At 52.4% G+C, this 140,170-nt stretch overlaps 3 protein-coding genes and 1 long non-coding RNA gene across 12 annotated transcripts; 3 read left to right on the top strand and 1 right to left on the bottom strand.

Annotated features, from left to right (window-relative positions):
- Window positions 1-30,525: 30,525 nt before the first annotated feature.
- Window positions 30,526-32,985, bottom strand: LOC143435280 (uncharacterized). The gene is made up of 3 exons (XR_013105425.1): window positions 32,748-32,985; window positions 31,565-31,635; window positions 30,526-31,187 (listed from the first exon to the last, which is right to left on the bottom strand). It is a non-coding gene; the product is annotated as an uncharacterized LOC143435280 (long non-coding RNA).
- Window positions 32,986-51,529: 18,544 nt separating this feature from the next.
- On the top strand, window positions 51,530-84,124 carry Scube3 (signal peptide, CUB domain and EGF like domain containing 3). Of its 3 annotated transcripts, XM_034524911.2 has the most exons (23): window positions 51,531-52,003; window positions 61,926-62,048; window positions 62,796-62,921; window positions 65,013-65,147; window positions 65,904-66,029; window positions 66,212-66,328; window positions 68,166-68,213; window positions 70,027-70,143; window positions 71,526-71,648; window positions 72,234-72,350; window positions 73,035-73,160; window positions 73,380-73,496; window positions 73,636-73,740; window positions 73,989-74,105; window positions 74,407-74,565; window positions 74,749-74,964; window positions 75,296-75,457; window positions 75,664-75,831; window positions 76,339-76,500; window positions 76,808-77,005; window positions 77,427-77,579; window positions 77,662-77,741; window positions 80,517-84,124. In XM_034524911.2, the coding sequence occupies exons 1-23, from the start codon at window positions 51,919-51,921 to the stop codon at window positions 80,664-80,666; spliced, it is 3,030 nt and encodes a 1,009-aa protein (XP_034380802.1). In that variant the 5' UTR covers window positions 51,531-51,918; the 3' UTR covers window positions 80,667-84,124. The 3 variants fall into 3 exon arrangements, with proteins under 3 accessions (XP_034380803.1, XP_076772577.1, XP_034380802.1); XM_034524912.2 differs by lacking the exon at window positions 68,166-68,213 and having other exon boundaries at window positions 51,530-52,003; XM_076916462.1 differs by lacking the exon at window positions 75,296-75,457 and having other exon boundaries at window positions 51,530-52,003.
- A 3,048-nt stretch (window positions 84,125-87,172) lies between these two features.
- Znf76 (zinc finger protein 76) lies at window positions 87,173-113,605 on the top strand. Of its 6 annotated transcripts, none has more exons than XM_076916467.1 (14): window positions 87,173-87,402; window positions 99,680-99,835; window positions 104,713-104,793; window positions 104,893-105,072; window positions 107,397-107,596; window positions 108,139-108,255; window positions 108,458-108,533; window positions 109,013-109,138; window positions 109,275-109,454; window positions 110,071-110,304; window positions 110,398-110,561; window positions 111,143-111,307; window positions 112,164-112,277; window positions 112,827-113,605. In XM_076916467.1, exons 2-14 carry the CDS (start codon window positions 99,763-99,765, stop codon window positions 112,923-112,925), a joined length of 1,809 nt encoding a protein of 602 aa, XP_076772582.1. In that variant the 5' UTR covers window positions 87,173-87,402; window positions 99,680-99,762; the 3' UTR covers window positions 112,926-113,605. The 6 variants fall into 6 exon arrangements, with proteins under 6 accessions (XP_076772582.1, XP_076772579.1, XP_034379944.1 ...); XM_076916464.1 differs by having other exon boundaries at window positions 87,173-87,516; XM_034524053.2 differs by having other exon boundaries at window positions 87,174-87,516; window positions 104,893-104,970.
- An 852-nt stretch (window positions 113,606-114,457) lies between these two features.
- Window positions 114,458-136,701, top strand: Def6 (DEF6 guanine nucleotide exchange factor). Of its 2 annotated transcripts, none has more exons than XM_076916463.1 (11): window positions 114,458-115,643; window positions 123,930-124,070; window positions 124,593-124,790; window positions 126,449-126,685; window positions 126,777-126,923; window positions 131,377-131,485; window positions 131,601-131,899; window positions 133,702-133,868; window positions 133,960-134,158; window positions 135,871-135,961; window positions 136,149-136,701. In XM_076916463.1, exons 1-11 carry the CDS (start codon window positions 115,548-115,550, stop codon window positions 136,367-136,369), a joined length of 1,905 nt encoding a protein of 634 aa, XP_076772578.1. In that variant the 5' UTR covers window positions 114,458-115,547; the 3' UTR covers window positions 136,370-136,701. The 2 variants fall into 2 exon arrangements, with proteins under 2 accessions (XP_076772578.1, XP_034379943.1); XM_034524052.2 differs by having other exon boundaries at window positions 114,463-115,643; window positions 124,605-124,790.
- The last annotated feature ends 3,469 nt before the right edge of the window (window positions 136,702-140,170 follow it).

Below are 140,170 nucleotides of genomic sequence, written 5' to 3'. Positions count from 1 at the left end.
GCCCTCACTCCTTTTCGATATAAGTGATTAAGGAATCGACACAGCCAATCACTCTGATTGCTATGTTTATATTTGTAGTTCCAGCCCCATTTTTTTTTTGTAGTTTCTGCCTCATATATTTTGAAGTTCTGTTATTAGGTGCAATTACTTTGAGAGTTGTGAGGAAGTGAGGCTGGGGTGTGGCTCGGTAGATAGAGTGCCTGCCTTGAATGCACAAACCCAGGGGCTTGATAGCCAGTGTCACACAGACAGGACAGGATGGTGACTCCCTGTGATCCCAGTGTTTCGGAGGTGAGTACAGGAGAGTCGGAAGTTCAAGGTCACCCTGCCCACATAGTGAGTTTGAAGCCAGCCTGGGCTATGAGACCCTGTCTCAAAAACAAGCAAACAAGCCACAAAAGAATATCAGAGAACTGACCATTCTTCTCGAAATATTTTTTGTTTTCTGTTTTTCTAGACAGGGTTTACACTACATAGCCTTGATCTCAAAGAGATCTGCCTACGTTTGCTTCCTGAGTACTGAGGCTGAGGGTGTCCACCAAGATACTCAACCATCTTTTTGTTAAATAAGGGTTTTTATTTTTTATTTCTGTGTCTATGTATGTCTGTGTGTGTGCATTTGTGTGTGTGCATCTGTGTGTGTGTGCATCTGTGTGTGTGTGCATCTGTGTGTGTGTGCATCTGTGTGTGTGTGCATCTGTGTGTGTGTGCATCTGTGTGTGTGCATCTCTGTGTGTGTGCATCTCTGTGTGTGTGTGCGTCTGTGTGTGTGCACCTAAGTGTACATAAGTGTGAATGCAGGTGCTCAAAGAGGCCACAAGAGGGCATCAGATTCCCCGGGGCTAGAGTTATAGGCAGCTATACACTGTCTAGTTTGGTTTCTGGGAACCAAACTTGGGTCCTTCCTAAGAGCAGCAAGCACTCTTTAATTAACACTGTACCATCTCTCCAGACCACATGCAGACAGACAGACAGACAGACAGACAGACAGACTGTCCCTCCCCATTTTGCATACAGGAACTTTCCTACATATAGTATGAGTTCCTTTCTCCTCCTGACCTTTGACCTTTATTGTTATACTTTTTACATAAACACGCTTCAGACCACACAATGCAACATAAATTTCTGGTTTAAGTAGTCAATTATCTTTGAAAAAGATATAAACTGTTGCTTAAAATCCCGTGGTTTGTCTCTCCCCCCCCCCTTGTTCTTTCGGGCTGAGCCGCAGTTGCATCTGGCAGTATTTCCCTCTGTCTGGGGGACTTGAACAATTTCCTACAGTGCAATTCTGCTGCTGGGAAATTCTTCCGACTTTTGTATGAAAAAGCCTTTATAATGAATGCTTCCATTCTCAAACCTTTCTTTTCATTTTTATTTATTCTGTGTGTGTGTGCAGCAAACACGTGCATGCTCACTGGTGTGCCTGTGTGCATTTGTGTGTGTGTTATGTGTGTGTGTGTATATGTACAGTAAACGTGTGCATGCTCACTGGTGTGCATGTGTGTATGTGGGTATTATGTGTGTGTGTGTGTGTGTGTGTGCAGCAAACACGTGCATGCTCACTGGTGTGCCTGTGTGCATTTGTGTGTGTGTTATGTGTGTGTGTGTATATGTACAGTAAACGTGTGCATGCTCACTGGTGTGCATGTGTGTATGTGGGTATTATGTGTGTGTACATGCAGCAAACACATGCACGCTCACTGGTGTGCCTGTGTGCATGTGTGTGTATTGTGTATGTGTGTGTGCAACAAACATGTGCATGTTTACTGGAATGTGTGTGTGTGTGTGTGTGTGAAGGTCAGAGGGCAGCTTGTAGAAGTCATCTGTCCCTCTACCGTGTGGGTCCTGACATTGAACTCAGGTTGCCAAGCTTGGCAGCAAGCTCCCTTTCCCAATGAAGATATCCCCTAGCCCACTTGAAGATATCTTACCGAATTTAGATTTACAATTCACAACTGAGTACAGTGGCTAAGGCAAGACTTCGAGTTCAAAATAGGCTGAAGCAATTCTAGGGATGTCTTTATTCCCCTGAAGGAAGCTGGTAAATTCTAGAGAACTATTGTTTTCTACTATTCTACCTTTCTTCCTTCCCTTCCGCCAGCATATCCACCTTTCTGTTTGAAAATGCAGTCTTTTGGGGGTTCTGTTTGTCTTTGTTTTGTTGAGACAAGGCTTTTTTTGTATTAACAGCCCTGGCTGTCCTGGAACTCACTCTCTATACAGACCAGGCTGGCCTCAGACTCACAGAGATCCACCTATCTCTGCCTCCCAAGTGCTGGGATTAAGGGTGTGCGTGACCACGCCTGACTTAAAACATAATCTTATTTATGTTGATATGTTAGCTTGTGTATACAAGAACCACCACATGCGTGCAGTACCACAGAGACCAGGAGAGGGCGCCAGATCCCCAGGAACTGGAGTTACAGACAGTTGTGAGCTGCCACATGGGTGCTGGGAACTGAACCCTGGTCCTCTGGAAGAGCAGCCAGTGCTTACCCAGTGAGCCACTCTCCAGACTCCTTGTTCTTTTTCTTCTCTCCTCCATTCCCTGCTTCCCACCCCCAACCCCACCAGACAGGAGAGTAAATACAGTCACCAATGTTCTTCAGTTGGAAGAAAAAAATCGTTGTTTTTTCAAATTCTTTCTTATCTTATGTAGAAACTACAACAAAGCCAGGCCCCTAGCTGGCGTGTTTGCTGAATGTTTCTGGAATTAACTCATCTTTGTAACTGATGTGATATCCAAGCAAAGTTTCTTTAGAAATTCCATTTTTGATGAGTAGGGTACTTTTCCTTTTAAGAGGTGATTCTTGTATTTCTCACTCAAATGAAGACTAAAATTTTCTTGCAAAACTACACGGAGCCAGGCTTAACATTTTTTTTCATAATATGCGGCATAAAAATGTTTTCTGAGCCGGGCAGTGGTGGTACAAGTGTTTAGTCCCAGCATTTGGGAGGCAGAGACAGGGGGAATCTCTGTGAGTCTGAGGCCAGCCTGGTCTACAGAACAAGTTCCAGGACAGCCAGGGCTGCACAGAGAAACACTGTCTCAAAACAAAACAAAACAAAACAAAGTTTTTAGGGCCTAAGATATGGCTCAGCCATTAAAGGGTAGGCTGAGGATGACCTTGAACTCCTGACTTTCCTTAAGCAGGAGTCATGGAGGACCTCCGGTTCCTAGTTTGACTACCGCCTTTTTTTACACAGCTAGGGTAACTCTGGTTTGTGTCAAGTTGATAAAAATGGACCAGCATCCTTGTTGGCAAGCTCTCTGCCTGCGACTGGGCTACAGCCCCAGACCTTCAACTCTTTTCTGACTTACAGAAACTAACAAGCATAAAGTGAGTGCAGGAAGAAGGAAGCGCACGGTTTTCCCTATCACCAGCACAGTCCCTGCTGCAGGAGGATACCCCAAGTTCAGACCCCCACCCCCTGCATGAGAGACAGGTGTGGTGGTGCATACCTGTAAGCCCAGTGGTAGGGCACGGCAGGAAGGAGGTGGGCAGACCCCCCCCCAGAAGTCACTGGGCCACCATTTCCACATTCTATGTACTCCAGAGTACGTGAGCTCTCTGTTCAAAACAGCGGCTTCCTCTCCAAGTAGAGGCCAACGGTGATTTGTAAACCTAAATGAATAGATTGGGCTTCAATGTACTGAATACACGATATTCAATAGATATTTAATATATTCAACAGAGGCCTCAGAGGCCTTCCCTCTTGTGGCAATTGGGGTGGGGGGAGCAGCTTTCCTAAGCTCCTTGATTCTCTATGTTGGCAAATCTTCTGCATCCTTTTTAGGCCTGTGGGGAGACTTGACTCAAGGACGAGGGGTTTAGTCTGGAAGGGCCAGCAGAAGGGGGCCTGGGTAAAAGCATCTGCATCCAGTGTCAGTTAAACAGGGCAGAAAAGGCCGGAGGAGGGGGCGAGGGGAGGGAAATGTTTCCACTCTTGTCGCAGTTGGCTGGGGGGGAAAAAGTTAAAGAATGCCAGGTGGTGATAAACATCTCTCATGGTCAGCCATTACTCGAGGTCAATAGGACAGGGAGGGAAAAATCTAGAAATTAAGGTGCTTTAGTGCCAGGAACCAAACGACTTTAATTCTGAAGCTTGTCACTGTTTAACCAAAATGGAGGCACTTTACAAAATGGTTAACCACCTGCCAGGCCCGGTCTAAGCTGTTCCTCCTTCAGAAAGCCGGTTCACCACGCAAGCACCTTTCCTTTCTGTGTCCCTGTCTGAGTGACCATGCAGCCTCAGCCTTCAAAGCCAGGCCCAAGGACACCTACCACAGCTGACACAGCGACCACAGCCAACCTGTACCTGCCGGCTGCTTCTGAGGTGCCTGGCCCTCTCCTAAGGACTCTGCTAACTGTGCGTGACAGGGAGACAGAGCAAGGGTCTACTCACCAAACACAGACTTTATACAGGCATGGTTCTACTCAGTTCAGATGGGTGAGCCTTCAGGTCATGGTCATCCGGACATCGCGGATGACGTGAACACAAACCAAGCCCGGAGTTCAAATCCCAGCACCGCATATGCCTGGAATCCCATCGCTGAAAGGAGGAAGAGCAGAAGTTCAAGGCCAGCCCAGGCTAAAAGAGACCCTGTCTTTTGGTTCCTGGGCCACAGCCCTCTGGCAAGATCCCCAGTGACCTTCAGGCTAGCAAGTACCCTGCCACCAGTGCCAGCGACACTGGTGTTGGCTGAATAAAAGCACAGAGAGGTGGCCTGCGGGGAGCCTCTGACAGAGCTGTCCTGTGGTGTGTAGTCCAGGAAGAAAACACAGATAGGGAACGGAGGTGTCCACTGGCCTCCCCCACACTCACTCCTTTGTAGGGGAAGCAGACATCGAGCTGGGATGATTCTTTTCCTAATTCCCCCTCCCAGAACCAGCCTAGTAGAAGGGTGGAGGGCGGGGAGCAGGAAGAAACAAAGAGTAAAGCGGGCAGGCCACATCCCCTGGATGTCTGGACCCTAAGCCCACACCTCCCAAGGCCCAGTCAACCGGATGTCCCTACCACTCGCCAGAATCCAGCCCGGTCTGTGGAGATAAAGCCAATCTGACCTTTAATTCTCCAAATTAATTTATGGGCTCGCCTCTTGGGTGCAGAAACACATCTGGCCACCTGAAATCTGGTAATTATTTATGTAGACACAGCGTCCCACCCTGGTGAATAATTGGTTGGGATCGCACCGGAGAGGCTTGGAAAACTCCAAACCTCCAAAATTTCCCTCAGATAGCATTAAACAAGCCAAAGTAGCCGAGACTGCTTCAGCAGGCCGGGACACAGTCAGTCCCAACGTCACTAAGGTATTGGGGAGTTTCTAAAGGATGGGAGAGAAGGAAATACCCCAGCCATCTTGGCTGCACCCACAGAGAGGACATGAAGCTGGGGGGGGGTGGAGACCCCCCCCCATGGGACCCACTGTCTGTGTGCTGGAAGCTGAGCTTTATGCCCCGCTGAGAATAAACAGGATTACAAATTTTATGCTGTTTGGAAAGGAGGAGCCCGAGCCATGGCTGGCAAAAAGGAAAGGTTCTGCTTTTTTTTTTTTTTTTTTTTTTTTTTTAATTTTTTTAATTCTTGCCGATTTCCCCCTAGGAGGTTGAGCTGTACCACACGTCAGGAGGATTAGAGAGCCAGAAAATAAACTGACTGAGCTCCCAGAAGGCCGCTGGGTGGACGAATTGGCACCTTTAAATAACATTAATTTCTGAAAGGCCCAGGTTGTTTCCTAAATTGCTGCCCAGAACCTCTGGATTTCATCCGTTTTTATGGTACCTCTCCAGGTTGTAGGCAGGAGCTGCCCGCCAGGCGACAACCAGCACCAGTGACATTCCTCAGGCCTAGTACAGCCAGAGAGGAATCATTTCCGGCAGGAGGGGGGGAAATTCTAAGAATCAAGGTATTTAAAAAATAAAAATAAAAAAAAAAATAAAAGATCAGTCTGCCACAGAAACAGCCCCCATCTCCCCACACCTGCAGGGGTACCCTCAGGAGAAGGTGCCACAAAGCCCTAACACAGCTGGGACCTCATTTCCTAGGTAGCCCGGGGCAAGCCACTTAACCTCAGTTTCCCCATCCGTAAAATGGGGTTAATCATGCTCCCCCTGCTTCAGGAGCCCTGGTAGGTTTTAATTGGGTAATGGTTGTGGCGCCCTTTGATGTAGTAAGTTTTATTAACTTGCGAGGGATCCCCTGGGGCCAGAAAAAGCAGTTAAACCAGAGAGGAAAAAAAAAAAAAAGAAAGAAAGAAAGGGCTTGAAAAGCAAGCCAGGCTCCTGTGCTGAGCTGTTCCAGCTCCTATTCCAGACGTGCAGGATCCTCCCAGCAAGCAGTGCGCTCAGCTCAGAGCCAGAGGGCTGCCCCAGGAACCACTGGCTGCTCGGTGTGGGGTTGAGGACCTCAAACTCCCATCCTCCCTCTGGCCAGCTGAGGTTCTTTGCTGACAGCAAGGTCTTTGGGATAGAATTTAGGAAGGTTCCAGCCTCTTTCTCTCCTAAAAATTAGACAGATATAGAGGGCTGGCGCCCAGCCAGGGCTCCTGGCAGAGGACTTGGGGAACTGGCAGTCACATAGACTGCCAAACTCAACCTCTTGCCCGGGCTCCATCCTGTTGGCCACACCAAGACAAATATAGAACTCTGTGCCTCAGTTTCCCCTCTCTAAAATTGATTCCAACTTTTTTTCTTTTCTGAGACAGGGTTTCTCCATGTAGCCCTGGCTGGCCTCGAACTCAGAGATCTGCCTGCCTCTGCCCCCCGAGTGCACACCACCCTTCTAAGCCCACCAGAAGGGTCTTGTTGCCCTTCTGGGTCCTCAGAAAGGCTGGAAAATGCCGTTTAAAATTCCTAAATAGTTGTTATCAATCCCAAAAAGCCAGGAGCGGTTTGGTCTCTCTCTTCCTAAGAGGGTTAGTGCAGGCAATCCTCAAACTTACTATACAATTGATTCAGGGTGACCTCGAATTTTGGATCCTCCAGCCTCCACCTCTAGAGAGCTGGGATTTAGAGGAGGCAGGGCCACACTACCTGGGCAAGCAATCCGTGGACTGAGGACATTTGCAATCCTGGTTTTTTTTTCTACCTGGCCTGGGATCAGCTCTGCTGCCCGATTCTTCACCTGTGAGTACTGGGGATGATGCTGGGAGCCTACTGTGTGCACAGCAGACTCTTTCTCCGTGACAAGCTCACACATGGCTGGCACATGTGGGCCTCCCAGCCTCAACTGAATACTGCCCATATATGCTTAGATGGCTCTTCTTCCTACAGTGGGCCTGTAGTGTTGTTCATTCAAGTTTTACTTTTATTTTTAATTTTTAAAGATGTTTTATTTAATGCATACTAGTGTTCTGCCTGCTTGTATCCTGTGTGTGAGGGCATCCGGTCCCCTAGAACTGGAGTTATGGACAGCTGTGAACTGCCATGTGTGTGCTGGGAATTGAACCCAGGTCCTTTGGGGAGAACAGCCAGTGCTCTTAACCACTGAGCCATCTCTCCAGCCCCCAAGTTTTACTTCTATCAGGCTGTACTTGGTTCAAGTATGTCACAATGATCACCAAGTCCAAAAATTAAGTAGTTTAAGGCTGGAGAGATGGCTCAGCGGTTAAGAGCACTGACTGCTCTTCCAGAGGTCCTGAGTTCAAATCCCAGCAACCACATGGTGGCTCACAGCCATCTGTAATGGAATCTGATGCCCTCTTCTGGTGTGTCTGAAGACAGCAACAGTGTACTCACATACATAAATATGAAGAAAAAAAAAGAAAGAAAGAAAGAAAGAAAGAAAGAAAGAAAGAAAGAAAGAAAGAAAAGAAAACGTAAGTTCGGTTCTCAGCACCCACATCAGGAAACTCAGCAACCGACCGTCTCTGAATTCAGGGGATGCGATGCCCTCTTCTGGCTTTCAAGAGAACTGCACACACATGACATACACACACTTGGAAACACACACACATAAATTTGGAAAAAAAAAATTTTTTTAAAGACCAGTGTAGGACTGGGGGTGTGGCTCAGGAGGTAGAGCCCGTGTGTACATATACACAGAGCCCGAGTTTGGTCTGGAACACCGATAAACACAGGTATAGTGATGTTCGTTAGCTATCTCAACACTAGATAGAGTCAGGAGTCTGAATTCACCCTCAGCTGCATAGGGAGTGTGAGGCCAGCCTGGGCTACATAAAACCCGGCCTCTATACCATGCAAGACCAGACTCACTAACTTTCCACAATCCATTAAGCTGCATTATTCTGTGTTTTCTGTCCCTTTATTTACTTTGGTCTTTTGCAACGTAACCCTGACTGTCCTGAAACTCAGGTATGTAGAGCAGGCTGGCCTTGAACTCACAGATCCACTTATATCTGCTGGGACCAAAGGCATGCACCACCACACCAGCTTTATTTTGGTGTTTTTGAGGCAAAGAAAAATTATATGAATGTCTTGCCCACGCTCTCCAGATTCCCAACCGATTCACTGCAGACAGTGGATCGTCATCATGGAGCGAGGTGTGCACATGTGGGGACCACTTTTAGGGGCTGACGGCTCTCAAAGCGCCCTCGACAGACACTCGGGTAATGAGGGCAATCTTCCCAAGACAGATCTAAACCTGACTTTTATAGCACTGAGGGGGGAAACGGCAATTTACATGAGGAGAAATGAGAAACAATGATTAAATCAGAGCCGCCCTGGGCAGCCTCTCCCCCCTCGGCTCATCTGAAAACAGCTCTGCTTCAGTTCCCTGAGCTCTGCTGCCTGCTCCAGTGGGCCAGAGCCCACACTCTATAAATCCTGTGGGCCCTTGCTCGGGAGTTGCTGACTATATGCATTTGGGTCCCTGCATTAAGTCCCTCGTTCTTGGCTGGTGACATGAAGATTTGTAACTGATAAAATATATTTTTAATGTGTTTCCTTCAGGTTGCTATTAAGTGCATGCAGTTTATCTGACCTTGCAAAAGGTTCTGATTCCATTTAGAGAGGAGGAAGGGAGGGGGAGGGAGAAGGAAGGAGACAGGAGGGAGGGAATGTGTTACTGAAACAACTTCCCAGCATCCAATGGGCTGGGAAGCTGAGTGGTCCAGGGTCAATCTTCCACCTCCCACCCAGTCTGGTCTTTCTCTCTCCCCACCTCAGCTTTCCTGGGTATGAAGTGAGGATAAATATTTGTCTACGAGATGAGGCAGTTGTAAGGATTAATTGGTCGGTGCTCCCCAGAAGCCTTTGAAGATGAAAGCTGCTCCTTGCGGATGCAAAGTAAACTCAGAAAGTGTCTGGCTTTAATGAGCCAGGTGAAGCCAGCAAAGACGGCTGGAGATTAACTGTGCCTTGCCCAGCGCCTGCCTACATGGGCCCGACTGCGATCTGGGCAGAATTCCCTTGGCTCCGTCCATCCTGGCTCCTGGTGCATCGGTCCTCCATAGTACTGTGCATGCCCAGGGAGCCGAGGTGGAATTGAACCCAGACTTGAAGGTCAAGAGAGCCCAGGCCTCAAGGTACAATTCTAGCACATGGCCTGGGCAAGTTTCTTAAAAGAGTGTCAGTTCCCTGTTTGCTATCGAGCAGGTGTGTAGGTGTGTGTGTGTGTGTGTGTCCTAGTCATCCAGGATCAGGTTGGGTTGTGCTGAATCTGTGACACAAACACAACTAACAGCGACCGAGCCCTTATCCTCCAACCCTAGGAGCTTTCTTCATGTGTTTTGCATTTTGCATGGGTATGACTCTCTCTCTCTCTCTCTCTCTCTCTCTCTCTCTCTCTCTCTCTCTCTCTGTGTGTGTGTGTGTGTGTGTGTGTGCGCGCGCATATGTGTATGTACAGGTCAGAAGCTGCCGTAAGTGCCTATCTCTCCACCTTGTAAAAAAAAATATTTATGCTGGGTGGTGGTGGTGCACACCTCTGATCCCAGCAGAGGCAGAGGCAGGCGGATCTCAAATCTCTGTGAGTTCGAGGCCAGCCTGGTCTATAAAGCGAGTTCCAGGATAGTCAGGGCTACACAGAGAAACCCTGACTGAAAAACAAAAACAAAAACAAAAAAACAACAACCCAAAAAATCAACTGACTAAATAAATATTTTAATTTTATGTGTATAAAATGTTTGCCTGCCAATATGTGTATCACCTGCATACCTGGTGCCAGCAGAGGCCAGAAGAGGGCATCAGATCCCTTGGGACTAGACTCACAGACAGTTGTGACTATGTCTCTGTCTCTCTCCACGCCCCGTGTGGATGATGGGAACTGAACCAGAGTCCTCTCCATGAGCAGTCAGAACTGTTAGCCACTGGGCTCCATTCAGCCTTCCATGTAGCTTTTGAGACAGTCTCTCCCTGAACTCAGAATTCACGTATTCAGCAAGATTAGGTAGCTACCTGAAGTCCCTAACGACCCCTCAGTTAGAATTACAGGCACCTGGCACCACGCTTGGCTTGTGCCATGCTTGCCTGGCAAGCACCTTACCAAGGTCACACAGCTGAGGAGGCAGCCATTGCTGGCACCTCACCCAAAGCCTCTGCTAGTGAGTGAGGTGCACACGGGTAGCCCCTACCCTTCAGCATGGAAAACAACCGCTGTAGACTTTAATCACCCAGTCATGGAGATGAAACACAGGACAGCCCAATTCAGAAGGCAGAAGGGCAGAAGCCCCAGCAGGCGAGACAAGGGCTCACGGCTGTGGAAGAGTGCCAGGTCTGCGTGCGCCGCGCCACCGACAGGCTGTAAGGCGTGAGTCTGGGCCTGCTCGAGACAACCACATCTGGGATACATGATACTTTGTGAGAAGCGTCTCCTGCCAAATCCCGGGATCGTAAAGACAGCCTGAGCTGAGAGGCTGTAACACAGGAACCTGGGGTTGTGCCATGGCTTAGGGGGTGCATCTTAGAGGCTGTGGCCTGCGCAGTTGGAGTCTCAGGCAGTCACCTGACCAGAGACTGAAAATGAATGAAATACATCAAGACTCTGGCTCCAGAAGTTTTAGCTTTGAGGACTTCTGAGGAGCTAGAGGCAAACCTGAGGCTTATTTCAAGTAGACATGATGGCGTACGCCTGTGATCTCAGCACTTGAGTCTGAGGCAGGAGAATAACAGTACAAGCCTATCCTATAGCAGGTTTGAAGCCTGACTGAACTATCTAAGATCCTGTTCTCAACAAATGGGGAGAGAGGGGGGGGGAAGAGAGAGAGAGAAGAGAGAGGAGAGAGAGGAGAGAGAGAAGAGAGAGAAAGAGGAGAGAGAGGAGGGAGAGAGGAGAGAGGGGGGAAAGAGAAAGAAAAACTCACCAAATTCGGCCCCCCTCCCCTTAGCGCCATGACATCACTCCAGCTGAATGTGGGCTGGGGAAGCCCCTGGTCAGGACAGAAATATCTTTAGCCACTGCTGTCCATGATGGAAAAGGAAATGGAATTTTGTTTGAATACCATGTTGTTTTGAGAAGTCTGACTAACGTGAAAGTCCCTATTTAGAAACAGTTAACTCTGCCTTGGAATTGGTCGGAGTTTCCACACCCACATGTTGACTAAGGCCTTGAAACACAAACTTCCTGGTAGCTACCGACCCAAATCACCTGGGACTGAGGGCTCCTGCCACACAATCCCAGAGCTGTGCTCGGAGGACCTCAGCCGAGAAAAATCCCAGGACTGCGTTTATCAAAGGACAAAGAGACCCCAAGGGGGAAGCGGCGCTAGGCCTCAGCCAGCTGAGCCCTCCAGAGACAAACCTGGGATTTGGAAAGAGTCTTGGGCTGTTTTACCAGGCCCTTCTTAGAAACAGGAAAAGTGTGGGGTGGGGACAGGCTACATGGAGCCTGCTTGCACTCAGCACCTACTAAATGCCACTCACTGAATCGTCAGTTCAGCCAGGAGAAGCACAGTTCATGTTCCCCCACTTCTTCCCAGCTTGCCTCTGGTTTGGGGTTATACTGTTGCCCTGGATTGAGGAAATAAGTTTCAGGAGTGGGGAGATGGCTCAGTGGGCAGAGACATTCCCTAGGACTAAGACTTCATTTGGACCCCCAGTACCCACGGGGGAAAAAAATCAGCTTGGTACATAGTGTACCAAGTAACCGCAGGACTCAGAGGTCCCAGGGCCAGCCAGTTCATCTAGACAATCATCGAGCTCCGGGGTCGGTTAGAAACTCTGCCGCAAAAGTTAAGGTGATTAATGGTTGTTACATAAATCCTTTCCCCTGAGGGAGCCACACAGCACCCGTCTCCCCGGTCTCAAGACGAACCAAAGTGCGAGCCCACCTTGGGAACCAATGGGTTTATCATGCTTACTTACAGAGCATGGGTGACCTTAAAGTAGCCACCATGGAAGGCTGGCACCCAGTGTGGTGGAAGACAACGACTTCTACCATGGCTGAGTAGACGGAGCTGCCTCCTCTCGGTCTTCGTCGTCTATATCCTCCAGCCCCTCCCAGAGCCCCGGAGACCCCGTGCAATTAGGGCAAGTTGGCTTACAGCTGCCTGGATGCGCAGGTGAGTCCATGACCCTCCCGCTCCCTCCTCCCAAGAAGGAACATCATGAATCTAGAAGGCCAGCTGGGATGATCTTTGCCCGGACAGACTCCTGAAGACGTGGACAATGTGGCTCAGAGGATAGAACACGGAGCCTGGAAGCAACCCAGGGTCAAGCTCTGGCCTATACGCGCACACACTCGGCTGGTGCACACACACCCCTCCCCGAGGTAGCTTTCCCCACCGTCCTTCCCAGATCAGCCACGCGAATTATAAATCCTGTGAATATTCAAGGGGAAGTCAATTCCTAGGAAGCGGCACAGTCGAAATTCAAGCTCAGGTTTTGTTCTTTCACTGTTCTATGAACAGATCCCTCGGGTCAGGCCTGTGGCACGGTGGCACCGTGGCACTGTAGCACCGCACTTGTCCTGGGTTTGATCCTCAACGCCTGGGCTGGTGGGACTTGCCGCAGTAACAAAGACTGTAAGAAGAGCCAGTAGTGGTGGCACGCCAGCACGCCAGAGGAGCACAAGTTCTAGGCTAGCCTGGGCTACAAAGAGAGCCCCTGTCCGGAAACAAAACAATATAACCAAACAAGGGAAAGAATTTAAGGGACACAAACTGTAAAGCCCCTCAGCTCTTTGGGAGCAGAGGCCTGCCCCCTCCTTGCTTGCCCCCCTCCTCGCCCTTGCCTCTCCTCACCCCACCCCACCTCCTCACTCTTGGGCCTTGGGAGCCTGTCTGCTTGTCCTCTGAGGAAAGGGGACCACAGCAGTCAGTGAACACACAGAACTCATGTTCCAACATCACTTTGATAGACACAGCAGGGCTTCCCATCCCGCTGAGAGGACCCCCTTTTGGGTCCTCTATGGGTCCTCCATGGGTCCTCCATGGGTCCTCCAAGGCCTGACGTCTGCCATTTTGGCAGCTTTGCCTCTAAGACACCGGGAGGCCTTGATTTCTGTCTCAAGGTGATGTCCAATCCTCGAAGACCTCAGAACCAACCTGAGCCAAACGCATCTTCACAGTTGAAGGAACCGGTTCGAGCAAATGACTTGCTAACAGCCCAAAGCTGAAGGCGGAATAAAGGCAAGAGTCCAGCGTGCCCCACCCTGAGAGCAGGACACCCCACCCTGAGGCCAGGGTGCTTCCCGCTTTGTGAAGTTCTCGATACCCTGAGGCTCCTCAGAGGGGATGGCTTCCACAAGTCCCTGGAGAGGTCTGTCAGCAACTCTCTGATTGTCCTAGACTAGTGGCTGCAGACCTGCCTCTGCCCCTCAGCTTCCTGGGGGTCTGGGGGTGAGCACCAGGGCCTCGGAGAGGACCACCGCTCAGAGTCTGTGTGCCTACCTCCACGTGCTATGTGCAGACACCCCAGAGGGCAAAGGCATGAGGCTCATGATGCGCTCACTGTCACCAGACAACTGACTAGTACAGAACTCCTCTTATTGAGTAGAAATTTCACTTTGCCATCTAGTCTTGGCACTGGCAGCTCTTCTGGAGAACCAGAGTTCAATTCCCAGCACCCACAAGACAGCTCACAACTGTCTGTAACTCCAGTTCCAGGGGATCTGACTCCCTCACACGGACATACATGCAGGCAAAACACCAATGCACATAAAAATAAAAATATATTTTAAAAAATGTTTAAGATTTATTGCTACCATTTCTTCGTTTTTATTGCTACCATTTCTATTTTTACCCTCTTTTCTCTTTCTTCCTTCTTTTTACACTTGCTGATTTCCTGTGTTTGGCGTGAGGGCCATAGCACAGGAGTCGGGAACACATGATGTCTATCGGGAGTAGATTCACCCCTTCCACCATGTGGGTCCTGGGGAATGGAACTCAAGCCCCGGGCTTGGCAGCCAGTGTCTCCACCACTTAGGCAGCATGCCAGCTTTTTTTTTTTTTTTATTTCTTCCGTCCCTCTTTCAGTTTTGAAAGATTTTATTTTTAAATTATGCATATCCGTGAGTGGGGCTATGCATGTGTGCAATGCCCAGGACGGCCAGAAGGGGGCGTCGGGTCATGAGACGCTGGAGCCAAACTGCTCGTCTGCTGGAGCGCGTGGTGTGCGAGCTTAGCTGCAGAGCCTCCGAGACCCGCTTCAACTATTTCTTTGTCTACCCTCTTTCTTCCTCCCCTTCTTTCTCGACAGGGTCTCCCTATGTAGCCCAGGCTAGGCTGGAAGCCATGATCCCGCTCCCTCAGCCCCCCACATACTGGGATGACGGTTGTGTGTTACTGTGCTCAACAGCTGCTGCCTCTGCCCTCTGTCCTCACATAGTAGCCTAGTCAGAGAAACCTAAGGTCAAAGCCCACCCTTGCCTTTTATGTGCTGTGTAGCCTTGGCCAGGCCGCTGGACCTCTCTGAACCTCAGCTTGCACACCGGGAACATGGCTGGCATTCCCTGGTCTGGCCAGGAGTGGGTGAGGTCATCCATTCATTTTCCTAGACCCAGAGTCTGGCACTGTAAGTCCTTATGAGGGGCAGATTAATATTCTTGCCTTTCTTCTGACTCCTAGGGACACAGCCATAACTGTCGCACCAAACGTGGTGTTCGCTGTGGCACCTGTGTCACAATGCAATCTTGTGGCCTGCTGGATGGACCCGGTTTCTTTTCCCTACACGTGGTTGCTCTCTCTCTCTCTCTCTCTCTCTCTCTCTCTCTCCCATCCCCCCCCCGGTAAAAACTTCCCTTATCTTCCCCTCCCCCTCGGCTGCGGGGGAGTCACCTACCTTCCCTGCACAGTGGGGACAGCAGTTGGCAGTCTGAGGTGGAGAGACCAGGGAAGGTGACAGCCACACATGAGGCTTCGGCCCGCCTCGTGCCCATCCCCCACGTCGGGTCTATAAAAGGCTGCCCACTGCCCAAAGCGGTGACCCCGTGGGGCCGCCTGGCCGCGGGCACGTCCCCGGCAATTGTCTGTGGAGGAGCCGTCCCTTCCCTTTTGAAGATCAGCGAAGTGGAGTGTGATGCCGGTGAGCCGGCAACAGGGTCCCACAAAGCAGTTCGCAGGGCCTGTGGCCTCCAACGTGGGGAAGGGCGCAGGGGGAGCTCTCCTTTGGGTCCTCTGGGCCTGCCGCTGGCCTGTGACCACAAGGCGTTAGGGACTAGGTGACAGAGAGGGAGAGATAGCTCAGCCTAACCCTCTTGTGTTGTAGATGAAGAAACAGGCCCAGAGAGGGACAGGAATTAGCTGGAGTCACACAGCCGGTGCAGGCTGAAGCAGAGCTAGGCTACTGTCCTCACCCTGCCCTTCTCTGGGCATCATGGTCTGGGCGTCATGAACAGGGCCTTCCAAACCCAGGGAGCACCTCCGGGAATCTTCCCATGACTTTGCACCTTGCTGGCTGTGTTACCTAGACAAGTTGCATAACCTCTCTGAGCCTTAGCATCTGCTTCTGGAATCATTGGGTGAATGCTTTTCAATTACTCAGAGAATTTATGAAAGTCCCTAACACGGAGCCTCGAACTTAGCAGAGGCCCTGTGGAGATGGGGTGTGTGTGCCCGTGCGCGCGTGTGCGTGTCCATGTGTATGCGCACGTCTGTATGCATGTCTGTGTGTGAATGTGAGGGTAAGTGCATGTATGTGTAAGTATATGTGTGGCATGTGTGCACATGTCTCTGTGTGTGCATGTGTGTGTGCATGTGAGGGTAAGTGCATGTATGTGTAAGTATATGTGTGGTATGTGTGCACGAGTGTGTGTATACATGTGTGTGTGCATGTATGAATGTGTACATGTGTGAGTGTGTCTTTGTGTAAGTGTGTCTTTGTGTAAGTATATGTGTAGTATGTGTATGTGTTGAGTGTGAGTGTATATGTGTGTGCATGTGTGAGTATGTAAGAGTGTGTGTTGAGTGTGAGTTTGTGTAAATGAGTGTGTGCATGTGTGAGTATGTATGTGTTGTGTGTGTGCATGTGTTTTAAGTGTGTATGCAGGTATTGAATGTGAGTTTGTGTGTGAGCATGTGTTTTTGAGTATATGTATGTAAGCATGTGTGTGTGTGTGTGTGTATGACTGTGTATGAGTGTGTGTGTTTGGAGTGTATGTGCATGTGTTGAGTGTGTGTGTATATGTATGTAAGCATGTGTGAGGTTGTGTGAGTGTTTTGAGTGTGAGTGTATATTGTGTGTATATATGTGTGTGTGTTTGTGTGTGTAGGAGAGGCGCATGTACATGTGCACACATGAAGACCAGAGGTTGCTATGGGCTTCTCACTGATTCAACCAGGCTGGAGAGATTGAGTTCCAGGGCCACTCCTGTCTCCGTCTCAGCTGCCCCCGCCACCCCTAGGCTTGTCCATGACTACTGGGGGTGCAAACCCACACCCTTACTCTAGTGCAGCAAACGATTGACCAGGTGGCTTCCTGGTCTAGTGACTCTGCCTCACAAGGACACTGTTTGGCTGGGATGACAGAGATTATTTCTCTCACACGATGCCATGCTGTTTAAGCTTAACCGACAGGGTGGGCGGGACAGCCCCACCACCCTGACCACAGCTCCCACCTCACCCTGAGAGGGCTGCCACAGCCAGTGCAAAGATCAGTCTGGAGGCAGAAGGCCCTCTCTTCCCTTTAAAGACATGACCTGGCATCTGCACATCTGGGTTCAGGCTGTGTACTCAGTAGAGTGTTATCACGTAGTCACAGGCAGCCGCAAGGGAGTCTGGGAAATAGCTTCTCACTCAGTGACTCAAACCACCCCACACCAAGGAGGAAAATGCTGGCAAGAGACAGAGGGGACACCACTGAAGGTTCTAACTATATACAGGGAAAGCCGTGCTTGCTGCCAAACCCGAGGACCAGCGTTCAATCCCCAGGACCTGCATGGTAGAGAACCCTGACTCTCATAAATTGTCCTCCGACCTTTAAGACGTTTTTTATGTGTGTTATCTTACATGTATGTACTGTGTTCCACCTATGTACCTGGTGCCCAAGGAGGCCAGACTGTTGGGTCCTCTGGAACTGGAGTTACTGGATAGTTGTGAGCCACCATGTGGGTTTAGGGAAATAAACCTTGATCCTGAGCCCTCCTCTCTCCAGTCCCCCCAATTTTTTAAAAGTAATAACCCAACCACAAATATTAGTACTGTCCTGCTGTAACAGAGACAGTAAGAACAGGAAGGAACTCTAGGCTAGGAGACGGTTTAGTTTTTACAAGTATGAAGACCTATGTTTAATACCCATAACCCATGTAAAAAGTAGAGTGTGGAGACAGGAAGAAGGGGCTCCCTGTCTGTCCAGTCCAGTCTACTTAGAGAGCCTCAGGCCACTGAGAGGCCTTGTTTCATAAAACCAGTAGATGGCCCCTGAGAAGTGACACCTAAGACCAGCCATGTGCACACATGTATACATACAAAGGAACCAGCAGACTATGACAAAATGAAGGAGAGCGGCAGGTACCTGGGACACAGCATCACCCATGCCCAGCCTCGTGGCTGCAGGGGATTATAGCACATCTTTTCCCAAGGTCTCTGTCTCCCCAACAGGGATCAAGGTTTTGAATCAACAGACCTCCAAGGCACTCTTAAGAATTAGTTCTCAAGGCCGGGAGGATTGTGGCCAGGCAGTCTGAAATCCCAGCCTCTGGGTGGCCTACGGGAGCCACCAGGGAAGCCGGAACCCACATGCCTCCCAGGGCGATGGACCCACAGGTAAGGTGGGCCTCTTCACCCTCTTGGTTTATATCTTGAGATAGCTTGATCTCTTCAGAAATCCACTTCTAATTCCATTGTCTGGAGTCTTGAAATGAGGGCTTCACATGAGGAGAATGAGAGTCGAGGGCTGTCAATTTCCAGGGGGAATAACCCAGGATGACTTCCTGTTACTCATCCAGCAATGCTAACCTGCTCTTCTCAGCTCTGCCTGAGCCCCTGGCCCTCAGAGTTAGGATGGAGGCTGGTCCTATTTGGCGGAGCCTTCTGACATCTAAGTACCAGGCAGGTAGGGACCTGTTTGGCTTCTGAGATCAGCTGACCGGGAGAATTCAGAGTGGCTCAACATCTGCATTCCCAACATCTGTATTTCCAACTCTGCATTCCCAACATCTGTATTCTCAACATCTGCATTCCCAACATCTGTATTCCCAACATCTGCATTCCCAACATCTGTATCCTCAACATCTGCATTCCCAACATCTGTATTCTCAACATCTGCATTCCCAACATCTGTATTCCTAACATCTGCATTCCCAACATTTGTATTCCTAACATCTGCATTCCCAACATCTGTATTCTCAACATCTGCATTCCCAACATCTGCCGTTTACTGGGCATCTATAGCATTCCACAAGCTGTCTCCTGCACTTCACCGAGGAGTTTTACTCTCTATCAACCCATGAAAAAGCTATCGTTACATTATAGCCTTATACAAAAGGTCAGAGAGGGGCCCGGGGGTGTGGCTCAATGGGTAGAGCACTTGCCTAGTTCGGGGTTCAATCCTCAGCACTGAATAAACCGGTTGCTATAGCTCACCGCTGTAATCCCGGCACTCGAAAGGTGATGGGGGTGGGGGCAGGATTGAGAATTCAGGATTAAGTCACAGAGGTTTGGGTTCAGGGATGTCCAGCCCTGAAGTTCGGTTCTTCCAGAGCTGTGTGTCTGGTGGAGGCTGGCTGAAGGTGACCTAACCCATTATGGCAGGCCACACAAGAAACCAGGCCTCCAGGGCAGGCAGCCAGTCCTCTAACTGGCTCTCACCTCACCCCAGATCAATACTCAAAGGACACCACCATTCACTCTGTGTCCAGCTGAGGAAACCTGAGGCCAGGGTATGTGTGTGTGTGTGGGGGGGGGGGGGGGGGCTTCTTCAAAGCCACACAGAATCAGAGATGGAAAATAATGTCCCCAGACTACCTCATGGTCCCACCCCCACCCTGCAGGATTTGAGTCAGTAGGAGGGCCGCGGATCCCAGGGTCTGCTCAGCCCGTGTGACACCTCAGAGCTGCGCTGAGGGAGACTGAGAAGAAAGGTTGTTTTTGCTTGGAAGGAGCCAGCCACGACAAACACAAAAAGTGTCCTGGAGTCTCTGAGCCACTTTTAGAGAGATGCTAGTTTAATCTGTCCCTTACACCTAAGGCCACAAGCTGTCTGTCAACAGGAAGCCCCTCCCCGTGATGCATCTTTTCCCCCAGAGGGAACCAGAAACAAGGGGCTGGGCCACCTGACTGAAGTCACCAAGCCCAGGGATGACCTGGCTTTTAAGGAAGGCAGCGGTGTCCAGGACGTCACATTTTCCCAGGCCTGGTTGACCACAGAGGGACCTGAAATAGCTTCGAGGTTCTGTGCTCACGAAATAGGGAGGGCAGTGGGCAGCGGCCAACGGGCAGCGACAGGGTCATAGTGCCACTTTATTGGGAGGTTAAACTCTGTCCCCAGTTCCACCGGCCAATACAGGAGCTCTGAGACAGTGAGATATATAGATTCATGGTTATAGAACACAGTGGCCCAGAAGCTGGACAAACCACAGGGAGGAACACAGGGGCGCTCTGCAGGATAGCCTGTGCCCAAGAGGTATGAGTCACCACAGCAACCTTTGTCACCTCACCTGAGGAGTTCAAATAGGCATCAGCAGTGGTAAATCCAATTGAAATATGGTCCCAGCATCAAAAAGGGAAGCTCTGGCCCATGCTATAACATAGATGGATCTCAAAAACATATTACACGAAAGAAGTCACATGCTAAACACGGGCTCCCGTTGTAGTCCAGGCTGGTCTGCAACTTACTATGGAACTGAGGGGACATCTAGATTTGCGGACTTCCTGCCTCTGCCTTCAGAGTGCTGGGATTACGGGGGTATGCCACCAATTTCAGGCATACATTTTTTGCAACCTACTTTTAATAAGGGTTCAACCTCTCCTGTAGCCCAGCACCCAGCAGAGGTGATGGAAGAGAAAAGTGATTAGGACCTGTTCAGCCATAGCTGTGAGGCTCTAGACAAGTGACTAGTTCTTTGGGGGCAAGTTCCATCGTCTTGGGGAACAGTTCAGTCCCATAGCAAACACCAAATACAACTCAGCAGCTGCAGACCAGTCCTCTAGGCAGGCAGCTACCACACACGAACCAGCAGCTACAGTCCAGTCCTGTCGGCAAGCAGACAGCAGGCACGAACCAGCAGCTGTATAGTTCACTCCTGAAGAAACCACCAGGCTCACCGACTGGCCTGAGGCGAGGCTGCAAAAGCTGCCGCAGGAACCTCACAAGCAGTTCTTAGGTGAGTTTCTTTCAATGGCGGGCGTTACCACAAGTTGAGCTCAACAATGCCATGTGAGGTGAACCAATACATGTGTGTCTTTAGCAAAGAATAGTGAGGCGGAGCAAACCAAACCAAAGCTCAGTGCTCGTCCCCCACTGTCTGTGGGTCATATTTATACTCCTTCATCAAGTGTCCTTTCACGTGTCTGCCATATCCAAACATCCTTTCACCTGTGTCTGCTTCAGCAAAACATCCTTCCACGAGTCTGCTTTAGCAAGACGGCCTTTCACCTGGGTGCCCCAGCGAACCATCATTTGGCATAACTGACTTTCCAAAGAAGCTAGAGGTTCTTTGAGGTAGAGGTTTCCACTTCACTACCCAGGCAGCTTCTTTTTGTGACATTTTGAGACAGTCTTACTCTGAAGCCCAGGCTGGCCTGAGGATCAGGCAATCCTTGAACACATGGTGATCTTCTGGCCTCTACCTGTGGTATTTGTGTGTTTACAATGTATGTGGTTACACTGTGAGAGGAGACACTGGCTCTGGTGCAGAGACTTAGAGCCTGCTAGGCAAGGGGACCACCCCACCCTGCACCGTCCGTGTGAGTGCGGCAAAGTCACACAAGCACTCTAGGTCTCATCCTGTTTCCATGTGACTTAGGGTGTGTGTGGAAAACGGAATGTTCTCTGGAATACTGGGACAGAAAACCCTTTTCCAAGGACCCAAAGTGGGAACAGTGGGTGATGGGGGAGGGGCACAGCAGAGAATATGTCAAGAGTCATGGAAGAGACTGCCAATCACCATAGAGTCATCTGGGCAATAACAAACCAGGTATCAACGGCTCAATCAGGACAGTAATTTCTCTTATGAAAGTCTAGCCGGGTGATGGTGGTGCACGCCTTTAATCCCAGCACTTGGGGTGGGGGCAGATGCAGGTGGATCTCTGAGTTCAGGGCCAGCCTGGTCTACAGAACAAGTTCCAGGACAGCCAAGGCTACACAGAGAAACCCTGTTTCAAACAAAACAAAAAACAAAGAAGTTTGGAGGTAGGAGTCTTGGGTACCTCTGGCCCCGCCTAAGTTCCATCTCTCTGACCCTGGCAACTTTCAGTCCGAAAGTTACCTCATTACCAAGGTAGCTGCTGAACCACTGCTATTACATCTGAACTTCACTGAATAAAAAAGAGACCACCACCCCCTTACACACACACACACACACACACACACACACACACACACTGTTAAGGAATTCCAGGATCAGAAGTTTCCTCATGCCAGAGGACCAACTTGGGTTGACAATAACTGTCTCTCCCAACTACCAGGCCATCTAGGGTGAGAGGAGACGTGACAAAAGACATGACTCTCCTGAGACTTCACCCTAAGGGCAGTGGAATGGCATCAGTGTGACAGTCAGCCCTCTTCCTATAGAAGAAGCTGGCTACACTGTAGCCATGGATAGGGCTAGGAGTGGCTGCAGGCCTGGGGGGGGGGGTCAGAGGCACAGAGGCCAATAGAGAAGAGGGGAGTCAGAGCGGAGCGGTCTGCTGTTCAAGGGTACCCTGCCACTGTAATCTGCTTCCCCAGAACCACACACCCAGATCCTAGACTCAAGAGTCCAGCCAAGGCCTCCTGCCTGCTCAGTCCTCAGGGCCAACAGGCTTGGCACTGCAGGAGAGGCAGAACCAGCAGCAGAAATGGAAACAGCCAGAGGAGTAGAGACAGGGCCTCGGCCCCCTACAGGGCCCGAATAACCCTCGGCTGAGTCAGTCAGCCCACATAAGGAAGGGTCAGTCAGCAAGGAGACGCCAAAACCCCAGCCAAATCTATTATTTACAGTTTTTCACCCAACAAACAACAACAACAAAAAACCAATCCCACCCCCAGAGTCCCACCTCAGCCACAGAGGTGTTCCCTGTCAACAGGAGTCACCTTGGGACAGCCCAGGCCAGGCCTTGAGTCCTCTCTATACAGTCCTCAATGGAGCTTCCAGGAGCACAGATGGGCTTGTCTTACCAGGCCTCGTGGCCTCCAGGCCTCTCCTCATCAAAGCGGTCCCCACATCTTTGACTGGGGATGGTGAGGAGGGTGTGGTGAGAATCAAGGAGTGCCCTACAGGAGCCTCACCTATACTCAAAAGCCTAAGGTGACAGTGGCCTTCTTTTCTAGGGCTGGACACTTAGGGGTAGGGGCTTCCACTTCCCTGAGGTCCCCCTCTCCACCCCCCCCCCCCCCCAGAACAAGACGTGGGAAAGCCTGCCTTGGTGAAGTCAAAATCTAATTGGTTCCAGCTTCCAGAGGCTGGGGGAGGGGCCTGCAAATCTTAAGTGATGTAGAGAATTACAAGGCATGGCCTGTGTAAACCAGGCTTTGGTGGCTTCCCTGGATGCTTTACTTCCTGCTCTCCTTGCCCTGGATGTTCAGAGAACAACAACAACAACAACAACAATAAAATGCCTGAATTAACCGGGAAAAGCAGCTTCAAGGGTTTCCTTTTTGTGTGTTTACATTCGATTTCTTTTTATTTTCTGTTATATGCATGTCAGTTTGTGGTGTGTGTGTGTGTGTGCATCTCTGGGTGTGCACATGCTGGTGGGTGTGCGGATGAAGTCAGTATATGGTGTCTGCTATTACATCTCTGTTGTGATTAAACCCTCGGACCAAAAGCATCTTAGGGAAAGAAAGGGTTTATTCCACCTTACACTTCCAGATCACAGTCCACTAATGAGGAAAATCAGGTCAGGAACCTGAAGCACAAACCACAGAGGGCTGCAGCTCTCTGGTTTGTTCACAGGCTCATGCATGGCTTTATACAGCCCAGGACCACCTGCCTGAGGAATGGTGCCGCCCACAGTGGGCTAAGCTCACTTTTAACAATTAAGACAATCCCTACATACCAGCCTGGTCTAGGCAATTTCTCAGAAGCTTCTCCTCTCGGCTCATGTAGGGTGAATTGGGTTAAAAACAAAGGTTAGCCAGGACACTTGTTCATGGAGTCTACGACTCACTGCCTGGTTAAGAGATGAGCCCCAGGGACCCATCTGGCTCTGCCCCCACCTTCCAATCAGTACTGGGTGCATTTACGCGGGTACTTATAAAATATATGCAGTCGGGAGGGGCTACCTGGTGGGCCCATGCCAAGGTGTCCCCCTGAGAAGTCAGGCAAGTAAGACATACCTGGTATACGGAGGCTTATTGGGGGGAAGGGAGGGAAATGTAGACCTGGAGAAGCGGTAGAGGCAGATGGAGCCACAAGGGCAGGGAAAGTCGGGACAGCGAAGGACAGAAAGAGAGAAAGGGCAGTTGGCCGGGAACACATGGGAACGGGTGGGGAGGGGGGCTGGGGTCCTGAGCAGTCCTTTTTATAGGCTATTCCTGAAGCTGCTGCTGCTGCTGCTCGCACCTGGCAACAGAGGCAGGTGATGACCTAAGCTGTTGCTAGGTGACTGTTACTAGCTCCCTGGGAGGAAAATGGCTTGTAAGCCAACACTGGGGATCTGAGCTCAGGTCTTCCTGCTTTTGCACACTGAATACGGTACCATCTCAGATCACTTACCAGTGAATGCACAGGAATGACGGCCAGCCTGCCAGCCCCAGAGCCTGAGCTCTCTCTCCAATATGGCCGCTCTACCTGAGCTCCTTCGGCAAGGGGCTTTGGGATTGGCATGAAAGGCCCCACAGGGTGTCTTTCTTCCTCTCTAGCTTCTTTCAGCATCTCATCTATGACACTGCTGTGTGTGGAGGCTGCCATATATTCTCATGACTGAATAGCAGTGGACCAGGGACTACGCCATTCTTCCTCCAGCTGGGAGCTATCAAAGCGCCGTTATCTGAAGACTTCTCTCCTCACTCCGCACCTTTCTTGGGATATAAATCTTTATCTGTATCTATATATCTATCATAAGACACACATATATATGGATATATTTTTTAAAATTTATACTGGGCATGATGGTGCCTTTAATCCCAACACTTGGGAGACAGAGCCAGGCACATCTCTGTTGATTTTGTGGCTAGCCTGGTCTACATAGTGAGTTCTGGGATAGCCAGGGCTACATGGCTACATAAAGAAACCCTGTCTCAAAACAAGAAGAATATTTTATTATGTATGAAGGGGATGCTAGTGGTGTGTGTGTGTGTGTGTGTGTGTGTGTGTATGTGTGTGTGTGTAAGTGTGAGCTTGAGTTATAGGCCATAGTGAGCTGCTCACTTTTACTACTCGGTGAGTTAGAGGCCAGCCTGGGCTACATGAGATAAAACCCAAAACAAAAAACCACAAAAACACACGAGGGTGGGGCTCATTAAATGGACACGTCGTGTCCGTTGGTATAAGGCTCCCCGTTCTCATCTCATCCCTGTCTCCCTTCACGACAGAGACAACACAAATCTCTCAGTTGCCTGTTGACGGGCAGGCACCGCTCCCTCCCTCCCTCCGTAAGAACAAAACACACCTGTGGTCAACCCAAATCCCGAAGCCAGAAATAAACCAGCCTCTCATAAAGACGGCTTGGGAGAGCCCTGCTGTGAGGGGGCTGGCCGGTGGCAGGAAAATGTCCAAGCTCTTCCCGACCTATGCAAACAGTGATGATGGCCCCCAGGAACCAGGCATTATTAGCTCCGCTGAGGCTCCGAAGTCCCAGAGAACAGCTATTTAAAGCCATGTAATGTCATTTCCACCCACAGAGGCTGTCCCGGCTGTGGATCTGGATTCGCTTCAGCCACCGTGTTCTGGCAGACTCCGGGGTCTGGCTGCCCAGGGTCAAGACCACAGGACTCCCAGACAACCTGTCGTCATGGCTCCACTGGAGGAGGGCTGACCTTGGCTTTTCCAGGTCTCTCCTCTTCCTTCTTTCTGCTCAGGACCCAGGAAAAGCTGAACCGCCTCTAAGGCCCCAGTTCATTCACTCCCTGCAGAAGGCTGCTGTCCACGCAGAGAGCTCAGGCTGTCCATGCTGGAGCTCAGGATTGGGAGGGAGGGGGGCAGATAAGATGTGGACACCAGTCCTCTTCCAGCCAGAATCATACCCTCATCCCGCTGTGTGACTTTAGGCACTTGGTTTTCCCCCTCTGGGCTCACTATTTTCTTACCCGGGCAATAAAATGGTCCTCACCTGGCCTTGTTTCTGGGGTGGCCACAAAAAGATCAGAAGCAGTCTTTCGAGCTGGTATTAGGGAAAGCCTCATGAGAAAGCCAGACCCAGGGGCTGGGGAGCCACTCGGTGGGTAAAAATCCTGGCATGGATGCTCAAGACCTCAGAGGTTGTGAAGGATGATCCAGGTGGGCTGCCTGGAGCTGGTGGGGTAGCCAATCCAGCTAGAAAGTGAACTTCCGGTTCCTCGAGGGACACCCCCCCCCTCGCCGCCTGGAGGCATCAAGGCATCAAGGCAGGAAGCCAGTGGCAGACACCCAGCACCCTCACAGACACTCAAGCTTGCCACATTTAAATTGCGCGCAATTTAAACAGAAATCCAGAGATTGCCTCTGATAGCCCATCTTAGTTTTCAAGGTAGCACACCTGAGAAGAGGGAGCCACCTATGGGCGGGGTTTTCTTCTTGATTGTTAATCAAGTTGGGGGGGCCCCAGCCACATTCCCAGACCACTGGGTCTGGGGTTCTAAGGAAGGGACCTGCCAGTGTGCCCAAGAGCAAGCCTTTCTCCATGGCCTCTGCTTCGGTTCCCGCCCCTACTTCCCTCAGAGATGGACCTGTGACCCGAAAGTAGAAGCCACATAAACCCTTTACTCTCCGAATTGCTCAGGGTCATGGTGGCCGACACAGCAACAGAAATCAAACTAGGACATGATCTCTGAGGCCTCCTCCTCCCTCCTCTAGGTGACATCACTGCATAGTAACCGGGCTCTGGACTATAGGACTCAGTGGGCTGACCCCAAGCTTTGAGCACTGTCGCCAGGGACCCAAGGCTAGACCGTCCTCATGTCCAGTTGGCTTTGATCTGACACCTCTGTTGGACTGGTTGTTTCTGAAGCTTAGGGGTCAGGGAAAGTTGAAAGCTCAGGAATGTGGCCGACCAAGGTGTCTGGAACTCTGGCCTGGACAGCTCTGAGGGTACCAGTCTGGGCTAAGGGTACCAGCCTGGGCTAAGGATACCAGCCTGGGCTAAGGGAAGAAGGAAGGATTTGAAGATTACATTTTTGGAGGATCTGTGTTTCCCTAAGCTGCATTCCCTTATGTCACAGAGAGCACAGAGAGTTGTCAGGGTTTGGGTTTGTAAATTGATCATCTGGGGCCAGCGAGAAGACTCAGTGTACAGACACTTGCATGGAAGTCCTGAGTTTGAACCCCGGAGGAACTAAGAGACTCTCTGACCTCCACACGTTCATTGTGACACCTGTGTACCCGTGCACACGATACATGAAGCGATATCAAAGTAAAAGGGCTGGCCACACACACAAAAAAGGCGTGTATCAGTCAAAAGAATCCGAATCACGTCCTAGTAACAAACACTTCCCAAGTCTCAGGGGCTCAACACACGCCTTTCTCCTGAACTTGCTGCTTCTTCAAGCCATCTGGGGATGAGCAGGGGCTCTGCACACTGAAGTTGTCCACTGAGATGCAACTCAGTTGTTGGAGAGCTTTTCCAATCCAACAAAGCTGTAGGTTCTGTCCACAGCGCTGCATGCACGACATAACAAGATGTGGTGTCAAACTAGAATACTGGATTTTCTGTTAGATAGATAGGTAGATAGGTAGGTAGGTAGGTAGGTAGATAGATAGGTAGGTAGGTAGAGAGAGAGAGAGAGAGAGAGAGAGAGAGAGAGAGAGAGAGAGAGAAATAGATTTGGACATTAACTGGTGGATGTGCTTCAGGATAGATTACTTGCCTAACAGACATAAGACTCAGGTTCAAGTCCCACTACTAAAAAAGAAGCATCCAGAAGGAGGCGTGGAGGTAACATATCCCATCAGCTGTGTATAAATCACTGAACTCCATCTGGGGAAACCTGGGACATCTCTCCCAAGGATAAAATAAAATGGAGCCAATCACTTCATCCCTCAAACACATATACAGAACTCTGTCCACACAAAGCACACACAACTAGGCCTTGAGGGTAGTCAGGAGGGACAGGCCTCGTCCCCGTCCTCCCTCACCCAGGGGACCTCAGTATAGCACAAGGGACATAAAAAAGCAAATGACGATCTCTCCGTTCTGCTGGTATGGGGGTATGCACCTACAGCCTTGGTACTCAGGAGGCTGAGGCAGGAGGATGGCTAGCCTGGGCTGCAAAAGAAAAGAAGACATCAGGCCTTTCTGCCTCCCATAGACAGCCTTTCTCTCTCCCTCTTTGCTTTCTTTTTCAGGAGTGGCTCAAGAATACTTTAAAGACTCTGCCATGCTCTTACCAGAACTCCTCATTCATCACAGATATAGACGGTGGTGACAGAGATACCGGGGTGGTTGAGCAGCTAAGAGCGTGTGAAGGATTAAGTTCAGTTCCTAGCGCCAACACTGGGTGGCTCCTAAATCCCATAACTACCAGCTCCAGGGGATCTGATGCCTCCATGGGCACCTGTACACACGTGCACACACCTAACACACACATACACACACACACACACACACAGAGGATGGATGGATGGATGGATAGATAGATAGTTAGATAGATAGATAGATAGATAGATAGATAGATAGATAGATGATGGATAGATAGGTAGATAGATAGATAGGTGGGTGAATAGGTAGGTAGGTGGATGGATGGATGGGTAGGTAGGTGGGTGGATGGGTAGACAGACAGACAGACAGACAGACAGACAGACGGGTAAGTAGATGGATGGATGGATGGGTAGGTAGAAGGGCTAGAGAGATGGTTCAGTGGTTAAGAGCACTGACTGCTTTTGTAAAGAACCCAGATATAGTTGCCAGTACCCATATGGCAGCTCATAACCATTTATAATTCCAATTCCAAGGATATGAAGAATGCCCCCTTCTGGCCTCCATAGGCACTGTACACACACACACACACACACACACACACACACACACACACACAGTACAGGCAAACACTCATACACATAAAAAAGTAATCTTTTTAAAATAAATTTTTTTTTTCGAGACAAGGTTTCTCTGTGTAGCCCTGGCTGTCCTGGAACTCACTCTGTAGACCAGGCTGGCCTCTAAATCTGCCTGCCTCTGCCTCCCAAGTGCTGGGATTAAAGGTGTGTGCCACCACTGCCTGGCTAAAATATAATTTTAAAAGAAAGACAGATTGTGACCCACAAGGGGCAGGGAAGCCCCCCCGTTCTGTTTCTAACCTGATGATTTGATTGGAGTCTGGAAGGGATGGCCCCTTGAGAATTACCTGGCCTTAGGCAAACATGCTTGGGTCTGGATGCTGTCCATCATCCACAGAGGCCCAGGAGCCAGCTGGGCGCTGCAAGGCTTCTTGTCCCAAAATATCTCACTGGTCTGAGAAGCAGAGTGAGTCACCCTCTCTGGTCTAAAACATCCATCAGGTAGTCCTCTGAATAGTCATGTTAAAATGTACAGTAATGGCTGGAAGACGACCTTTGAGATGTGTGGGGGACAGGACAGGCCTCCACAGGGGATGCCCGTGGCTTCGTTGTAGGGCAGAGGGCTGCTTGGTTCAGTTAGAAACAGTCGAAGCCACAGTCCTGTGCCCGCTTCTCCCTCCTGTCCCCTGGCCTGTCACGTAATTCTGCTCATGAGTCTGAGCTGCCTGCCACACAACAGGGAGCCTCTTGGGAGGCTGTGGTCTCTTGTGGATACTGAGATGGAGTTTGGAGAGGGGCCCAATATGGGAAGGGGAACCCTAAATCTGTGATCACCAAGGACACAGGGCACTAATGACTAGCACAATAGGAACCCCAAAGAATATAAAGGACCACTGGGGCTGGAGAGATGGCTCCATGGTTAGTAGCACTGGCTGCCCTTTCATAGGTCCCGGGTTCAACTCCCAGCACCCACGTGGTGGCCCACACCTTCTGTAACTAAGTCTCAGGGCATCCAATGTCCTCTTCTGCCATGCTCGGTGCCGCCAAGATGCAGATGCACATAAAACAAAGAAAAAACACTTAAGAAAGAAAAGTCTGCAGTTATGTGTGGCTGTGCATATCTGTGATCCCAGCATTTGGGAGGCTGATGCAGGAGAATTGTGAGTTAGAGAACAGCTTTGGCTACTACTGAGTTAAAAGGGTTAACTCCCTGTTTAAATGGGGGGAGGGGGAGGAGGGGGGAGGGAAGAGGAGGGAAGGCAGGGAGGATAGGAAACAAGGAAGAAAAAAATGGCCTCGGTGTCTGAGCTGGGTAGATGTGGGGGGGGGGAAGCTAGACTATCCTTTTAAAAATAGTTTTTATTATTATTTATTTACCTGCACACGCACGTATGTCTGTACACGTGCATGTGCCCAAGGCTAGGTGTTAACTCCTATACCTGGAGTTGAAAAGCAGTTGTAAGCTGCCTGATGTGGGTGCTGGGAATTGAACTCCGGTCCTCTGCAAGAATAATACATGCCCTTAACCACAGAGCCATCTCTCCAGCCCCTAGAGTATTCTGATGTAGCCTGGCAGAGAGTAATATGGGTAAGCCAGAAAGCAGCCGGTTTAGCCTCAACCCGAGGAAGAATGTCCCCGCGTTCAGAGCTATGTGTAGCCGGGCTGGGGACATGGCTCAGTGGTTAAGAGAGTTTACTGCTCTTACAGAGGTCCTGGGCTCAGTTCCCAACACCTGCATCAGGTGGTCTACATCCACATGTAATCCTACAGCCAGGTCATCTGGCGCCCCCTCCTGGCCTTGCTGGGCATCAGCATTTATGTGGTGCATATAAATTCTGTCAGGCGCCCGGCCACACAGACATAAAGGAAGTAACTCTTAGGAGAAAATACTCAGGAGGCGTTACTTCCTGGCTCCCGGCACTTAGGAGGTAGAGATGGAAGGATTAAGAGTTCAAAGCCAGCTTCAGCTATATAGAGATAGCCTGTGCTGTAGGGGACCCGATCTTTGAAAAGGAGGAAGGGAGAATTTAGGCAGGAATGGAGGAAGAAATCAGGGGAAGCAGAGAAAGTGGGGCATCAGAAGTTCAAGGGCATCTACCACTACACATGGAGCTCAGGGCCAGCCTGGAGTACTTGAGACCCGGCACAAAACAAAAGAGACCATCAGAGCAAGTACTGAGGAGAGACCCAGAAGAGACAGGCCTGGGATGTAGCCAGGTCTCCAGTATCTTTGTGGGGCACCGAGGGTGCAGGGGTAGGGGGGGAAGATTTCTCCCCCACCCTAAATGTGCTGTAACCACCAGGCATAGAGCCCTAAGAACGCCTCTTACCCTTCCCTTTGCCCCTCTGCGGCTTGTGTCTCCCTCAGGGCAGTATGCACTGGAGAAAGACGGGAAAACCCACAAAAATCTTCCAAATAAGATAAATATGCAGTGCAGACAAAAGCCGCGCTGGGTGGGACGAGAGGTTTTCGTTTGCTCCCCGATGGGGCGGACCCGTCAAAAGTGGCTTGCAGCCGCAGAAAAATGCGTCATCTCCCGATCGATGGAGACAAGGACTCGCCGTCTCAACTACCCCCCTAGAAAAAAACAAACAGAAAAAAAATGGGACTAAGTCTGTGGGGTTCACATGGTAGGGAAGTAGGGGTCTGTCACTGGCCTCCAGGTCACCCTTGAGGTCTTACTCGCAGTCAGGGTGTCTTGGAACAGGGCTACCCTGCTGGGGGTGTTGTGAGAGCCAGTTTAAATTGTTGGCTTATTGAAGTCACTAACTTCCTGGTGGGTGGCGAGTGTCCAGGGTGAGGCTGGTGTGTAGGGTGCCAGTTCTCTGCAGGCTTGAGACCTCAGAGAGGGTGAAGGGTAGTCCAGCGGTTTTCCTGGGAATATGCCTCTGGGGAAAGGGTGGTGGCCAAAGGTGAAGACAAAAGCTCTCCCCAGCATCCCTTTCCCCCCTCACCGCTCCAGGCTCTGGGCCTCTGGAGTTCGCTTCTCTCTGCTCCAGTTCCACGCTTGTTAATGGCCATTGTTCTGGGGAGAAAGACAGAGATGTTTTCGGTTTGAATGCATTGTCGTGGACTTTCCCTGGGCCAAGGGATGGGAGGCCTCTTTCAGCAGCATGGCCACAGGCAAGCAGAGGTGGCATTTGGCCTGGACAGGAGGACAGGGAACTCTGTGTTTGTGTTGGTCAAGCCTGGGACAGCACCCTCCCCACCCCACGCATCTCAGAGAAGCCAGTAGTACATGCCCACAGCACAGAGAAGGCTGCCACCTCCTGACCCTCCCTGGCCCTGCCCCTAACACACACACACACACACACCACACACACACACCACACACACACACACACACACCACACACCACACACACACACCACACACCACATACACCACACACACACCACACACACACACCACACACACACACCACACACACACCACACACACCACATACACACACAAACACACCACACACACACACACCACACACACCACACACACACACACACCACACACACACCACATACACACAAACACACCACACACACCACGCACACACACCACACACACACACAAACACACCAGACGCACACACCCTGCCCAACCCTGCCCCAGCTGCTTCAGCTGAAGCTATTCTTCAGTGTTGAATCTCTGTGTGGCAGATGGAGCAACTTCCTCTCTGGGCCTCAGTTTCCTCATTTGTAAAGTCAAAAGGGTCACCAGCCTGGTGGTGCTTGCCTTTAATCCCAGCACTCAGGCGGCTGGGTCTAGCCTGGTCTACACGATGACTTCAAGGGCAGTCTAGATCCCATGGAACTCTGAAGCAGACACAGCACTTCAGTTGGAGAGGGTGCCTCCTCTTCCTACATGTGGAAATCCCTCCCCCCTTTTACACAAATTCTAATGTAGCCCAGGCTAGCCTCAAACTCACTATGTAGCTGAGGATGGCCTTGAACTTCTGACCTTCCACCTTACTGCATGGCCCACCACGCTCACTTTTACACCACAGCGGGAACCCAGGATCTGGTGGATGTTGGACCACGGCAGAGCACTCTTGAGGCAAGAGAACATTCCTGTGGTTTCCCAAACGGGCAATTCTTTACTGTTTATTTTTCAGCCATCACGGTAATGGGTGGCAGGTACCTTCCTGTTGAGGCTCTTGAGGAATGACAGAGAATGAAAGTCTCCCTGGGGCTGGAGAGATGGCTCAGTCATAGAGAGCACTGACTGCTCTTCCAGAGGTCCTGGATTTGGTTCCCAACATCCACGTGGTGGTGGCTCACAACCGTCGGTAACTCCAGTTCCAGGGGATCTGACCCCCTCTTCTGACCTCTGCAGGCACCAGGTACACACGGTACACATGCATTCGTGCAGGCAAACCATGTCTGCATGTAAAAAAAAAATACACATAAAATAAACCTGAAAGAAACCACAAAGTATCTCTACTTCCTACCCACGAGGAAACATTTTTCTGTCAAGCACCATGCAGTAGATGTCTTGGCCTGTACAGGTGGAATTACTCTCTTACAAAGATGGCAGATAGAAAAATGCAAATAGGCGGACATGCTTCGCCCTGGAAAATTTTATTCACAGGGACAGGAGTGGGGCTAGGTTTTCTGGAAGGCACGATCAGTCCCTGAGTTAAGTTAGAAGGGATGGCTCTGTGTGATTAGTTAATTACTTAACCCCAAGGGTCTGGGGAGATCACTGTGGGCAAGGTAAGCAGCTTGGGGTGCAGCCTGCTCACCGGGGCTCAACCCTTGAAATTCACATAAAAAAAAAAAAAAAAAAAAGCCGGGCAGTGGTGGTGCACGCCTTTAATCTCAGCACTTGGGAGGCAGAGGCAAGCAGATTTCTGAGTTCGAGGCCAGCCTGGTCTACAGAGTGAGTTCCAGGACAGCCAGGGCTACACAGAGAAACCCTGTCTCGAAAAAACAAACAAACAAACAACAAAAAAAAAAAAACAAAAAACAAAACAAAACAAAACAAAAAACCTTAAATTCTGTAGGTGTGATGGCAATCGTCTTTAATCTCAGCATGTGAGAGGCAGGGGGATCCCTTTGAGTTGGAGACCAGCCTGCTCTCCATAATGAGTTCTAGACCCTCCGGGGCTACATGGAGAGACCCTGTCTCAAAAATAACCAAGCCAAACCAAACAGCCCCCAAACAGTAACAACAACAGCCCAACAACTAAAAAAGAGGATGGACCCTGGAACAAGCCTTGAGTCCCAGACAGGTTCTGTGCTCGGCAGCAGAGGACTGAGTAAGGCAAGGCAGGCGGGCTGAGGTGAGGCTGCGGGTGGGGGTTTGAACACTTGGCAGCAAGTTTACTGAGATTCAAACCTAGAACAGAAGTCTAAGGTGATGGTGACCCCCCCCCCAAATACCTTGCAGGTGACAGTTTAAGTAAACCTTCCCCATGTAAGCATGTCCCCCAGACAGGCCGTCTCACAGATAAGCAAGCCTGTGGAGTCCCATGAGTGAGTTTATATTTCCAGGTAGCTATGGATGGATGCTCAACCCATCTCATGATTTTAATGTTAACTTTTTTTTATTAATAAAAAGTGTGTGTGTGTGTGTGTGTGTGTGTGAGAGAGAGAGAGATCTAAGTGTAAGTGTGGGTATACACATGCCATAGTGTTATGTGGAGGTCAGAGGTCAACTTTTAGGAGTTGGTTCTCACCTGCCACCCTGCTGAAATGGGATATCTCATGCCACAGACCCAGGCTGGCCAACCTGTGCACTTATCAGTTCTGCCCCTGAATCATCTTGCTGTAGGGGTGTTGGGGTTGCAGATGGGAACCACAGTCTGTTTCTGAGACAGAATTTCTCTGCGTAGCCCAGGCTGTCCTGGAACTCACTTTGTAAAGCAGGTTGTCCTGGGACTCACTGTGTAGACCAGGCTGGCCTCCAACTCAGAGATCCACCTGCCTCTGCCTCCCAAGTGCTAGGATTAAAGGCGTGTGCCACCAAACCCAAGGCATCCATCTTTTTCTGTGCAGTCCAGGAATTGAGCCCAGGCTAGCAGGTGTTTCAGTTCCTCCCAGCTACCTCTGAGTCCCTTGAGATTAATAAGTTTTTAATTAAAAATTTTATAACATTTATTTATTTTTGTGTGTTCATGAGAGAGAGAGAGACAGACACAGAGAGAATATTTTTAGACCCCTCCTGTCATCTTATTTTATGATTTCCCCTTTCCTGTGCTTTTTCTGGTTTTCGTGAGACTGGTTCATTTTTCTCTGATATTTTCTTTCCCATTTGTTTTGTTGTGAGACAGGGTATCGTGTAACCCAGCCGTAAACTAGATATGTAGCCTGTAGAAGTTAGGTCTGGTTCTCCTCCCAGCCCCATGCTCCCAGAAATAAGACTCAGACTGAAAACATAATTATAAACACCTCGGTCGTAGGGCTGGGCTCATCTCTGCTAGATCATAACTAAACCCATTTATTTTAACCTACATTCTGCCATGTGGCTGGTTACCTGTGCTCAGGTCCCATGTGTCCTGTCTTGTCACATCTCCCTGAGTGAATCTCCCGAGCCCGGTTCTACCCCAGAATTCTTTCTGCTTCTCGTATGTTCCACCTCCTATTTCCTGCTTAATCCATAGGTCATCAGATTTATTATTGACAGGTGCCGTATCCATACAGACATAAGATATTCTTTCTACAGCAGCCAAGGATAACTCTGACTTCCTACCTCCATTCCCCAAGTCCCACCTGGTGACAGGAGTATATCACCAAGCTTGGTTTGTGCTGCAGATGGAGAGAGGGCTTTGTGCATGCTGGGTCGGCTTTACCAACCGACCTTCATCCCCAGCTCAAGTTTGTTTTAGAGTCCATATTGTCTTTCAGTAGCTCTTAAATTAAATATATATAGTATTTATTGCATGTATATGTTTTGCCTGCATATATGTATGTGCGTCACGTGTGTATCACTTGGTGTCTGAGGAGGCCAGAAGAGGGCATTGCATCCCCTGGAACCAGAGTTACAGAAAGTTATAAGACACCATATAGGTGCCAGGACTTGAACACAGGTCCCCTTGGAAGAGAGCAATCAGTGTTCATAACCACTGAGCCATCTCTCAGGGCCTGGTTGCCTTTAAATTTGAATCCTATATATACAATGCACAGAGATACATTAGTTTTAGTTTTCATTTTTTGTGACAGCATCTCAACACGTCACCCAGGCTGGCTTCAAACATTTGCCTTTCCTGCCTCAGCCTCCTGAGTGCTGGAGACCATAGTCTGTTTGGATTCCCGATTCCCTATCATGGGAAGCCAATCTGATCGTCCTTAGCGTACACCCACTTGCTGCCCCAGAAGCTGAGGTCATCCTGAGAACCTGACTCTGAAGGACTAGCCTTTAAATCAGCAGTTCTCAACTTGTGGGTCGAGACATCTTTGGGGAGCCAAACATCCTTTCCATGGGGGTCGAATATCAGATATCCTGCATATCAGATATTTACAGTAAGACTCACAGGCCGGGCGGTGGTGGCGCACGCCTTTAATCCCAACACTTGGGAGGCAGAGGCAGGCGGATTTCTGAGCTCGAGGCCAGCCTGGTCTACAGAGTGAGTTCCAGGACAACCAGAAACCCTGTCTCAAAAAACAAAAACAAACAAAAACAAAAGAAACTCACAACAGTTACAAAATCACAGCTACAGAGCAATGAAATAATCTTATGGTTGGGGGCTGAGGCTGTCACCACCGCATGAGGAACTGTACTCAAGGGTCCCAGCGTTAGGAAGATTGATACAATTGATTTAAATGTTTACATTGTGTCTTGTAAGGCTTAGACAGCAGGTTGTGCTGGTCCTTGGCAGTGTCGGCAGCTCCGAGCTTCCTCTTCCTCACGGTTACACTGTTAAGGACCTTTAAGGACCTTCTCTGGGATTAAAGAACAGGAGGGCGGGAAGCATTTCCTCAGGAAACCCTGACTGTCTTTGTCTCCCATCCAAAGACTTCAGAGAGAACTTGTCCCTCACATCACGGACGACGCTGCTTTGCTTCACTTTATCAGTCTCCCTTTCCTGCTTGTTATGGGAGCACCTCGATCCTTCTTGTTCTAAATTCTTACTATAATGGTTCTCGATTTCTGGGCATGGCCAACCCAAGGATTCATTTCTGTCTTTCTTTACAAAGATGGCCAACTGGGGACCGAGTACTCATCCGCCCAAGACTTGTGGGCGCCATCTCATTCAAACCAGCACAAATGTCTCGTCTTTTGTGAGTTTCAATTTGACCCTGACTCTGTACTAAAGGAGAACCCGACCTTCCTAGGAAACCAGAGTGTTGAATTTACCTCCAGTCATAGACTGGGAAGGACCTGAACTCCTGGCCACCCTGCTTCAAACCGCCCAGTGCTGGGATTTCAGGGCTATCACCCACATTCACAAGGCACTGGGGATGCCACTGGGTCAACATTGCAGCCGGACAAGCCAAGCCACATCCCTCCACCCATTTGAGCTCTGCTGTCAGTTTGAAGAGTCGAGGGGGAGAGTGAGTCCGCTAGCTCCTTTAGTCAAACAAACTTCCACACTGTTAGTTAAGCTGACAACAGTCATGTACGGCCCATGGTTGAAGGCTGGAGACCTAAGGAGCCCACACTCAAGCAGGACTGGCTTGGTTGTACTGGAATCACCCCGGGTGTGTGTGTGGGGGCGGTTCGCACACACAATCAGCCTGTCAATCATCCCACTGAGAGGGATAGGTGGAAGGGACTCAGTGGCCACGATTTCAGGCCAGTTTGTGGCCAAGGCCCAAATGTCCAGAATCTCCAGGCTTGCAGAGGAGACAGAGGTCTGAGAAATCCTGACTCCTCACCTCCAATGAGGAAGTGGTCTGTAATCCAGGCACCTGGGAGCTGGAGGCAGGAGGGTCAGGAAGTCAGGGGGCAACCTTGGCTGCGTAGAGAGTTTTAGGTTATCCTGGGCTACCGGACACCCGGTCTTGGAAAAAGAAAAAACAAAAAGAACAAAAGAAGGAAGACAGAGAGAACCTGAGGGCCACTGAGAGGATATTCATCAAATGGGCCTGAAGAGAGATGAAAGATGCTGCAGGCTTCCATGCCTCCCACGTACCAACTGCACAAACCCCAGAGATCAATGCGGGGCCAAAAAACTCCCCCACCTAGAGATTTAAAAGAACAACCCCAAACCTTCCATTGTCATCCTACCAAGGGGCCCCACTGCAGCTCCGGTGGTTACAGTTGCTAATTATTATTATTGTTACCGCTGCAAGAATACATTCATTGTCTCCAGAGCTCAGAAGGTGGCCCAGGCATGACCTCATTTCTCCCCCAGCAGGGCAGGTATGCTAACTGTTCTCCAAAGGAGGCCGCAGAGGTCTGCCCGCCTTGGGCAAGGCCACACATCGAGAGGAAGAGAGGACGGAGGTGGGTCCTGCTCCTCTGGGCTCCTTGTCTGTCCCCTTAGTCTGCCGATTTCCTCTGTGTTCACAGAGCTGGTTTGATGGGTCCTGGATAATCAGACTGATTAAGGTGATCAGTAGGAAGAGACAGTGGTCGTGATGAACAGGTACAGTGCTGCTGGCGTTCCTGAACCCCACTCCAAGTACCTTCAACCTTCCATTCCCTGCTCTGAGTTGTCTACTTTCCCATGGGTGACTGGCACAGTCCCAACTCCCTTCCCAAGAAGAGAAGTTTCTTTCTCTGAGTGTACTACATATGTTTGTATACATGCATGTGGAGGCCAGAGGTACAATGTCAGGGTTTCTCTGTGTAGCCCTGGCTATCATGGAACTGGATCTGTAGACCAGGCTGGCTTTGAACTCACAGAGATCTGCCTGCCTCTGCCTTTGCCTTACAAGTGCTGGGATTAAAGGCGTGCGCCGCCATCACCTGGCTGTTGTTATTTTTAACATGGGTTCTGGGGGATTAAACTTTGGTCCTTATGCTCTTAGGGAAAGCACAGAGCCATCTACCTAGCCTGCTCCCTTCCCCTCTCTCCCCTGCTTCCTCCCATCCCCTCATTGTTTTTGAAACAGTCTGATGTAGCCAAGGTTGACCCAGAATTCATGAAGTAGCCAAAGCTAACCTAGCCTCCCCATTGTTAGGACAATGACAGGTGCCACCTTCAGCTTTCCTTCCAAGTCCCCAAAAGGGCCTTGTAGAGACACTCTCACAACTCAGAGAAGGTGAGGCTGTCCGAGCTGAGGAGGCTTCTCTCCCACCAGCCCAGCACCAGCCCTGTCTGACCTCCCGGCAGGCCGTGCAGACGCTGAGAATACAGGTACCAAGGGAGCGTTGTGTTCTCTGCTCCCAGCAAGCTTATGACTGTCCCATGAGCACCGAGAGCTATCACTCACTGCCAGACAGATAGACCAGGCTAGAGCTAAGGGCTTCGATCTTCCCCCCTTCCATCCCCCTCCCGTTTCAGGACACCCTTGAGCCACGCTGACAATGGGAAGTCAGAGAATGGAGAAATGTCTCCAAGGAGGAGAGCACGGTAGCGTCTTAGGAGTCCGGTTGGCCGAACAGTGGGGGGAACGTGGGAGGGGGGTGGCCTTTTGTACGCTAATTATGCATTTTTAATCTTAACTAGGGGTGAGTAGGAAATGGAATTTTGCAGAACACTACAGAAAACACGTCACTTGGGAAAATGGGCACTAGGGACAAAGGTTTGTGTATGGGGGGGGGCTCCCAATCGCCTCAATACTCACGTGACAGCATGTGCCAACTTGTATGCACATGTAAATGACTTACAAGGTTCCGTATAATTCTGTTTTCACAAGGAAGTGAAGCCCTTAAGTGGAAGCAACCGGGGGTCTTCTATGGGGAAGCCGAGAGCTGAAACAAGGTGGGCACGTTGGCTCACAACTGTGATCTCCACGTGAGGGTGGAGGCAGGGTCAGGAAGGAGTCCAAGGCCTCAGTGGCAAATTCAGGACACAGGAGACCCCCTGCCAAAATAAAAGTCTGAGGGTTGGGCTGAACACCTAAGCAGGTGAAAGCTTCTCTCTCGACTTCAAGACCTCTTCTTAGTTTGTTTGAGACAGGGTCTCATTGTGTAGCCCTGGCTGTCCTGGAGCTCGCTCTGTAGACCAGGCTGGCCTTAGACTCAGAGATCCACTGCCTCCAGGGTTCTGGCTCATTGGGTAAAGGGCTTGCCACTAAGCTTGATTCCTGAAAGCTCTTCTCTGACCTCATACACCCCACGCACCGATCGTGCACATACCCATCATGTACACACAATGTACACACCCACTGTGTACACACCCATCATTTACACACCCACTGTGCACACACCTACTGTGTACACACCCACTGTCCACACACCCACTGTGTACACACCAACTGTCCACACACCCACTGTATACATACCCACTGTCCACACACCCACTGTATACACACCTACTATCCACACACCTGCTGTGAACACACCCACTGTCTATGTACTCACTGTACACACACACACTGTGAACACACCCACTGTCTACACATTCACTGTGCACACACCCATCATTTATACATCCACTGTGCACACACCCACTGTCCACACACCCACTATTTATATATCCACTATGCACACACCCACTGTGCACACACCCACTGTGCACACAACCATTGGCCACACACCCACCATTTATACACTCACTGTGCCCACACAGTACACACACTCACTGTGCACACACTCACTGTACACACACTTGCTGTATACACACTGTGTACATACCCACTGTCCACACACCTACTGTCTACACACTCACTGTGCACACACCCATCATCCACACACCCACTATACACATACTCTCTGTCCACACACTCACTGTGCATACACCCACTGTCCACACACACACACACTGTGCACACACCCACCAATGGGAGCTCTTGAGGCCAGTGTCCCAGATATTCCCTGTTAGCCAACAGCATCTGATGTTGACAATGGGCCCATCAAAGTCAGGAGGGAAGAGCCCACACCCCAGCAGTGCCAAGGGGTCTGTTCTTCTGTACACAGGAGCCGTAGCCGTCCAAGCATGGCAAGGACCCCTGCTCTCATTAACAGTAATGGTGTGTGTTAGGTTAACTTCCAAGGGCTGAGGAAGCAGAGGCTGGGCCCACCCTTGGGGCAAGAAAGCCATGGTGCAGTCTCTCTCTCTCTCTCTCTCTCTCTCTCTCTCTCTCTCTCTCTCTCTCTGTGTGTGTGTGTGTGTGTGTGTCTCTCTCTAGCTCAGCAGGGTCTCCTGGTTTCATGGAGGAGCCTCGGGGCTAATTCTTCCCCACCAGAAAGTGTAAGACAGGGTCACAGCTGACTTAGCTCACACACAGAGGCCTCTCACAGGGAGGCCAGCTCTGGTGCCCACAAATCCTCATGACAGAATCCTACCATCCAGAGGCCAGCTAGGAGGCCACTGTCACCACTGGCACTGTCTATGTGTCAGCCTCTCCCACGGACATGCTCCTTGCCAGACAGGCAGAGAACAAACGGGTCCAGCAGAAGACACCGGCAAGCCCACCACACACTGCCCTAAGTGGGCTGCTATGCCTGAAACCGGAGGCCTGGAGAAGCCAGCACGGTGCCTCTTCCCAAGATGTCCTGTGTCCCATCTCTCTGTCCCCAATGGTAACTTTGTTTTACTCAGTCCATCAGGGGCTCAGCCAGTAAAGGCAGCTGCCATGGAAACCTGAGGGCCTGAATTCAATGCAGCAGGAGAGAGAGGACTTCACTGGTTCCCTCCAGCAGGAGCACGCTGACCTCTGTGCACACGGACACACACCCTCCTGGACTCACACAATGATAATGAAGTTGTTTGTTTTGCGATAGGTTCTAACTGTGTGGCCCTGGCTAGCCTTGGACTCATGGAGATCCACCTGCCTCTGCCACCCAAGTGCAGGGAAATATGGCTTTTAAATTTTCCAAAGGGGGGTGGGGTGGTGAGATGGCTCAGCGGTTAAGAGCACCGACTGCTCTTCAGGAGGTTGTGAGTTCAAATCCCAGCAACCACATGGTGGCTCACAACCATCCGTAATGAGATCTGATGCCCTCATATGGGTGTCTGAAGACAGCGACAGTGTACTTTGGGCCAGAGTGAGCTGGGCCACAGCAAGAGGGAGAAGGGAAGGGGGGCGGAATTAAAAAAAATTTCCAAAGTGGATCCACCTCCCACTCCCACTGTTATTCAGGTCCATCCTCTCTCTCAGAGTGCCTTTAACCACCTTAAGTTTCTCTCCCCTGCATGCAACTGCCATTCATAGGGCCACACAGGGTCTAACACACCCCAGGCTGGCCTCGAACTCACTAAGTACCGTAAGATGACTACGAACTGATCCTCCTTCTGAGTGTGCATCACCAGGCGGGCTTTCTGTGGTGCTAAGGGTCTCAATGCATGCTAGGCAAGCGCTCTAACCACTGAGCTTCCCCAGCCCCACATGTGTCTTTTTGAATCCCATTATTCATTTCTGGGAGACATTCTCCTCCCACAAGCCCTGCTCACCTGGTTCCTGCCACCTGCCCTCCTCCTCTCCTCCCTGAGCTGCACAGGCAGGGACCTGAGCGCTTCTGAGGGCAGATGTTATTAAACTGTCTCTCCTTAAGCCCCATGCCTCCAGATGCAGTCCATCTGTCTTCTTCATTATCTCATTAGGGTTTTATGTTGATGCTTCCGTATATACGGACGCCATCACATCTTTTCCCCATATGCTAATTAGTCCTTGTGTGTTTTTTTTTCTCTCCTACCCACGGAGTCATTCTGAATCCTTTAAGTCCCTGGCCCGCAACAGTAGGTTAAAGAGGAAGCGATGGTTATAAACACCTACAATCAACGCATCCTCGATTCCCCGGTGTGAGAATACCTCACTGGCCTCTAAAATGCACTTGCAAGTGTGTTTGAGGCCTGTGGTCCTTGGGGAAGGCTTCCGGGGGTCTCATTTACAACTTCACCCGGGGGCTGGAGGATGGAATGTTGGACAGCGGCACCTACTGGTGATGGTCGGCATCGCAGCCTGGAAGACGCTCACACATCAGCTCAGCGGTGCCAGACCAGGGGTTGAAAGCTGAGCACTCTGGACCTGAGCTCTTGCTCCTGATCCAGAGTCCACGCAGTCCTCTGGGGTCAGGGACACCGGGACGAGATTGCTCCCCAGCCTGCTGTGACTTACTGCAGACTGGATTTTCCTGGACCAGAGTAGGACCCCAGGATATCTCCGCTTTAGTTCTGCCAAGTCAGCTTGGAGGACAGGGAGGGTCAGGATGTGGGGCACACACCTGCCATCCCAGAGCCAGATGGGGATGGGGATGAGGCTGAGGCTGAGGCCAGCCTGGGTTACATAGCAAGACCCCGTCTCAAAGAAAAATAAAGTAATTAAGTATTAAGTCAATAAGGAGACCGCTTGCCTAAATAAATAAATAAATGGCTACGGTTTGTAATAGCACCAACATCCAGAGCAGATAGGCCAACAACACCTCTCTTCGTTTTCTCAGATGCTTCTAGAAGATATTGGTCCACGGCTGTCCTGTGAGAAGGCAGTAGGAGCTACTGGGAGCTCTCGGCTGCCCGCTGTGCACTACTGAAGCTTGTCCCTGAACACCCCACTAATCCTCCATCTTTCCTTTCGAGCCAACCCCCACAAGACTGACTGGTAGGGGGCAGAGGTCCCTTACTGCTTCTCCATCTTTCCCTTGGAAGGGAAAGGGGCGTGGGGATGACATAAGGAACCCTGGCTGAGGCAAAGAAGCCAAGCCGTTCGGCACCTCTTCCACTCACGGTGGAACCGTCAAGAGAACACTGGCCACCAACCAGAGGCCTTGCCCCATAACCTGTATGGGGCTGTTTATATGTGAGATCAAAGGGCAAACCCAGGAGGCAGCTCATCTCAAAGCGACTGGAACCTGGTTCGGTTGCTAGAAGGTTCTTAGCACACACAAAGCCCCAGGGCATACCAGAGCCCCCAGCTCTGTATAAACCAGTATGGTGGCATCCTCGGTAAATCCCAGAATTTGGGAGACAGAGGAGAGAGGATCAAGAGTTTAAGGTTGTCCTTACTTATATAGCTGTATAAGATGCTTTCTCAAACACACAAGAGGATGCAACCGTGTTTTAAGGATCCATACGCAGATGTTTGGCAGAGCAGAGGGGAATCTCAGAGGCCTCCACTCAGGATTCTGCCTGCCCATAACTCCGTGGGAACTGTCTACAGGGCTCTCGCTCTGTCTTCTCTGATTCCAGGTCATTCCTCTGGCATGAGGCTTTTTCCTGTTCAGTCCCCTGCCTCTGACTATTGAATCCAGGCTGCCATCATTCAGTTCTCCAAACTTTGGGGACATTCTGATGTCTGTCTTGGAAGGTTCTAGCTTCCTATCTTTGTCTTGCAGAATACAACACACACACACACACACACACACACACACACACACACACACACACCCTCTGCATTCCCTGGTTTCATTTGGCTCCAGGCTCCTCACTGCCCCTCCACTCGGTGGATGCTCGGCTGCCCTGTTCCTGTTAGGTGGGTGATCTGTGTCATCTCCAAGCCAGTGAGAGGCAGGGAGACCACAGTGAGGCCTGCTCTATACTGCTTTTCCTATACTGAGGGTTTCCATGAACACCCTGTGTTCCTTCGGCTGCCCCCGATATCTAAAGGGGTCCTTGAACTCACTGCCTAGATGACAGACACTTGAGGCTGAGGCTACAGTGGAGACCAAAAACTGCTCTGCCCTCAGTGGTTTGTGGGGGGGGGGGAGGGGCACTGAGTTCCAATCTGCTGGGGTAGCAAGATGGCTTCAAAGATTAGATGTCTCTGAAGCTGAATTTTTTTTTTACCCTGTCTCTCCGACTCAAATGGTTTTTTATCATCATCATCATCATCATCATCATCATCATCATCATCATCATCATCTTTATATGTAAGTACACTGTAGCTGTCTTCAGACACCTCGGCATCAGATCTCATTCTGGATGGTTGTGAGCCACCATGTGGTTGCTGGGATCTGAACTCATGACCTCCGGAAGAGCAGTCAGCGTCCTTAACCACTGAGCCATCTCACCAGCCCCTGAAGCTGGATCTTTAAGGACAGCAGTGGTCAGCTGTCTGGTGGGAAATGCTGTGGCTTGCGGGGGAGGGAAGTGAGCTCAGAAGAGTGACAGCCAAAGAGTCACAGACTAAGGCTCAGAGCTGGCACAGACGGCCACCTCACCAAGCTGAGGCATCAGAAAGCCACCTTGTCTGGGCAATGGTTCCTGGGAGACACTGCAGGTTTGGGACAGAAACTTCAGGGCTGTCAGAGCCACCGAGTGGGGTCATGGGGTCACTCGGCTCAGCTCTTAGGAAGTAGGCAGGGCAGGGACTGGAGATGACAGGAGTAAGGGCCAGGTTGAGTTGTCCATCCTGACATTTTGAAAAATACCACTGAAGCCCAGGCATGCGGCTCAGTTGGCAGAATGCTCCCGTGGCATGCATAAATCCTGGGATTCCATCCCTAGCACCTCAGAAATCAGGTGTGGTGATGGGGGACCCCTGAAGCCCCAGCACTGGGGAGTTGGAGGCAGGAGGATAGGAAATCCAAGCTCGTCCGTCCTCGGCTCTATAATGGAGGCCAGCCTGGTCAACAGACGATCCAGTCTCAAACGCTGGCTGAGACAGCACACCTCTAATCCCAGCACACAGGAGACAGAGGCTAGATCCTGTGATTTCAGGGCCAGCCTGCTCCACATAGTGAATCCCAAGCTAGCCAGGGGTATGTAAAGAGACCCCATCTCAAAAACAAAAATGAAAACAACAACCAAACAACCAAATAAACAAAACAACAACAGAAAAACAAGATCCTGTCTCAAAAGAACTAAATAAAAATTTTTAAAAATTTAAAATAGAAAAATACTCTAAGCAGGCAGAAATATAGAGGCTGGCAAAAAAAAATAGTGGGGAGACCTAGAAAGGGGGCCTACAGACTGGACAGGAAGAACGAGAGCCAGCGGGTCAGGGGACTTAGTGATACGGGCTTAGGAGGGGACTAAAGGGTTTCCATATGTTGCACCTCTGTTCCCCTCACCCCACCAGCCTAGATCTAGTTCCTAGGTAAGGAGGCACAGATTAGAGAGGAGGGGTCTCCCCCAGTTCCCCCATTGGCTCAGGACTAACGGATGGCCCAGCCTGTATTCCTTTCACTACCATGGCTTTCCATCATGAAAGGTCAGGGAGGGAGAGACAGTGAGAGGGGGCGGGAGATATCCAAGTTCCCCACGCCAACTGCTCTAACATGAAACTTGCCAGGAGAAGATTCAGAGAAAGGAGGGGCTTCCAAGATGGGAGAAAAAAACTGTACCAGAGGCCCTGGGATGACGCAGTCAGGTCAAGCTTTGATAAGGCCTGGCAGGCAGCCCAGGATGTGAAAATGCATATGGAAGCCACTGGAGACCTTGGCTCCCTGGGAAGCGTCAGGACCATGCTGTGCTAGAGTGAGGGGTGACCCGGTCAGGACTGAGCGCAGGCAGGCAGGATCCTGCTAGAAGCCTGAGAGGTTGGCGTGGGTTCTCGCTGAGGCTTTATGCTGTGATAGGAGGGGGAGGGGCTGTGGTGGAAGCTATTCTATGGGGTGAGCAGGTCTATGCATACCATACTGGCTGAGAGGAAAGATCTCTCTCCCAACCCAGAGGCAGAGGGAGAGGGCAGGCTGTTCTGTTCGTGCTAGTGAAGGAGGCTGACTGACACAGGGGACACAGCAGCGGTGGTGGGCAGAGACTGGGGAACAAGTCTACCTTGGGGTGGCAGGCATTGTCTCTAGGGTGGTTGGAGATACGCCTGGCCATTGGAGGTTGGAAATTTCTTCATGCGAGTATCTGAAGAGAGGAAGCTGGCGGGTGTCACCTTGATTCAGGTACAGGGAGATGGACAGGGAGGGGGTCAGACACTGGGATGAGGAGATCTGAGTACTGAATGTCCAGAAGAAAGGTTAGGATAGGTGTAGGCACGGGGACCAGGTTGATTCCTCTCCGTAATCTGGTAGAGCCGTTTGCTAAGGACTAAGAGCTAGGACAAGTGGCTCATGGAACCTAGGGCTGAGACACACCGGTTCTGCCTCTCCTGAGCCATCACTGATCAGGGCTACTGGTCTGCCACCTAATGAAGACCCCTTCCTTCTTCTTCTTTACTTTTTGGCCACCAGCTTCTATTTGCCCTCCATTGATTGTGTCAGTATTTCTATTTATGTATTTATGTCCATCCTCTTAAAATTCATCACGGTAGGCTGACACCTTGTCCAGGAAGCCCTCTCAGGTTCCTGTCTCCTATGAATTTGGCATTGTCCTCCTGGGCTCCCCAAGGTCACCTGGACACTGTGTCCTCGGCTGCCCGCTAAGACCCCAGACTTTGGGGTTTGTTGGGCTCGTCACCCACCCCAGTGCTAGCTCAGTTACCTCCCTCCCTTCTCTTTAAAGATTTTATCTTTGATTACGAGCATGTGCACGTGGTCTGAGTGTGAGCCCTCAGAAGCCAGAAGAGTGTGTAAGAGCCTTGGAGCTGGAGTTACAGGCGGTTGTGAGATACCTTGTGTGGGTGCTGGGAACCGAACTCAGGTCCTCTGCAAAGGCAGCAAGCACCCCTAACCATCCAACACTCTGTTAGCTCCATCCTGCCTGCGTGCCTGCCTCTGTGTGCTGTGGTAACAGGTGTGAGCCATGGTGCCTCTGTTTTATAGGGTGCTGGGGATTGAACCTACACCCTTGTGAATATGAAACAAAGGCTAACCGCTGAGCCACAGCCCAGGCACCACAGTTCCTAATTCTCTCGCTGTTGAGCATAGGATAGTGTTATGGGGGTGGGGGTGGGGGTAAGAGACAAGCATCCTGACAGGAAGAGTGGCTGTCAAAGCACTAGGAAGCGGGGAAGCAGGAGCCGACTCTGACAGCTCTAACCCTGGAAGCAAAGAGTGCTGATCTAAGATCAAAGGAGAGATGAGCTCTGCTTCTGGCTTTTCACCTTTATATACACTGGGTGACCTTAGCTATATCACATGACCTCTCTCATCAGCTGACCTAGGGAGTGGGTGACAGCTTCACCCCCTCTCCTGGCTTTTGTCCTGGTTTTGTAGCATTTTACGCAACAGTTTGCCGGTGCCTCGGTTTTCCTATTATGAATGGGACTGCACCCAGGCACAGTAGTTCAAGCCTGCAACCCTGGGCTACTCTGCTGAGGCAGGGAGATCACGTGTTTAAAGCTATCGTGGGGCTGCACAGTGAGTTCAAGGCCAGCCCTGAGAAGTTAGTGAGTTCCAAACAAAATGTAAGAAAAGAAGGTCAGAGTGTAGCTCAGTGATCGAGAGCTTGCCTAGTATGTAGGGGGGCCTAAGTTCAACACCCGGTCTAAAGCACTGAGGTATTAATTAAAATTCTTGCCTTGCAGGCCTTGGCTGGAGTGTGCGGTAGAGGGTTGGCACGTAAGTCCCCCCCTCGGTGAGTAGTGGCTGGGAGCTCTAATTTGAGTCCTGGCGTCTGCATCTTCCTAAGGTGGGGTAGGGGGCACAAGGGGGCATGGCAGCAGGGTCAGGTGAGCTCCTTCTTCATTCTCTGCAAAATGGAAGACCATAGATAAAGGCAGTGCGCTGGAATGCGTGGAATTTTTGGAACCTTCTCGGTAGGAATGTGTGACAGACAGGGACCTGTTAGGGGTGGTAAGACACTAGCCCAGTTGACCTTGCCAGCACCCCAAACATCAAAGCCTAGTCTGACCCCTGGGGCTGATTAGACCCAGGCATTGCTAGACTCCTTGCCCATCCAACACTGGGGCCCTTTGTTCCTGCCTGGGTGCTGGAGGTGGCAACCATGACCTCTATCGGATGCCTTCATGTGCCAGGTGTTTCCCGCTGTGAACCCTGGGAGGCTGCTATATCTCTGCTCAGAGGAGAAAATGAAGCTGGTTAGAAGTCATATGTGTAACTGGGCCAAGGGCTGAGGAGCCGCCTCCAGTGGTAGAGGGCTTGTGTGAGCATGGGGATTCAGTTCCTCTGCAGAACCTATAGAGAGCCGGCTGCAGCAGGGCACACCCATAATCCCAGCACTGCAGAGGCAGGAGGGTCTCTGGTTCGAGGCCAGCCTGGTCTGAGTTTTAGGACCACCTGCCTCTTGACACTGGCAATGGGACAGTCCATTCTGGCTTGGACCTGTTCTACCGTGGACTCTATTGCCTGTCAGGCTAACGTCCTCATAGATTGGCTTCACCTTTGAGCCAAGGCTGAGAACAGACAGAGCAGGGGTTGGTCCCTGCATGAGGTTGGGTTCTAACAAGGGTGCCCCTGAAAGGATCTGGCCCTGGATACATCAGCTCCCTCAGAGCCTCTCTTACCAGAGAAGATTGTGAAAGAAATACATCTCACAAGCAAGAGAGATGAGGTTCGAAAGCAGGTGGCAGTCTTTCTGGGAGTGGGGATGGCCACCTGCCATAGCAGCCCTCGGGGGTGGAGGCAGGAGGGTTAGGAGTTCAATGTCATTCTGGGTTACATAGTGAGTTTGAGGCCAGCCTGGGCTACATGAGACGCTATCTCAAAAAAGCAAAACAAGACAAAACAACCCACAGCGGGTGGAGAGGCAATGAGCAAAATAATTAAAGGTAAATTTTAAAAAATGCAGTTGGGCAGTGAGTGGGGAGGAGCCAGGGGACACTGGACACATCTTCATAGGCTGCTAACCACCCAGTGCTCCTTCCTAGTGGTCTGGAGTCCTCTAAATGTGAATTTGCAGAAATCGGCATTCATCGACAGAGCAGAGGGCATTGTGGCCACACCCCAACTCAGGGTGCCCAGGCTAGACCCCCTGCTACTACCCACATAGAATCTTCTGGAGGGTGGAGGAGTACACTGCCGGCGGGTGGGGGTGGGCAGCGAGCTGATGCGTGGGAGAAGCTCCTTGGGTTGTAGGGGAGCAGAGGGATGGTCATAGGGAAACTGGCGAGTGGGAAGAGAAGGGGTCTGCAGTCAAACATCAGGGCTTCCAGAGGATGCAGTGGCTTGGAAGGGCTTGCCACTCACCGCCCCTCCCACTCATAGCTCCGGGGGCCGGGGTGGACAGAGATGTTCAGGGGGTCCGGGAACTATTGAGAAGGCCCCAGAAAACTCTCAAGCTCCTAGAGAGTCCTCCATGCCCACCTTAGCTGTGGGGTGGGAGGAGTGGCAGCAAACCCCGCCCACCTCAGGATGCAGAAGGATTCCAAGAAGGCAGCGGTGAAGGCAAGCAGGGCGGGAGACAAACTTCCCTCCCCACCTTGGGGCTTCTCGGCTTTCTCGTTTTCCCCAGGCACCACCACTGTCTGACTACCTCCAATATTCTCTCTCTCTCTCTCTCTCTCTCTCTCTCTCTCTCTCTCTCTCTCTCTCTCTCTCTCTCTCCTCTTGTTTGGGGCAAAGAGAATGACAAGTTTGAACTTGTTCTCCGTCTTCCACATAATTGGTGGCAGCAGGCAAGGCTGCTCCAGAGGGAGGGGTTTACCAGAGGAATGGGGGAGGAAGGGATCTCAGGAGTGACAGGGCTGGGAGGGACCGCGTAGGGGGTCATCTGACCAACCTTTCTGTGGCCTCCACTCCATTCCCACGACCTGTGTGTTCACCTCCCCCGCGCCATCTCTCGCCATCATTGTACAAGGGGCCCCGAGGAGTCCTCTTCCTAGCTTTCCAGGGGCAGCGTCCCCTCTGCATCCTCTGGCCAATAAACCCATCCTCCTTTTTTAGCAGGGGAAACTGAGGCCAATCGGGATGAGACCGTAAGCCAAGAGGCATCTGTCTCGGGAGCCGGGACTGGGAAGTCAAAGCCTCTGTCTGTGTTCATGTTCTTCTTCTTCTTCCATTTAATCCCCGCTAAAGGGAGGGCTAAACTCTTCCCCGGGGTAGGAAGGAGTCTGCTGACAGAACCCACCCCCACCCCTGCTGAAGCCCGCTGCCAATGTCAAGGGTTTGAGAATTGAGTCATCTTTAGGGAGACCTTGGTCATTGCCCAGTCCTCCTGGGTACCCTGGAATTATTTTCTTTTTCCTGCACAAAATTGGCTCCGAAGCAGGCAGGACTCTGAGGCCTGGTACAATTGGCTCGGTGCGATTGAAGGGATAGGGGGAAGGGGGACAGTGTCCAGGCCCCAGGGAACTTGCTCCTTCAGCAGAGTGTCTCTACTTTAAACCTATGCTCTGCTGCTGGTGAGGTTAGCACTGGAAGCCGGTTTGGAGAGACTGTACAGAGCCTTTGTGTGCGCCCCAGATGATCGTGGGTTAGCCTCTGCCGGTGTGCTGACACTAGATAGTGCATATAGGAACCACACCGAGAAGGGCGTCTCAGCAGGCTACCTTCAACGCCCACAGAGCCTGCCCGGGAGCCGGGCAGTTTTAGCCGGGACTCTGAGTATGAGGATTGTGTCCAGAGGGTGGGAGTGACTTTAGAGCTAAAGGTTAGGAGGACGTTACTTGGTCCAGAGTCCCAGCCCCATCTCTGTTCCGAGGTGCAGCCCTTCCGAGCCTCCCCGACACCTCGCGCCCTCTTTGTCTCCCCGCCGAGGTGCGCGTGCAGACCTTCGCCGCTCGGCCCTCCTGGCGTGCGAGCGCGGGGGGCGCACCCTCGGCTCCCCCGCTAGCTCCCCACGGGGAGAGAGCGGACGAGCCGGAGCCCCGGTGCTGTTTGGTCTGGAGCGGAGCGGGGGCTTGCATTGATCCATTGATTGTGCGCGGTCTGCGCCTGACCTCCCTGCTCCCGGGGAAGCCGTCTCCATGGAGACCGGGCCCGCTCCCCCAGCGCCGGATTGTAAATTCCTGCAGGCAGCGGCCCGGCAGCCTGGGGAGGGGGCCGCGCGCCCGGGCGCGCAGGGGGAGCGGCCGCCACGCCGAGGCCCCCTTTGAAAGAAAAAAAAAAAAAGGGCACGAAAAAGGAGGTGGAGGAGGAGGACGGAGAGGAGAAGCAGGAGGGGCAGTGGGAAGGGGAGGAGGAAGAAAACGAAAAGGAGCAAGGAGAGGAGGAGAAAGAGGAGGAGGAGGAGGAGAAAGGCGAAGAAAAACAGACGGAGCCCGGGAGCCGAGAAAGCAAGGGAGGAAGAAAGAGGCAGAAAGGGCGTGTTTAGGCGCTACGTCTCCCCTCCCCTTTCTCAGGTCCCAGCTCGGGCTCTGCGCGCTCGCTCTCCGGCTACAGCTCCCCGCGGGCGAAGCTGGGCGTCGGGTGCGATAGCCGGGGTCGCCCCTCGGGCCGCCGCCCCGCGCCTGCCCGCGCTCCCCACGGCGCGCTCCCCACGCCCAGCCCGGAGCCTCCGCGGGGCGCCCTCCAGTCCCCTCCCCCTCCGCCTCGCGCCCTCCCCGGGGCTGCGACACCCCCGCGGCCCCGCCGCGCGGAGCTCCAGGCCATGGGCTCGGGGCGCGTCCCCGGGCTCTGCCTGCTCGTCCTGCTGGTCCACGCGCGCGCCGCCCAGCATGGCAAAGCTGCGCAAGGTAAGGGAGGCGCGCTGCGGGGCTGTGGGGCTGCGGGGTGGCGGGACAGCGGGGCGGCGGGGCCCGAGGAACCAGGGCAGGTGTCTGGAAGTGCGTGGCTGTCAGGACCCGGCCCTGTGCCCCCGATTCCTCAGCCAGGGATAGACCTCCGGGCGCTGCGCGACAAGCAATAGCGCCTGGGGGTGGGGGGCGGCCAGCAGAAGGGAGCAAGCACTTCTGCCGGCTTCCCTGCCACCATCTAGCCATCTTCCTCCGAGGGCAGAGAGAATCTTCTCTCAAACATTGCCAGGGACTTCACTTTGGAGTTTGAGACTGATGAGGGAAGGAAGTTTTCAACCATGCCGTACACTTCGTAACCTCCCCCCCTCCCCGCATGAGGCAGAGTCAGGCTGAAATTTCCGAAGTTGCCGTCTTATCAAAGGATGTTAGAGAAAAACAGGCTCTTTCGCGGTGAAACCGACTGCCTGTCACGGAGTAGTAGGGGCAGCAGGAGAAAATGCCTGTGACTGCCTTCTGGCACGAACGTTGCGTTTCTGCCTTTGGGGGGGGGGATCCCTTTCGTCTCGCATGGCTTTCATTTCTTATCATAATATTTATTTATTAAGGCCTGGGGTTTCCAATTCCATTTAAATCCAGGTCAGAATTGCATTAAAATAACAAAGTAAAATTCCAGGCTGGGAGCTCTGACAGATCCCTCTAGGAATTAGAGAGAGACTGGGAGGCCCTCCTGCCCCGGTCCCTGACCCCGAGCTCCCTGCCCAGCCAGTCCCAAGGCTGCGCTGGCAGAAACCAGGCTGGTGTCCCACAGTTCTCTGGGGACAGCCTCCCCTCCCCCCATTGACCTGCTGTACCCCTCCCCCCACGCTGTCCTCACCCAAAAGAGATTTATATGGACAAAAAGAAAATTCCTCTTAGTAAGATTTTTGCCCAGGAGGTAGATTCTGCCTATTGTCCTAGGGGATCCTGAAGCCAGCCAGGGATGAAGAGGTGTCTGGGCCAGGGGGAAAATTGAACTTGGGAGTTGAGGAAGTCTGAGTTGTCTGGCAGTCAGTCGGGTCAGTGTGTCCAGGGGCCTGAGTCTTAAGTCGGGCTCTGCCACCAACTTTTCACTGTTGGTAGAAGGTGCTAAGCCAGCACCTCCCTCCTCTCCCCAAACCACTGCCTCTTCCCTTGCCCCTCCGACCTGTCCATTAACATAACCAAACACTAGAGACCCTCAGCTGTCAAGTACCAGACCCCACCCCAACTTCCTTCCAGTCCCAGACTACTGCTTCAGCAGCCTGCCTACCAGACAGCCCGCTGCTGCTGCTGCTGCCGCCGCTGCTGCCGCCTGGAACAGCCCCTCTCCCCACAGTGGATTTGCTTGTGTGTTTTCGTAAACAAAGCTGGCTTTTGTAGTGCATGCTGACTTACTCATAACATGGAATTAGCTAGGGAGTTTAGTCTGAGGAAGGAACAGATTTCGTGCAGTAATCTAGAGACAAGATAAGGGCCTCTTTCAAGTTGGAGCCAGTGTCTGCAGGGGCTTGGTGTGGGGAGCAGGAGAAGCAGCCTATTAAAGGGGCTCCAGGTGCAGCTGGAGACCCCTAAATGGGACAGGTGTTGGGGAACCAAAACTCTCAAGTCTGGAGACCAGCCCATCTGCTGGGGATAGGAGGAGTCTGGGTGCTCAAGGGCACCTTCTTTTATTGGACACCCCACTGAGTGCTATGGGACATTCAGCTGGAGCTGGGGGGGGAGGGGGTACCCTCGGGTCTCTGCTTATCTCAGACATGGGTTACACCTGACCTGATGGGGTCGCAGTAACTGTACCCTCAGCCCCCTTTAGGATTTCTGAGTCTAGCTGGGATTAGAATGGAACCTCGAATTAACCCTACCATTCAGGAAATCTATGAAACCCTGTCCATCAAAGGTTGCCTAACAACAGGTTTGCTGGAATACAGAGCCTTCCTTGGACTCAAATTTGCGGGTAGATATTACAGGGAAGCTGAGAACTGTTTGGTCTGAGCCTTGCAGGCTTACCCATAGTGCTGTGGGCTTCAGGAGGCCTCTCGTGCCCCCTCCACAAACCTCCCCATCTATCACCAGGGCTAGGGAGTTCGCCTTTGATGCCAGGAGCTTTTCAGTGGCACTCTAGAGGATCTGGACATTACAGGCCCCCTCAGCAAACATCTTGAAAAGAGCTTCTGCAACCCCTGGAACAACTGTGTGGCTGGGAGGGTCAAAGCCAGGCAGTGGGATAGAGGACCAAGCTTAAGCATAAAAGAGGGAGGGAGAGGGACACAGGAGACAGGGACACCAGCACTGGGACATCCCTGTCCCGCTGAGTGCAGGAAGACCTGGTTCTTTAATCAGAAATGCTGGAGGTTTTGTCCCAGTGGCCGAGTGGGTGGGTCAGCTGGTGGGACTGGGGAGGGGTGAGCTTGCTGGGTACATGGTTTTGAGTGGTTTTCAAGTGCCTGTCTGTGTGTCTTAAAGTAGACAGACTGGATAACCAAGGTAATTGTAAACTTAAAAGCATTAATTTGCTTTGCTTTTGGGGGGGGTGGGGGCGGGGTGGCGATGGCAGGACAGCTATCGTTAAAAAGACCTAATCCTCACTTAGGGTTCAGGTTGCAACTGAGTGAAAAGGTCTTGGGGCCTCCAGGGGAACTGGTCCTGTCCCCAGACAGGCTTTGGGACAGCCAGGTTGGCCATCCACTTTACCTGGTAGTTTTCTTTTCTTGTTAGGGATAGAGTTTTGAGAAAGTCGCCCATTTAGAAATCACACCGTCCCCGAGACTGAGGGCGTTCATCCGGCGCTGAACAGTGTCTCTCTGTCTCTGAGTCTCTGTCTGGGAGTGTGTGTCTCTCTCCTTTCCCCCACCCCTCTCTTCCTCTTTAATGTGGCCGTTCCCTCCCCCTCTGCTTCCCTCGGCTCCTGTGGCCAGCGTCCACAGTGAGGGGACTGTTCCTCCTAGCCCCTCCCTCTAAAATATGAAATGAAAACCGTAACCGTGTCAGCGGGTGCGGGTGGCTCCTTGGGCAGCCGCTACTGCCTGTGCCCCCACCGAGGCCCTACTGGAGAGAACAGACAGACAGACAGACCCTACTCTTAGAGCCTGTTCTGTTTCCTTAAGCTCATCCTAACCCCTTTGACCTCCCTCTGAGACTTGCTGTCGTGTCTTGGGTGTGGGGAAAGCCCAGAGCTAGGAGGATATAAACTTTGTAAACTCCCCCCCACCATCACCTCTAATCCCCCCCCCCCCAGTCTCTGTGGGGTAGGATGGAGAGAGGAGACTAAAAGATCTGGGGACCACAACCATGACAGGTAAAGCAAGGCGAGAGCCATCAGGAACCCTCAGATGAGATTGCTTTCTGGAACCTTCTGGAATCTGAGACCATGAGAACCGGTTTGAGATATGAGCGGCCAGGGCCTGTTGTCAATGGAGGGAGGCCGGAGTGTGACTTTGGGAAGGTGAGGTGTGCACCACCAGGGAGTGTGGGTGTGCATGTGCCTGACTCTCTGTGTGAGCACAGTGCATCACACTTTGGTGACTGGGGGGTGGGGGCTGGGGGGAGGGAGTGGGCAAACGTGTGTTTTGTTTTAGTTGGAGGAGAGGGGCAGCAGAATGGCTCGATCCAGAGCCTTGAACTGGGGGTGGGGGAGGGGAGTGCATGGTTTCACATCCTCGGGAGAAGATGGAGGTGGAGGAGCTTGCTGCCAGAACCCACCCTGGTCTCTGCCGCCCGGCCTGCTTCGGGTGTGCGGGTGCAGGCACATGACCACTCAGTAAGAAAGAGTTCCTGTCAGGGCTGGAAACTGCGGAGCCGGCTCTGAGGCAGGCTGGCAGTGCTTACGGGAGGCCCAGACCTGGGGAGACAGCAGTCTGGGAAGGAGTGGAGGGCTGGAGCTCAGGGAGAGGTGGAAACAGCCCCAGGGATGTTTGGAGGGGATGAATGGGCTACTCACCTGGGCAAAGACGGGACATTGCCCTTCTGTGTGTAGACTGGTCACTCTGCCCCACCAGCCTGCACTCTGGCCGGATGCAGGAGACACTAGGTGGGCAGAAGTTAAGGGGTGAGTTTTGTCAGACTGGGAGCTCTGGGGTTCAGCCAGTTTTACTGAACTCATTCATGTTGGTAAGCTTTGGTCCTGAGGCCAGGCCCTCTCCACCTGGACCCCTTCTCTGTCTGCTGGAGGCCTGGTCACTTGGTAGTTTTCCTTTCTCCCCCCACCTGGGTTTCCCAAGCATCTGACAGTCCAGTGTCTGGTGAGCAGCTAGCAACCCTAGAAGTGCATGTGTATGTTCCTGTGTCCCACCCTGTGGTGGCCATGAATGATCTCTGTCTCCTCCCACCCCGCCCCCACCCCACCCCACCCCCGCAAGTTCTTCTCTCCTCAGATCAAGGGCTTGCTCTGGAGTTGGAGCTGGATCCACAGCTGGCTTTCAGAAGTGGGTCGATGACCCCCTGAACAGGGCACTAGGGGCCCTGGGTTAGCCAATGGTTTCCCCTGTGATGAACCATAGCCCCAGAGAGCTGCAGGCTTTGAATTTCAGAGCTTTGTGCCCGGGGCTGTCTGCTTGTGGTTACTGACAGGAGCTAACTGAGCAAACTGGGTTGCTGGCCCATAGGAGATGCAGGATAAGAAACCCTCCCTGGGTGAGGGACAGCATCAGACTTCGTGGGCTCTGGGGAGGGGGGTTGTGGAAGGATGGGATGCTTAAAGGGTAGATCCTGGGGGGGGGCAGGTTTACAGAGAAGTCTTTTTTTTTTTTTTTTTTTAACAAGTTTCTAATTATATTTATTTGGAGTTTTCCTCTGGCGGTTTGAAGCTGTTAACAGCAGGAACCTGTATCCCCTGATGTTTGTTTTTGTTTCTGACCAGCTGCTTGGCCCCAGAGTAGTGAATCCCAAGGCTGGCGACACCTGCCCACCACTGCGCCCGCCCACCCTCTCCTCCTTGCCTGTGTGTCTGCATCCCAGCATCTGTGCGCTGGCTTTTAACCACCAGCCAGATTCAGCTCCAGTCTACCTCATATTCTGTGCTGGTTGCTTGCTTCAAGCTGAACAAAGTATTGAGCTGAGGACAGGGGAGGCAAGATCTCTGTCTGTCATGTGCTGTTAGAAGACTTTCACGGGTGGGTTTGGGTCCCGTCTTTTCGCTGGCTATTGGTTCTTTCCCAGGCTAACCTCACTAGGTGCCTCTCCATCCACTTATAAGCCATGCCTGCTGTTGCCCAAGAGGACAACAAAGGATCCTACCAGCCGCAGTCTCTTCCTGCCCTGGATTCATCAGGCTCTCAGCACACTGTCCTTGTGCTCTCTTAAATGTGTGTACGTGCGGGGCACACTGCTGCTGCACATACACACACACACACACACACACACACACACACACGTGTGGAGGTCAGAGGACAGCCTCAGGCGTCAGCTTTCACCTTCCACCTGGTTTGCACAGTATCTGTCCTGTTCACTACTCCATAAGCTAGGCAAGCTGACTTTCGGTCTGGGGACTCTCCTGTCTCTGCCTCCCGTTCTGGTGTAGGAGCACACGGGCTGAATCTAGCTTTACATGAGTTCTGGGGAAATCCAAGCTCGGGTTCTTGTGGTCGCATGGTGCTTTACCCAGTGAGCTCTCTCCTCCTCAGCATAAACTCCCTAGGACACCTGTTCCTAGAATGCTAAATGGTCAAAGGAGAGTGAAGAGGTGGGGCTTCTTCCCCAGGGTATACTGCAGGTAACAGTCTTGGCCACCGTCTGTTTTAACAAAACCCACAGAGCACCTCCACTGCACAGTTATTCTGTCCCACTAATGGCCGGCCCTGCAGTCCCCGGCACAGTGCTCGCCCTTGCCCTGGTGCAGGTACTTAGGTGCTGTTCGCTAAGTGCTTGGGCATGCATGGCTCTGCCTGCAGTTATCATGGCCTCGAGGAATTCATGGCACTGAGTGAACCAAGAGGCCGCTGGAGAGGATGAGAGATTGCAGCAAGTCTGTAGTGAGCACTTGCTGAGACCACAGCCGTGGCACCCGGTGCTTGGTGGACATTAACCCATTTGATGCTGGTAGCAGGTCCCAGGATGGTCTTGTGACAGGTTTTCAGGGGAGGAGGCGGGTGTGTTCAGAGACAGGCTCAAGGCCACTCAAAAGCAGGGCTAAGCCTGCACTAGGACTGGTGTGGTGGCTGTCAGTCTAGCACCTCTTAGTGTGTCACGTTGCTGCCTCTGGAGTATCTTCCAGCTCAGGCAAGTAGCTTATCTAAATGAGTTGGGAAAGAGAGAGATCACCAGGCTTGCCCTAGAGGTTCTGATTTCCTGGGTCTAGACATCCATGGGTCTTCAGAGGTCCCCCAGATTCCAGTGTGCAGCCTGAGCCGAGAACAACCAGCCTAAACCAACCCACGCCCAAAAGTGTCGCTTGGCTTGCAGCTGGTAAACAGCTTCTAAGAGGACAGGTAAGCTGAGGTTGCCTGTGTGTGCCACAGAGGTCCCTTCCAGGGCTCAGTGTGGGTTGCCGGGTGTGCTGGGGGGGGGGGGGCGGTGGTGGAGAGCTCTGAAGACCTGGTAGAGGTGGAGGTGCTGGATGCGATTCAGGGCCCTGTCTCCCTGCTCTGTGCCTCAGGCCAGAAAACTTCAGCCACACAGTTGGAAGGTCCCTTCTTCAGCAGGGAGAAGAGGAACATGTTACCTGAGACGGCTTCAGAGTATTAGCTAAGTGGCTAAGCAGGGACCACAAAGGAGGGGGGGCATGCTGAGTCCCCCTGGGCTGGGAGCTTACTGGGGACAGGGCAGACAATTCTGAGCCAGTCTTGGAAAACAGAAGTGGGTGGGTCTGCAACATGAGTGAGAAGAAGCTGATATGTGGGATGCAGTGGACTGAGCTGGGGCCTGAGGGAGTAGCTGGTGCTGAGGGAGTAGCTGGTGCTGAGGGAGTAGCTGGGGCCTGAGGGAGTAGGAGAAGGATGGGACACCTCCCAGAGCTCCCAGAGGAGAAAACATTGAGAACAGGGAGATGGCTGAGGCTAGGAAGAGCCTGAGGCAGCCGTCAGGCTGTGGTTGGCCTCACCGCTGCTCTGGTCCTGGGGGCCACTTGAGGGGAGACAAAGGGAAGAGAGCCTGATGCATCAGGAGCCAAGCCCCCAGCACATGGAGACAGGCGCCGCTGAGATGGTTGCGAAGAGGGACTTCTGGAGGAGTCTCTCGAATTCTGGGCCAGACCCAGAAGTGTTCCTTATTCAGAACCCCTAGAGCTAGCTCTTCTGTCCCGTGAAGTCTGTGCCGTTGGGACGGTTCCTATTGCACGGCCCACCACTGGGACTGAAGAGCTGTCATTGAAAAGGGTCACACGAGGCTCACGGCTGCCACCAGAGTAGATGGAAGGGACTTTGGATGAAGCTGGGGGCTACCCCAGTAACCCCAGCTCTTCACCTGTGCACTTTCTCAGGCAGTTCACACAGAATAGCAAGTGAATGGCCTCTTCTGGGGAGGCGCCACCAGCCCGCACTGTATGGGAGAAATAAGGGCAGAAGAAGAGAAAGGAGCTGGGTCTGGCAGCTTGCACCTGCCATCCCAACTCTAGGGAAGCTGGAGCAGGGGGATCATGAGCCTGTGCTACATCATAAAATATTTTTTTAAAGAAAACTTTAAAAAAAAAAAAAAGCCTCCCCAGAAAAATGGTAGAGCTGGATCTTAACCTGGGGCTGTCTCCATGGGCGACCTAACTGAGACTGGACATTTCTTGCTTCTGATTCCATCCTATCCGTTGGTCAAACATTCTCCAACAGCCTCTGGCCATCCACAAGGTCTCTCTTACTTGGCTAAGGAACTTGACTACCGGGCCTCTCTCTTCTCCATCTTCTCTCTTCCTTGGTGACCGCCTGGCAGGCACATGACTGCTGATCATGGCTGGGGTGGGCAGTAAGTGTAGACAATCTCCTAATACTCACAACTGTATCTACAAAACAGCAGAAACTGCCAGTGTGTGGCGCACTTTCCTGCTCAGTTGCTGTACCCGAAGGAGCTGGACTCCCTGCATCAGCAGCGGTGAAGTCTGAGAAGCTACATTGTAACAAACCCCACTTTGCAGCTCGGAAGTCACACCAACCTCGCTTCCAGGCTTCTGCTCCTTCAGTGGCCGACTTTAACCCAGGCACTCTGTCTTTCCAGTTCATAGGGAGACACGGGCTCCTCCTCCTCAGACTGTGACAAGGTTCTCATGCCCAACTGCTCATTAAAATCAGATGTCTTGAGTCCAGTCTTTGGGACCTGGGGCATTTTTAGGGGAGTCGGCTCTGCTGTGCAGGCTGGGTTGAGGCTCGTCCCTAATGCCTCATGGCACCTGCCAGTGTCAGCTTTCTGTCATTTATCCTGGCTGGGTTGTCACTTGTGTGGTTCTGAATGTGACAACCGCCACACAGGACCTGTGTTCTGCTGAGCGAGACCTTGTCTTCGTTACTTCTTTATGGGTGCTGTGATGTCCCCAACTGCTTAAGGTCTTTTTCTTTTTCACTCCCCCCCCCCCTTCCTGAGACAAGGTTTCTTTTGTTTTTTTGTTTTTTGGGTTTTTCGAGACAGGGTTTCTCTGTGTAGCCCTGGCTGTCCTGGAACTCACTCTGTAGACCAGGCTGGCCTCGAACTCAGAAATCTGCCTGCCTCTGCCTCCCAAGTGCTGGGATTAAAGGCGTGCGCCACCACTGCCCGGCAAGACAAGGTTTCTTAGTGTAGTCCTGGAACTCCCTCTATAGGCCAGGCTGGTCTCAAAGTCAGAGATCCTCCTGCCTTTGTCTCCCAAGTGGTGGGTCACTATACCTGGACCACCAGAGGTTCTTAACCTCCTTCCCACCCGCCCCCTACCCCCTCTGGAGAGGCCTCTTCCTTTAGTGTGGCTCCATCTGTCACACCTACTAGAGCACTTAGTGTTGGCACAGAAGTATCCAGAATGTGAGGGCATCGAGGAGAAGGGCGGGGGCTCTGCCTGGTCAGAGATGGCTCAGAGAACTTCACCTGCCAGGCCTACACCTGCAGGCCCCTGGTCCTTCCGTTGAGAGCTCAGGGACAAGAGAAATCTCCCCAAGTGGGGCTCTGTTTCTCCAAAGTTCCTTGGTGCTGTGGTGAACAAGGCCGTGGTGAACAGGAGCTGGCTTCATCTTTTCTGGGTTTTTGAGACAGGGTCTCACTAACCTAGAACCCCTGATCCTTCTGCCTCGGTCTCCGGGTTCATTTGAATTCCTGAAGCGTTCAGAGGAAGGCTAGGGCACCTCAGGTGTGCACGGCCATATGGGAACACACCTTCAGAACTCACTTGACGCCAGTTCTGTTCATATGCGTTCTTAGGTGCACGGCTGTACCCGAGTGCCGGGATCACAGCCGTGCCGGGCAGGACTAGTGTGTTCTACAGTGGGCCGTGAGGCAGATGAGGATCCCAGACAGGCCCCATCTCCCTTTCTTCCTTAATTACTAGAGAGCAGCTGGGCAGGGTGGCGCATGCCCGTAATCTCAGCATTTGGGAGATGGAGGCCGGGGGAGCAGGCGTTGAAGATTGCCCTCAGCTATGGAATGAGTTCCTGGCCAATTTGGACTGTATGTGTCCTGGTCTAGAAAAACACTATCAGTGATCACTGGGTTGTCATCAGTGACTCTGTGCCTGTCTCTTTCCCTCCAAGTCTAAGCTAAGGAAGCTAAACTAATCCTCACTGGGCTGACTGTGTCATGTCTGACACATCGCGTGTGCTATTCAAACTGAAGAGGGGCGTTTCAGAGAGTAGTGGAGCTGTCACCGTAGTTTGAGTATTTCTGAGGCAGTAAGGGTTTCTTTGAATTCCTAAAGTGTTCAGAGGAAGGTGCACGGGCATACGGGGACTCTGCCTCTGGGGAACACACCTTCAAAACCCACTCGAGAGACACCAATTCCGTTCTTACGTGTCCTGCTCTGCCCTGGCAGATGTAGACGAGTGTGTGGAAGGCACGGACCATTGCCACATCGATGCCATCTGCCAGAACACCCCGAGGTCGTACAAGTGCATCTGCAAGTCCGGCTACACGGGGGACGGCAAACACTGCAAAGGTGAGGCTGGGAGGGGCCCCAAGAGGAGCCTGCGTGAAAGTGGGAACTACTCTGTTGCCTCGGGGTCTGCAGCACAGTTCCCAGAGGCCTGCAGCCTCTACAGGCCAAAGATGGCGGCCGCATCTTCCCAGAGAGAACACAGTGTTGGGGTGGGCACCAGAGCATTGCACAGCCGAGGTGACATGCTGGTGGGGACACTTCATAGCCTTGTAGCCACATAGCTGTCTGGGGCTGACATACCTACCTCAGTTGCAAAACTAAGGCTTGAAGATCCCCGAGACAGGAGCCTCTACTTGGCACCTGTCACATCTTGTGCAAAGGACAAACGATGGGACCAGTGAACCCCAGTGGGAATTCACCCACAAACAAGTATATCTTTTGCTATAAAAAACACTGTAGAGTGGCCTAGGAACAGCATTCTCAGTGTGTGACCGTGAGTGCAATTGAGGCTTCAGTGGACAAAGAACATGTTACTTTCTGTTAACATAATACACTGAGGACTACAGTTGCCTCCTGGGACCTCAGGGATGGGGGTTGGGGTTGTTGGTTCAAGGATGACACTCCTCAGCAATACCACAATTAAAGAAGGTTTGAGAACTTTATATGAATGGTGTAACCAAAAACATAAAAGTAAAAATGGCATAGCTGTTTGCATGGGACCATCAACATCCTCCAGTGTGCGCTCTCGCTCTCTCTCTCTCTCTCTCTCTCTCTCTCCCCCCACCCCACCCCCCACCCCCCCCGCAGACGTGGATGAGTGTGAACGGGAGGACAACGCAGGCTGCGTGCATGACTGTGTCAATATTCCTGGTAATTACCGGTGTACCTGCTACGACGGATTCCACCTGGCACATGACGGACACAACTGTCTGGGTGAGCTAGCGATCGAGCGAGGGCTGGTGGGGGTAGGGGGGTGGGGGGAAGGAGCTGTTTTCAGTGTGTCTTGGGCAAGCAGGAAGAAAAGCGGTCAAAAAGAGATCCGTCCTTTCAGGAGAGCAAGGAGAGCCTGCCCTTTGAGGCTGGCCAGGGAGGGCGACACAGTCTGGCTGTTGGCTGTTGAGCATGGGAGTGGGGTGGGGCACTGCTGGAAGCGTGCGTGCTTGTGTATGCTGGGTTTAGCGCCATGTGTGGGGAGGATGAGTTAGCTTCAGACACATCTGAATCTGCTACTGAGAACCTATGGGGCTTTGAGCCAGTGAACTAGCCTCTCCAGATCTCAGATTCCTCATCCCTCAACTGCACGGGGGTGGGGTGGGGGTGGCAAGTGTTAGAGTCGGGGGCAAGTGTTAGGGTGGGGGGCAAGTGTTAGGAGCCTTCTAAAGCCCCTAAGTGTGGAGCTCCTCAGGAACATGTGTATACAAAGCCCTGTGCAGCTTTAGCACAGAGCAGGTGCTGAGGCAGGAGCATGGTTGCTAATGCAGCTAGCAGTGCTCCCTGAGCCCTGGGCGACACCCCTGTCCCTTGCCTCTCTTCCTGTCTCCAGTCCCATCCTCTCCAGTTCGGAGCCTGAGTCTGGAGATAGAGTCCCTGGGATGCTGAACTGGGCTTCAGCCAGTCATCTCTGAGTCACTCAGACCATGTCAGAGTTTTCCCCTACGTGGAAAATCTGAAGCTAACAGGATTTGAGATTTGGGGTCCTCTCTCAAAGGACTGATATATGAGACAGCAAAGGAAAGAGCGGTGATGGCCAGATGTGATTGGTTGGATGCACCGTGGCCTAGGAGCCCCCTTGCTGCATAGCTACACATGTCCACCACAGCCACCGTCTACCCGGGTCCCTGGCAGGACATTCCCAGGGGCTGCCTCCCCTCGCCCCTCCACTACTATGGAAGAGCCCAGACGTCTCTCTCTCTCTCACACACACACCCATCACCCAAGAGACTATTTAGGGATTGAAGTCCTGTGTACAGGATGGGGTGCCCACGGGACTGTGAATGCCATCTCTAGTTCTTTGACCTCCATTGGGTCCCAACCCCAACTATCACCAAGACAAGAGAAAGAGCTGGTGCTGTCTGAGTTACAAAAGTCTGTTTAGGTGAGGGTTCATAGCCTCAACCACCCCTCTAGCCCTTGAGAAAACGCCAAGAAAACATATGGACCTCAGCTTCCCAGGGAGAAGTAGGGGACTGCAGGGAAGCGGCCAGGATAAAGACAGAGTCCAGATGTAGATGTGAGACTCCGGGGCGAGTTTGGCTCTAGTGGTGGTGACTTCGGGGCACCCTATTGTTTCTCCTCTACCATCCAGGGTGTGGCCTGGCCATCTTCCCCACCCTTCCACGACACATTGCCAGGCTTTGTTTTGTTAAACCAAAATAGGAGAACAGCTAGGGAACGTGGCAGTGCGCCCAGGCCTGGGGGAAGTTGTGGCCAGTTCTTGCCCCAGGAGGAGCATTCTCGCCATCTTTGGCACCTCGGCCATACTGCTATCTGAGGAAAGAGCCATTTCCAGGTTCCCTGATTACTGGCTGCTCATCGGAGCCAGCCAGCGCCTCTGGTGTGACTAGTGTGACTAGTGTGACTGGCGTGACTAGCGTGACTAGTACCCATTCTTGTCTTCACCGCCATTCCTCTATTCTGGCTTCTCTCCTGACCTCTGCGCTCAGGCCCAGGGTTTGTGTGTATAGGCGTTTGCACGATTGTGTGTCTGTGCACCACACACGTGCCTGTGGAGGCCAGAAGACGACACCGGGTTCCTTGGAACTGGAGTTTCAGGCAGTTAGCCGCCATGTGGGCCCTGGGAATAGATCGCAGGTCTGAGGGGTCAGACCCAGCCTCTATCTTACCCACCCTACGTGAGCTCTGGACAAAGGTGCCTCTTTACACTACACTCGGGGAAGTTTTAGCTGACAAGGGATGAGGAGTGCGTGCCCACGCGCACACACACATACGTGCATTCTTCAGTCTGCCCTCAGTCTGTGCTGCTGCTGCCACAGTCCCACCAACACCCCCCCCCCATCTTCACAGACGTAGACGAATGTGCGGAGGGCAACGGTGGCTGCCAACAGAGTTGTGTTAACATGATGGGGAGCTATGAGTGCCACTGCCGAGAGGGCTTCTTCCTCAGCGACAACCAGCACACCTGCATCCAGCGGCCGGAAGGTCAGCCATGGCCTCTGAGGGCCCCGGGCTTCTCTTCCCAGTTCTCCCTCTGCACTCCCCGTCCCACACTCTAGACTCCTATCCTTCACCTCACTCACAGCCTAAGGGCTCCGTGCTTAGACACTGTATTAGAGACAAATCTAGGGGGTGGAACCGGGACCTGCCCAGGGTAGAATCGAAGCCACTCTGGGGCATTCTCTGGTCCAGCGGCAAGGTGATGCGAGTTCCTGTATGTGAGCACTGGACTGTAAGCTGCTGCTTCTCTGGGATAGCCTCACGTGCATCCCCTTGCATAGCCTGGGCCAACGGCTCATTCCATCATAGAACCATGATATTCTGAGAGCAGCGGCTTGGTCCTGTCTGCCTTTGGGTCCCTGTCACCTAGCATGCTTCCCTGCTTAATAAAATTTGTGGCCTTGCCAGGTGTGGTGGTGCACACCTTTAATCCCAGCACTTGGGAGGCAGAGGCGGGAGGATCTGTGAGTTCAAGGCCAGCCTGGTCTACAGAGTGAGTTCCAGGAAAGCCAGGGCTGTACAGAGAGACCAACCTTGTCTCAGTCTGATGGCTGCTTATCTCCTCAGTGTAAGCTCTCTGGGGGAAGGGATCCTGTTGTAGTTTTTCTGGGTTCCTCCTAGACCCTGAGAGTGTCTGAGTGGCAGGCTCAGCAGATCCTTAGTGTCCATAGCCACAACTGGTTCCACCCTGTTGAGGCTTCCTGCGCGGACGGAGCCTCAGCCTCTCTCCTCCCCTTTTAGAAGGGATGAACTGCATGAACAAGAACCACGGCTGTGCCCACATCTGCCGGGAGACTCCCAAGGGGGGCATTGCCTGTGAATGCCGCCCTGGCTTCGAGCTCACCAAGAACCAGCGGGATTGTAAATGTGAGAGACATGAGGGCAGGGGAGTGGGGGATGGGAGGGTGTGGGGCCTCAGTAGCCAGAGGGCAGGGAGGAAGAAAGAGGACTGGGGGCAGGCGGGCACAGCAAAGGAAAGGGTGGCATTCCTGCCTTGCAGACCTGCAGCATGAGGGACAAGCAGGCTGACTTGTCTCCTCCCTGTGCAGTGACCTGCAACTATGGTAACGGCGGCTGCCAGCACACATGTGATGACACGGAGCAGGGTCCCCGGTGCGGATGCCACGTCAAGTTTGTGCTCCATACGGACGGAAAGACATGCATTGGTGGGTGAGGCCAGGGAACAACTCAAGCCACTTGTGACAGGGTTGGGGTGGGGGCTGGGGACTGCAGGGGAAGAGACCCCAGGGGGTTCTAGATGCCGGATAGTGTTACTAATGTGGGAATGAAGACCAATAAGAGGACAGGTTGAAGGACCACTCTGAGAGACTAAGGGGCACAGCTGACTGTCTGCCCTCCCCAGGAGTCTCACCCTCCCCTTCCTCCCACGCTGAAGCCTCACTAGATCAGGAGCCATTAGCAGAGGTGCTGGTCACCCAGGGCTGAGGGATAGCTTGAGGCATTCTGCGACGGTCAGCTGAGCAGTTGACCCAGGCTCTGGTTGACTAGCGTGGTGAGGGGAAATTACCACAGCCAGTGTCCACTGTGGAACTGGTGCCAGGACACAGTACTTGTTTCCAGAGCAGTTAGCCTTGGGCTGAATAAATAGGGTGGCTCCAATCCTCCCTCCCTCTTTACCCCAGCAAACCCCTTCCTACCCCTCACCTGATGCCCCAGGCCCACCTCCCACCCAGCATCCAGTGATACTGGCTCCGCTGTGCCTGTGGCTGCCCACACCCCTCACTTGCTGTAGCCTTCCCTCTGTCTTAAGCCTGAAACCCTTCCCCTGAGTTCCTAGGCCTGACCTGAGTCTCCAGGCACCCTGAATGAGCTAAGTCCTTAAAGTTAACGTTGAATTCTTTCCATTGCTATTTCTTCAGTGGTGAGAGGGCTGAGAAGGTGTCTCCTTAGAGACCTGGGAAATGGAAGGAAGGGTTCTGGCTAGGGGTGAGGCAGGGTCTCAATCCAGTCAGAGGTAGCTGTGCTTGCTCTGTGGTACTGGTGTCTATGGAGGCGTGTGTCTGGCGAGCCACACAGGCTGAGGAGGGGAAGGTGGGCAGAGCGGCTCTGTGAAGCCCCGTGTGTCCAAGGCAAATTCAGGTTGAGAACTGGTCCGTCCCTTGCCCCTCGTCCTCTTCTCTGCAGCCACAGCACAGGGGAGCAGATGGGCTCCAAGGGTACACATGGCTTCTGAAGGCCGCTGAAGTCCAAGCTCTCTTGCTGTGCTCTCTTACTCTTCAAAGACCCCAAGACAGGCTGAGGCCTTCCTGTTGCTTCTCTGACTGCTGTTCTGGCTCCTCTCTTGTTCTCCTGACAGGGCTAGTTCTGCTTTGCAAGCCTCCCACCACCCCTCGGACACACTCACATAGCCTCAGATTCTTCCAGAAGGAGCTGCATGTGGTCCCTAGGGTGAAGATGCATGAGGCAGGATAGAGGCCCTGTGGGGAACGAGGCGTGGTTCCCCTGGGTCTCCGTTCTAATGTTCTCAAACATGGCTGCTTTTTGAAAGTGCCCTTATCAAGCTTGACCTCTCTAACCCGAGACCCACTGAGTCCTCTGGGCAGAGCAAGTGAGGCTGCTCCCTCTCCTTCCTTCTCTAATGGCCCCGAGGGAAATAAGCCTACCTGCCTTGGACTCCATTTTTCTTGGCAGGAGGAAATGCCACTGGGGTTGTGGGACACGCGGCATGAGTGGGGAGAGGGGAGTGTAGTTAAACCAGAAAGGATCTGAGAGATGGCGAAAGGCGAATCTTGACCTCTTGTGCCAGCTTTGCCTGCTGTGCTATGTGGGGTTGGACCCACGGCTGCTCTCTCAGAGACCCAGTGTCTCTGTTTCATGGTCCCCTGATTTCTCTGAGGGGACCAGGCAGGACAAGGCTGAGGAATGATCTAACTCGGAATCCCTGGAATCACTACACGGGGCTAGTGGTTTGGAGCGTCAGGGTGGAGGGTGCCGGGTGGGCCCTGCCCCGCATCTAAACGGCTCTTTTACAATGTCAAACAGGGGAAAGACGGCTAGAGCAGCACGGGCCCACTCAGGCCATTTCTAATGGTAAATATGTCTGCTCTGTGCTTGCACTCACCGGCTTGCTAGGGAAGGGCTAACCCGCTGGGGCTCCCACTAACCGCATGCCCAGCAGGGCTCTCCTGGCAGTGTGGGCTTTGGACCCATCAGGTGGGCCTAGGAAGCTTCATGCTGGTCATTTTCCTGGTCCCTGGCTCGCCTTCCTCTTGTGCCTCCTCTGCCTCTCATCGCCCCAGTGCCTTCCAGCTATCTGCACCCCTCGGTCCCTGCAGCCAGTGCCATCTTGCTCAGTCCCCACTGTACCATTGAGATAAGGTGTGTCAGAGTTGGAGGCCATGCTCTCTGTGGGTTACCCTTCTTGGGTTCCTTCCACTAGTACGTCACCCAGCATCAGCTGGTGATTTCTACCTGGCTCTGGGTTCAGTAGACCTGAGTCTGGATCCTGGCTCTGCCATGTCCTCACCAGCCAGTCTCAAGTGAGCTCCCATCTTCTCTGACCCTCTCTGCCCTCTTCAGGAGGGGAGTGACAGTCTTTCTGATAATGAAAACAGCATGTGGCCCGGGCACAAAGGACAGGGCAGGGCGAGCTGTGTCCCTGCACTCAGCTGCTGTCCTGCAGAGCTGGGCAGCTCTGCCTGGCTTCTTGGTCCAGCCTGGGGTGAATACCATGCCAGTTCTGTTTGCACCCATCCTGGGTGCTTCAGAGGATCTACACATAGTATCTTGCCCCTCACTGTGCTAATCCGGCCTTGGGAGCCATCTCTCCATACTTAAAGTACTTTTGGGAGTCTGGACTTGAGCTCCTCGTGGTGTGGGAGACCAGGGCAGGCCAAGGACTGCCAGGCAGAGGTGGGCTTCTTTTGGAGCCCTGGCACACTGTCTGCTTTGGGGATAAGGGTGGGCCCAACGCCTCTTCTCTCTTGTCGCATGGCGGCCTTAGGATGCCAATGGGAGATGCCTGATGCCCGGGACAAACCACAGCACTCGGGTCCCTGTGCCAGGCTCTTGCTCTCCTGGGGCTGATGGCTTCCCCTGAACTCACTCTCCAAAACAACTGTTTAAGTCTGCTCTCCTCCTGCTCTGGCCTCTCAGCTGACTGAGCTGACTAGAGAGACTTAGCTGAACAAGGCTCTGAGCTTCCTCTTCTATGTCTTCTCTCTCTCTCTGTCTCTCTCTCTCTCTCTCTCTCTCTCTCTCTCTCTCTCTCTCTCTGTCTGTCTGTCTCTCTCTCTCTCTGGATTCTTCTCCCCACCCGCCTGCACAACATTAACATTATCTCCTCAGCCGGGAACCAGAGAGCCAGCGTGTTTCCAGGTAGCTGCGAGGGTAGGGGAGGAGTCTAAGGAGGCCGACCCAGGGATGCAGTGATGGGCAGCCCTTGGTGTCCTGAGACACTCTTGCCACCGGCCTTTTAGGAGACTGTCCACCACGAATGCCGACCCCCTGCCCCCCATCCCCAAGATAGGAGGAAACTGGTCTGCCCCCTCTGCTCCCTGACAGGCCTTAGGACACTAATGCTGCTCGGTGCCCAGGACAAGCTCTCTTAGCTTTCATCTCCTGCTCCCCTCCCCCAGCCCCCAGCACATTCCTGCCTGACAGCTCTGGCTTGTACCTGCCTCACTGCTGCCCACCTTGTTTCAATCAAGTCGGGGGCAGGGATGACGAGGGATCGCTTCCTGCACTTGTGAGGGGTGGGCGTCCAGGAGGAAGGGGAAGCTGGAGCTTCTGCTTTAATGCTCCTGCTGAGCCCCTTGAGGTGGCTGAGGCCTCTCCCCAGGCCTTTGCTGCCTGAGTTCTGCTAGGCTAGTAACCCTATCACCACCCACACCTCCCTCAACAGAGACCTGTGCCGTCAACAACGGAGGCTGCGACAGTAAATGCCACGATGCAGCAACCGGTGTCCACTGCAGCTGCCCTGTGGGTTTCATGTTGCAGCCAGACAGAAAGACCTGCAAAGGTGAGGCCTCAAAGACAACAGGGACACGGGAGACCTCTGCCAAAGGGAGATGAGAAAGAGTTCCTATGTGGCCGCATCTCTTTACCGCCCTTCTTACAAAGGACCCTGGGACAGAGCTAAGGGTGTCTCCTGTCAGCCTTTCCCACCTCAGCTCAAAGGGCACAGAAGTCCAGCTGCCACTCTGCTGCCTCCTGGCCTGGTCTCCCTTGTTCCCTCTCTCACCCCTGCCCCTGTATTGTGTATCCTGAGCCATGGGCCGTTTAACTTTTCAACCTGCATCCCTCAGATCTTCCCAGCGGGTCTGGGATAATCTGTCCTAGGAAGCTTAGACGCTTCGGTCCTCCATGCTGTGGTGCCAGGCCTCCTCCACTGAACCTGGCTCATAGGTGCGCTGCAGAGACTGATGAGCTGTGCCGCACGCACGGGAAGAATCTGCCCTGGGGGACCCTTTTGGCTTAGCTCACTGACTTCCACTCCTACCCTCCCCATTCTGTCTCCCCTCCTGCCAGTTAGCTGGGATTTGGGGGAGCTGGGACGGAAAAGGGAAAGGGGAGCCACCATTTTACAAACGCTGACTCATCACTTCCGTGTCCTCTGGTTGGGAGGAGTGGGGACTGAGTAGAGCTGGGCTCCCTCTTTGTGTCTTTTGGCCCAACTGCAGCAGGAGGGGGTGGGGGGCAGCAGGTCAGTCAGCCGCAGTTGAGAGGTTTCCTGCTGAGAAGGGCTGTTGACAGGTAGGCCAAGAGTGAAGTCCCTGCCCCTCCCCTCCACAGTGGTGAGTAGCCTGGGTCCTGTCTGCCACCAGCCTGGGGAACTTGACCTCAGGAAGGAAGCTGCCCACCCCCCTTTCCCTTAAGTACCAAAAGCTGCCAGGCTCTGAGCCTCTCCAGACTGCCCCAGTCCAGTCCCCTGCCTGGCCCTCATCTCTCCCTCTCTCTTAGAAGCCCTCTCTACCCAGCCTCTTCAGGCCAGCCCCTCCTCCCTGAAGGCTGCCCCTTTACAGCAGGTCTCTTCAGGCTCTCCACATGACCAGGGCCCGCAGCCTTTGTGACAGGAAAGCAGAGCCCTCCCTACAGACTTGGGAAAGGCTGTCAGCTGGAGAGTAAGGGATGTGGACCAGCCCGGAGCTCACTGGGCCACCTGCTCCCATAACTCTAGACGGCTGTCCCCTGTTGGCTTAGGTGGTTCTTGAACTCAGCTTCAGAAGAGATGGTGTTATTAATAGCCAAACAGGGAAGACATGGAGACAGAAGGTGACAGCCAAGTTAAAAGGGACAGGCCAGGGCCCTCCTTGATTTTCCTTGTCTCTGTGAGGAAGAGATGCTGTCTCCTTTGCCCCAGCCTTCAATATTGTCCTTCATTCTATTCTGTCTGCTCCCCAGACATAGACGAGTGTCGCTTAAACAACGGGGGCTGTGACCACATCTGCCGCAACACAGTGGGCAGCTTTGAATGCAGCTGCAAGAAGGGCTACAAGCTTCTCATCAACGAAAGGAGCTGCCAGGGTGAGCAGGCCCGCGCCCGCCCGGGGAGAGCTTCAGGGGTGCCAGAGTCCAAGCGACCTAGTAGACACGGGAGCGTCTCTATGGGCAGGGCTACACTGCAGACAGACGACAGGAGTCCTTCCTTCCTGCAGACCAGCTCCATGCTGAAGCCCACAGCTGCCAAGGGGTGAAAGAGCTTTCCCCACAGTCTAGATTTCCCTAGTAGTGTGGGCTGCTACCACAGCTAGGTTCCCCAAGCCATGGCATGGCCCACAGGTTCTAGACTCTGACAGAAATCCCATGCTGGGCCATGGTGGTGCACCTTTAATCCCTGCACTTGGAAGGCAGAGACAGGTAGATCTCTGTGAGTTCGAGGCTAGCCTGGTCTACAGAGTGAGTTCCAGGATGGCCAGGACTACACAGAGAAACCCTGTATTGAAAAAAACAACAAACAAAAACCCAAAACCCCAGACAAAGGGCACAGAGGGAGTTGTCTGTGCTCCACACAGATCTGGAGTTAGTCCCAGGTCTTTCAGCAGTAGAGTCCTTCACCTGAGCATGGTCAGGTGAAGACAGACTCAGTGGTTTGAATCCTTGCTGTTCCAGATATAGATGAATGCTCCTTTGATCGAACCTGTGACCACATGTGTGTCAACACCCCGGGAAGTTTCCAGTGTCTCTGTCATCGAGGTTACCTTCTGTATGGTGTCACTCATTGTGGGGGTAAGCCAGCAAGCTCACACCTTCCTTCCCAGCCCCTTGCTTCTTCACACTCCAAATGTCTGTGCTTGTAATGATAAACCCTTGGGTGCATATGTCATGTCTACATCCAACAAGATAAAATAGAAGGCAGCTTCCAAAAGCCAGCTGGGAGACAGGGTACCAGAGAACAGCATCCCGGAAGCAAGATTTTGTTTGAGGGTTTCACGAATCTCAGGATGGCTGTAAACACACATGTGGCCAGAGGTGACCCTGAACTCCGATCCTCCTGCCTTCGCTTCTCAAGGGTTGCGAATGCAAGTGGCACACCCCCATGCCAGACTGTGCCTCCTAATTCTATCCTGAATGCCCTTCGCTGTTCCCAGAGACCCCCCTCAGTCTCTAGCCCAATGAGAGGGTAAGAGAGGATGGCTCTGAAACCTTGGTCTGGTTGGATTGGCCCCTGCTCAGCAGTAACACTGACTGGGGATGTAGAGAAGGGAGAGAAGTTTGAGCTCTTCACAGCCCAGAGAACCCTGTAATGTGTTTGTGAGAATGTTACCGTGAGACCTACCTGCCTCACAGATTGTAAATACATAGTAATCTCTATAAGGTACTCCCCATGCATAACTCAGCTCCTCACAGCCCAGTCCCTGGCTCTTACTACGCCACCACCACTGGCAGTCTGATTTCCGACTCCTCCCACAGATGTGGACGAATGCAGTATCAATAAGGGAGGCTGCCGCTTTGGCTGCATCAACACCCCTGGCAGCTATCAATGTACCTGCCCAGCAGGCCAGGGCCGCCTTCACTGGAACGGAAAGGATTGCACAGGTGTGTGGCGCCCTCTGCTGGACAGACCTGGCAATGCTGTTTCGGGGGAAGGTGCGAGGGGGAGAAGGGTGGGAACGCATGCAGCTGGGTTAGACATGACATTTCTGGTTTAAAAAGTGCCCGGTCTCCTGGGCACGTAGAGTCTCTTTTCCACATTAGCCGTCTGAGGGCAGGTACACAAGGTTTGCACCATATTCTCAGACCTTGTTCCCTTCCTAGAGCCGGTGAAGTGTCAGAGCAGCCCTGGAGCCTCGAAAGCCGTGCTCAGCTGCAACCGCTCGGGCAAGAAGGACACCTGCGCCTTGACCTGTCCCTCCCGGGCCCGGTTCTTGCCAGGTATGTGGGAGGGACGGGGCTTTGGGGAGAAGGGAAGGCAGACTGGCTGTCGGCAGCTTCCCTGTCTGCCCCCCCCCCCCGGGTTCCTCCAACCATTGGGGGTGAGGCGGGTCAGAGCTGTGATAGCCCCTTCTCTCAGAGCCAGAGACCGGGTTCACCGTGAGCTGTGGTACCCCGAGCCCCAAAGCTGCTCCAGCCCGAGTGACCCACCCTGGGAACAGCACCATCTCCGGCTCCTGCCATGGTGAGCACCAGAAGCCCTCCTCTCTCCCCCGACGCCACAGTTCTCCTCATCCCTGGCCTGACTTTCCCTCCTGTGCTCCTCTGTGACTCTGTAGCTCTGCCGCCTGGCTCTATCTATTAGTCTCCTGTCTGTTACCTTGGCTCCCACGGTCCTGCTCCCCAGCTAAACCTACTGCTTAGCTTGGAGCCGCCTCCCACAGCAAGCCACCCCAGGCCCCGAGCTGTGCTGAGCTGCTTTTGCCCCTCTAGAGGCCGCGGTGCTGCCAGTCAAGCAGAGGGCCTCCTTCAAGATCAAGGACGCCAAATGTCGCCTGCACCTTCGAAACAAAGGCAAAGCAGAGGAAGCCGGCAGAGTCCCGGGGCCAGGTCCGGACCGTCCTCCCTTGGCTCCCACCAAACCCTCCCCCCCTCTCAGCCCCCTGCCTCCTTCTGTCAGCAATTCACCAGTACCCTGAGCTGTGGACAGAAATGGGGGAAGCTGTTGTAGGCCAAGGCCCAGGAAGTCCCCCGTCATTTCCTCCCACCAAGTAAACTAGCCGAGGAGAGGGTTGGTTGGAGGCAGAGGGGGCTCAGGGTTGTCTGGGGAGAACGGAGAAACGAGAGCAGGAGGGGAAACTCGGCTGCAGTGGGAGCTACAGTCTGAGGTTGACAAGGCCTCTGTTTCTAGGTGGTGCCCCCTGCTCTGACTGCCAGGTCACCTTCATCCACCTGAAGTGTGACTCCTCTCGGAAAGGCAAGGGCAGACGGGCCCGGACCCCTCCTGGCAAGGAGGTTACCCGACTCACCCTGGAATTAGAAGCTGAGGTCAGAGCAGAAGAAACAACAGGTGGGCCTAGGGACATTGTTGGGTGGAGGGCACATAGCCTGGATCCAACAGAGAGAGGCCACGGGAAGGGGGCTCCTGAACTCTGGGCCTGTGTGACGGAAGCAGCAACCGCAGTGCTGCCCCGTCCGCTGTCTTCAGCCCTGACCTCTCTCCTCTCTGACTCACACAACCGCCCTTCACCAGCGGGCTGTGGGCTGCCTTGCCTCCGACAGCGGATGGAGCGGAGGCTGAAGGGGTCTCTGAAGATGCTCAGAAAGTCCGTCAACCAGGACCGCTTCCTGCTGCGTCTGGCAGGCCTTGACTATGAGCTAGCCCACAAGCCAGGCCTGGTGGCTGGGGACCGAGCAGAGCTAGTGGAGGTCTGCCGCCCCGGGCAGCACCGAGCGGGCACCAAGTGTGGTAAGAGAGCTGGGAGGCGAGGGCGTGGGGAGTCGGGGAGGCCCAACCTGGCCCTGGCTCAGAGCAGAGCAGGACCCCGTGCCTTAGGTGAAGCTCTCAAAACATGAGGTAGCGAAGGCCCTCCTGCCCATGGGCCTCCTTTCCCCGTCCCAGGGAAATCTAGGACACCAGGCAGGGCCAGCAGTTCTGCACACAGATTCGACACCCCTCTCTCCAAGCAAGATTCTGTTCAGTCCCTAATACATCTCCCATGTCCGGAGGAGTGGGAAGGGGAGTCTTAGGCCTGGGTGGTGGGAGATGGGGGTGGCTAGCGCGGCCGACTCTCCCTCAGTCAGCTGCCCGCAGGGAACGTATTACCACGGCCAGATGGAGCAGTGTGTGCCATGCCCAGCGGGCACCTTCCAGGAGAGGGAAGGGCAGCTCTCCTGCGACCTTTGCCCTGGGAGTGATGCCCACGGGCCTCTTGGAGCCACCAACGTCTCCACGTGTGCAGGTGCCAGGGGAATGAACAACACAGGATGGGCTAGGGTGGGCACTGGGATGCCCATGGGCATGGGATTTCCCAAAGGGCAGGCCCAGGCTCCAGGCCAGACTCCTAGTTGATGTCCTGTTTGTATGCCTCTGTTCCCCAAGAATGGGTGACCCCATGTAGTGACTCAGGACCAACCCCATCAGAGTTGGGCCCTTGCTTCATTGCAGGTCAGTGCCCACCTGGTCAACATTCAGGAGATGGGTTTAAACCCTGCCAGCCATGCCCACGTGGCACCTACCAGCCTGAAGCAGGCCGAACCCTGTGCTTCCCCTGTGGCGGAGGCCTCACTACCAAGCACGAGGGGGCAGTCTCCTTCCAGGACTGTGACACCAAAGGTGAGCAGGTTATTTAACCCCCAGGGCCTCCCTGTCCTTAGCTGCCCCCCACAAATCTCCAAGCCCCTCCACAGGCCTGGATAAGTTATCCTACCATCTATCCCTGAAAGGGACGACCCAGCTGCCTAACTATGCATGGTCTTGTTCTCCGTGCCGCCCTTTGGGCCAGACCTGGGGATACAAAGTGACTAACACCCGTCCTCCCCCTCCCCCGCCCAGAGTACACTGCAGACTGGGTGGCCATTCCCCTCCACCCCCCTAGTGAACTCCTGTATCTGTCTGACACTGCTCAGGGCCTGCTGGAAGAGGAGGGTGCTATAGCCAGTCACTCTGGAAAGCCTCTCTTCCCTGGCCTTAGACTATGGCTGGGAAAGGTAGGAACTCTGGAAGGAACTTGGGAGTCTTTGATGTCTGGGTTCTCCATTTACAAATGCATCTGCCTATGCACGGCCCAGATGCCCACTCCCCTACCATCTTAGCTTCTGCCGTCCTCTTTCTTGCCTGCAGTCCAGTGCTCCCCAGGCCACTACTACAACACCAGCATCCATCGCTGTATCCGCTGTGCTGTGGGCTCCTACCAGCCAGACTTCCGTCAGAACTTCTGCACCCGCTGCCCAGGAAATACAAGCACTGACTTTGATGGCTCTACCAGCGTGGCACAGTGCAAGAGTATGTGGCAGGCCAGGCTATGAGAAGTGGAGAGAGATCTTAGAGCCATGTGCATGGAAAAGGGGGGGGGGCAGCAATGGTAAACCAGCAGTGAGTGGGCAGGTGGGCAGCCAGGTTCCCATAGGCCAGCTGTCAGGATGAGGCCTGTAGCATCCTTTCAGATATAGGAAGGGCAAGAAGGATGGTGAACCAGCATGGCTCACCATCTATGTCTGTCCTCCACCCTCAAGCTCTTCGGCCTGCTCAACATGGCTCCCCACTGACTGTCCATCTCTCTCTTGCTCTCTCCACTGGGGTGTGGCCACAGATCGTCAGTGTGGCGGGGAGCTAGGTGAGTTCACTGGCTACATCGAGTCTCCCAACTACCCGGGCAACTACCCAGCCGGTGTGGAGTGTATCTGGAACATCAACCCCCCACCCAAGCGCAAGATCCTCATCGTGGTCCCAGAGATCTTCCTGCCATCCGAGGACGAGTGTGGGGACGTCCTGGTCATGAGAAAGAACTGTGGGTGCCTGCAGAGCTGACTGGGGGATGGGCAGTTGGAATCTGGCGGGGGGGCGGGGGTGGGGGAAGAGCTGGGGCAGTGGAGTTGGGAACCAATGAGAACAGATCCGAGGGGAGCCTTGGGGGACAGAAACCAGCACAGGATGCGACATGTGGGACAGGTTGGGTGGACAGCAGTGAAGAAGCTGGGGCTGGGGTGCCCGTGCTGCTGCCTGCCTGACTAACCCTTGCCTTTCTGCTGCTCCCATCTCGGAAAGGTCGACTTTAATGCATATGTGATCATGCAGTAGTCAGCCTTGCAGACTAAACCCAGGGACAGTGGTAGAGGGTGTGTGCAACTAGCTGTGTGTTTACGGGGGAGCCTCTGTCAGAGTGCCCTCACAGCCCCGATGCTCTTCTGACCTGATGCTTGCCTTGCCAGCCTCCCCATCTTCCATCACCACTTACGAGACCTGCCAGACCTATGAGCGGCCCATTGCCTTTACGGCCCGTTCCAGGAAACTCTGGATCAATTTCAAGACCAGTGAGGCCAACAGTGCTCGAGGCTTCCAGATTCCCTATGTGACCTACGATGGTGAGAAAGGGCAGGAGGGGTGGAGAGGTGGGCAGGTCTTGTGAGTTCCCGCGCTCAGCCCCCAACCCTGTTGACTTCACAGAGGACTATGAACAGCTGGTGGAGGACATAGTGCGTGACGGCCGGCTCTACGCCTCTGAAAACCACCAGGAGATCCTAAAGGTAAGCCAGCGTTCACTGCGGTGCTGACGTGCATGGGCGGGCTCCAGTGTGCAAGCCAATTGCTAAGTGCCAGCATGCCTTTCTGCTCCTGGCTCTGTGAGGTGTGCGCTTTCTTCACTGCCGATTTCCAGATGAGAGAGGAAAAGAGTTTGCCCCATGATAGGCCTGGGCTCTGAACCCCGCTCACAGACACAGTGTCAGCATGCTGCATCACCCTAGGGGAGGACAGGAAACGCCCCTGCCTCGTCCATCATGAGACGCAGAGAGGGTAAACTGTACTTTTTTGAGACAGAGTCTTAATAGTCCAGGCTGGCCTTGAACTCTGGGTTCCCCTGTGTCCGGCTCCTAAGTGCTGGGTGAGATTACAGGCCCAGAGGAAAAGAACCATTTCTATCGTTGAGGAACAAACACAACGCTGGGTGTGGATCCCGATTTGAGTCTCCCCTGGCATGATGGTGCTCACCTTTGACCCCATACTTGGGAGGCACAGGTGGGTGGGTCTCCAAATGTAAGGCCAGTCTGGTCTGTATGTGAAGTTCTAGGCAGCCAGGGATGCACACTGAGATCCTTCCAACTACTTATTTTTACTTCCCTGTTTTTAATTATGGCTATTTGTACAGATATGTGCATGGAAGGGCTAGGACGCCAGAGGTGTCAGATGCCCCTGGGGATGGGGTTGCAGGCAGTTGTGAGCCACCCGATATGGGTGCTGGGACCTAAACTCACATCCTTTGCAAGAACAGTATATGCTCTTAATCTCTGAGCTGTCTCTCCAGCCCTGAGCCATTGTTTCAAGTCAACTGTATCTGGGTGTGATAGTGCACACATATGGCCCCGATTGACTATTCAGGAGCTGAAGTGGAAGGAACACGCTGGACTCCATCTCAGACAGGGAACCAAACACACTGTGTATCTCACAATGCAGTGCAACCACCCTGGAGCTGGTGCTGCACACCTTTGATCTCAGTACTTGAGAGGGAGAGGCAGGAGGATCTCTGTGAGTTCTAGGTCAGCTTCAGGCCAGCCCTAGCCACAGAGTGAGACTGTCTCAAAACAAGGACAGTACAGTACAACTGTCTTGATTAGAGTGGAGTTAAGAGGCTGGAAGCCCCAACTATCTTAGAACTCTTTGTGTGCAGCCTAGAAGCCAGGAGATTCAGTGTTAGTTCGGTTGGGTCTCTGAGGGCATGGGGGGTTGTGCGTGTGTATGGGTCATGGGAATCAAACTGAGCTTGTCGGGCTCGGTGGTAGGGGCCTTTCCTGATGAGTCACCTCAGCAGCCCCTAGAGAGGAGTTTGAGGGTACAGTGCCTGGTACTGTAGAGAGGCGGGCTGGAGACGCCCATGAGGAAGGGTTTGAAAGCAGTGGTTGGATGACCAAGGAATAGTGCAGGCTAGTGAGCATGGCAGTAGCCTGGTATGTTTGGACACCGAGACTGCTGTCATTCCACGGGGGAGGAAGAGAAGACGGAAGCAGGCACAGATGGCATAACAGCTAGCATGTCACACGAGTGACCTGACTCTTATTGTGAGTGAGGAAAGAAAGAAACAGGCTGGGGTGTAATCAGTTGCAGAGAAATGTTTGTAGGCACAAGGCCCTGGTGTGGCTCCTGGCACTAATTACTGTCATCATTATAAAAAGAATAAACTTTCATCAGACATGATAGCACCTGCCTGGGAGCCCAGCTACAGGAGCGGCTCAAATGCAAGGCTCACCCAAGATAACAGGATCTCGTCTCAGGAGATGAAAACCAGAGAACAGAAAACGTGTTCCAAACACAAAGCAGACTCATTAAACACCCCACGGAGGCTGCTCTGAGGAGAAAAATCTATAGTGGGCCAAGGAAAGAAACATGGAGATCAAGCAAAGGCCTAGTGGCTCACACCTCTGATCCTAGCTATTCAAAAGGCTGAGGCAGGAGGATGGCATGTTGTAGGTCATTTGGAGCAACAAAGCAAGTTTAAGGCCAGTTTGAGCAACATAGTGAGACACCATCTCAAGTAACAAGAATGTTGAGAATACAGCTTGATAGTAGACTCGCTAATGCAGAAGAAAAGAATCTAAGAGAACTGGGTTGTACCAATAGGAGAATTACTAACAATAGAACTGCCTAAGGGCTTGAGAATTGGCTCAGCAGCTACGAACATTTGTTACTTCTGGCAGAGGAACGGGGTTCAGTTCCCGGCACCCACACAGTGGCTCACAACCATCCATAACTCTGGTTCCAGGGAATCTGACACACTTCTGACCTCCTCAAGCACCAGGCATGCATGTGGTGCACATACATACACACAGGTGAAATACATACAAAATAAGTAAATCTAGGAGGAAAAAGAAGACCACTAGGCTAGTGTGTATGAGGGCCTGGGCTCCATGGGTTCAACCCTTTAGTATCATGTGAGACAAAGGAGAGGAATAGACCAGCCTTGGAACAGTCCAGGTGAGAGACTGCAGTGGCTTCACCCCGTGTGGCAGCTGTGGGGAGAGCAAGCTGGTCAGATGCGGGGCACATACTGAAGGTGAGCCAACCGTTGGCTGTAGCTGAGAGGACAGGGTGTCATGGATGCCTCCTCAGGCTGGGCCTGAGCAGCAGAGGACTAGACATGTCACTAACTGAGTTTCGGGGCTCTAAAGGAATGGACGGTAGGAACAGGAGGCCAGGGCTCACCTCTGGGCATGCTCAGTGTGAGCCTCTTTGACAGGAAGAGGGGCAGCTCGTCCTCCTCTCCCCACATGCCACTCAAGCTGCCACCTGCCACCCGCTGTCTTCTACAGGACAAGAAGCTTATCAAGGCCTTCTTCGAGGTCCTGGCCCACCCCCAAAACTACTTCAAGTACACAGAGAAACACAAGGAGATGCTGCCAAAGTCTTTCATCAAGTTACTGCGCTCCAAGGTCTCCAGCTTCCTGCGGCCTTACAAATAGTGCCTGTGGGCCCCAGACCCGGGTCTCAGAGCTCCCACCTCCCTGGCCCTCAGAGCTGGCACCCCAACCTCAGACAAGAGACTGTCCTCTCCTCTTGGAGGAGAAATATCACTACACCAGGCACTCTCCCCTTCCGCCTTTCTAGTTACCTTGTCTTCTTTCTGTCTGTCTCCTGGAAGTCACTCAGTGCTGTCTCTGCTCCCCCCAGAGGTGAAGGAATCCACTCCCTCTGTTCCTCTACCATTATAGCTTGGTGCCTTGCTAGCCAGGAGCTCCCCCCCCCCCCCATCAGCCCCCGTGCTCCCCGTAGTTGACTCTTCACAGCCCAGAGTCCTGCCAAAGAAGCCTTTGTCACAGCAGCCTTGTGCCCATGCCAGGCTGCTGGGGCACACAGTTTGAGCCCTGGAGTGTCCACACAGTTGGCCTTTTCATCTGTAGAGCTGGCTGTCACCTGCCTGGGCCTGACTCCATAGGGTTTACAAGTGTTCCATACCAATGAGCAGGCAAACCCCCGCCCACCGGGTAAGGGAGAGCGGCAGGCAGAGAGGCCCCTGGACATACAAGTTCTCAGCTCTGCAGGACAGAAAGCAAGTTTTTAAGACATTGCCCAAAACAGAAAGAAAAAAAAAATGCATCACCTAAAGGAGCTTCCTCCAGAACAAGTGGAAGCCAGCCTCAAACACTAACCCTTTTCTTGCTGGTCCTCCCTGCCTAGCTGTACGTACCTTCACCCTACAAAAGGGCTCCCTGGGGGAGGCCTCCCCCTAGCCCCCTGCTAAGTGCTGTCCTTAATGAAGCCTGGCTGTGGACCCAGCCTAGACCTTGCTCCACAGGTTGTTTTTCCCTTGTAGCCCCAGGTGGCTCGTGGGCTCCACCAAAGAGGACCCCAGCCGGCAGCCTGGAGCGGCCTACCTCTAGCCTCAGGCTGTGGGCGTGGGAGGAATGTGTGAGTGCCCTTGGCAAGCTGCCTGCCCACCCTCTCCACATCTGAGAAGTGCAATCATGTTGAGTCTTTCTGTGTCGTCTAGAGGGAGGGGGGTTGGTTTTTGTTTGTTTCTTTTTCCTCTTAGAATAACCCTATTTATAGCTGCCCAGGAGAGACATGCAGTGCGATGGGGGTGAAGCAACAGCAGTTTGACTGTCAGGGAGCCTTAAGCCTCTGTCCTCCCTGAAGCCACCCAGAACTTCAGAGCCCTCAGCTGTGCAATCCCTCAGAGGCGCCCAAAGCATAGGAGACTAGCTCTGGTAACTTGACAGAGCAAGAGGAAGAGGCTTCCTGACTGAGCCGATCCTGCCTGCCTTGTCTCTCTGGATTCATGGATACAGATGCAGATAGAATCGGTCAGGAATCTTCTGCAAGTAGGGACAACCTCTGTCTTCCCTGCCTTCATGCTCTCTCCTGACACGACACGGAAGGGGACCCGGATAAACTCTAGAGATGGCCAGCGCAGGCTCCCAAGACTTCCGAGAAGGCTGGAGCAGCCTGGAATTGGACAGTACCCATGTATGAAGATGGTGAAGAACGAGAACCAGACATGAGCCTGACACTGGCTACTGCCTCTTGGAGCAGACTTAAGCCTGTTTCGACTACTGTTTTTCAAAAGGAAGAATGGAGCCTGTGCCCAGGCTCAGGCTCTGTGTGTGCTCCACCCTTAACCCAGTTGCTGCCTGTAAAGTCTCCAATTGTTCCTTCTCGTTCCCCCAGGCGTTGGTCCTGGACAGCCACCAACGACTCCTCGGGTCCAACTCTAGGTAACTGCCAAGAGATTCAACTACCGAATAGTCTGATCCCTGCACACACCAGCCAACAGCAGACAAAGCTAGCTTCCTGGATGTGTTAGCCAACACGGTGGGGTTGGAGTGGAGGGCAGAGAAGTATCACAAAGCTGTTGAATGGTTTCATACAAGAAGGATGAGTGAGCATTTAGTGGGGGTGTCTGTGCTTCCCCAGAAGCGCCACAGAACAGCCTGAATGGAGTCTGACCATCCTACTAGAAGCACGGATAACTGGGAGTCCTGCCTCCCAGTGTCTGCCTCTCTGGTGTGGCTTCTCAGAACTCCCTCCCTCCCTGGCTCACCAGACACGCACAGACACTCTAGCCGGTTACTCTATGGCTGATGGGGCCTGCACATAAAATCCATCACATGGAGAGAGCAGGTCACTAGACTTAGCTGATAACAAGATGGATGGAGAGCAAGCACGACTTGCTACTGTCAACCAAGCTGGCAGCAAGGAATCCAGGCAGAGCTGTTATGGAATTTATAGGGGATACTGGCCCTGAGGCGCCTCACTCTGGGGGCTGAGTGGCTTGAAGGAGGAGAGGAGTTAGGAACTCAGGGACTTTCTAGGACTGTACAGGTGAGACAGAGGTTCCAGGAGGAAGTAGGGGGATGGGAAGATGATGTGAACAGGAACCCTTCATGAACTGACCCAGAAGCTTCTCTGTGGGCTATGGTGCTTTTGAAGTCACATAACCGTGGCACCTCATCCATCATAGCACAAGACCTGCCCTGAACTGAGTCCCAACGTGGGATGCCACTTCCAAGAGTGCTCCAAGCACCGAGTGACACATCAAGCAGGCACTTAGATTCTCAGCAGCACCTCGATGCCTCTTTAGCCTTCTATCTCTGTGTCGTCAGCCCAGCCAATCCCCAAGCCTGAAGTAATTGGGAGAAAATTGACCAGAGCCTGGATGTTAGCTGCCCACCCTATGCCTTCCGTGACCCTTTGAAGACTGCCATTGGGTCGCATTTCCCCGGGGATGTGGAGGTGGGGAAGACAGGTTTATTGCTTCAAGTTCAGCGGTACAGTCTGGGCTCTGGCTGCTAGGGGTCTTTGTGAATCTGCAAAGTGTTCTCCATGTGTGATGTCTGAGGCGGCTCTTAAATGGAGTAGGAAGTCGTCTCTCAGTATGTAAGAAAAGGCACATTTGAGGGTCTGTATTTGCTGCTGAGCTTCAAAGCGGGGGAGCAGAGGCCGCATGTAACCGACCCCAAGCAGAGCATGGTGCCCTGCCTGGTTCCTTTCTCAGGCAGACACCACGATGGAAACCTGTCTCAAAGCTGTCACACTCTGTCTTTCTGCCATTGTTCGGACTAGGAATACCTTGAGAACTGGAAGGATTAGAAGCCTGTCTTGCGATCAAAGACAAAACAATGGCAGCCGTTTGGACAAGCTCAAAACATTGTTCCATGTGAGCCGAACTTTTAGAGGATAATTATCGTGTGGACGGCTTTTTTTTTTTTTTTTAATGCAAAAGAAAATCTCAAACTCCTGTATTTATATCTGCTCTCCACTGCCTCCCGTCCAGCAAGCACCTCAGTCGACGACAGACAGCAGCAGTGTGACACACAGAGTATTTTGCACTTGGGGAAAAAAAATTATGTATCTGAACTTGTAAAAAGGAATGTTTGGATTTTGTATTGTCTTTTTTATATTATTAAAATACTAAATGAAACGCCGAGGTCTAGCATGCTTCTTTTCCTCTACCTCAACAACGGCTTGTCCCATAGCTGTGAGGGGGCGGGGGGGTGGGGGACTTAAGCACTCAAGTGTTTCCTCACTGCCGGACAAGACCGGTCCCCTCCTCCCACCGCCCACCTTATTCCTAATGATTTTAATCTCTGGAAATTCCTGTTCTGTCTATCTTTAAAGCAACATCAGGAACTTCCCCTTGCTGAGCTTGGCAGCCAAGGTCTTTAATCGCAGTATTCAGGAAGCAGAGGCAAGAGGATCTCTTTTAAGTTTGAGACCAGCCTGATCTACATAGTGTCAGGCTAGCCAAAGATATATAATAGAAACCGGTCTCAAAAAAAAAAAAAAAAAAAAAAAAAAAAAAGAGGGTGGGGGGTTGGGTGGGTATTTATAGTATTGTGCTCCTGGGCCTGGAGTGATGGCTCAGCAGGTCCGACTGTTCTTTTCAATGGAACATGGTCTTGGACCCCAAAGTTCTGAAACACAGGTTACGTCAGCAACTACCATCATCACTCTGCCTATGGGCCGTAGCAAGTGGTTCCCAACCGTTTATACATAACAGCCTCAGGTGAGTCATTTCTACTGTGACTTGAGGAGCAGGGGGATGGCCTGAGCTGAGCAGTTATTTGGGTTGACCCACCGGAACCTTGAGCTTTCTCCTTGACAGTAATCAAGATAGGTGGAACCACTCCATGATCACTGAACAGCCATTTTGTGCCAAGCAGTGCAACGCGGCTGTCTTTGCTTGACAACAAGAGCCACCACGTGACTTTGTAGTTCTACCTGACTGTCCAAAACAGATTTCTCAACAAGGGAGAGGATCTGGTTGGTCCACTGGTGGCTGTAAGTGTAAATGCACTATCATTCCATTGAACATACACTGACTTCCTGTGAGTGTGATTCAGTGTGATACAAGTTATGTTTCTAGAACTGAAGACAGAACCAGAGCCAAGGTCGCTGCCCCGAAGCAGCTGAGAGTGTCGTCTGACATCGCCCTCTCTGACCTTTATCACTTGTAGCTCAGCAGCCTAGCTTCACGGGGCTTTGAGTCTGGTCCTACTATCAAAAGAATAAAATTCTACTCCACAATAGGTCAATTCTTTGGACCTGAAATGTTTTAGAACCATTGCTTTGGCTGGGTATGGTGACGCACACCTTTGATCCCAGCACTTGGGGAGGGAGAGGCAGAAAGTTCTGTGAGTTTGAGGCTAGCCTCATCTACCTAGACTAACATACAGGGTCTGTGGTGAGTTGCCTTACTCTTATCTCTTATTACTTCTCTCTTACTTCAGACAGTTTCTGAGTCTTGTTAAGTGTGTAATGCAGGGGAATGGAACCAAGTACCATCTATCTGCAAAAAAGAGATGTATGCCCATATCGTAAAAGGTGGTGTGGCGTGGAGCTAGCAGACATAAGGGTTCATTCTGAATTCTAGGATTTTTAACTCGCCAGGCAACTAAAAGTGATCCTGAATGTTTTCATTGAGTATGTGTGTGCATTTGTGAGAGTGCATGCATATGTAAGAGAGCTGTGTGTGTGTGTGTGTGTGTGTGTGTGTAAGCCGGCTACCATGTGCATTTGGAGTCCGGAGGACAACTGCGGGAACAGGTTCTCTTTTTCCACCATGTGGGTTCCAGGGATCGAACTAGTTATCAGGCTTGCCCAGCCCTGATGGTGACCTCTTGACCTTCCTGGTTTCACCTCCCCGAGCAGAGGATCACAGTTATACACCACTGTGTCTGGCTTTCTTGCTGTATTTCTAACCAATAATCCACGCTGTAAAACCCTGGAAAGGTCCCGTGCATGGTGTTCTAGGACAGCAGGGTTGGCTCTTACTGGGGAAATCCTGAGACCTCAGGATTAACAGGCTCCTGCCAAGGCTCCTTCCACCAGGCTCCGGCCAAGGCTCCTCCCCCTTCATCTGCTTATTTTTAGCTGGAAGCTCTATTTTCTCTCTAGTTTCTGAAAATATCCTAAATCACAATTCCTTCCAGCTTGGAAGAGAGATAATCAAAAAGGACTTTTAAAGTTTGGGTGACAAGTGTGAAGACGAGGCAAGAGGATCACAAGTTCAAGGCCACCTTGGGATACATAGTTTTGAGTCCAAAAAAAAAAAAAAAAGACAAAACTATGGGAGCACTTGGTTTTGTTCTTCCCATCGCTACCCTATAAAGGGGAGCAGTTGGTTTGGAGGGGCTGATGGAGAAATGAGTGAGCCCCCAAGAACCCGTCCCTCAGGGGTCTGACCATCAGAATGTCATCTCTCAGGGAAGTCAGTACTGTAGGATTATCCCTCAGCAAGCGCTGTCAGGGAACCTTCCTTCAGAGATGAGCATCCCTCTGGGAGATGAGTTCCGCAGGGGAGAGCCTCCGGGCCCTTCCTTGGGAGACAGGAGGGGCGTCTCGTCCCTTATAAACACTCATGATCCCCAGGGCACTGTGTCCTAGAACACGGGGGACAAGGCCAGCACGGGGGACAAGGAGCACTGTCAAGCAGGAAGGACTGTCAGGGCGCCATCCTTCATGATGCTGTCCCCTCCACCCCACCCCTCCGACATCTTCCCACAAAGCGCAGGGAGGACTGTCTGTCCCTCGGGGTGCAATCCTTGCAGAAGGACCATCTCTCGGGGAGACCGTCCACAGGGAGGACCATCCCTCAGTCCCTCATTCCCTCATCCCCTCAGGGTGCTGAGCCCCGGTTCACCTTCTGACCCAGCGCGGAGAGAAGCGTCCCTCAGGGTGAAGTCCCAGGGGGAGGACCATCCAGCAGAGATGACTGTCGGGACGCCATCCCTCGGGGAGCCGTTGCACAAGGCGCGAGGAGGACCGTCCCTCGGAGCCCCATCCCCTCCAGGCTCCTCGTCACCGTCCTTTGCAGTAACCACTTAGAGATACCTGCAATGGCTTCCTCCGGAGCAGCCCGCGGCGGAGCGATTTTCCCCGTTGCTATGGCGACCGCGGCTTCCACCCGGCGTCGTGACGTCATCACGCCCGTCCCCGGGCGCCGGGGCTGGCGAGGCCGCGTCACCCGGCGGCCAGCAGTGAGAAGAGCGGGGCGGAGCTCCGAGGCTCGCCTGAGGACGCTCGGCGGCCTGGGCTCCGGGGCCCGGGAACCGGGATAAGCAGGCGGGCCGCCGCGGCGGAGGGGGGCGGGCTGGAGCGTGGCCCCGCGCTGGTCATCCGGGTTCCGGGGCCCCGGCGGAGGCCGCGCCGGGAGCGACAGGGAAGTGCGGCCGCCCTGGAACCTGGATATCGCGCGAGGCAAGCCGCGCGCGGGCGGGCGGGCTATGGCGCAGGCGGGTTGCGGGGCCGGCGCTGGTGGCAGGGCCCGGTGCATGGCGGTCTGTCGGCGGAGTCGCCCTCGGGGGCTGTCAGGTTGGTGGCCGCGGGAAGAGTGGGTCCACCGTGCCCCGAGGCGGGAGGCCGGGCGGACGCGGGGCCCCGGAAAGGTCCCGAGTCCGTCGTGCCCACCCTCCTCCGCCCCTGGCCTGGCGGCTGGGCCTCTCTGGACGGCGGCCTGGCCCCTTCCCTGCCCCTCTATTCCGCCCTGAGACTCCTCCCCCAGGACTCCCAAACCCCACCCCGTGTCCGCGCCCGCCTCCTCCTCCTTGACCCCATACACACACCTCATCCCCCTGACCCCAGACCTCACCAGATGACCCCTGATTCATTGAGTGCTAACCCCAGCCCTGCTTCTGGACCCATCAGTCTCAGTTGAGATACAATCATCACACGGCTTCCAAGATCCCCGTAGTCCCTAGTGACCCCTCAACTACCCTCTGTGGACACCCTTTAGTCTTCTCCTGGCTACTGCAAACCAGACTCGGGCTGTTTCCCCACCCACTCATCCACATAACTCGTGATCTTCGCCTGTAACACCACGATCATCTCACCCTACTGACATCCCTCTTTGCCCTCCCCCCAGCCTCTAGTGTCAATCAGCACATACATAACTTAAGCCACCACCACCATTGTGATGCTTAAGAGTAAATGGAAATGAAGGATCAGTTGAGGCACCAAAGAATTCTGGATTGAGTGTGTGGTTCAAGTTCAGATTCTATCACGTTTGGCTTTGGGGAGCTTGGCAGACGCCCTTTCCTTATGGTGGACTTGAGTGTCTGATCAAAACTGTGACGAGATTGAGTTGTGGTGATCTATTAAAGTTATGCAATTCTTAGTCAAGACAAAAATAGCAAACTTTTTTGTACCCTGCCCCGGAAATGTAGTCCTTGTAACCTCACCCCGGGATCCACTTGCTTTTTTTGTTTTTTGTTTTTTTTTTCATTCCCGTGACCCGGCATTTGTTGACACTCGACCCCCTTGGTTGGTCTCTTATCAGTTTGTAAAGCAGTGTAGCAGAGTTTTCCATCAGGATGTTGACATCATAAGCTTGGCCCTTCGGCTGGTGGAACTTTTGGCCTAGCAGCTAAAGCCTTTTTGACCCCTTAGTCTCCACTTTGCCAAGGGAGGGTGGTAAAATGCCTGAGGTAACACGTGCAGAACGTTCAGGACCCTTGCTGGTCCACAGGAACCCTTTAAGGTAGAGCAGTTGATTTTAATGAAGCTCTAACTGTACTGGGTGCTGGGGACACCACAGACAACAAGCACACGGCCCGTACCAGTCATTACTGCTGCCATCTTGGAATCCCTGTGCCCATCTCTGTTGAATGCCTCTCCCCTCTCACTTGGACCTTTCATATCTCCTTAGTAATGATCCCCCTGCCCCAGAAACTACTGTATACCAAGCTTTATTTATATAGATGAACTTGACCTCTTACAGGCCTGAGGTATTAGCTCTTTCTGTCACCACTCCCTCCCTGCCTTTTCCTGAGTGTTGCTTTTAATAAAGGAATCTGGAACTCATACATTTGAACTAACCATCCCAGAAAACCCACCCACTCCGTTGTCTCTCAGATCCTGACTTCCTGGTTTTCCAAATTCTCCTCAGGCCCTTGCTTCTTGCTTTCCAGGAATTCTTAAATTCAACATTGGATCATGTAATCACCCTCAAGGGTTTCTCCTCCTCTTTGTCCCATGACTTAGTGACTTTTCTCATCCTCTTCGTGACCCTTGACCTCTTATCCCCCAAGACCCCTTGCACCTTGTGTGGGAAGGACATATAAATACCTTTTTTTAAAATCCCTGCCCAAGGCTCCTGTAACAAAAGACAGAATAACAGGAGAAGAACATCTGAGTTTATTTAGTATAACTCACCCAATAGGAAGCTTTCAGTTAAGGAGGTGAAGACCTGAAGATTAAACCCATAAATGTTTATCCTAGGCTTGGTGAAAATGGAAAATATACGGCCAAGAAAATGCAGTAAATGGAGGTGGGGTAACATAACAAGCCCCAAGTGTTCAGGATCTTACCCATGACCTGCATCATTAAAATAAGGATGCTTTCCCCTCCCCACACTGGGCATGGGAGTGGACGTGAGGATCTTATGACCTGCTTCAGAGAAGATAAGAGAGACCTTGGTTTTCATGTCCTCAGATTGCAGTGTTTTGGGGTAGCAATCCTGAACCCAGTTAACCCTAAGAGCTGTCCTGCTTAGCCAGCACTGTACCACTAAGCTATATTATCCCCTCTTCTAGAAGCACCCCCCCCCTTCCTTTTCCCTGTCAGGGAGAGTCCTCACCTCACGGATCTTGACAGACTGACTGTGTTGTGCCTCTGTGTCCTGCCCAGCACTACTATTCCAATGGCTGTGGCTTTTAGATTCTGAGACTCCTACTTCCAGTCCTGCAGGAGAGGCAGCCCAGACCTCTGGTTTGTCCTGAGAACCATGCTCTGGGGACATCTGATGGATTAGAATGCTAGAGACCCAGCTCTCACTCAGTGATGTCACTGCTGTCACCCTCATTCCATTCCTGGTACCTATGCCCGAGGAATCTGTCCCTGTGCTGTGGGAAACCTGTTGTCAGTCAGCCTGCAGTCTAGCTCCTCCCCTCACTTTTGCCACCCTCAGCCACATCCTGTTCTCTGAAACCTCTAATTAGCAGTCCTGGTGACCTTGTCATTTGCCTAGCTTCTGAGAAATGAGTCACTCCTGCCCCTGGCAGGGTCCCACCCTCCCACACCTGTACACTGGCCCACTAGCGGTCTACTCCCCTGCTCAGATCCTGCCTCTCCTTTTCATCAAGCATTCATTTCTGAGGAGAAATTGCTGTTTGTTTGTTAGTCCCCACTCTTTCTCGAAGCGCCCCCCCCCCCCTTCCTTGTCCCTGTCAGGAAGAGTTCTCACCTCACGGATCTTGACAGACTGACCATGTTGTGCCTCTGTGTCCTGCCCAGCTCCACTCTTCCAATGGCCGTGGCTTTTAGATTCGGAGACTCCTACTTCCAGTCCTAGGGTGCCTTAGGAGACGCACCCTAAACCTCTGGTTTGTCCTGAGAGCCATGCTCTGGGGACATCTGATGGATTAGGATGATAGAGACCCAAGAGTCTCTCAGTCTTTCAGCAGTAAGGAGCGAGCCCTTGGAAGGCCTTCAGAACTGATCTCTGGCTGTGTCTCCTGAACACACCCTTGTTCCCAGCCTCTCTCTGAAGGCGCTGCAGGTCCTCTGAGGATAGAGTGTGCTGCTGTCACCCTCTCCTGGCACTGACTTAGCCCTGTTGTTTTCTCAGCCCGTGGCTCCTCTCCCACTGGAAGCTGGAATGTGAGTAGCAGAGAACTGAGAACTGTGTTCCACAGTCTGTCCTGTAGGTCACCCGAATCCCAGAATTGGCTGTACAATCACAGTCGGCCAAAGGTGAAATGGCAGGACCCCGCGGGTGGACTTCAGAAGGCTGCTGCTTCCTAGGTTGCTTTTATCTTTCTTAGGACACATTCTGCCTTATGTGTCTACTTCTCTCCTCCCTGTGATTTCCTTAAGAGCGGATGTTGAATCCTTTGATCTTCCGACATCTTAATTCTCTCTCTCATCTTTGGATGGTAGTCAGCCTGACTGCACTGAGTGGACCCTGAACCCCTCCTGTCTTTAGAAGGAAGTCAGTCAGCCATTGCTGACTGCACTGAGGAAACTCTGAAATTCCGCGTCACCTGAAAGCAAGTAGAACACATTCTGTGGCTGCTTCCTCCTCTCACAGAGCCCACTGAGCATGCAAACAGGTCAGACATCGAGGAACTTAGCGGTTTCTTTGTTTAGTCATGGTTCTGTGAGGCAGTGGACAGTAGTGCTGGACTTCTGGGGTTGTTTGCTTCTGGGTAGTAGGTTGAGGAGACTAGACTCCAGGCAAGATGGCTTAGCTGGGAAAGAGCCTGATGACCCAAGTTTTATCCCCAGGACCCGTATGGTGGAGAAAATTACCTCTTCCAAGGTGTCCTCTGATTGTCATGCTAATGCCATGGCATGCCATGGCATGCTTGTGGGTGTGCACAAATAGAATAAACAGTTTTTAAAGGGTGTTAGGGCCCAGTGGAAACAGCAGGGACTGTTCTGTATAGACTTGTTTTGAAGAAAATGGCTCTGTGAACTGTTTAGGAGAGCGTGAAGGACCGGTCACTAGCTGGCTGTTGGAAATTGTTGGGCCTCTGAAAGTTTTAATAGTACTGTGTCCACTTTTCTGTGTGTCAGAAATCCACATCAGGAGTTGGGGGGTGGGGAACTAGAGAGATGATCCCATAAAGTTTAGCCCCGTTCCTCAGAAAGCGCCTCCAGTCAAATGTGCTCCTATTACTGAATCAGAACTTACCTAGGCTAAGCAGACTGTTTGGCCCTAACCGATATCTGACCTTTTCTGTTTGTGAGACATCAGAAGGCTAAATTTAAAAACCCGCACTCTGCAGAAGTCTGTTGGCGGTCTGGGACTTGCACTATCCTAGCAACTAGAACCCGTTGCCCTGGTGCCACCCTACTCCCCAGCTCAGGGATGGTTTCTTGTGGGGATGGCTGACTGGATCTGGACAGAGGTGAGGCAGTGGGAGGGTGCTCCCCTCTGCAGCCCTTCCCCCCTCTTAGGGTTAGAGAGGCCAGGCTCAGCAAGGATTTTCTCCTTCTGACCTATGGGGAGATCTTGAAGGCATGGGTGTTCATTCATTCTCTGATCCATCCATCCATCCATCCATCTATTCTATAAGTCTTTGTTCGGTGTCTGCTGTGTGCAAAGCACTCTTTTAGGTGCTGGGGACAGAAAACTGTCAAAAAAAAAAAAAAAAAAAAAAAACCAAGACAATTGAAACCTTCAAGTAGAGAAAAGAGGGCAGCCAGGGTTCTTGTTTTAGTCAGAGTGGCAAGGAACTTGTGGCTGAAAAGGTGACATTTGGACAAAGAAGTTAGGGGTGAGCCTTGTGTATATATCTAAAAGTTTATTTCTGTAACAGTAGACAAGCAAGCTCAAAGGCCCCGAGGCAAAAATAAGCCAAAAACCTGAGGAGCCAGCAGTCCAGCTGTGGTCCCCAAATGTCTGGTGGTCTGACAATGGAAAGAGTAGGAGCCACTGAGGTGGGGGGGGGGGGGACTGGGAGCAGATCTTACATCTCACAGGCCACCAGCCACGAGAGGAATCCAGACACAGGAAAGTCACAGCAACTGATGGGTGCTCCTGCGGTAGGAACTGGTGAGTGTTCCTGCGGTGGAAACCGATGGAAGGCTCATTTAATAGAACATTGGGGGTGCTCTTGCAGTGGTCCGAAAAAGGAAAGTTGTTGGTTTGGATCCACAGTAAAGGAGTAAGAGAGAAACTGTTGGACTGTGGTCTTACTTTGAAAGAGGTGCCTACAGGATTGAAAGTGTCCAGTAAAGACACTGGGGACAGCTCCTGAGTCCCGTCTACTGAGAGGGAGTTTGGAGAGACTGTTAGCAGGGGAGGGTAGGATTCACCCTATCCACCCCACATCCGAGACACAGTCTCATGTAGCCCAGGCTGGACTCTTAACTTACCGTGTAGCAGAGGATGACCTGAGTGTTTGACTCTATAATCTTACTGCCGAGGGGTGGGATTACAGACATGCGCCTGAACCCAGATCCCCAGCCCCAGAAGTCATTTCTTTCCTTTTAATACTAGAATTCACTTTTTTGTTTTGTTTTATGTTTGGTTTGGGTTGGATTGGGTGGGTTTTGGGGTGTTTTAGAGTCAGGGTTTCTCTGTAGCCCAGGCTGTCCTGGAATAAGCATATCACTTGTGAGACCCTTTTGGACAGCAAAATAGAAATGTTGCTATGCAGCTCAGTTTAAAATCTGTGGGGCCCTAGTAACTATCTGCTGTCCCAGTGCCGGGTACCAGACTGCACATAGAAGGAAAAATTTAAGAGTCTGCCTGGACTCTGCCGCCAGGTAGCTGTGTGACCCCATAGCTTCTGGCTTCCCTTCTAAACGGCCACCTTAGGCTAGAATGGAGCTGTTATCTCAGCCCCCCTTGTGAGTGTTGGTGAATTTAGAATAAACAAGGCAGCAAGGCTTTGTAGCGGGAGTGCTTTGGAGGCTGTGAGCTCTGTCTGGGCAGTGTGTTGGTGATAGACGTCCTCCTTTCTTCCAGACAGCACCCGACATATGTGGCTTGCTGATGCCACCTGAGGGCGTGGCTTTGGAGGCTGAGTCTGCCCTCCTGGAACAGGGCAGTCAGCTTCACACTAACAGGCGTGAGAGCCTCTGCCACATGAAAGCCGGGTGTGCTAGTGTGCGCCTGTGGCTCCAGCCCTGTGGAGCTGGGAACACTCTGCTCCTCAGAGCTTGCTGCCAGCCAGTCAGCCAACCAGTGAGTTCCAAGTTCCCAAGAGATTGTCTCAGAAAGTGAGGTACAGAGTGACTGAGCCTCCAGCCTCTGACCTCTGTGGGCACTCAGACACACTCACACACTCTTATACACACACAGACACACACACACTCAGTACACACACATGCTCTCACACTCCACTCCTCACACATGTACACTTCCACAGACACACACTCACAAAAACATTCATTTTAAAACAAACTCTCCATCAGAGGGATGCTCCACGGTTTACCTGCTGGGACATCTTGGTGTCCGTGAGTTTGAATGATCATGTCTATGCATACGTTCTCAGTTCAGGACGGAAAGGATCAATCACTGGGTCCCGTGGGAAGGTTGTACCAGCACCACGTCAGGGGCTGCCAAGCTGCTTTCCCCAGTGGCCGTCCCCTCGCACACTCCCCGTGACAGGAGATGAGACTTCACGTCTGACACGGGTGTCAGTCCACACCCATGGCCTACATGGGATGCTGCCAGTGCTTGAGACACTCCCCTTTCTCACAGCCTTCCAGAGCCAGCAGGTTTTCAGCTACCTCTCTGTTACCGTGTCTTTTGAAACCTTCTTTATTGTTTATTGAGATAGGTCTCTCTGTAGCCCTAGCTTGTGTGTAACCAGGCAGGCCTTGCAGTCGTGCGGGCCCTCCTGTATCTGTCTGCCTGGCAGGTTTACGGTGTGAGCTCCCACACGCAGTCTGGGTCCGTGTCTTCACTGTATTCTTTAGTTTTCAAATGTCCCCATCTATTGATTTTCCTAACAAGCTCTTCTAGCCATTGGCTTTTTTCTCCTTCTACAAGCCAAACTGCTTTCTCTGCCTGACTAAGGTTTTGCATATTGTTCCACTTTGATGTCTTAATTAAATGATGTTAATGGAGTGTTCCCACCCCTCCTGATGCCGACAGGATATGTCATTTTTCACAAAAATGGCACTTGTCAAGCTGGTGGTGACCACAGATTAATACCTTCATCGTTGCTAATATGCATATTTTTTTGTTTTTTGAGGCAGGGTTTTGCTGTATGTCTCTGATGGCCTGGAGTTTGCTGTGTAGTCTAGGCCACCCTTGCACTCACCTGCATCTGCTCTTCAAGTGCTAGGATTAAAGGTGACACTCAGAGGGCATGGTTACACCCATAAAACTAGGCCACTTGTACACCAGCGGCTGTACCCGTGAGCGTGTGGTTACTGTAGCTCACAGGAGTTGTAGCTTAGGGGAGACTGACGTTTACTTTTTTCCCTCTGGTAGCATGTGCAATGCCTTCCAGTATGTGAACGACAGTAGTGGGTGAGTGTGGCTTCTAATTGAGTGCCGGCTCCATTTCTCTGTGTTCAGTGGGAAAAAATTAAATAAAAATAAAGGTATACTCTGCTAATTTGCCTATTATTAGTCCACTCAGAGTTAGTATAATCTTCCAACATGCCTTGATTCTGGATACTCCTGAACTGAAAGTAAAGGTGAGATCCAGCCATGACCACCATCTTGGATGTTCACAAGTTGAGGTGTTAAATCCAACTAATTGTGTACCCAAGATTCCATTTTAGTTGAAATGGTTTCTGTTCCGTAATGCCGGGCCTGCATCCCCTGCGCTTTGGAACCGGAAGTGATCCACTCTGCCTGGTCACTGCCTTGGCTGTGACTAGCTCTCATCAGTATAGTCGCAGCAGTATATAACCATGCAAGCATGAGCTGGGCTTTTAAAGCCAGCGTGTCTTCAACAGGGATATGTGTGTGATGCCCTGAGCAGCACAATTTTCTGTTACTGATTTCCTGTTTTCTCTTCATGGTTTAGAAAACCACAGAATTAGGCTTGGTTCTTGATGTGCACTGAAGTCCTCTTCTGTAACAGCAGATACAGAGTCAGCTTGTTACAGCAGCTCTCCCAAATCTGTTTCTGATATGTTTGCCCTCTTGTCCCCATCAGCCTTTGTCCCTCCCAGACTAATGTTTGCCATCCATGAGAAGTTTGGATGTGGACCAGATCAGATCTGAACCTTTGCAAAGTGCAGAACACAAGTCCGAATGCCCCTCTTCAGTCTCTTGCCTTTGGCAGGCAGTTTACGTAGAGCAGGCTTTGTGGAGGGACCTAGAGACGATGGGCTCATCTGTAAAGCCTTTCAGAAGCTTGCTTGCCCTGGTGCCTTGGCAATAGGAAAGGCATCCTCACACCTTGATGGGTTTTCTGCATTCATCCAACAGGTTGAATTGGTTTTAAAAAGTGGAGCTAGCAGACCAGGGTCAGGGCTGCTCTGAGGAAGTCAGGAGTGCTTGCTTTAGGTCTGGCTGTCATCAACACTCTTGTCCCACCCCCCTTTCCGCCCAGCTGTCGCTGTCCCTCACTGTACCCGTACCCAGGAGTCAGTAAATTGAATACCTCCTCCGTCCATCTTGAATCTGAAATGCCCAGTGCAGGCAGGAACTACCCAGACAGCCTCTGAGGTCTGCCCATCCATCGCTCGTGAGTTTAGGGCTAGCGTAAGAGGATTCAGAGTAAGCCATCATTTAAAGAAGGGAAAGGGAGGCTGGAGCTTCCAAATTAAAGTCAGATGGCTGCCAGTCAAGGCTCTCACCCCTTAGGTTTGATGCTCCAAGACTCAGTGCCCAGACCTGCACTCTCAGCTTCAGAAGGCAGAAGGATCACAAGTTCAAGACCATCCTGAGCAACATAGTTAGACCATGTCTCAAGGAAAAGGAAGAAAGGAAAGAGGAAGGGAGAATGAGGGCTTCAGCTCATGCCTGGCAGTCCTGAAGTCACATGCCTTAGGGAGGCCTGAAGTCACATGCCTTAGGGAGGCCCTCAGAGGCTGGGGAAGTGAGGGAACAGCAGCAGCTACTTCCAGGGTATGTACCTTGAGGTTTGAGGAGGGAAGAGGCCTAAACTAGATGCTTCAGCCTAGATGTGAGAGCAGGCAGAGGAGTGAAGATGTGTTTTGTTGGGCTAGGCAACTAGTGGTAGAGCACTTGCTGAGCAAGCCATGTGCTGAGCTTAAGACCCAGGAGAGGAAAGAGTGGGGAGAGGAAGTGGGGGGAAGAAGTGGGGAAGGATAGGTTTGGTTTTCTTTGGGTCTAAGAAGGGACATTTTGGGAAATGTTGGCTCCCAGCCTTTCCTCCTCCCTCAGCCCCCCGAGGCAGACCTAGAAGGTTGGGGTGAGGTTACTGAGCTTTGAATGCTGACAGTCCTGTACTTCACCATGAGGAAGGGTAGAGGCCCGCATCAGGCCGGCCAGCCTGCCTCAGCAGCAGCCGGCAGCTCTGGGACCTCGGGCCAATCATTTTACCACCTGGCTTCAGTAGCCTCATCTGCAAGGGGTTGTGTGTGCCTCCTCATAAAAGATCAGTGAACACACATTAAGGGTGTGTCCGTCATCACTGTGTTAGCCTGAGCAGTGGGAAGGACTGTTGGGCCATCAGGGCCAGCGGGTAAGGAAGCAGGTGGGGAGGCAAATCAAGGCAGAAGCCAGTTCTGCAGAGAGCCTTCCAGTTCCTTCATGAGGGCATGAACTAAGATCATGCTCTACCCCTTTGCGGAGCTTCCATTCTGCAGTACTTTCCCTGTGCCTGCCCTGTCCTGAGTGGCAGCGTGTATGACTCGTTTAACCCTTACAGTAACCTAGGAAGCTGGGTCTCTGCTGTCTCAGCTGCAGCATCTGAGGCTCAAAGAGGGTCATTCATTTGCCCAAGGCTGCACAGCTTCTAAGAGATAGTCTGTAGATTAGAATGTAAGCTATCCAACTGCAGAGCCCTGTAGAGAGCAGACACTCTAAATTAAACCACTTGTCATTGTGGGAGCTCCAAGCCCAGCCATGGAAGCTGGAGACCATGTTATCTCTTCAGCCTGTGGTCTGTTTTGTATTTAGGCCAAGTCTTATATGTGTCCTTATTTCTCACATATTGTGGTTATAGTAAAATGGGTTATCAAAAAACCAAACAAAACAAAATCTCTCACTGATTGAGAGACTGGGAGTTGGGAGTTGAAGAGCAGCCCAGGACCAGTCAGGACCAGAGATCTGAGCAAGGTGGGTCGCTCCTAGAGGAGATGGTTCAGGTGTCAGTTCCCGGAAGCCGTTCACCTCTGATCTCTCCATGCCTCTGTGATAACCTTAGACAACCTCGTTAAAAATATGCATTCAGGCCTGTTTTCCACAAGAGTACTTTTTTAGTGGCCTCAGGATTTGTAAACCCCCAGGAGACCCTCTGTACTTGGCAGCATAGTAGAGAACTTGAGTGCTCGTTCTAGATCAGACGGCATGGGTTCAAATCCCTCTCACACTCAGTAGCTCTGCAACCTTGAGAAAGTTATTTGATGTTTCGGGACTAAACTATGAAATAGAGAAAACAGGGCCAACGAGGCAGCGCCACAGATAAAGGCGCTTGCTACCCACCCTGACAACCTGAGTTTAGTCCCCAGAACCAACATGGTGGAAGGATAGAACCAGCTGCCTCCAGTTGTGCCCTGACCCCTACATGCACATGCACACACAGAGAAAATGAGTTTAAACCAGGGAACATAACGGTACCAGAGCACAGAGATGTGGGCGTGTCGGCTCCCAGCGGCGCGTGTTCGGGTAAATGTTAGTGGACTCAGTGAGCGAGGCCAAGTTTGGGATGGAGTGTCACAGGCTGTAGTTACACTGAGGCACCGACCTCTCAACCCTCGAGGCCAAAGCCCCAGCTTGTCACTTCTGGTCTCACGCCACATGTGCCTGGTAACATAGAAGCATCCTCCGGGTACGTCAGCGTGAAGACAGAGTATCATCTGGGTGTTGTGAGGTTAAAGTAGGCAGTCCGGGAGAACCTTGATTGGGATGATGATCAAAATGGCTGTGTGGGTAAAGGCACTTGCAACCAAGACTGATGACCTGCGTATGATACATGGGATCCACATGGTAGAAGGCAGGAGCCAATTCCCACAAGCTACCAATAAGGGTAAGAAAGGAAAATAAATGCCGCTTTAGAGAATCTTAACAAGACCAAAAGCAGGGGCTGAGGGCCTCTGACAGGCCACATGGGGTGTCTACAGTGGACCATGCTCCATGCTGCTAGGACATAGTGAGTCACTCCTGTGCATTGCCTATAGTACGTGGGGCCTGAGCAGCCACCCCAAGCCAGGACAGCCCTAGGTAGAACCCAGGTTACAACCCAGGTTTTGCTGATAAATGGTGGCGGTGGTGAACCCAGAGCTGTGAGCACCAGGAAGAGGAAGGGCCCTGGCTTCTGGGGTAAGCTGCATCTTTAGATTTAGGGTGGTTGTTGTTGTTGTCTTTAGGTCATAGAAAATAAATCAGAAACAGGCAAGACTTTGTCTAAGGACACAGTTAGGAGGCTCTGAGTGAGAAGTAGCCTGCCTTTTAGGAACAGAGGACTCAGGAATGACCCAGGATAGAGGTGCCGTCCCCTAGGTGTCATCCCCGAGGTGGGAATGGGATGAGTTCTGTTAGGGACCTGCCATCCTTGAGGATGGTCACCAGTGCCGTTGGATGGATGGGTCTGAGCGCAGGATAGACATGGGGTAAGCACAGACAACCGGACAGGGAAGCTACCTGCCCACCCGCCTGCCCGCCCGCTGACCTTTAACAGGAAGTGAGTTCCAAACGCTTCTGTCAGTGGATTTTTATTTCACAAGCATCTAGACCACCATGCTTTCTGTGCCCACCATTTAGAACTCTGTGTGTGTGTGTGTGTCTCACACACTTTCCACAGGAACCAACTTAGTCCTCAGAAACAGTATCTGTGTGCTCCTGGCTGGCCTCATTAATTGCTTGCAGCAGGAGGAAGCTGTGAGGCTTTTTTTTTTTTTTTTTTTTTTTTTGTGACATTGTCCATTTTCTCAGATTGGTGACCCAGAAGGAAATCTCTGACCTCAGTGGTGACCAGAAGCCAACTTCATGTCTGAAGGCACAAGGGGCAGTTTGTCATGGAAAGCTTGGGGCTGCAAACGGTGACCCTCAGTGATGGGACAACAGCCTATGTCCAGCAGGCCGTCAAAGGTGAGTGTTCTGGGGACCTCAAAACCATGTCCCTCATCGGGAGCTCACCGCCCTGCTCTCCTGCCTGCTGGCCCCTACCAGGTGCAGCCTCCTGTGCCTGTGAGGCCTGAAGCCTCCTGCTTTCAGACACCCCTGTTCCAGCTTAGGGCGCTTCCTGGATAGAGGCAGTTCACCATCTTGACTGAAGCTGACGTTAAGTGCTGGGTTGATGTTCTGAGTCTCTACCACCAAGTACAAGATACCCTAGGCGCAGCAGGGGCACCCGGCATACAACGTGTGCCTTAGTGTCTGACACCAGTGGGCACCAAATAAACACACCAGGTTCACAGAGAAATTTGAGTTACAGATACGGTTCTTCGGGAGTGTAAGCATATCTTCAGATGTGCACAGGGCGTGCATTTATAACCATGGCATTAAAGACTAAAACAACTCTCCAGAGTGCTTAAGAATAGATTAGGGGTGTGGAGGATCAGTGGTTAAGACTATGCAGTGCTCTTTCAGAGGACCTGAGTTGGGTTCCTGGCACCTGTGATGGGCTGCTCCAGGGGATCCAACATCCTCTTCTGGCCTCTGAGGTAACCCACATACACATAGCACTCTCTCTCTCTCTCTCTCTCTCTCTCTCTCTCTCTCTCTCTCTCTCTCTCTCTCTCTCACACACACACACACACACACACACACACACACACACACACACACACCATGCACATTTAGACCTAAATAGCAGACACTTAGAAGCAGCCATGTGTCAGGTTTGGAGAGCTGGGGTTTGGAATGCTTGCATAGCCTTGAGCCTGCACTTTCCTAACCTCCAACCCATTGGGACTTCAAGCACTGTGGACATTTAGATTTTCAGATGAGAGCTACTCACACTGAGAGTTTGTCATTTTTGTGAAATGCAGACCTGACAGTCCGACTCTATCTGGCTTCTCGCCAGGGTTGAGGAAGTTCAGATCAAGGCCATGGAGCCAGAGAGCCCAAGGGGCGGTGGGGTGGGGCGTGGATGCCTTTGGGCTGGATGCTCCTCCCTCCTTCCACCATCCTCATACATACCCCATGCTGCCGTGGACAGGACCACTGCCATCTCTTGGCTTTCCAGATCCTGTGAGCAGCGCTGTCCTCAGAACCACGTTGCTGCCCTCCTTCAGTTCAGTACACGACTAAGAGTCCAGGCCTAGGTTTACAGAAACCTCATTTAGTGCTTGTCAGTTGAGTTATGTGGGCTTTGCTGGCTTGCTTTTTTGTTTTTTTTTTTTTTGTTTTTGTTTTGTTTTTGGGTTTTGAGACAAGGTTTCTCTGTGTAGCCCTGGCTGTCCTGGAACTCACTCTGTAGACCAGGCTGGCCTCAAACTCAGAAAGCCACCTGCCTCTGCCTCCCAAGTGCTGGGATTCCATACCTGGGTGAAATTTTTGTTTGTTGATAATGAAGTGAGATAGCCCTTGGTGTTGTCAGTAAGCTCTTGAGGTGGCTTCAGGAGGCCTGCCACGATTTGTCTAGGATTGTTTTCCTGAGAATGTATTTTCTCTAGAATATTTCTGAAGCCTGAGCCCTCTGTCCCTGCATTGTATGTCCTGTCCCTCTGGTGCAGTTTGTGAGAGAAGGAATTTAGGATTTCTAGGTGGGACTGTACTTTCTCCTTAGACTCTTGTCACTTCCCTTGCTTCGGCTTTCCACAGAGGATTACTAGTGAATGAAGTAAAGTACTTAGCAGCCAGGCACGTGCCTGGAGTCTCTGCCTTTGGGAGACTAAGGTAGGCCTGCCTCAAATGAACAGAATAACAAAATGGTGAGCTGTCTGCCCCCATACATACACACACATATGATTAATTTATTAATTTTATGTATGTGAGTACACTTTCACTCTCTTCAGACACACCAGAAGAGGGCATCAGATCCCATTACAGATGGTTGTGAGCCACCATGTAGTTACTGGGAATTGAACTCAAGACCTCTGGAAGAGCAGTCAGTGCTCTTAACCACTGAGCCATCTCTCCAGCCCATCTGTTTATATCTTTGTCCCAACATTCTTCTCGAGTCTGTTTCCTGCCTCCCTCACTGGGTACACACATGTATATGCACTTAATCACACTTAAATAAATGTAGTTTTAATTTTAAAAATTCTTCATCAAAATAATTACTTTAAGTTTTAAATTCACTCTTATTCAGAATCTTAGGACGTGCACACTATTCTTTGCCAGCGTGCACCACTCGTCGTGGCCCTCTGGTCCATTTCCCGCTGGAGTCCTGTTCCCCTCTGAGAGCATGGGACCCTAGTCTCAGCTGCTCACTTCATCTTGGCATCCTGGTCTTCTGAACACAGCCGAAGCCTCTTCTGGCTTGCATTGCCTCTCCATTCCTCCCCAGAGTCCTCCCACAGAAAGTTCCCAGGACGGAAGGTCCACACTGTCAGGTCCCAGCCAGCATCCCTCTTCTCTGGGACCACTTCTTCGTGTGAGTTCCTTTTGCCTTGCTGTGATGAAGTAAACACCTCATATAAGTGACATGAAAGAGAAAAGATTTCTTTTGGCTCATGGTTTTAAGGTGTTCAGTCCATAGTCATTTGGCCCCATGTGCCTGAGCAGAGCAGCATGGCAGACAGGGGCCTGTGGGCGGTGTCAACCTCATGGCTCTGGAAGGAGGGAATGAGGCAGAAAAAGGGCAAGTGGGGGAGACCGCACACACATATGCACACGCACACACGTGCACACACACCACATGACCCCCAGGGACTGACTTCTTCCAGCTGGGCCCGCCTCCTATAGTTTCCAGAACTTTCTAAAACAGGAAGGCATTTGCCATTCAAGGTTGTGCATAACTACGCAACTGGTGAGTCATAACCGTGCTGTGAGTAACAGCACCTAAGGAGACCCCCTCTAGGGGTGAGTTTGGGGAGTCCCCTGATGGGGAGATGTCAGCAGATGGCTGAGTCAGAAGAAGCCAGTTGGTGGCTGTCCTTATTGTGGGGCTCAGTTCCTGACCTAATGCGAGGGCAAACACATCTCCTGTGTGGACTCGTCAGTCTCCTGGTCTTTCTTTCTGTCCACACACCTGTTCTCCCCCAAGAGGACAGCCTGAGCAGGGAGCACTGGAGTCTGATCCCAAGAACCTACCCAGGCATGGTGGCTCATTGACACTTAACTGTGAAGGCAGGAAGATGGGAGGAATTCGGGGCTAGCTTCAGCTCTATAATGAGTACGAGGCCAACCTGGGCAAGTTGAGACCCCATCTAAGAGAAGAGAAAAGGGTTCAGGACACTGTGGCCCACACCTGTGGTCCCCAAAATAACAAGAGACATAGGCAAGAGGATTGCCCATTTGCTGACAGCCTGGGCTACATATCAAGACCCTGTGTAAAAAAAAATCAAGGTTTAGGGATATAAACTCATGGCTGAGGCCCTTGCCCAACATGCAAAGGCTAAAGGTTCAGTCCCAGCCCTGGAAAGAAGGAAAGCCTGGCAGGACACACGCCTGGCACGCTGCTCACACCTGTCACTTCAGCATTTAGAAGGCAGAAACTGGAGGCTCACGATGTCTTTGAGGTCTTCATGTGTCTGGTTAGCAAATTTTGGGCCAGCCTGGGCTACAGAGCAAGATCCTGTCTCAAAGAAAGCTTTGGTGGGTGGGGGTGGGGCTTGAGGTTGCATAGATAAAGGAAGGGACATACTCGTGTGACTATGAGGTAAGTCATAGACGGACCACAGTAGCCATACTCAGGCTAGGCAGATGGCTCGCCCACGTAGTGCATAAGTGTGAGGACCCAAGTTCCACCATCAGCACCCACATCAAAAGCCCAGTGCAGTGGCACATGCTTTCAATCCCCCACCACAGGGTGGAGGCAGGAGGATGCCTGTGTGAACCTGGGAGCTCCTGGCCAACCAATGAGAAATGCCATCTCAAAGGCAAGGGGAAGGCTTTTTGAGGAAGATCACGCAAGGTTGACCTCTGGCCCACGCACATGCTCACACTCGCGCATGTACACTCATGTACACACACCCACCTCTCTACCCCTTCACTTCCATTTCTTTCACTTGTCTCTTTTCTGTTGTTGTTTTTTCAAGAAGAGTCTCTCGTAGCCCAGGCTGGCTTCAGATTCAAACTATAGCAGAGGTTGGCCTTGACCTCCTGGGCCTCCGCCACTTGCCAAGCGCCGGGACTGTGTGAGCAGCACCAGTGTGGCTCCAGTTTCCTTCACACTGAACATTCGGCTCACCAGAGTGAACGCTGAAGCCTGTGGAGGGAGGGCTGAGATGTTCCCAGCCCGCTCTCCGTGAGCTAGCTCAGTCCACACAGCCTCTGCGCTGGGAGAGAGGTGTTCAAAGAGCAGGCAGCTGAGACACGACCTGAACATAGGCCCAGGCTCACACACTTAGAGCCTGGGCTCCACACTCGGGAGGTCGGTTCTGGCTCCAGAGCATATGGTGGCTACCACCCGTACCAAAGCCTGTCTTGTCAGAGGCCCCAGATTTGGCACACTGTTATGAGGGGATGAGGAAATATGTTTTAACTGTCAGTTGGGTCTGTATCTGAGTTTTTTGGTATTTGATCCTCCCTGGTTTCAGGACAGTCTTTGTTCTCCATTTAGCTGAGTCTCGTCAGCTCACCCTTAGACCGGAAGTTTCCATCTTCACAGGCATGGGTAGAAAGGAGTGGCACGTAAGGTTACTTCATGGCAGCATGTTTTTCCTCAGGGCCTCCAGACTGAGGCTTAAGAGGTCGTGAAGGAGGGAACGTGGTGGATGTCCCCATGCTTAGACCACAGGCAAGGACGCAGAGACTCTCATAGGCATCTACCAAAGCGGGCAAGCACGTACCAAAGCGGGCAAGCAGGTGGTAGACCTTTGCCAGCCTGGTCCACTTCTCTGCTTCCACGTCCCCAGGGGAGAAGCTTCTTGAAGGGCAAGTGATCCAGTTGGAGGACGGGAGCACGGCGTACATCCACCAGGTGACGATACAGAAAGGTGAGGCGCCCCAGACTCCGCTGTGGAGGGAGGCCTGGCGGCCCCAAGTGCCCTCCATGGCCACAGCTCCAGAGAAGACTGGCGTTGCTCTCCTTGCAGAGTCCTTCTCCTTTGAAGATGGGCAGCCTGTGCAGCTGGAGGACGGCAGCACAGCCTACATACACCACACACCCAAAGGTGAGCCCGTGGGCGTCAGCAGCTCGGCCTACATACACCACACACCCAGAGGTGGGCCCGTGGGCGTCAGCAGCACAGCCTACATACACCACACACCCAAAGGTGAGCCCATGGGCGTCAGCAGCTCGGCCTACATACACCACACACCCAGAGGTGGGCCCGTGGGCGTCATGGCTGCTGGGGAGGGCAGGGCCTTGTGGGTGAGCACAAACACCCTCTTCCCAGAGACACAACCCTGCTTACCTCTAGAACAGCCTTGCATACCTTCCCTGGGCAGACCACAAGGGGGGACAGGGAGTCTCGAACATCAGCATGGGTTCTGGTGCGTTCTCCCAAACCAGGGTAAGAAAACTCATTCGTCTTTAACAGAGAAAGAATGTCCTCAGTAGGTATAGTGGCTATGGAATATAATGTTAGAAAAAGTTTCTAACATACTAAAGAGTTAGCATTTAGGCCACGTGTGGTGGTGCACGCCTTTAATCCCAGCACTCAGGAGGCAGAGGCAGGAGGATCTATGTGGGTTCGAGCCTAGCCTGGTCTATATAAGGGAGTCCAGGACAGCCAGGGCTCTGTTACACAGAGAAATCCTGTCTCAAAAAAGCAAAAACCAACAAATCAAACAAACCAAAAATAAACAAACAAACAACAACAAACAAGGCAGGAAGGAAGGCAGGAAGGAAGGAAGGCAGGCAGGCAGGCAGGCAGGAAGGCAGGAAGGCAGGAAGGCAGGAAGGCAGGAAGGCAGGAAGAGGAGTGATGATTTAGTCTGACCGCAGTCCCATGGCACGTTCTCAGTAGGCATTGTTGGCATTGTTGGTGCAGGAGCTTACACAGCAGAACAGAGTCAGACAGCCCTGCCCGCTGCAGCTCAGCTGTCATGGGTGAATGGTTGTACACTGAGAGACCCAGAGAGAGCGCCTCTGAGCACTGGCAGATAGACTCACCAGGGGCCGGGCTGTGTGAGCAGCTTCCCCTGGAGAGCCTGGAGAGGTGACTCAGCAGTTAGAGCAAGTACTGCTCTTCCAGAGGACCCAGGCTTGGTTCCCAGCACCCACAATCAGGAACACAGTGGCCTGTGCTCCGGTTTCACAGGGCCCAGTACTCTCTGGCCTTCTCCAGCTCTGCGCACAGTGATGCACACAAGCTTACACGAGCGTCTTACACACACACACACACACACACACACACACACTTTCCAATCTTAAACAGCCCAGTTGTCTGACAGTTCCGACTTCACTGTCATGAAGACACACGCACATTTACACGCTGACGTCTTGGCTGAATGCTTGGAGCCCAGGATGGTGACAGATGTGGGCCGCATCTTCAACAGTGCGGCCCTGGCTGGAGCACTGTGCCCGTCCCATCGCGCAGTCCCAGTGGCGGGCGGCAGTGCGTTTAGAGCCATCTCAGAGGTGGTTGGAAATCCAGCCCTATCCCAGGCCAGAATTCACTTAGCAGTTTTTATGAATTTCAAACCAGCAATCCAAACTGCAATTATCAAAAATCAATGTAACACAATAGGATCCAAAAGCAGACTGATTGGATACTCGTTGAGCAACGACCATAGAACAATGCTGTATTTATTTTCCATTAAACAGTTATGATTGTGTAAGAGTGGGAAACGATGTGTAAATGACAACACGGAATCAGATCTGAGGCGCTTCAGCCGGGTGGGTTTGTGTTGTGTGGCTAGACAGCATGCAGAGTGCAAAGTGTGTGTGTGGAGTGTTCCGTATGATGCGCCACTAGCGGCCCAGCTTTCTACAGCTCCAGCACCCCGTTGAGTGGAGCCACGCGGGGTCACTATCCGCTGTCTAAGCATCTGGGGGCTTAGGAAGAGGAGTGGCAGGGTAGACTCAGCACGCCAGGCGGGACCAGCCAGTGCCGGAGTGGGTGCGGGTGGTGACCTTTAATGGAGCAAGAAGGCCAGGAAACTGAGCAAAGAGATGAGAGCCAGGGCCAGAGTGGGCCAGCCTGTCAGAATAGAGAGTTGGATTCTCATCCTAAAACCAAATGAAGTGGGGTGCGGACTGGCCAGTTCCTGAGCAGGAAGCTATCAAGAAAATAGGAGTCAAGATGAGAATGGAGCCCCTCATCGGGCAGTGGTGGTGCACGCCTTTAATCTCAGCACTTGGGAGGCAGAGGCAGGCGGATTTCTGAGTTCAAGGCCAGCCTGGTCTACACAGTGAGTTCCAGGACAGCCAGGGCTACACAGAGAAACCCTGTCTTGAAAAACCAAAAGAGAAAGAGAGAGAGAATGGAGCCCCTTGAGAGGCCCAGTCAGTGTGCCTGGGAGGCCATATCACCACATGGAGGCCCCTGTAGGGCCTGATTCCCTCTGGTGTGCTTACCACTCACACTCTAAAGTCAGGGTCTCAGCTGGGTCTCCCCGTGTGGCATCAGGCCTAACCTCATGTGCCCTGTAGAGGGCTATGACCCCAGCGCCCTGGAAGCTGTCCAGCTGGAAGATGGCTCCACCGCATACATTCATCACCCTGTGTCTGTGCCATCGGACAGCGCCATCCTGGCTGTGCAGACAGAGGTGGGCTTGGAGGACCTGGCGGCGGAGGACGAGGAAGGCCTCAGCGCAGACACGGTGGTGGCCCTGGAGCAGTACGCCAGCAAGGTGAGCACAGAGAGCTCCCTGCAGGTGTGAGCCAGGTGAGCACAGAGAGGTCTCTCTGCTGGTGTGAGCCAGGTGAGCACAGAGAGGTCTCTCTGCTGGTGTGAGCCAGGTGAGCACAGAGAGGTCTCTCTGCTGGTGTGAGCCAGGTGAGCACAGAGAGGTCTCTCTGCTGGTGTGAGCCAGGTGAGCACAGAGAGGTCTCTCTGCTGGTGTGAGCCAGGTGAGCACAGAGAGGTCTCTCTGCCGGTGTGAGCCAGGTGAGCGCTGAGTACTGCCGCCTATTCATCACCTCTTGGCACTGCCAAAACCCTACTTCCCTGGCCAAGTGTAGTGGTCTGTGCCAGGATCCCAGCCCTTGGCATGTGGAGACAGGAGCTTAAAGCCATCCTGGACCACACATGGTCCTATCTCAAACCAAACCAAAACAATTTCCCGCCCCCGCCCCATGCTGTGTTAATTCTGCTCTGTGGGTCTTAGGCCCTCAGCTGGGTCTCGTATCTTCCTCAGGAGTACATATAGGGACATGAAGATTTTCCCCTCAGGTTCTACACGACAGCCCGGCTTCCCATAATGGCAAAGGGCAGCAGGTTGGAGACCGAGCGTTCCGCTGTGGCTACAAGGGCTGTGGTCGTCTCTACACCACCGCCCATCACTTAAAGGTAAGGCTGGCAGGAGGCTTTCAGCTGCCTCTTCCCTGTAAGGCTGCTCTGGGACCGCACTGGCCCCTGCCCCATGTTACCTGCTGGAGGGAAGAGGCACATGTGCAGAAGTGTCGCAAAGGACCCAGCGTGTGGGAGGGAAGAGAATCAGAGGATTAACCAGTCCCATCCCACAGAGCTTTGGGTTTGCTTTTCCTCGCAGGTCCACGAACGAGCTCACACAGGCGACCGTCCATACAGGTGTGACTTCCCCAGCTGTGGAAAGGCCTTTGCCACAGGTAACATGCCGAGACAAGGACAAGGTCTGCTTCCAGTTGACAGCAAAGGGTTCTAGATCCACCTGGGGACCTCCACAAAGGTGGCCAAGCACAAACTGCTGTCCTAGAGAGACCACTGAGGTGTGTGCTCTCTGAAGGGCCTGCAGGAGAGGCCTGCCTCCTGTATCAGCTCTAGCAGCCACCAGCTATAGGCTACTGAGGCCTGTGGCTTCTCTGGCTTTGTTTGCTCTGTGAAACCAGCACCCTCAGGCTGTGCTTCTGTAGGCTCCCTGTGAGATTCATGTTCTGGAATGTCTCCATCTGGCCTTACAAGTGTCCCAGGGCATTGTGGGCTTTTCCTGGGCAGGATGGGACAGAGGCTGTCCTGGGCCTGTGGAGCCTCCTGGAGCATCACTTAAGATAGAAAGCCTCCAAGTAAGGCTGGCAGGCAGGGCCGAGGCTCTGCGGCACTCTCCTTACGTCCCACCGCACACGGACAGGCTACGGGCTGAAAAGTCACGTGCGCACTCACACGGGTGAGAAACCGTACAAGTGTCCAGAGGAGCTGTGCAGCAAGGCCTTCAAGACCTCAGGGGACCTGCAGAAACACGTCCGGACCCACACAGGTAGGCTGGGCCTGCCACCCTAGCCCCAGGGGCCAAGGGCTCACTCTGCTTCTCAGGTTGAGGCCCAGAGCCCCGAGCCATCCTTCCTTGCTCTGGTCCTCCTGAGCCATCGTCCCTTACATCCCTGTCTGCACAGGTGAACGCCCATTCCGGTGCCCTTTTGAGGGCTGCGGCCGGTCCTTCACCACATCAAATATCCGCAAGGTCCACGTGCGCACCCACACAGGCGAGCGGCCCTACACCTGCCCTGAGCCCCACTGTGGCCGTGGCTTCACCAGCGCCACCAACTACAAGAATCACGTGCGCATCCATACAGGTGGGCCAGCTGGCATGTGAGGAGCACCTCCCTGGGTCCCACCTCCCCCTCTGTAGGCTTCTGGTCCAGGTACCTCTCAGCTCCAGCCTTTCTCTGCCAGGCACTCCAGGCTGGGCTGGGGTGGGTACCCCAGACGGCTGTCTCACCTACCGTGAGCAGTGCCCCCATTGGTAGCTGGGTCTAGCCTGACAGTCTCGTCCGCCTCTGTAGAGTTGAACAGCTCTAGCCACACTTGTAAGGAAGCATCTACTCTGCACCACTGTGGTGTCAGCTTCCAGCACCACACCCTGTCCAGCTTTCCCTGTCTCAGCCATTCCCCCATCCTGACACTTTGTTCTTTGCCTCACTGTCTCTCTTCTTCTGCCTGCAACTCTCAACCCTGCACCCCAACATTGCCGTGTCTGCCCTCACTCCCTTCTCTAAGCGCCCCTTACGCGCCACCTTGTCTCTGGGTGCAGGGGTCCCACTCTCATGCCCTCCTGTCTTCCACAGGCCACCTTCCCCAACTCCTGCCCCCAGTCTCAGTTCTCAGCCCCTGCCCTGTCCCCCAACCCTCTCCCCCTAGCTTCCCCCTTGCCAGCCCTAGTTCCCACCCCTCACAGCCCAGTGTCCCCAGGGGAGAAGCCATACGTTTGCACGGTGCCAGGCTGCGGAAAGCGCTTCACGGAGTACTCGAGCCTGTACAAACACCACGTGGTGCACACGCACTGCAAGCCCTACACGTGCAGTAGCTGCGGCAAGACCTACCGGCAGACCTCCACCCTGGCCACGCACAAACGCAGTGCGCATGGGGAGCTGGAGGCCACGGAGGAGAGCGAGCAGGCCCTGTACGAGCAGCAGCAGCTCGAGGGTGAGGGAGGGAGAGAGAGCGGGCGGGAGGTGGGGCCACAGGGCCTCTGCCAGTGTCCAGCAGCAGGTGACAGCCTAGGCTTTCCTCTCCTAGCTGCCTCTGCCGCTGAGGAAAGCCCCCCACCCAAACCAACCCACATTGCTTACCTTTCGGAAGTGAAGGAAGAGAGCAGTGACATCCCAACCCAAGTAGCCATGGTGACGGAGGAGGATGGGGCCCCCCAGGTGGCTCTGATCACTCAGGATGGTACCCAGCAGGTAGAAGCCCTGGGGATGGGTGGACAGTCTGACGGTGGCCCCTGAGGTCCTCAGCCCTGAGGGGACCAATGTGCCACCCAGCCCCGCTCCTCCCTGTGTCATCTGAATAACATGCATGTACTTAAGAGGGGTCACATCAGGTCTTGAGGGTCTTGAAGCCGGAAGTCTGCCGGTGTAGCTGGTGGCAGAGTACTTTGCCCCTTGGCAATACCTCATTGTCTAGTGAGCCTCTTCCTGCTAGGGTGAGGAGGAAGGCACCTTAGGTGGAGGCCCTGACCTGCATGCAGTGGGCTACCGAGGCACAGGAGTGGGAAATACAAGTGCCAGAGGGAGGCCTCGCTGCTGCTTCTCTAGCCATGGCCAGAGCTCCTACCCTGCGACCAGCCCAGTACTCCCACCCTGCCACCAGCCCAGTGCTCCCACCCTGCCACTAGCCCAGTGCTCCCACCCTGCCACCAGCCCAGTGCTCCCACCCTGCCACTAGCCCAGTGCTCCCACCCTGCCACCAGCCCAGTGCTCCCACCCTGCCACCAGCCCAGTGCTCCCACCCTGCCACCAGCCTGTCTCTCTCCTGTCTGCAGGTCAGCCTATCCCCCGAAGACCTGCAGGCGCTGGGGAGTGCCATCAGTGTGGTGACTCAGCACGGCAGCACCACCCTCACCATCCCCGGTCATCAAGAAGAACTGGCCACGTCTGGCACACACACGGTCACCATGGTCAGCGCAGATGGCACACAGACTCAGCCCGTATGATCAGGCAGTTTCCTTGTTCTCTGTCTAACCTTGTCATGGGGGATCAGAGGGCATTTCATGCTCAGACCAAACCAACCAAGATTTCTACGTGACAAAGACACCGTAAAAAGTCTCCCTGCCAGGCCTAGTGCTATGGGCCTGTAATTGTAGCTACCTGGGAAGCTGAGGCAGGGGGACCACAACTTTAAGGTCAGTCTGGGATAAACAAGATGTGGGGTACAACCCAGTAATAGAGCTGTTCTCTGGCATATGTGAAGTCTTCAGTTCAATTCCCAAGACTCAACCCCACTAAATTTTAAAGTCTCCCCTCAAAGGTCAGGTGTGGTGATGCACACCTTTAATCCCAGCACTCGGGAGGCAGAGGCAGGCAGGTGTCTGTGAGTTTGAGGTCAGCCTGATCTATAATGATTTCTAGGACCACAAAGAGAGACCATGTCTCAAACAAACAAAACCAGTTGCCTTAGCAACCTTCATCTTTAAAAGCCTTTGATAGACATCTCCATACAGTGTGTAGGACAGGCGCAGTGGCCCGTGGCCATAACCCCAGCGCTTGGGCTAAGACAGCTCAGGGTCAGCCTGGACAGCTTACTGAGACCCTGCCTCAAAAATATAAACCATGAGAAGGACTGGGGTGTAAGCTCAGTGATTGTGTACCCAAGTCCCCAAGTTCAGTCCCCAGTGCTGTCTCTACCGCCCTCCAAGAAAATCCTGCAAACTGAAGAGAAGAATGCAACCGTAATCACTTCCAAACCCTGGGGCTTTGGGAGTGACCACAGTGGCCTTCTCCTTCCTGTCTGTGCTGCCCCTGGCCATGCAGCAGGTGCAAGGTCTTCTGCTTGTGTGTTCTCAGGTCACAATCATTACCTCTGGGGCCTTGGTGACTGAGGACTCAAGTGTGGCATCTCTTCATCACCAACAGGTGGCGCTGTTGGCCACGGCCAACGGAACACACATCGCAGTGCAGGTGGGTAGAGGAATGGAGGCAGTAGGCTCCTGACCAGAGGGGGAAGTGAGGGGAGGGAACGGTGAGGGAGAGCTCAGGCCCCCTCTGCGTATACAGGGAGACTGGGGAGTCCTTCACCTTGCGGGTGACTGAGGCAGCGCCCGTGGTTCACACTCTTAGTCTTTCTCTTCACCTGGGAAATAGAGAGGCTTCTCAAAGGCCCTTTCTAGCCAGTTACCCTTGTGAGCCAGCTGGTGTCTGACACAGAGCGGCCTGTGATGCCCAGGATGTGCCTAACAGGACTCTTTACCAGGGCGTTTCCCTCTAGAGCCCTACTTAGAAAGAGGGGCAGTGGCTCTCACCTTTAATCCCAGCACTTGGGAGGCAGAGGCAGGCGGATTTCTGAGTTCGAGGCCAGCCTGGTCTACAGAGTGAGTTCCAGGACAGCCAGGGCTACACAGAGAAACCCTGTCTTGAAAACCAAACCAAGCATGAGAGCGAGTGGAGCATACAGGCCTGGGGTCTGGAAGGGAAGGCCTCACCCTCTCCCCCTGCTGCACCTCTCCACAGCTGGAGGATCAGCAGACCCTGGAGGAGGCCATAAGTGTAGCCACTGCTGCCATGCAGCAAGGGGCTGTGACCCTGGAAACCACAGAGGGCAGCTGCTGAGCTCAAGAGGACCAGCCCCCACACCACACTGGAGAAGGCGCCATGCTCACAGGCAGCCCTGCCTCCGGGGACCCCGGCCGTGGCTGACCCCAAGAAGATGGCTACATAGGCCTCAGGGGTGATGAGGCAACAGGAAAATGGCCTCTAGTGGAAAGGGCTGTGGGCTACACCCAAGATGCGGGCCAGGCAGCAAGCAGTGGACATTGAGCCTGGTTAGCAGGTGCCCCAGACACCTGCTTTCCTCCCTTGGGAGAATATTCTTCCCGCTTCTGTCCACTCCCTTTCTCAGGGAGGTGGTGACTACGTGGATGAGGACTGGCCTCCACCCTGGCTGGTAGTGCCACCAGGGGAAAGGTCAGCAGCTTCTCAGCTCAGTGTCTCCCAGCAATAACCATCTCCTGGGGTGAGGTGGCCAGGATGCCTGGCCACTTGGCACCAGGGACTTCCCACCACCACAGTCAGAATTCATTCCTCAGGGCCTGTGGCTGGAGTGAAGGTGCCTCTTCACTTGTCGGAGGCAGAGAGACAAGAGAGTGACCTGCACCTGGACTGCTGGGAACTGGGTTTCCTTTGTTTTGTGGTTTGGTTTTTTAATCCTATTTTGATAATTTTTTTTTTCCTGCTCTGGGTGGTGGCGGCAAACGGGTGAATGAGTATTTAATAAAAGTTGCAAGTTTCCACCCAGGCTCCTTCAATCGTTTCAGTGCTGGGCCCTGGGGGCGGGGCTGGCTTCCCCAGCACAGCCCTGCATAGCCTCCCGCCCACCCAGCCGGCAGGTGGCTCTCCACGGGCTCAGGCTGGAGGAGGCCCTAGGAGAGGTGGGCTCTGGGAGCCGCTGGTAGGCTTCTGCCCACACCTACACCAGACAGAACTCGAGTGGCTCTGCTCCCCAGGCTGAGTCCACGGATGCTTGAGAGCTCTGGGTCTTCTGCCTTCATTGAATGGAGCCTGGGCCCGCCCTTCCCAGACACCTTCACCACACACAACCTCACCAAGGTCCCAATGCCTTCTTGTACCAGTGATGACACCCAGCTCTGTAACCCAGTTAGGGGCCAGGACATCGAAGTCCATGCTGCAAGATTCCAAAGACACAGGGGGACCCTGTTACAGACCGTGGGAACAGACATGGCAGCACAGACACTGGTGTGATGGTACCTCACGAGGAGCGCTGTACCGCTAACCACAGCTGTGTGGGAACACCGGGAGGGATTGGGTGTGCCTCTTCCTCCCTCCTAGTCCTCTCTCTATGATGTTCTAATGAGACCCCAGCCCCTTCCTGCCACCTGAGGAGAGAGCCAGGAAATCAAGGACCAAGTACATCCTCTCCTGGGATACCTAGAAAGCCCACATTTGCTGTTGTTTATCTGGGATCTTTTCTAGTTTTGTTGTTGTTGTTTGGTTGGTTTTTGGTTTTTCGAGACAGGGTTTCTCTGTGTAGCCCTGGCTGTCCTGGAACTCACTCTGTAGACCAGGCTGGCCTCGAACGCAGAGATCCACCTGCCTCTGCCTCCCAAGCGCTGGGATTAAAGGCGTGCGCCACCACTACCAGGCTTTGCTAGTTTGTTTTTGAGACAGAATTGTTGTTCTTAGCTTAGATGGTCTCAAACGCATCCCTAAGTTTTAGAACTCCAAGCGAGGGACTATAGTGTGTCTCTCCATATCCTGTTCCTGTTTACTCTGGACATCAGCCCGTGTAAGTGGAGGGACTGGGCATGCCCCCCCCCCACCCGAGGGAGTATCTGTGTAGGTGTGTGTGTGTGTGTGGGGGGGTGCTCCAGAATTAGCCTTCACAGGGCTTCATTGAAATGTAACGGCCACCATGATCTGCGTGGGCATCACATCTTAAGACGTGGAGGCTGCTGAAGAGGGCTCTGCCCCTGATCTGCCCTGCCTCTTCCAGGACCTCTGAGGTGAGCCCCATTGTCAAGGTCACCCTGTGTGCCTAGATACAGGCTCTGGTGTCTTCAAGGCCACCAAGTACAAAGTGTTCCGAAGGTTCTTTTAGAGCCAAGGCCCAGGGAGGGAGAAATGGTAAACCCAGAATGCCAAGGCACCCCGTCCTGGAGAAGCCGCTGGCTCCGTCCTTCCTCCGGTTGGGTTGCTTTTGCGTAGGTAGAGCTTGCTGAGATCCTGCTAGGTGACCCTAAAAAGAAATGTCCTGTCCCAAGCCTACAGTTTTCTTTATGTCCAGTCTCGGGCATCCACACAGCTCCGTGGGACAGGAACTTACTAAGAATAGACCCTCAAGGTTAACTGGTCCAAGCTCTTCCACTTGGTAAAGCTTGACTCCTGTTTTGTCTCCCTCCAAGTCTGGAAGGGCCTGCTTTCTTCTAGAGCTACCGCTGGGAGCCTGGGAAGGTACTGGGGCAAGCAGGCTTCTAAAGCGACTACCTGTGCTGAGGCAATCAGGCCCAGCCAAAGGAGGGCTCTTGCTTAGGTAGGAGTGGGAAGCAGAACCTGGCTGGAGCAATCGGTCAGGCACTGGAAGCAAGAGAGAGCAGGCAGGTGGAGCTCTCGGCCCGCTCAGCACCAGGGCCTCTCTGCGGTCTGCAGCCGTTTGCATTTCCTGAAACCGGATCTTGGTGTCAGAGCCGCCCCTGTGCCGGGGCGGGCGCCTCAGCCATGGCCCTGCGCAAGGAGCTGCTCAAGTCCATCTGGTACGCCTTCACTGCACTGGACGTGGAAAAGAGCGGCAAGGTCTCCAAGTCCCAACTCAAGGTGAGGGGCATCGCCGGGGCTCAGGGGAGGCTGACCCGACACACCAGCTCTGACCCCTGAGAGTCAGTCACGGAAGCCCTTGCTACGGGCAGACACCTTACCATCCAGCAGCCCCGGCCCGGGGTGGAGCGCTGATTCAGAGTGACAAAGGCAGCGTAGCTCAGTGGATGCTCCCCAGAGGCTCCAGGCTTGTGTCACCAGAAGCCACTGTCCAGAACCAAGTACCATGACTGGAAGGACAGTAGAGGTGGCATCACGAAGTTCTGAGTTTCAGTAGCCAGGCCCCTTCCCAGGCTCCTTGCGGGCTCCCCGAGCGTCATGCTTGGGCACGTAGCCTGCTCCTCCCTGTGGCTTCCTCATGGCTTTGAAGAAAGACAGTTAGTTAGTGCTTGCCAGTCACTCCCTTGGCTCTAAGAGCCTCCTCCATTTGCAAAGCAAGCTGGCAACTGAAGCAAGCGTGGGCCACCTATCAGCGCAGGAGCAGAACAGGTTGGGAGATTTATCTTATGCCTTGAGACTTAAGGCTGAGGGTGTTGGGGAATCCAGGCCTGAGAAAACCCCTTCAGTGACCACACACACACACACACACAAACACTGCACCCACCCCCATTATCTTAAAACCATTAGGCCTGGACAGTTCTGAAGAGAAGGGGCTCTCTCTCTCCCTCTTGGGTAGCATCTTCTTCCCAGGGGAGAATGTAGGGGAGACAGCAGAGGTCTAGGCTGCTGGAGCCAGGGGGTGCTGGGCCAAGTGTCAGAGCAGCCGTGTCCTTCCGACCCTGCTAGTGATCACGTCACTCTCTGTAAATACTTTATCTAGGGCTTCACATGAGGCTGTGTCTCCCTCCCACTGTCCCCTCAAGAGCTCAAGAGAGGGCCATTTACAACCTCCACTGTTTATAACCAAGACAGGAAACCTGGGAAGTAAACGGGACAGAACAGGCACGGCCCACCTCTGTCTCAACCCCAACATTGCAGAAGTGGGGTCCTGTGAACTTAGATGCTCCAGCTAGCTGTATCCCCGTCTACCCCGCTTAGCTGGATTTGTGAGCATCTATGACTAATATTCTCACTGCCCCAGGAAGGAGAGCCCAATACCACCTCTGGGTCCCTAGAGAGGCAGGCTATCCCTTCCCACGCATGTCCAGCTCATGTCACCTAGTTGAGTTCTGCCCATGAAAGAAAACTAGGTCATCGAGACACCAACCCTGTAGAACCTGTGCCCCCAACCCTGTCCCTTGAGTACCCCACCACATGGCTTCTTGTGCTTCTTGTGCTATGCTCCATCTCTGTGACTTCTGACCCCTCTCCAGGCCCTCTGTGTGCCTTATGTGCAGAGGGTGCGGCCCCCAAGCAGTTCCCATTTCTTGATGTTATCAGTCAGGAAGGCCTCGCAACTAGAGCCCCCTCACCCTTCTGGGTTAGCTTCTGGCTGGCCCCATTCCCACCCCACCCCCACTCCCCGACACCCACAGGTTGAGTATTTCGGAGAAGATTCTCTGAGCCCGCACACGCTTACACTGTGCACCTCCCAGCTCGAATCGAGCCCTCTCGAAGTGACATCTCTGACCATAAAACATAAATGTCACACCTGCCTGACAGGAAACGAGTCCACTCTCAAACTGACACTAAGAGTTTGGGGCCATGTGGAGGGGAGGCAGAAACGTCAGGGCTCTTGCATATGAGGAAGGGTTTCCCCCCACCCCACCCCCGGGGCCCACCGTGGTGGATGCTGGGCTGGAAGGGAAGTAATAACACTGTCGGAGGAGTAATGGAGAAGTGGTCAGAAGGCAGAGGAAGAAGCAGAGGACAGAGATACACCAGCGGCTCGGGCTGAGCTGGTCCTAGGAATACGGGTCCTAGCCTTGGTGTCCTCTGTTGGGGACAGGCAGGAAACTATATAAACGTACCCCCCCAAGCCCCAGATCACACGGTGTCCGAGTCGCCTCTTCTCTCCTCCATGGAGGGCTGCCTTGGCTAGCCTGGTGCATCCTGCTGAGGCCAGAAGAAGAGGGGAAGGGGCTGAGAAAAGCCCAAGGGGCTGGATGTGGTGGTATACCTGTGACCCCAGCCCTTGAGGTTGAAGCAGGAAACTCCAGGGATTGTTTCAAAAAAAAATATATGAAGAAACAAACAAACCCAAAGGACAGGGTGGTTTGATTTGGTTTTCCGGGGGGGTGAGGGTTGGGGGGTGAGGGTTGGGGGGTGAGGGTTGGGGGGTGAGGGTTGGGGGGTGAGGGTTGGGGGGTGAGGGTTGGGGGAGAGAGAAACACAATTTCTTCTATGAAGTCTCTTATTTGCTTTTTTGGTTTCGTTTGTTTTATTCTCATTTTCTTATTCTTGTTTTTGTTTAGTTTGTTTTTTGGCTTTTTTTTCGGTTTTTGGTTTTGTTTTCTGTTTTCTAGGTTTTTGTTGTTATGTTTTGTTTTGCTTTGTTTTGTTTTTGAGACAGGGTTTCTCTGTGTAGCCCTGGCTGTCCTGGAACTCATTTTGTAGACCAGGCTGGCCTTGAACTCACAGACATCTTCCTGCCTCTGCCTCCCAAGTGCTGGGATTAAATGAGTGCTCTTTCTTGTTTATTTACATGTGATTGCATTTGCTTCTGTGTGTGTGTGTGGGGGGGGATCTGTGATGACCGCAGTGTACAGTTGAAGGTCAGAGGGCAGCTTAAGGAGCCAGTTCTCTCCAGCCACCAGGTAGGTCCCAGACTTTGAGCTCGGGCTGCTGGGCCGGGACAAGCACCCTCCCCTTCTGGGCTTTCCTCCTCCAGGCCACTGAGTTGCTTCAGAAAGCTCGAGACTTTTGACTAGTTTGCTGTAAACAGTCAAAATGGACCAGTGAGAAGAGCTGCCCTGCCCAGGCAGACTCCGACTGGGAGGTTGCCACAGTGTCTTGCCTTTAATCCCAGCACTCAATGTAGCCCAGGCTAGCCTCAAACATACACTTTTGTCTCTTCCAAGTCCTAAAACTAACGGCCTATGACGCCATGCCTAGCTGTGTCTTTTAAGAGAATGACTTGGGACGTATGAAAAGGTCACACCTATGATCCCAGCACTCGGGGCGGGGTGGGGGTCAGGGGTGTCTGAGGCAGGATTGCTGAGAAGTTGAGGCTAACCTGGGCTACAGTATAGGTCACTGCCTGCTGCTTTTGTGGGGTTCCCACTTTGTGTGCATCTCCCCTGCAGCTGTCAGACAGGGAGGGGTCCAGGATCTGAAGGTTGGGCACTGCAGAGCCAGACCTTTACATTCTTGTGGTCAGTGTAGACATGACAACTAATTTCTCCCTGGACCTGGGTCCCTGGGGAGAAAAGCTCCATCCCACACCTACAGTGGAAAGAGCAAGTACACAGAACCTTCTAGGCCCAGGGCTGCCCACTCTGAGGTCAGGGACAGACTGCAGGACTCCAGATGACAGGGTATGAAAAATACAGACACCTAGACCCCACCCCCGGAAACTGTGAGTCAGGGAGGGGCAGGCCTTTCAGTTTCACCTGCTCAAGTGGAGACCCAGAGGAGGCCTCAGAGCTAGACCCTGGGCATGTCATTTCCTCTCTCTGCCTGGCCTCCATTTCCTTACCTGCGAAGCTCAGATAATGAGTCCCTATCTCCTGGCCCAGGGCTGATTGAGATCTGCTCTCAGTGAGTTCCTGCCCACCGCTGCCCCACCCCTGCCCCACCCTTGCCGGTTCCTTTCCTGCCTGGTCCCACCCCTCACCCCACCTCAGGCATAGGAAAATCTAGCAGTCTGAGGTCAGCCTCACTGTGCAGAGGGCCCGCCCCCCCCCCCCCCCCCCCCGAGTGTCTAGAGCCCCAAGTCCCACCTCATCCAGACAGCTGACAGTCCGGTCCTGGGCTCTGCAGCGTCAGTCACAAAGGCACAGATGAGGACCCTGTGACGTGTATGTAGGTGAATCCAGGTGAACATTCAAGGAAGGGGACAGACCTGGAGTTGCAGCTTAGCTGATGGAGGGCTTGTCTAAGTGTGCATGGAGCCCAAGGTTGGGTTAGTCCTGCACCACCTAAACTGGGCATGGTAGAGAATGCTTCGTTTTTTTGATGGGAGAGGCAAGAGGATCAGAAGTTCAAGGTCATGCAGAATGAGTTTGAGGCCAGCAGCCCCACTAGCTGAGAGCCTATCTCAAGAAACAAACCAGGAATGGGCTGGAGAGATGGCTCAGTGGTTAAGAGTAGAGGACCCATGTGGTGACTGACAATTTTCTCGTAACTCCAGTTCTATAAACAAGCAAGATGCTATTGACCTTTAACCTCAGTACCGGAAGGCCGAGGTAGAAGGACTGGGAGGCCAGCTTAGCCTACAGAGTGGCAACCTTGTCTCAAATGCCCCTCCTGGATTTTTTCTGTCATAAAGGCAGTGCCTATCCCAGGTTCAAACAACAGACGGGCTGGCAGGGATTCAGCAAGTTAAGCGCCTGCTGTTCAAGCCTCAGGTCCCGAGTTTGATCCTGTGCGCACACACATACCCCGTTGCAAGATGAGAACTGAAGTTGTCCTCTGAGTACTACACAAGAGCTGTTAAAATAATAGATTTAGAAAACAAAGTGCACCCTTAACAGCTGTTATTACTCTGCCTGGTTATTAAGTCGTGCTGTGAAATGATCCGGTGCCGCCCCATTTGTGAATTTCTGGGTGTCTGTCGCCCACTCAGAACTTCTAAGCCAAACCTCTTTCCCCAGAGCTCAGTTAATGCCCTCCCTGGATCTGTGTGGATTGTCTGAGTGACTTACACGAGCTGTGAGGTGTTTACCCCTCCCCACCCCCTACCCTTCCAACCTCTCACCCTCATCCCCTCACCTCCCCACCCCGGCAAATACATAAATGTTAAACACCTTAGGGATGGCTCTGGAGGCACTGGCTCCTCTTACAAAGGACCCTGGTTGGGCTCACAGCTGCCTGTAACTGCAGTTCTAGGGGATCTGACACCCTCTTCTGGCCCATGCAGGCACTGCATGCACACGATACACAGACATATATGCAGGCAAAAATACCCATACAAGTAAAATAAAATTTTTATCATCTTTTAGATTATTTTTATTTAAAGAGGCTTTTAAGATCTAGGAATAACTAAGTACTTAAGAATATTAATGGCTAATATTCTCTTGAAGAAGACCCGACTGAGATTGGCTCCCAGCACCCACATCAGATGGCTCACAGCCTATATAACTCCAGCTCCAGGGAATCTGATGTCCTTCTCTAGCCTCCGAGGGGATGCACACTTATCCACACATACCCACACATAGGCACGCACACACACATCACATAATTAAAAGTCAAGTGAATCTTAATAAAATGAAAAAAATTCTGGGTCAAAGGTCACATCCAATTTAAAAGATTGTATTTTTGTTGTTGTTGTTGTGTGTGTGTGACAGAGAGAGAGAGAGAGAGAGAGAGAGAGAGAGAGAGAGAGAGAGTTAGTTTAGAAGTGTGAGTACCTTCAGAGGCCAGAAGAGATTCAGAGGTCCTGAGTTGTGAGCAGGCAGTTGTGTGCTTAGGTTCTGTGGAAGAGCAGCAAGTGTTCTTAACCACCGAGCCATCTCTCCAGCCCACACCCACAATTTTAAACTGAGAAATTCCTAAACACCATGAAGATGTCTAATTTAGCCAGTGATGGTGGTATACATCTGTATTCTCAGGATATGGAGATAGGAGGACCTTGAGTTCAAGGTTATATTTGGTTAATTGTGAGTTTAAGGCCAGCCTTGGCTACAATAGTGTGTGTGTGTATTCATATGGATATATATATATATATATCTCACACCCTGGTAGTAGGTTATTAAAGCTCCCACTTCCTCAGTGTTTGCTGTTACTGCCTTTTGCATCTTTGATTTAAAAAAAAAAAACACACTGCTGGGCAGTGGTGGCACACGCCTTTAATCCCAGCACTTGGGAGGCAGAGGCAGGTGGATTTCTGAGTTCGAGGCCAGCCTGGTCTACAGAGTGAATTCCAGGACGGCCAGGGCTACACAGAGAAACCCTGTCTCAAAAAAATAAAAACAAAACAAACAAAAAACCATACTACTTTCTGCACTGGATAGGAACTCACATTCCCTGCGTGCAGACCTGCCTGAGCCTGGTTCTGCATCTTTGTCATCCCCATGCCTCACAGTCCACAGCGGCTATAGCACATTTTATCATACATGCCTTCCCACATTCCCTATCTTCACTGGAGAGTAGCCATTTGGCTGGGGCTTGGCAGGAAGCATCCTCAAGTAGGCACTTTGAGAAGAGACACAGCAGATAGGAGTAAGTAGGACTCTCAGGTGAATACTGTCATTTCAAATAGTCTGTGGGCCACCTGGCGGTGGTGCCCTTTAACCCCAGTGCTCTGGAGGCAGAGGCAGGTGGATCTTTGTGAGTTTGAGCCCAGCCTGGTCTACAGAGTTCCAGGACAGCCAGGACTTCACAGAGAAACCATGTTTCAAAAACAAAAGATAATACTAATGAAAACAAAAAAAGACTGTAGATGTCCTGCACTGTTCTCTTGTGGCAGTCACTGGAATTTTAAATGCTGGACCTTGAGCTAACGGCACCTTTTAGATGGACCACAGATACATTGGCCAGAACTTTCCTGGATCTAAGTGACAAGGGAAAACTCAGAGGGCTTAAGGGGAAGGGTATTTACAACTCAGCTGTCACCGCCAGAATCCCAGGAATGGGGCTGGGAGAGTAGCTCAGTGGTAGGACACTTACCTAGCATTTGCAAGGTTCTGGGCTCATCCTTAGCATCATCACACACACACATACCCTCACTTACATACTCGTACACATACACACGTACACACACTTATATGCATACACACATACATACTCGCACGTACACAACAAATACACACTCATGAACACTCATGCACACAATCATACACACTTACAATCACAATACACATTTGCATGTACACACCCACACACATTTATTTGGGTTTTTTTTTTTTTTTTTTGAGAGTCTCATGTAGCTTAGGCTAGCCCCCAACTCCTGACCCTTCCTTCCTTCCTCCTCCTGAAGTGCCAGGACTACATGTCTGCTCACCATGCTCCTGACACCTTTACATTCTTTTTCTTTTATTTAAAGCAGCAAATTTGGGCTGGAAAGGTGACCCAGTGTGTAAAGGTTTACTGACAAGCCTGACAGCTTCAGAGTCCCCTCCCCTACATGGTGGAAGGGAAAGACTGGGTCCTCCAAGTTGTCCTCTAACCCCTATATCTACAGCATGGCTTAAGCATAGTGAAAAAAGTAATAAGAAATTTTCAATCACTTTATACAGTGGCTGACACACGGGAAGCAACAGGGATACAAGGCGTTTTCTTTGAGACAGGGTCTCGCTGTGTATCCATGGCTGCTGGCCTGGAACTCTCTGTGTAGACCAGGATGGCCTGGAACTCACAGAGACTCTCCTGCCTATGCCTCCTGAGTACAGGGGCTAAAGGTGTGCGCTCCCATACCCCACCCAATAAATGGCTATTTTTAACATTATTTTAACCACACTGTCCTCGATTAAGCATTGTAACAGAATTTCCCCAAAGCCCCTTCCCCCTCTTTCCCGCTTTTTACCAAATCTTCTGGATCAAACCAGCCCTTCGCCTTAGGATCATGGATTTCCTTAGCCAGTGCCCAACCCCCACGCCCACGCCCACGCCATCACGGCCACACAGCTACCATCTCTCCTGTTTCTCCATCTCACGGGGCCATTTCTCACGGGCACCCTCTGAACCTTCCCTAGCTCTCTCCCTGTTCAGGGGGGCCCTCCTCACATCACACTCCCCTAGGTGCATATGACAGCCTGAACACCGAGTCTTTGATTAAAAGCGATGAAATCAAGAGTCCTGCCCGGGAATGGCCCACTGCCTCCCTGCAGATAGCCTAGCACTCGTAGGCAAGCACTTGGGCTCTGAAATCTTACCACTTCTGGGCTCCAGAGACATGTTACAAAATAACAAAGGAGGAGTCCTCCCGGGACTGAATCCCAGCTCCTGATCTTCCCAGTGTAACAAAGTAACAAAGGAGGAGTCCTCCCGGGTCTGAATCCCAGCGCTTGCCAGCTGAGCGAGCCCTCAAGGTTTCTCCTCTGTAACCTGGGGATAGAGATTGTTGCTATGGCAGTGATGTGAACGACAGACACAAGAGTCTGCTCTTGTGTGTGGAATAGGATGGTACCCACAGAGAGCTCAGCCGAGCCAGAGCAGGGGTCAATGAGCAGACAAGGTGGACTCAGTCTTTTGGCCAAGGTCTCATGGGGTTCAGAAAAACAACCTGTTGCTCTGTCTCTGTCCAAGGTGCTGTCCCACAACCTGTACACGGTCCTGCACATCCCCCATGACCCCGTGGCCCTGGAGGAGCACTTCCGGGATGACGATGATGGCCCGGTGTCCAGTCAAGGTTACATGCCCTACCTCAACAAGTACATCTTGGACAAGGTGAGGAGCTTGTGGGGAGCGCCCCTCCCCCAGCACCCTGATATCAGCTTTCTACCCAAACATGCCACTCCCCCAGTAAACTCCCATTTCTATGTTGTCTGTCCCTGCTCCTCAATCTCCAATCGCCACTCCAACCACCTCTCTATTGTCTTGTCCTCTCTCTTAGCTTCCACGTCTCCCTGCCAAAGTCCACACTAATTCCCACCTTACTCTTCTTGGCTGCCCCTGTCTTCCCAGGTCTCCTTGGCTGTCCCGTCCCCTGGGCTTCTCTTCCTTTCTCCCTTGGGCTGAGAAACTGGTTTCATCTTTGCCAAGGAAATTAGAGAGTGAAAGTAACATTGGATCATCTGAACCAACTTGAGTTCAGTCTTGGGCTTGGCAGGACGGGGAAGTGTGTGTGTGTGTGTGTGTGTGTGTGTGTGTGTGTGTGTGTGTCTGGGGGGGGATATAGATGAACCCAAGAAGCCAGGTTGGAGTTTCATCTGAGAGTAGAGGAGGATGAAGCCCCTGGCTGACTCGCAGGCCTCACGGCAGGTGGAGGAGGGGGCTTTCGTCAAAGAACACTTCGATGAGTTGTGCTGGACTCTGACGGCCAAGAAGAACTACCGAGCAGATGGGAACGGAAACAGCCTGCTCTCCAATCAGGATGCCTTCCGTCTCTGGTGCCTCTTCAACTTCCTGTCTGAGGACAAGTACCCGCTCATCATGGTTCCTGATGAGGTAAGGGTGATGTCAGAGCCAGAGGGTGGAGTCACTGAGGCCCCTGGCAAAGCCGGAAAGGAAGGCAGAGTATTTTTGAGTGTTCCCAGATCCCCTAACTTCACTGTCACCCCATTTCCATCGGGGGACTCTGCAAGTTCTCAAAGGAAGAAAATGAGCCACCGACGTTTGTATCCTGTGGCAGTATAAACTCCCAACACACTGCTGAGCATTTAAAGACTTTTCAAATCCCGTAGCGGGATTCGATGGACCGGCAGGGTTACGCACAGCACACAGCGGTACTCTAGGAAAGTCTTTGTTCAGGGAAAGGGAAACGGAATGCAAACAGGAAGTAACTCCCTAGTTACTCAAGGTGGACAACCAAGTCTGGCCTTTGACCCAGAGAACTTATTTATTTATTTATTTTTCTTTCTTTCTTTTGTTTAAACTGGCGAGCCAAACAGACTACAAAGATACAGAGCATGCTGGGGGGAAGAGGCCGGGAACCTGGGCCCTAACTCCTTAGTTCTTGGAGAACTATGAGATGCCTTCTACTAAACCCCCAGTGGAGACCCAGTGGTCCCTCAGAGTGTCATCCGTAAAGAGAGTTTCCCAAGACCGCTGGGACCAGTGCAGGCACTTTGAGCAGGTTCTTGTCAGCTGGGCCGGAGCGGCCTTTCAGCGTAGGCAGGCCCATGCCGATGTGAGAACAAACTGAAGCAGGATGTACCCCAACCACTACTTCCTGTTCCTCTACCATGGGTTTCCGGTGCCTGCCCTGCTTACCTCCAACTCTAGTCCCATTGATCTCCCACAAAGGGAAGGATCCCAGGGGCTGGGGATTGGTTCTGGAATCAAATCCAAATGGAGTCCTGGCTGCCTTCCGCGAGTGCTCTGTGACTTGAAGGAAGGTACTTCCCACACTGGTCCTTGGTTTTTTTGTCATATGCAAAGTTGAGGGTGTCGGGTAGGAGGGTTTTTTTCTTTTTGGTCTTTCAAGACGGAGTTTCTCTTTGTAGCCCTGGTAGTCCTTGAACTCACAGAGATCCTCCTGCCTCTGCCTCCTGGGTGCTGGAATTAAAGGTGTGCACCACCACCACCATCCTGGCCAGATAGGAGGGTTCTTATACCATTTCTGATGCTGTGATTTGCCACTCTGCCTAGCCTTTCAAGTGCCATCTGACCCAGTATTTTATTTTATTTTATATCAGGCCATACTATATAGAACAGGCTTATCTCAAATTTACAGAGATCTAGACCATGAAGGGATACACTTCTAATTCCAGCATTTGGAAGGCAGAGGTAGGTAGATCTCTGAGTTTGAGGCCAGCCTGGTCTACAGAGCGAGTTCCTGGACAGCCAGGGCTACGCAGAGAAACCCTGTCTTGGAAAACCCCACAAACCACCCTCACAGAGATCTGCCTGCCTCTGCGTCCCAAGCAAGTGCAGGAATAAAAGGCATGTGCCACCAAGCCCAGCATGACCCTGCTTTTAGTTAGTAGCAGAAAGGAAATGGTCTTAGGACAGGGAAGACAGAGGATGTCTGGGCTGTGGGACCCCTGAAAAACCTCTCTCCTAGTTTCCACCTGGGCGTGGCCTCCACCTGGGCGTGGCCTCCCGTGCCCTTGCCCCTTGCCCTGGAGTCCCCTGAGGTCACCTGGCCTCCCTCTTTCTTTCAGGTTGAATATCTGCTGAAGAAGCTTCTAGGCAGCATGAGTTTGGAGATGGGCCTGGGCGAGCTGGAGGAACTGCTGGCCCAGGATGCCCAATCGGCCCAGACCTCCGGGGGACTCAGCGTCTGGCAATTTCTGGAGCTTTTCAACTCAGGCCGCTGCCTGCGGGGTGTGGGGCGGGACTCCCTCAGCATGGCCATCCAAGAAGTCTACCAGGAGCTCATCCAAGACGTCCTGAAACAGGTCAGGCAAGCCAGGGGACCCTCGGGAGCGGGGGGGGGGGGAGGGTGATGGAGACCCGGGAGGTCTCTCGCTGACTCGCCTCTGACCGCAGGGTTATCTATGGAAACGAGGGCACCTGAGGAGGAACTGGGCCGAGCGCTGGTTCCAGCTGCAACCCAGCTGCCTCTGCTACTTTGGGAGTGAGGAATGCAAGGAGAAACGAGGCACCATCCCCTTGGATGCCCAGTGCTGTGTGGAGGTGAGGGTCCAGAGTGCGTGTGGACAGGGGGTCAGGAACAAGACCGGAGAAAGGGGGAATACCGCCATGATGTCTTGGTTTACAGTAGGTTAAGGAAGCTCAGACCCACCCCGCTGCCTCAAGACTGCTCGCTCATCCACGTGGGCACTTTTATTTTCCTTTTGTAGTGTAAGTGGTCAAACGTGGGATCTCCTGCATGACAAGACAGGTGCTCCACCATACCAGCCCAGCGCCAGCACTTATAAAACCACTGACCAGATGCAGAAGCCACGGGCGGATTGTTAGATTTCAGAGGGCATGACTCAGACCTAACACTTCCAGGAAAATCTTTTCAGTCCCGTTTTCCTTTACCTTTGACAGGGTTTCTTATAGTCTAATATGGTGTTGAACTTAGATAGTCAACCCTGACCTTCAATTCCCTCTTTTGCATTTTGCATCCACCTCTTAAATGCTGGGATCGTGTGTGTGTGTGTGTGTGTGTGTGTGTGTGTGTGTGCGCGCGCGCGCGCACGCACATGAGTCTGTGCTCCATGCACATACACATTTGTATATGGAGGCCAGAAGCCATCCTCTGATGGAATTCCTTCAGGAGCCATTTACTTTGTGATAGAGTCTCTCACACTGGGACACTGGGCTCACTGATTTAGGTAGGCTGGTTGCCAGGGAAACCCTGGGACTCTTCTCTGTACCTCCCAGCACAGGATTATAGCATGCCTTATCATGCTTGGCTGTTTCCTTGATGCTGGGCTAGGACTCAGGGACGCATGCTTACACCACAGGCACTTTCCGATTGAACAACCACCCACCTCTCCCAACCTTAGTTTGTTTGGTTTTGAGACAGAGTCCCTCACTGGCACGGATCTTGCCATGTAAGATAGGCTGGTGGCCACCAAGCTCTGGCATCTGCCTGTCTCCACTTCCTCAGTGGTAGTATAAAAGCACATACCATCATACCCAGCTTCGATGATGTGGCACCCAGCTTTGATGACATCACACCCAGCTTCAGACACAAACTCTAGGGACCAAACCAAGATCTTTTTATAGCTGAGAAGTTCATACAGCTTGTTTTGATTGTATTTACCTCCTGTTCCCTAACTCTTCCTCAGTTTACCCCTCCCCTCTCCCCACCCAAATTTGTATCTTTTTTTAGTCTTTCAAGATAATTTGTGTCTTACCAAGTGCTACACTCTTAGAGAAAACCAATTCTTCCTCTCCCGGCAACTAACAATTGCCAGTAGCACCGGTGCCTGGAGTGGGATAGTATACCCAACTCCCCTCTCCTTGCTGGGATTTGGTCTGGCTTGGGCTTGCACTGGCTTTGTGAATGCTGTCAAAACTGTTGTGAGCTCTCATTCGTGCTGCTGCCCTGCATGTGGCTGCCCTGCCATGTCCAGAAGATAACTATTCCTTGTAGTCACCAGCCACCTCTGGCTCTTAACAGGTTTTCCACCCCTTTTCTGAAGTGATCCCTGAACCTTGGGAGGGAGTCTGCAGTTTATATATCCCCTTTAGGGCTCAGTGTTCTGCGCTCTCTTACTCTCTGCACCCCGGTCAGTTGTGGATCACTGTGTTAAACACCATCTCCTGACGTCAGAAGCTTCCCAGCCTAGGGAATACCCATGAATCATTAGGAGCCAGTTTCATTCATACCCGGTTCATTTAGTAGCATGATCATTTTGGGTTTTCCTCTGGGGCTTAGGACGTGTGTAGATGTTGTGAGTGTAGTTTTTGCTAAGCTCCGGGAACCGCAGCGCTATCAGCCCCAACGGGGCTTCCCTTGAATCCACAGATAAAAGACACAGACACAGTTGTTCATTTTCAACTTGCCTTCTTGGCACAACTGCTGGGCGTTATTAAACTCCCGTGGCTAGCATGCCTTTCTCAATACTCTGAGCTCCTCACCTCCCACCTGCCCTAAACTTTAGCTCAGTACATCTAACCCTGCTAAACTCCCCTGACCACCTGTCTATAGGAGTGGCCTGTGTGGCCATTCCATTTTGAGATCTCACAAAGGTGCCTAGTCAACTTTTCTCCATCAGAAACATGGCGAGACTCTCCTCTACCTTGCGTCTGTCTCCTTGCCTTCAGAGACCCAGAAATCCCACCTATTCCCTTCTGCCCAGCAATTGGCCCATGGCTTTACTGACAGATCAAGAACCAATTGGAGAACAGGACCTTAGCATCAGCACCGCCCTACACATGGGCATCGGTAGCTAAATAATGGTGTCAAGGAGTTTCATCCTTTAAAGTGTGGCTTTGATCTAAGTGGAGAATGATTGGTTACTCCCATGTTCGAGCCACTATGGCGCCAGTGGGCCTGTCTCTCCGGCCCGTCATTATTGAAACCTGAAGGCTTCAGAGCTGAGCCTGGTCGATGATGGCTGTTCTCCGGTATCACGCACCGCTAGTATGATGAAAGTGAGCCAGTAGAGATAAATCTTCCAGGCTCATCCCAGCTTGATTTTGCCATGTTCTAAGACACAAGCATTGGGTCCTTCAGCAGCTGGGTTGGTCTTACTGTCAAGTTCCGAAGAGCGATTCCAACAGCCTGTAATGTTTGGGGATCTCTGGTTCCTCATTGGCCAATACTCCAAAAGCAACTCACAGCAGGCACTGGGTTAAATATTTACGTTTTACTGAATTTTATGTGTATGTGTGCCTCAGGGTAGGTATGTGCACTTATGTGTTCACGAACCGGAGAAGGTGAAAAGAGGAAGCCAGACTTCCTGGAACTGGAGTTCAGCGTATTTGTGAGCAATGAGCAGCCATGTAGGTGCTGGGAGCCAAACCAGGTCCTCTGAAGAGCAGCGTGAAGCAAGCACTCTTAACAGCTGGACCAGCCAGGCCCCCAGTGCTGGATATATTTCTAGTGGAATATACTTTCTTTTTTTTTTTTTTTTTAAGAGTTATTTATTATGTATAAGTGTTGCGGTAAATCTCTTGTCCATAGGGAGTCCATAGAAGAAAAGACACAAGTCAATAAATATCAAATGAATGCTGCATGCCTAGATTGGGCAGATTTACCATTAAACTACACTATTCCCCGGCTAAGAGAGCTCTTAACAACTTGCGGTTTCCTAGGTCAAGGTCTTCTTCGTCTTCTCTCCTTCCATCAACTGCCCACACCTCTAACGGCTCTTCTCCTCTTCCCCTCTTTTCCTGCCTCTGGCTCCTCCCACTCCTCTTCTACTGCCCAATCACTGGCTGTAGCCTTTATTTAACAAATTTGATTGGACAGAAGGTTTACAAGATTCACTCCTCCTTCGCAGCCCCTCCCAGGAGTGGAATTACCATGACAACAAGAGGCTAGGGCTATCCACCACATATAAGTACACTGTATCTGTCTTCAGACACACCAGAAGAGGGCATCAGATCTCATTATAGATGGTTGTGAGCCCCATGTGGTTGCTGGGAATTGAACTCAGGACCTCTGGAAGAGCAGTCGGGGCTCTTAACCGCTGAGCCATCTCTCCAGCCTGTCTAGTGGATATAATTTTTATTCCTCTTTGGTACACACTTATAGTGGAGTAGCATCACTGGGCCATATGATAATTCTAGCTTTTGAGGAAATGCCAAAGTTTCAACATCACCCGCTAGTCTGTCTCATCAGCAGGATCTAAGTATTGCAGTTTTTCTACACCTATGCTTGTTGTCTTTACATTAAAAATTTATTAAAGGCTCCTAGCATCTTAGAGACTGAGGCAGAGAAGACTTGAGATAGGAGGCCAACTTGGGCTACACAGTAAAACCTTGTCTGAAGAGAAGATAGTTACCAAGGCATCATCCCTTGCTGAGGCATAAGGAAACAGGGGTTGGGTAAACCTCCAGGTATCTCAGAGCCAATGTCTTTCTCTATGAAGTAAGGCCTGACAGGAATATATGACTGTAGGAAAATGTCCTATGGAAAACATTAGTGCACAGCTGGGCACCTTGCAGTACACACCTTTAATCCCAGTACTTGGGAAGAAGAGGCAGAGGGAGAGTGATGCCAGCCTGGTGTACAGAGCTAGTCCAGGACAGCCAGGCTACACAGACCAAGTCGGGGGGCGGGGGGCAGACAGACAGAGAACACTAGTGTAGACAGGTAGTGAGAGCAAGGACGTCGGACATCGGACACGCCCCTGTATTATCAGTATCTCTAAACCCTTGAAGAACGAGTGGCATTTAAGAGACCAGGTGGAAATCAACACTTGTAGGTGCTGAGGCCCGGGGCACACATGTTCAGGCATGTACTATGTACTAAACCTTGTGGAGAGATACCGAGATGAAAATGGCTCGCACGCACCCCATAACTAACCATCCACTTCAGACCATGCATATTCCTGGCAGGGTGGGAAAGGTCTCAGAAAAGATGGTCAGCTGGGAGGAGGAGGAGGAAGCTGGATCTGGGGCACTGCTGGGGCAGATGTGGCTTCTATCTCAGCGAAGTCACTTGGTCTGGGCCATCTCCTAGGTGCTTCCGGACCGTGAAGGAAAGCGCTGCATGTTTTGTGTGAAGACTGCCAGCCGCACGTATGAGATGAGCGCCTCAGACACGCGCCAGCGCCAGGAGTGGACGGCCGGTGAGTGCCGGCCTGGGTCTAGCTGGGCCTGGGGTCGTTTCACCAAAGTGACTCTTTGAGCCCCTTTGCGGTGGTGTCCTGGGCCGGGGCTGACTCTGTCCGGCTCTGCCCGTAGCCATCCAGACCGCGATCCGGCTGCAGGCGGAAGGGAAGACGTCGCTACACAAGGACCTGAAGCAGAAGCGGCGGGAGCAGCGGGAACAGCGCGAGCGGCGCCGGGCAGCCAAGGAGGAGGAGCTGCTGCGGCTGCAGCAGCTGCAGGAGGAGAAGGAGAGGAAGCTGCAGGAGCTGGAGCTGCTGCAGGAGGCTCAGCGGCAGGCCGAGCGGCTGCTGCAGGAGGAGGAGGAGCGCCGCCGTAGCCAACACCGGGAGCTGCAGCAAGCTCTAGAGGGCCAGCTGCGGGAGGCGGAGCAGGTGAGGCTGGTCCAGAGGGAGGGGCGGGGCTTAGTGAGAGGGCGGGGCCTGTGGGTGGGAGGATGCTGGGGGCGTGGTCATTATAAGGGCATGACAGGAAGAGGAGCAGGGCTGGAGATACGTACTGGACAAAGCTTAGTTGCAGGGCGTAGTCTACCGTCTGGAGGATGCTATGGGAGGGGCCTAAATAGGGTGGAGCCCATTGGCTGAAGGATGAAAGATGCAGTAGGCGGGGCCTGAGGGGCCCTTAGGGGAATAGATTGGAGTAGGGCCCGGGTGCTGTGGGTGTGGCTTAATGGGGTGGGGTGGGGCAGGAGGGAAAACCCCTGGTAGAATGTGACTTGGTTCAGAATTCTTTTCTGGGGCCAGGACTTGAGCCGAAGAAGCTGCTTAAGACCTCGTGATTGCAAATAATTTGGAGTGAAATCAATCTAGGCTTGAACTAAGTTTGCTTTTGTTAAAAGCAGTTTGGGGACCATAAGATGTGACCATAAGATGTGACGCATGTGAAGGACAGTAGATGTGCAGAAACAATTGACTTTGATTTAAGCTGAGAAAACTCAATTCTAGAGTTGGCTCAGAGGGTAAAGGTGCTTGCTATACATACATAGTGTCCTGAATTCCATTCCTGGAAACCCGGAAAGATGGGCAGAAGGAACCGGCTCCACAATGTTGTCCTCTGACCCGCCACAGACATGCTGCAGCGTGTGTGCCCATTACACCTCCGCCTTAAAAACTGTATGAGCTCAGACACGCACTAAGCCTCTCCTTCTCAGTAACTAGAACTCTGTACACGGAAATGGGATGAGGGTTCTGTAAAGGAACGGATGTAAGGAGTTTAATAAAGCCAGGCAGGTGTGGAGGCAGGAAAGCAAGAGTTCAAGGGCATCCTTGCCACTTAGTGAGTTTGAAGCCAGCCTGGACTACCAGAGATCCTGCCTCAAAGAACAAAGTAGGTCTAGAATGAATAGCCCCACAGTTAAGACTACCGACTGCTTTTTCAGAGTACCCAGTCTGAGCTTGTACACCCACATGGGAGCTCATAGCCAGCCAGTGGATCCCACACCCTCTTCTTACGTCTGTGGGTAGTGCTCTCCTATGGTGCAAGACTAATGTGCAGCCAAAACACCCATGCACAGGAACTTTAATAATAATAATAATAATAATAATAATAATAATAATAATAAAAGCTGGGCGGTGGTGGCACATGCTTTTATTCTCTGGACTGGGGAGGCAGAGACAGAAGAATCTCTTTGAGGTCAAGATCAAGGTCAGCCTGATCTACAGAGTGAGTTCCAGGACTGCCAAGGCTACAAAGAGCAACTTGGTCTCAAAAAAAAAAAAAAAAAAAAAAAAATAGAAGAGTTCAATAACTTTTGGTTATTGTAATAATTGCAGTCCCTGGCACCCTCCATAATGATATTATAATTGTTAGGGTAGGAACTAGGACGGGATTCCCTCCGTTTAATTTGTTGGTTTTTGTAATATAACATATTATGATGTTTAATTACATGTAATTATAACTGGTGTTGTTTTGTGTGAGGCTGGATAGCAAACACAGGGCCGTGGGCACAGTAGGCAAGCCTTGTGCTGCTGAGCTACAGCCCCAGCAAGCGTCTAATTATTCTAAGGCCAGTGGAAGAATAATCTGAGGATTCAGAGTCTTGAACAGATCAGTTAAGGAAATTCCAACTAAAGACTCTCCATACACACAGCCAGTCAGAGCCAGGTTTGGAGGTTTGGGGGGGAGGCAGTAACTTTCTCCTCTGGTGTCCCACTGACCGGTTCTGTGCTCCCCACAGGCCCGGGCCTCTATGCAGGCTGAGATGGAACTGAAGAAGGAAGAGGCTGCCCGGCAACGGCAGCGCATCGCGGAACTTGAGGAGATGCAGGAACGGCTGCAGGAAGCTCTGCAGCTGGAGGTGAAAGCTAGGCGGGACGAGGAGGCGGTGCGCCTCGCCCAGACCAGGTAGGCATGGTGGCCAGGGAACCTTTCTTGCCAGCGCCGGGCGCAGACTCTCCCTCCTCGGCTCTGAGAAGTCCCTGTGCACTCCCCGCAGGCTGCTGGAGGAGGAGGAGGAGAAGCTGAAGCAGCTGATGCATCTGAAGGAGGAGCAGGAGCGCTACATCGAGCGAGCGCAGCAGGAGAAGGAAGAGCTACAACAGGAGATGGCGCTGCAGAGCCGGTCCCTGCAGCAAGCCCAGCAGCAGCTGGAGGAAGTGCGGCAGAACCGGCAGAGGGCAGACGAGGACGTGGAGGTGAGACACCGGCGGGAACCTGCAGAAGCTGGGGGAGGGGGGGTGAGCTGGGGGGTGGGTGGGCTGGGGGATCCTGTATGTCATTGCACGGACCCCAGAGCTAAGCTACCCGTCTTCAAACTCGCGTTACCATCAGCTGGCTGTGCTATCGCCTACAAATTGCCTAACCTCTCTGTCCTGCCTTCCTCTTTCATCTGGGAGAGGAAGCAGATAACTCGTTACCACAAAGGAACAAGCTCATGCGTGGTATTTACTATGTATAAACTGAACACACACGTGACTGTGTTTGCCAATAGTATTATTAACCTGGGCGGAATTCCCTGCCTCCTAAACACTTCCTGGAGCTTGGATGACTGTAGAAAAGGTTCTAGGTTGGTTTTGTTGTTTGGTTTTGGATTTTTAAAAATCTCTTTTAAACTTTTAAAAATTTATGTGTGTGTGTGTGTGTGTGTGTGCTTTGCATGGGTGTCTATGTACCATGTGTGAACGGTGTGAACAGAGGCCAGAAGGTGTTAGTTATTGGATGCCCTGGGTCTGGAATTACAGTTGTAAGCCACCACACGGGGTGCTGAGAGTCCAACCCTGGTCCTCTAAAAGCAGCCAGTGCTTTAAGTCATTTTAAAATTTTTATTTATCTAATGTATGAATGTTCTATCTGCATGCATAGCTGCATGTCAGAAGAGGGCATCAGATCCCATTATAAATGGTTGTGATCTAATGTGGGTGCTGGGAATTGAACTCAGGACCTCTGGAAGAGCAGACAGTGCACTTAACTGTTGAGCCATCTCTCTGCCTTCCCCTGTAATGATATCATTATGCTCTTAGGAGCTGGGAATGTGGCTCCGTTGGGAGAGTGTTTGCCTAACATGCAGAGAGTCCAGGGTTCATTTCCCAGTGCTCTCTGTGTCAGGCACTGGGGCTGTAAGCTCAGTACTCAAGAGTAGGGTTGGGAAGGATCAGAAGTTCAAGGCTTATCATTGGCTACATCTCGAGTTTGAGGCCAGTGAGTCTTTTTTTTTTTTGGTTTTTCAAGACAGGGTTTCTCTGTATAGCCTTGGCTGTTCTGGAACTCACTCAGTAGACCAGGCTGGCCTCGAACTCAGAGATCTGCCTGCCTCTGCCTCCCAAGTGCTGGGATTAAAGGCGTGCGCCACCACTGCCCAGTGAGGGCAGTGAGTCTTAATACATTAGAACTTGTCTCATAAAAGGAAATTAAATACAGTTTTTAAAAGCCTTTGCTGCATGTGGTGGCTCAGGCCTATAATCTCAGCACACAGGAGGCAGAGGCAAGGATACATCGGTTGAGTTCTAGGCCAGCCTGGTCTACAGAATGAGTTCAGGCCAGACAGCTACATTCACTATCTAAAAACCTCTTACTGAGGCTGAAGTGATGGCTCAGCAGTTAAGAAAGCACATGCTGCTCTTCTAGAGGTCCTGAGTTCAATTCCCAGCATCCATCCTTGTTGAAGCAGGATCCCCTGTAGCCCACACTGGCCTCTAACTCATATAACCCAGGCCTTGACCTCCCTGCGTCTCTACATCCCAAGTGCTAGTGTGACAGGCACGCACCACCGTGCCCAGCCTCACAGGACTTCCTAGGGAGGGGATGGGTAGCTGTGATCAGATTCTCAGGGCCTCTGACCCTGACCATGCCAGCAGCCTCCACCGCCATGGATGGCAGTTCTGACCCACTCCCCCACCTTGCCCCACAGGCTGCCCAGAGGAAGTTGCGCCAGGCCAGCACCAATGTGAAACACTGGAACATCCAAATGAACAGGCTCATGCATCCAATCGAGCCAGGAGGTGAGCCTTCCCTGGCTTGGGAGGGAGAAAGGGAAGCTGCCAGATCTCCTGGGTCACAGAGGTGAAACTGAAGATCAAAGGTCTCCCCTCTCCCAGGGCCTAGGCACAACTCGCACTTCTCCCATTCTGACACTCTCTCTCTCTCTCTCTCTCTCTCTCTCTCTCTCTCTCTCTCTCTCTCTCTCAGATAAGCGTCCCACCACCAGCAGCTCCTTCACAGGCTTCCAGCCCCCTCCGCTTGCCCGTCGGGACTCCTCTCTAAAGCGCCTGACCCGCTGGGGTTCCCAGGGCAGCAGAACCCTCTCAGCCAACAGCAGCGAACAGAAGTCCCTCAATGGTGGAAATGAGACTCCCATCCTGGCTTTTGCCTCTCAGGAAGAGAAACTGGATCCAGCACCAGAAAAGTAGCCTCTGACGACCCCCTTGTTCTCCTGATGCTGTGTCTGTGGACCTGGGCACAGTAGGCCTGTGGGTGACTCCCACCTCTGGTAGGGTCCTGGTGCTACCACTTGTTGACCAAAAGCCAGTCCAGGATCAAACTTGGTTGCCATTCTCAGCAGGCCGAGACCATGGAGGCTGTCCAGAATATTAATACTTGAGAATATGGTTCTGTGCTTCAGCCTCCAGGACCCTGGGACCAGAGCTGGGAAAGAAAAGGACCGACCAAGACAAAGATCATATGCCCCTCTCTCCAGATCAAGTCATGGAGATATACTTCCAAATAAAACTGTTCACATCTGCCCACTGCTCCTGCCCCTCCCTCCCTCCCTCCCTCCTTCCCTCCCTCGAGTTCAAGGTCTAGGTCCCAGGGACAGCAGGTGTGGTGAGGTGGTCAGGAGCATGGACTGTGGGCTGAACTCGGCTCTGCCATTTTCTCATGGGTGAACTTCACCCCCCACATCGGCCGACAGAGAGGATCATTGTCCCTGATGTAGCAGGCCAAAGTGGAGCACTTGTCACAGTAGCAAGCATCGAGTCATTACTAATATCTAAAGTGTTAATTGAGCATCTACTGTCTATCTGGAGGCTACCTACCGTACCTCATTCCCAAAGAAATCCTAAGTGCTGGATTACTGTCGACAGGATAATAGAAGTCTGGGCAGATCGGGTAACTTGTCCAAAGCTTTCCATACCTGCTTTTCATCACATTTTCTCTGACTAGTGGTCCTTGTTCTCTCAGACAAGACATCTGAGAGTCTAGATCCCACGAAGTTAGATTCCGTTTCTATATTCCTCATCCCCATCCTGGGATGTCCACTGGGATCACTGTTCTTTATACCCTTGTATCACTCTCTAGATTGTCCCCTTGTGTGTGTCGGATGCTTGCTCCCCAGCTGGGGCACTAATTCTGGGAGACTTTTGAGCCTCTGGCAGGTGGGACCTTCCTGGGAAGTGGGTCACTCTATGCTCTCTGCTTGCTGTCCTTCCCGGATGTAAACAGCCTCCGACTGAACTGCTTCACTGAGCCACTCCCATCAAGCTGGAGTGAGCCCTCGGTAACCTAAGCTAAAAGAAGTCTTCCTTCGGTTGTTTGTCACGGTGACACAGAAGTGACTAATGCAATCTCCTCTTCTATCCTCATAGCTGCAGTGTGTGAACCACTGACCCCTCCACTGGCCCCACATTTAATAAGTCACTACCCACGTGGTGCTATGACCTGTGGCCACTGCCTTATACCAGTCTCTGTCCGCTCCTGTTAGATAAAGAGCTTCCCCAGGACTCCCTTCCAATTCTGTTCATGGGTGGCATTTCCAAACAGCAGGATTGTCCCAAAGGCTTCATTTTGATTAAGACAGGCTCTCTATAGCTCAGGATGGTCTCCAACTCAGCAGGCTCCTGCCTGAGTCTTTCAAGTGCTGGGGTTATAGGCAGGCACAATCCAAGAGTTAATTTGATTATATTCTGTCTGTCTGTGTCTCTGTGTCTCTGTCTATCTCTGTGTGTGTGAGCACGCACGTGTGCACGCACATCCTGGTGAACATGTAGAGGTCAGAGGGCAACTTTCAGGGATCAGGTCTCTCCTTCAACCCTGTGGTCCCAGGAATCAAACTCAAGTCATCAAGCTTGGCAGCAGGTGCCTTTACCTGTTGAGCCATCGTCCTGGACCTGCAGTGTGACTTTTGACAGTCACGTTTACTTGCCCCTGTGCCCTGTGGGACGCAAGCGCCTTGGTCATCAACCCAAGAAGACCTGCCACAGTTCTGCCTCAGGGATATAGCCTCAGCTTCTTCCTCTCGCTCTTCTACATCTCACTATGAAGTCCTTTCTCCTCATCTCTAAATGTTGGATATCCTTGAAGGCAAGGACATGTCTTCCTCAGCGCTGTCCCCAATGCCTGGCACAGGTCTTGCTCCTGAGAGAGCTGTGTACCAAACACATCTTGAATGTGCGATGCCTGACTGGGTGTGGGGCATCGTTAGAACAGGAGAACATTGCTGAGACCGGAGCATGGGACCCAGTGATTCCTCACCACGGGCCAGGGGTTACCTTTGGCATGAGCTGTTATCCGAGTCCCGCCCTCCTGAAGTTTGCTTGCTATCTGATCGCAAAGGTCGCCCGCTCCTGCAAGTGCACCCGATGCTCTTTCAAGGAAGTTGGTGATGTTTAAAGTGTCACGAAGCTGCTATCGTGAGAGGGTGCAGTGCTGCCCGGGCTTGTCTGGTCTGCTTTGTTTCTGCAGTACTGACGATGGCAGCCAGGGTGTGGTGAATGTCCCCTTCTTACTGCTCACTACTCAGCCGCTGCCTCTCCAGCTCAGCCCTTGCTCACTCTTCTTGGTTTATTAATTTTTAAAAAATTTTACGCTTCAGGCTGCCCTTGGGCTCACCCTGGCCCATGCTGGTTCCACACTCACCATCTTCCTCACAGTCTCCCAGATACCAAAATTTCAGGCGTGTACTACCAAGCTGGCAAAGCCCTCAGTGTCCTGCAAATACGAAGGAGACCAAGGCAACACGGCATAAGTAGGTCTAGAAGACCTACTAAGTGTTAGCGAAGTACTTCATACTTAGGGAACAAGAAACGTAGATGCTGAGTCCCATACACGACTGTGATACTAGTACGGGGGCGGGGGGGGGGGAGGTAGGAGGAGGCATGGAGGGAGGAGAATCAAAAGTTTCAAAAAAAAAAAAAAGTGAGAGGAAGGCTGGAGTGGTGGCTCAGCGGTTAAGAGCACTGACTGGGGCTGGAGAGATGGCTCAGTGGTGAAGAGCACTGACTGCTCTTCCAGAGGTCCTGAGTTCAATTCCCAGCTACCACATGGTGGCTCACGACCATCTATAATAGGATCTGAAGCCTTCTTCTGATGTGTCTGCAGACAGCAACAGTGTACTCACATACATGAAATAAATAAATCAAAAAAAAAAAAAAAAAAAAAAAAAAGAACACAACAACAACAAAAAAAAACCCACTGACTGTTCTTCCAGAGGTCCTGAGTTCAATTCCCAGCTACCACGTGGTGGCTCACAACCATCTGTAATGGGATCTGATGCCCTCATCCTGAAGACAGGGACAGTGTGCTCACATAAAATAAATAATTTTTTTTTTTTTTTAAAAAGTGGAAGGAGAGAATACATAAAGAGAAAATGTTTAAGCAAATCTGATCTTACTGTGTCTCTGTCTCAGCACACACACGTGCACACACGCACAGGCAGGGATTTGACTATTGGAGGGGCTGGGGTCAATGGATTAACCTTCTCATTGGAGAAGGTAATCTGTCCAGTGTAAAGAGTTGGGTCAGCTTGTCAGTTCCCAAGCACTGTCTACTGAAACTATCTTCTGTTGTTCAATCTCGCCTTCACAGTTTTCAAAAGGAAGTCAAGCCCTTCCTTCACCCACTCACCATCTTTCAAGAGCAGACTATCCCCAAGAGTCAGGAGTTCAAAGTCCCTGGGAGCCGTCGCTGTCCTCCGACCTGCTCTTCAGGATAGATGTGTTCTCCTGCACGCACACGGACGCTCATGTGCACACGCAGGGATGATAAGTAAACCAGTGAGGCAGGAGGATTGGAAATTCAAGGTCATCCTTGGCTACCGAAGATGTATGAGGCTATCCCGGAATATGTGAAACCCTGTCTCAAAATGATAACACAACAACAACAAAGCAAACACGGGAAAGAGATGATGATAAAAATCAAAAGCAGGCTGGGCGGTGGTGGCGCACACCTTTAATCCCAGCGCTTGGGAGGCAAAGGCAGGCGGATTTCTGAGT

Source organism: Arvicanthis niloticus, chromosome 20, assembly GCF_011762505.2.
Source record: "Arvicanthis niloticus isolate mArvNil1 chromosome 20, mArvNil1.pat.X, whole genome shotgun sequence".
Lineage (NCBI taxonomy): Eukaryota > Metazoa > Chordata > Mammalia > Rodentia > Muridae > Arvicanthis > Arvicanthis niloticus.
This window is presented reverse-complemented; position numbering and strand designations above follow the sequence as displayed.

Bases quoted from the DNA above. Each gene is read 5' to 3' on its own strand.
- Scube3 (XM_034524911.2), top strand. From the start codon at position 51,919: ATGGGCTCGGGGCGCGTCCCCGGGCTCTGCCTGCTCGTCCTGCTGGTC. The intron at 52,004-61,925 runs GTAAGGGAGGCG...CTGCCCTGGCAG, and splicing joins GCATGGCAAAGCTGCGCAAG to ATGTAGACGAGTGTGTGGAA. The intron at 75,458-75,663 runs GTGCCAGGGGAA...GCTTCATTGCAG, and splicing joins CAACGTCTCCACGTGTGCAG to GTCAGTGCCCACCTGGTCAA.
- Znf76 (XM_076916467.1), top strand. From the start codon at position 99,763: ATGGAAAGCTTGGGGCTGCAAACGGTGACCCTCAGTGATGGGACAACA. The intron at 99,836-104,712 runs GTGAGTGTTCTG...CCACGTCCCCAG, and splicing joins TGTCCAGCAGGCCGTCAAAG to GGGAGAAGCTTCTTGAAGGG. The intron at 105,073-107,396 runs GTGAGCCCATGG...TGTGCCCTGTAG, and splicing joins CATACACCACACACCCAAAG to AGGGCTATGACCCCAGCGCC.
- Def6 (XM_076916463.1), top strand. From the start codon at position 115,548: ATGGCCCTGCGCAAGGAGCTGCTCAAGTCCATCTGGTACGCCTTCACT. The intron at 115,644-123,929 runs GTGAGGGGCATC...TCTCTGTCCAAG, and splicing joins TCTCCAAGTCCCAACTCAAG to GTGCTGTCCCACAACCTGTA. The intron at 133,869-133,959 runs GTAGGCATGGTG...CACTCCCCGCAG, and splicing joins GTGCGCCTCGCCCAGACCAG to GCTGCTGGAGGAGGAGGAGG.